Raw genomic sequence first — 144,179 nt, 5'->3', positions numbered from 1 at the left:
ACATCTTTCCCACAAATCTTCCAATCTGATTCTTGCCAAACCCTTAACTATCTAGCTAAGCCATTAGTACCTACCTATAAATCAGTGCAGTTCTATGGTTCTGACCATTTCGGAATCCAAAGTGGACAACTAGATGTATTGTTCAAAGTTCTGCCAATAGGGGAATTTCCCTTCATTGCCATCTTTCTGGGCCGTCAGTGAATGGGGCTTTAATGTTGCACTTATGCACTTTTGGTTTGGGGCAGCATATAGTGTGAAAACATCTATAAACCAGGCTCGGGTTTTTTTCCTTTTCAGTCAACTGATCATAACAAAATTCCTTGAGGTCATGAGTTGGGGGAAAGGATGCAATACAGCACAGTTTGGTTTCAGAGGAGTGTGAGAGACTCAGTCATGCGCCTTACTTGTACATGATGGACCTGCTTAAGTCTGATCTCTTATGCACCATTTCCACTTCACAGACATGCCCAACCTCATGGTTTAATGGGCAGATGACATCCAGTTCATTACAGGAAGTTCAGGTTGCCTGGTCATTTGATGTCCTATGGCTAGTTCTTTATCAGGACCCAGAAATAGGCTTATGGCTCTCTGTCAAAGGATAATCATTATCTGCAAAAGAGGATATGCATTTTCTTCAAAACCTTAGAAGTATGTGCCATGATTCTTCTATGGTACTTGCCAGAGACTCCACACGGCTACAGACACAAGTATCATTGGATCTGGTGGCCCAACCAGAAAAACAGCTTGCAGTGCAGCCTAGATTTGCTACAGAGCTTTATTTTCCTCTAGTTTCCATTCAAACTCTCAGTGCTATGGGTTACTTAGTAATTGGGTCAAAGTAACATATTAAAATGTGGCATGCTTTGCCTCCAATACTCAAAATAGCCTACCAAGCTTTTGTGCCCTGCACCGCCCCCACCATATACTGTTTTGTTTGTTTGTTTGTTTGTTTGTTGAGTGATACATGGTTGTGGTGTGGCAATGTGTCGCTAAGAGGTTATTTTGACATGCTAAAGATCACTGGACTCTCAGAAACTTTACTGAGGTGGCAGATCCCTGAATTTTCATAGGGTCTATCTTCCCACCCCCTAGTTCATAAAGCTTCACAAAGATATTTGTAGTACTTGCCACATCCTGTTTATCAAATTCAATTTGCATAATTCCATCAATGTCATAGGTCAGTGTGATATTTTACGCAATGTCAAGATGATCAAGATCTCTGCAGACTATATTATGGCTAAGAGCAGGTAAGCTGATGTAGCATGAAGCAAGATGGTGAAGTCGTGCTGTGGACTCTGTCAGGGAAAAACAAACTGCTTTTGGTGGTCCTAGCAAATCACTAAAAATGTTGGGGGGGGGGTGCATTTTCCATATTACATTTAAGGAGCTGTGTGGATTTGTTCCAGCAAAGGAAATACATCTGGAAGGGCTGCTTCAAATGAGTCACCTTCTGATCAACATTAAAATAATGTAGTCATGCTTTAAAGTCCATCTGCCTTCTGCACAGACCAAATAGATGAGTTAAATTGAGATGTAATAGGAACCAACATTTCTGAATCAATCAAATGTTTAATGATGATTGTAGTCTCTGTAATCCAACACGTCCTATTCTTTTGGTTTACCATCCTGGTAGAGAGGAGGAATTCCAATAGCTTCCCCTTGACTCTTCCTAACCTAATGACCCTTAGTCCACAAGTAGGGAGCTAATATGGTTGCCTAATGTGTTTTTAACAATAATACATTCTGGAACTGGGGGAAAAACATGGGGAGGGCTCATGGGCCCACTGAGCCCACTGTGATTCAAACTGAGCCTATAACTCAACTTATCACCTGACCACCATAAATCTCTACTTTGAATGTCAGACCAGCAACATATGGGTCCCTAGCAGTTAGCATCAGTTGAGAACCAGTATCTAATAATCCCCCAAAAGTCTGGGTGTTTCTATTTCCCAATGCACATTCACTCTAGAAAATGGCCACAGGGAAACTTACAGCAATGCGTCAGGGACCTTCCTCAAGAGAACCCAGCCTCCCCTTAAATTGAAGGGCTCTGGGCCTCTGAACTGGTTTAGGTCTGGAAACTGGATGAGAGGCTATAGCTATCCTTTCTGATAGACTTGACTTCATTTTCACATATTTGACAAATATGTATTAACACAGCCTATTCTTAGTATACTCTTTTTTTCCCCTATACATTGTCATAAATATTATAAAGGAAAACCAATGATCTAGTAAGGTCTCACAAAAAATGCAATCATAAAAAGTACTTCACGGCTCTCTGCTCCTCCCCATTTGACAGACAGCTGCATCTTCTGGTGCAGTGCCAGCCGTGTCCCCAAGACATGATGGTGAAGGTTGGAGTCAACGGATTTGGCCGTATTGGGGCGCCTGGTCACCAGGGCTGCTTTTAACTCTGGCAAAGTGGGCATTGTCACCATCAATGACCCCTTCATTGACCTCAACTACATGGTCTACATGTTCTAGTATGATTCCACCCACAGCAATTCCACGGCACAAAGCTGAGAATGAGAAACGTGTCATCCATGGAAAGCCCATCACCATCTTCCAGGAGCAAGATCCCGCCAACATCAAATGGGGTGATGCTGGTGCTGAGTATGTTGTGGAGTCCACTGGGGTCTTCGTCTCCATGGAGAAGGCTGGGGCTCACTTGAGGGGTGGGGCCAAGAGGGTCATCATCTCTGCCCCTTATGCTGATGCCCCCATGTTTGTGATGGGCGTGAACCATGAGCAGTATGACAACTCCCTCAAGATTGTCAGCAATGCCTCCTGAGCTACCACCTGCCTGGCCCCTCTGGCCAAGGTCATCCATGAACACTTTGGCATCACGGAGGGACTCATGACCACAGTCCAGGTCATCACCGCCACCCAGAAGACATGGATGGCCCCTCTGGGAAGCTGTGGAGTGATGGCCGAGGGGCTGCCCAGAACATCATTCCTGTTTCTACTGGTGCTGCCAAGGCTGTGGGCAAGGTCATCCCTGAGCTGAATGGGAAGCTCACTGGCATGGCCTTCTGTGTCCCCACCCCCAATGTGTCCATCGTGGATCTGACCTGCTTCCTGGAGAAAGCTGCCAAATACGAAGACATCAAGAAGGTGGTGAAGCAGGCATCAGAGGGCCCCTCAAGGGCATCCTGGGCTATGCTGAGGACCAGGTCATCTCCTGCGACTTTAACAGTGACACCCACTCTTCCACCTTCGACGCTGGGGCTGACATTGTGCCCAGGGACCACTTTGTCAAGCTCATTTCCTGGTATGACAATGAATTTGGCTACAGCAACCAGGTGGTGGATCTTATGGTCCACATGGCCTCCAAGGAGTAAAAGCCCCCTGGATCACCAGCCCCAGCAAGAGGAAGAAGAAAAGAGAGGCTCTCAGCTGCTGGGGATTCCTTGCCCCAGTTCAGTACCCAACACACTTGAGAATCTCCTGACCTCCAGTTTCCATCCCAGACCCCCTGAAGAAGGGGAGGGCCTTGAGGAGCCCTACCTTATCATGTACCATCAATAAAGTATACTGTATCCAAAAAAAAAAAAAAAAAAAGTACTTCACAACTTCTTATTCAACACGTCTCTGGAGGCAAGGGAAACAAAAGCAAAAATGAACTACTGGGACCTCTCAAAATAAAAATCTTCTGTACAGAGAAGGAAACAATCAGCAAAACTAAAAGGCAACTGATGAATGGGAGAAAATATTTGCAAATGACATATCAGATAAAGGGTTAGTATCCAAAATCTATAAAGAACTTATCAAAGTCAACACCCAAAAAACAAATAATCCAGTGAAGAAATGGGCAAAAGACATGAATAGACACTTCTCCAAAGAAGACATCCAGATGGCCAACTGACACATGATAAAATACCCAACATCACTCATCATCAGGGAAATACAGATCAAAACCACAATGAGATACCACCTCACACCTGTCAGAATGGCTAACATTAATAACTCAGGCAACAACAGTTGTTGGCCAGGATGCAGAGAAAGAGGATCTCTTTGGCATTGTTGGTGGGAATGCAAGCTGGTGCAGACACTCTGGAAAACAGTATGGAGGTTCCTCAAAAAAATTAAAAATAGAACTACCCTACGATCCAGCAATTGCACTACTAGGCATTTATCCACGGGATACAGGTGTGTTGTTTCGAAGGGACACATGCACCCCAATGTTTATAGCAGCACTATCAACAATAGCCAAAGTATGGAAAGAGCCCAAATGTCCATCAATGGATGAATGGATAAAAAAGATGTGGTATATATATACAATGGAGTATTACTCAGCAATCAAAAAGAATGAAATCTTGCCATTTGCAACTATGTGGATGGAACTGGAGGGTATTATGCTAAGTGAAATTAGTCAGAGAAAGACAAAAATCATATGACTTCCCTCATATGAGGACTTTAAGAGACAAAATATATGAACACAAGGGAAGGGAAACAAAAATAATATAAAAACAGGGAGTAGGACAAAACAGAAGAGACTGACAAATATGGAGAACAAACTGAGGGTTACTGGAAGGGTTGTGGGAGGAGGGATGGGCTAAATGGGTAAGGGGCTCTAAGGAATCTACTCCTGAAATCATTGTTGCACTACATGCTAATTTGGATGTAAATTTTAAAAAAAGTAAAATTAAAAAAAAAGTACTTCAAATGGATTCATATTCAATATTATTGATAAACCTTATGTCTTGAAATATTAGCTAATGAAGCCCTTTAATGGCAAAGATTTTACAATATTTTATCTTCACCATCCTTTACATTTTGGGTTTTTTTTCCTGTGTATATTTTATAATGTACAATAATAAATCTACATGGTTTATAAACATACATTTATAGGTAGACACAAAATTCTTTTACTGACAAGGATATATGATTAAATGTTCAGAGGCCACCAATCTAGGTCCATATGAGAAATCAGTTCCTAAGCTCATTCCAGACACCCAATCCTTTGCCTTTATTCCTACTTAGTTCTGGATCTGAAATTATATAGAGTTACACCAAATTACTGTACTTTCTCATTTACATCTAAACTAAGAATTCTTAAGAAAAGTTACAGCACAATGACATATTTTTATAACATTTTAAACAATACAAACTATTCATTCTCTCCATTCATGAAAATCTATTAATTAAACCTGTCAAATCACAGCCAACTTGCCTTACTAAAGGCAAAGACATAAAATACAGTATCTTAACTCTATGCATAAATAGAAAACAGGAAATCTTTTCACTTTTGAAACTTGGCTGTTCTTTAATGACTTCTAGCTTCAATTTACATACTTGTGGGGAATGAGAAATGGCTGTGGGGCTTCGAAAATGTAGGTAATACAGAATCCTGCCCAAACTCACCTACAAATACTTCTTTTTAAAGTGTTCATAAAAAACAGCAATTTTCTGAAACACTGTTGTTGAGTCTGGCAAACTTCAGAGTTCAAAAGCACATGTACTCTACCTTTATCCCCAACAAAGCTAGCAGCTACCCTCTAAAGCAGGGGTTGTCAACATTTTCTTTTCCCCAAACTGCAAAATGGATTACAATCACATGTGTATACATGGTGCCATGCCCTCTTCCCTAAGTTATTATAGAAAAAATAAAGCAAGTAGTGTTAAGGATATCTGGGGTGGTGTTATGAGGGCACTGTCCACAAAAGAATTGTAGTACAAAGATAGGAGATCCTTTTGTTAAGATATTTCTTAAGGTAATATGACTAATACCAAAGTTTTAAAATATTGAATACTATATTTTGTAGTACATTGTATTTTTAATAGGTTAATTGAAAAAATTACTATTTTATAAAAATAAGTTGACTTTTCTAGCTCTCCAGTTCAGACACTCTTATTAGGTGACTAGATAGCACTGGTAAGTAAGTATTTTGGGTTCCTGGACCCAATTTCAATGTGTATTGGCAGAGGTAGTCTTTACACATAGAATAAGCAGTGCTCTGACACCAACAATTCAACTCAACTCTGACATTATTTATCTGGAGATAGATAGCATCAGATCCCACGGGTTAAGGGGTCAGTCCTTCAAGACTGTTACCTCCTCTCCCCTCACAACACACTTCAGACCCATACAGGCTGTTACCTGCTCTTCTGATGTCTGGCTATAAATCTTAAATTCCCATGACACTCTTCTCCATTCAATTAATTTGCTAGAGTGACTCACGAAACCCAGAAAAACATTTTACTTACTGCAAGTTCGTTATAAAAGGCTATGAACTCAGAAGAAGCAAGATGGAAGAGATGTATAGGGAAAAGTACGGGGAAAGGGCAGGACCTTGCAAGCCCTCTCCAGGTGGGTCACTCTCCCGAATCTCCACCTGTTTATTAACCCGGAAGCTCTCCAAACCCTGTCCTTGTGGGGTTTTATAGAGGCTTTATTACATGAACACGATTGATTGAATCAGTGGCCATTCTCCTCTCTCTCCCCTCCCCAAAGGTTGGGGGTGGGGTGGAGACTTAAAGTTCCAACCTTCCCATCACAGGATTGGCTCCAAAGGTAACTAGATGCCATCCTTAGATGTTTCCCCAAACCATCTCATTAACATAAAAGACACCTTTAAGCTCTCATTACTTAGGAAGTTCCAACAGTTTTTGGGAACTGTGAGTCCGGAACCATGAATAAAAAAACAAATATATATGTACTTATTATTAATAACAATATCACATTAAGCTTTGTTAAAAAGAGAAATACCTAATAGTTATGCATTTTAGCATATTGAAAATATCATCATTTCACTTGCTTTATCACTTTGTCTACATTTGACCCAGTAATCCTATCATTGTTGACGAATTTTTTTCTTCTTCACAGGAACTATACAGCTATATTCACTTTTTCCCAGTATCTTTGCCTTCTTTTTAAAAAATGTTCCTGTTAAGAAAAACAGAAACATGAAAGGACAACCCAAGCACTAAGCTGGCTTGCCTACCCCCGTGTTGTTCCTACTGTAGTTAAGGCTAGAACTTCACTGTCGATCCAGAAAAGCATCTCTGAATTCGACTGAGAATAGTATTTCTGTAGAAAAATTTAAATGGTCTCAAATTTAAGAGCAGTCATTTTAGTCATTAACAAGAATTTATTCATGATGTACTTCATACCTGATCATGACACTCTAACGATACAGATTAAGAACCGCTACTCAGAGGTGTCACAGGCAGCACAAAGTCAGGGGCTAATGGGCAGATCCCACCTTTTCCATATTATACTTCAAGATCTCAGCACAGAAACACTGTAATTTTGGTCTGATGGATGATTAAAACACTTGAGAAAAGGGCTGAAAAAGATGACTTGGTTATTCAATTCCTAATAGAATCGGCCCTTAAAACATTTTATAAACAAAATATAAAATGTATTTACTACATAATCTGTTATTTTAAATTCTGGTGACCCTTTAGACACCTTTCTTAAAAAAAAATTTTTAATGTTTACTTTTGAGAGAGAGACAGAGTGTGAGTGGGGGAGGAACAGAGGGAGAGGGAGACACAGAATCCGAAGCAGCCTCCAGGCCCTGAGCTGTCAGCACAGAGCCCGATGCGGGGCTCGAACTCACAAAATGTAAGATCATGACCTGAGCTGAAGTCGGATGCTTAGCGACTGAGCCACCCAGGCGCCCCTAGACACGTTTTAAAGAAGATATTCATAGTCCATCTTAAAGAGAGTGTTATTTTGGATTTTTTACTCTTGAATTTAATATTTGCTTTAAAAGAAAATCACCCTCCCTGTTGGACAAATGAAACTCAAATCTGTTTGCTTCCCCTAGGGCCTTATAAACAATTAAGAGAGTCCAGGAGAATTAAGTGAAATGATCTTCAATCAAGAATTATCTTACTAGGGTGCCTGGCCGGCTCAGTTGGAAGAGCACACAACTCTTAATCTTGGGGTCATCAGTTTGAGCCCCCACGTTGGCTTAAAAAAATTTAAAGAGAGAATTATATTGCTAGATTAATGCAACAAATATGAGGGTAAACACCTGTGGAGCCTCACAAAATGTACTTCCTACACACTCCATGCTTCACTACAGCAAAAAAGAAAACTGAGAGGAAAACAAAGAATCTAAGAAACAAATAACAAAGTAAATTTCTGGGTAAAGGCAAGAAATGTCTGGATGACAGCTGAGAAACATACTTTGAAAACTTTTCCACATTGGAGGACAGAGGGCTGTAGAATTATCTCCAGGGGTGAGGAATTACCTGGTATTATATAGAAAATTGTAAGTTCTGGGGCACCTGGGTTAAGCATCCAACCTTGGCTCAGGTCATGATGTCACAGTTCATGGGTTCGAGCAACGTGTCATGCTCTGTGCTGACAGCTCAGAGCCTGGAACCTGCTTCAGATTCTGTGTCTCCCTCTCTCTCTGCCCCTCCCCCACTCATGCGCACACGCTCTCTCTCAAAAATAAATAAACATTAAAAAAAGAAGAAAATTCTAAGTTCCTTTAACACAGTTATTAGAGAATGTGGCAAGACCCAGTCAGATGCTAAAAGAAAATGAGGACATTATAAACTTTGGAATAACATAGTGTAAGAAATAAATTCAATCATAGCATGCTACTTGGGTAAGTGGTGAACAAAGTTTATAGTCATAATAAAAAATACTTTGAGATGTATAAAGATTGAAATATTAATATGTTAGAAAAATGAAGGAGTAATACAAGTAAGCAAAATTTCCACTTTCTAGTAGAAAGTCAAATAATGGATGGACCAAAAGACAGCACCATATTCATACTATTTGAGAATATAAATTCTACAACCACTACATGAATGAGGAATGTTCCACTGTAAATGTGAAAAGGGACGCCCACTTTGTCACAAGCCTTTTGTACGTTTTGACTTTTTTACATGATTTGCATATCCTGGGGGTACGGGGCCAATGGTGAGATAGAAAAAAGACAAGATTTTTACGTTGAAGAACAATCTCCAAAATGCCTAAACCCATCCACTCTGAGTTGTTTTTCCAAATAATTTTAGGTAAACGCCTATGAGTCAATATTTATTTACAAAAATAATAGTCTTTTATTGTAAGTACTTCCACAGTTTTAAAAAGAAATTTATTTTTCACATTTAAATGTCTTTAAAAGTATTCAAAGGATTATCATTCTGCATTCTGCTTTTCAGAAAGTACTTTTGAGGCAGATCTATTCCGGATTCTTTTTCTTTTTCTCTTCTTTTCAGAGGCAGATGATTTTGTATCCTGTGCTCTTTTCTTTTTCTTCAAACAGCTAAGAGGATTGGGGCCACTTACTTTCTTGTGTTTTTTCTTTCTCCTCTGTTCAGGGTTTTTCACTAAACCCTTTTCTTCTTTGAGTTGCTTGATACTTTGTTTCTCGTGCACTGAGACAAGCTGACCTGACTCTACTGCTTTAACAAAAGCAATTGTTTTGGGAGAAGGTTTGTCCAAGACAATAGTGTTCTGAATAATAAACATGAGAGGGACTCCCGGCTTTTTCTTCACTTTCATAGACAAATTCTGATCCTATTAAAAAGAAAAATAGCACTATTCAGTTCAAATATGTCAATTAAATAAGATGCCTTAAGTGGAAAAAATAGAGGAGATCACAAGTTTTACTTTTCAAATTGGTATGTCTCACTAATAGAGTAAATTTTATGATTAAAAAAAAGGAAGATAAACAAGAAATCTGAGCACAAAGAGATAAGTGGCAACAATGTGACACTGGATCTATCAAGATTCTACCACCAGGAATTACAAACTGTCACAAAGGTAAGGATGTTAGGCAATGACCCACTTTCTACTCTTAAGACATGCTTCAAAAAGGGTGAAGAATGTTCAGAGGTTGAAGGGATAGAATAATAAAATAAGAATTCATGGACTCAGATTCTAGATTCAGCTCTGCATCTAATTTAATGATTTTATAATTCTAAAAGAATACGTAACCAAATCTGTGTGTATGTGAACTTCTTCGTTAGTATCAACCCTGAAAGTCTCTCCTTCCCCTCCTGGTCTTTAAAAGCCAGAAACAGTTCTATACTGGTGGTACAATTTCAAATAATATAAAACACAACTTTTTGAGAACTAGTATAAAATACAGGAACATGCAAAAACACTGATGAACACAGAATGTAAAATATTTGTTCCACTTCTCTTCAAGAATGCTGACACATATCATCACATCTTTTTGTCAATAACTATTAAAAAAATACTTCAGTAATTAAGAAAAATCAATATGCTTAAGGTTCTCTCCTCAAATTCTCTAATGGCATGACAACTGCTTTTATTGACTGCAAATCAACTTAAAAGCCTGTATTTTAAAAAGTTGAAACATTCTATCAAACCACTTCCATCTAATTTTTTCTGATTATAAGCAGCTCCATATGAAACAGAAACAAATGATTAAAATTGACTCTAATTTCAAAAGCAGTATCACCTGTGTTGCCACAAAATAATGATGAGGATTTCCCTCTTCAACCATGGAGAGCAGACATTCTGATCCACTCACTGGATTCTTGAAATGGGGACAATTTCGGACTTGGCATTTTTGTGCAATCAGTTTTGCCCCATATAAGTCTTTTCCCAATGTTTCTAACTCTTTTAACACACACCTGAAAAAAAAATGTTATTAGCAGCTCACAATTACAACATACATTTCAGTGTTCACAGAAGTATAGAAAAATAGTTTTTACAAAATTTAAACTATACCATCACGATCTGAATGTGTTATGTGTTGGCCCCAAACATATGGTAGCCGTATCACTCTTTAAAAACCTGGAAAATATTTGGGGCACTTGGGTGGCTCAGTTGGTTAAGTGTCTGACTCTTGATTTTGGCTCAGGTCATGATCTCACAGCATATCCGGGGTGTGGGCGTAGGGGTGGGGTGACAGTGCGCGGGGCCTGCTTGGGATTCTCTCTCTCTCTATATATATACCTCTCCCCCCACTCTTTCTCAAAATAAATCAACATTTAAAAAATAAATAAAAACCTGGAAAACACAAACACCAAGTTGAAGGAAAAACAGTTAAATCTACTGAGCACTTATTATGTGTCAGGCAGCATGCTAATTGCTCTTTACATAAATTCTTGCTTCAATCTCAAAACAGCCCTATCAGGCACCTAACTTGAAAGTTATCCTTTTTTTAGAGTACCTCCCTCTGAGAGATTCCAAGTAACATGCTCAAACACAGCTCATAAGTGGTAGAGTCGAAATGTGAATCCAAGTAGTTGACAACAGATACCTTGCCCCAACCTTAGCGCTAGATGCTTCTACTTCAAGTACAAATTGGTACACCTTTAAACGATTCTCAGTACAGAGAAGTAAAAATTTAAGTCATCGGTTTAATAACAATCACAACTTCCTTTTTCTCTCTGCGTTTTCATATTAATATAAGCCAATGTTTTTTAAAATGTCAGCTATAAACTACCCATATCAAAATGACACAGTGATAACAAATTCTATTAATTTCTCCTCCTTTTCACATCCCCAAATCTGCACCTCTTGAGGAGTCAAATGTCAGCATTTTAATAAGCTCTCCAGGCACTTCTTCTATCACACTAAAGACAAAATACAATAAAAAATTATGAGAACCACTTAGTCAAAGATTTCTGAAACTCCAGGCAGCCCTTGCCAGACTCTACCTTGCCTCACTGCCTTTATCATCCATTTAGTTTTGTTTACGAAAAGAGATTTTGCTTTCTATTCATCAGTTTTGAACTTTTTGTGGAGTTTCAGGCCCAAACTCCCATGCATTTACTGGATATTTCCTATGGATGTACACCATCTCTTCAAATTCGTGTCTAAAATCATGAAGATTTAGATCACGAAGCTCCTGGGTGTAAGTCAGAAATCCTAACTGACCTTTTCTTCCTCACCCATAATCCTACCCCATCGGCTGTTGGTATCTGTCTCAGGAATGCCTCTTTGTAGAGCCCTTGGGCTCCAGCCTTTCTTCTCTGAAGTTTAGGCTCCCATTATTTCTCGATTGGACAACCACAAAATGAGTCCGCCGGTCTTCACCCTCCTGCTTCTCCAACTCAGCCCTCACACTGTTACAATCAGCTTCTCCAAAAGACAGTTATCAGGTCTGATAGCATTTATCTCTTCATGATGCACACCAAGAACCGACACAATACTATGCTTTAAAATAAGCATAGTAGGGGCGCCTGGGTGGCTCAGTCGGTTAAGCGGCTGACTTCGGCTCAGGTCATGATCTCGCGGTCCGTGAGTTCGAGCCCCGCGTCAGGCTCTATGCTGACCGCTCAGAAACTAGAGCCTGTTTCGGATTCTGTGCCTCCCTCTCTCTCTGACGCTCCCCCGTTCATGCTCTCTCTCTGTCTCAAAAATAAATAAACATTAAAAAAAAATTAAAAATAAATAAGCATAGTACATATGTATATATATTATATATAATATATATATTATATATAGTATATTTTATACAGCATATAACATATATATAGCATATGTGTGTGTGTGTGTGTATATATATATATATATATAAAATAAGGTGGGAGGGTGGATAAGGGAAACAAGATTGGCCATTTCAAGAATTCCCAGAGCTGGGTGACACACAATTATACTAGTCTGTTGTGTATGAATAAAATATTCTGGAAGTTAAAATAAATTCTTTAGGGAAAAAATGCTACAGAACATAATTCCATGTAGTACTTGCCAGACTTTTTTGTTACAGCACCATGTTAAAAATGTTGGTATTTCTATGGCACAGGGATTAAGGGACAGGTGGTATGTAGCCAGGAGGGATGAACTCAGGGGCACAAGCTAACTAAGGACTCGTCTGGCAGTGCTGAAGGCTAGGGGTAACAAATTGTGGGGTACCTACAACCATTGTGAGGCACTACTTGACTATGGAAAGCAGTTCATGGAGCGGTATTATGTGCGAAAAGCAAGCCAGTAATACTGTATTCCCAGTAGAGCCCATTCCTTTGTGTGCATGTGCAGGTCTAAAGAACTGGATGGATGGTACAGCACGTTAACAGTGGTCACGGGGTGGTATTACGGGTCATTTGCATTTTCTTTTTTTACTTTGTTTTAAAATATAATTTATTGCCAAGTTGGTTTCCACACAACACCCAGTGCTCATCCCAACCAGTGCCCTCCCCCATGCCCATCTCCCACTCTTTTTTTTACTTTTTTAAAGTAAATAATCTACAAGAGGAACAACAAAACCCTTAAGTTTCTTTTTTTTTAAATTTTTTTTAACGTTTTATTTATTTTTGAGACAGAGAGAGACAGAGCATGAACGGGGGAGGGGCAGAGAGAGAGGGAGACACAGAATCGGAAGCAGGCTCCAGGCTCTGAGCCATCAGCCCAGAGCCCGACGCGGGGCTCGAACCCACGGACCGCGAGATCGTGACCTGAGCTGAAGTCGGACGCTTAACCGACTGAGCCACCCAGGCGCCCCAAAACCCTTAAGTTTCTTAATAGTTCCTGTCGTAGGTTCGATTTCCCTTCTTCCCAGCGTCATTTCCAATTACACCCTGTGCTCTCATCTCTTTTTCGGGCATTTTACAACTCTATTTCTTCATTTAGGAGGTCTTTATCTCTTGTCCGTCACCCAAACTAGTCCTTCCCCTCAGAACTGAAAGGTGTCTGGGCTCAAAAGTGACTTCCTCTATGAAACCTTCCATGATTCCATCTCCCCACCCCCACCCCCGGGAGGTTCCCAGGCTGAGGAAGTCACAAAGTCAAAACGCGCCCGGAAGGTTGGCCGTTTGTCCTGTTCACCAAGTTATCCTCAGTGGCTACAGCCGGGCCTGGCATGGGGCTGGTACTTAATAAAGACAGTTCAATAAATAAATGACCATGGGCAAGGCTCTCAGCCTCGAGCTGTTAATTATCTTTCTGGGATTCGGAGATGTTAGCTCGCAGGGCAGCTGTGACGCTTGAAAATTTTTTCATTTCCACTAGAAACAGCTATGCGAATAAGAGCAACCACTTGAAGCGGGTAGATTTTGGATACCAGCAAGTGCTCTCCACACGTCTGATCCTTAAAGCAACCTTATTAGTTCACAGTCTTTTCCTTACAGATGAGAAATCCCAGGCTCACAGAGGTTAACTTGCCGGAAGCCACAAAGCTGGCAGGACTGGGACCAAGACTGGAAGCCAGGTCGCACTACATAAAGCACGGGTCTCATTCGCCGGGCCAACCACACCAAGATTCGCAGTGCACTGTAGTTTCTACCTACGTGGTAGACACTCGCCTGACCTCCTCAGTGCCTCCACTTCACTGTCAACTCCTCGTGGGTGGAGCGTTTTGCACGTCGTGGCCTCGTCTCTACCACACCCGCAGGATCCCCAGGCCTCCTCCCCGGACCCGCCGGGCCCACCTGGTGGTGCACAGCTGCGTCTCCCCCATGAGGTAGCGGGGCAGCTGCTCCCGCAGCTGGATCCGGCCGCGCAGCGCCGCCTGACAGAAGGTACCGTCCAGAAGGATCTGGTACGGCTCGCGGACTCCGAAGTTATTGCGGAAGAAGCCGAGATGCTTCTTGGCGTGTTTCTGCCTCGTGATCTTCATGCCTAGCTTACCGGGACCGACACCAGGGCACCAGAAGCCCGTAGAAAACGCTTAGCCCGCGCCTCCCGGAAATAATGCACCCTTTGCCCCCGGAAGTAAACGCCCCCACCTCTTGGGCACGCCCACTGGTTGCGCCACGCTCAGACGAGCGCGCGCTTCGCTCCTGGTCCCCGCGCTTTAAGATGCGCGCCCTCCCGGCAATGCGTAAGCTTACTGCGTTATCGTGCGTGCAGTCAGCCTCTCAGAGATAGGCAGTGTGATGATAATCAACGATAATGTTGAAGCTTACTATGCTGCAGGCAGTATTCTAAGTAATTTACCATATATTATGCCCTTTAATGTTGATAATTTTCAAGTGGGGAAAGGAAAGGGATTGGAGTATACTGGACAACTATGGGCAGGTTTGTACTAGTTGCCCTCCCTCAAAGAAGTTAGGCGCGTTTGCTAAGGGCACGTGGTTCTATAGTGTTAGAACTGTCACTGGAAGCCAGGACTGAAGTTAAAAGCCGCCTGTAGTTCAAATGATCTTGCTACCCACCAGTACCCATCTCCGCCCCCCCCCCCCCCCCAAGGAACTACTGTCACTGAGAACCAACTTATGAAAGAAGATAGCCTAACCCTTCGTTAATCAAGAGTTAATCAGAAAATTTTGTTCCCTAGCAGCTAATCGCCAAGCATACACTTCAATTCAGAACAAGCTAATCAGAGAATAGGGAGAATAGAATTTTGCATTTTTGTCCCAGGTCCTCGAATCTGTCCCAGATCTAGTTCTGGCTAACTATTGAGAGAAAGAAACAACACAGAAAATTGATGTACAAAGTCATGGAGATGTATTATTTGCATTGGGTTTTTATTTGAAGATATAGGTTTATGGAATTGGAACTAAGAATTTCTATAATGTGTGCCCTGTCCTGATTCCCAGCACATCACTTAGATGGCTGCTTTTATTTCGCTGAAAATTAATTTAGGAATTGGAAGCTATAAAATGTTATTATGGGATTGGATGCATGGTTCTTAAGTATAATTGCTCACTGCTTTCCAGGTTGATTCCTCTTTATCTCTGTATGCCAACTCCTTACCCCAGCTATACTCCCACCACAGAAATTATACCACCCCAGCCTTGCAAAAACAATTAAAATATTTTTTAAAAATAGATTGACAGATTTATCTACCACCACCATTCCATTGGATCATATTTCACTTATGATAATTAATAAAGGGAAACCTCACTATAATGGGGATGGGAGCTGGGTAGAGGGAGCTCTCACACCCCACTACTCTTATTCAATAACAGACCCCACAAAGAAGAGACGGACCTTGTAGATGGATACCACTTTACTACCCCAGCAGTAGGAAGGAAGGAAGACTTTTCTTATCCAATCCCACCAACAGCCCAGCCAATGAGATACAGTCACAGCTTAGCCAATGAGAAGTCACTATACTTCAGGTTTTCAGTTTACTCCAGCGGACGTTTTGTTTACATCAGCCTTCCCAACCTCTAGATTACATCTATAAAAGAGCAGTACCTCTTCTTTGTTCCCCAGACTTGCCTATGGTTTTGGTGTATCTCACTTGTCTGGTACTGTAACTGTTTGCTATTGCTGAATAAAACCATGCTTTTTTCTTGGTGAAATAACGGGCTTAAAGTAACTGGTTTGATTTTTAAGGTTAACTAATGAGAAAAATGTGGTGCAGGACTAGGGCTTTGAGTCCGAGTTGTTTTTTATGTTTTTTTATTTTTTCAATTTTTTTTAATTTACGAAACTATAGCATAATTATTTTTCAAACTCTATGTGTATGACAGTGCCATTTGCATACTGGATCCTTATTTCACAAACATGAAGACGGTTTACAATGGTGATTAGCAAGTTTAAAACAGAGTTTTCTACTATAGCAGTGTTTCTCAAAACATAATCCTGGGATATGCAGAAAAAGCTCTTAGGATGCTTGTTTAAAATGCCCATTTCTGATTCTGAACAAGTATTGAAGGATAGGGATACTATTCAAAAAGGAATTGCCTTTAATTACAATCTTCCCAAGTCATTATTATGCATATTAATGTTCCTGAAGGTTGGTTTGCAGTAGAGCATCACTGTTCATCCAATAGGACATTTTCAGTAGGTAGTTCACCGAACACTTTCTGGTCTGAGGGTCAATGACCTAATATTAGAACATCAGTATTTGGGCACAACCTAGGCACAAGACAAATATTGCCGTTATTTGTTGAACTAGTAAAGATTCTTAAATTATCTTATATCATCTTAAATTATTCTTATAATATCTTTGCTAAAAATTTTAATAGCCATTGAAAATAATTTTGGCCTTATGGTGCTGGAACAATAACGTCTCAGCATTGCTGGCTGCTAGCTCTTTTCTTAGGTCACTTTACTGGACATTTTCCATGCCAAATAGCCATTCAGCTCAGGTAGGGAATTAATTTATTTTTCTTTATTTATTTCATGCTCTTCATATTCTTTATTATGTCTGGATCAAATATAATTTATAGTGCGATTTGTTGTACATGATTTTGAAGATTTTTCTTCATGAAATTTTGATGAAGCCAAGTTGACAGAATGATTTATTTTTGCAAGGTGTGACTAATTCCCAAACAAGACTTTTTCATGAAAGATTCATGGCCTAAATGGAATTAAATAGGTAAACATTAAATACAATTCATAAAGGTTATTTTGTTTAATTTCATAAATGTTAGTATTCCAGATAATTCACAGAGATTTCTATTGTGAAATTATTCTGCCTTACAATCATATTTAAATATTTATAAACATTTGTTAACACCCACTAGTTCAAAAAGAATACAATATTCTAACATTATGTAGCTAACATATGCTCTAAATAGGTAATTTCCCTAAATAAATCATTTAAAACGACTTAGGTAAACTGGTTTGTATTGAGGGCCTACTAAGTCCTTCAGTAGGATCCCCTATGATAGACTCCATCCTGGACTTGCTTACTGTGAATTTTCATACATGGCAGGCAGGCAGTGTTTTGAAGGTTGGATCCAGAGGCCTCTCCTCCTTTTAAAACATTTTTTATGTTTTTCAAAGTACAAAAATGCCTTTTATAACAAGTGCAACAATGGAACAACACAAAGATATTCATCCCTTCTCTCCTTGCTCAGATAACGCACTAACAACCTGCTGTCCTTCAGCCATTTCCCATATTCATATACTTTATACATCATTTGCATACAGACATGGAGAGATTTTTGCTACTTATGTTATTCAAAAATGGCATCACATTTTGTCACTTCTATACATTTTGCTTTTCTCACCCAACAATCCTTGTGGAAATTCTTCCTGCCTCTACACCCCAAGTCAATTGGCATTGTTCTCATTTATTATTTTTTTTTTAATTTTTTTCAATGTTTATTTATTTTTGGGACAGAGAGAGACAGAGCATGAACGGGGGAGGGGCAGAGAGAGAGGGAGACACAGAATTGGAAACAGGCTCCAGGCTCTGAGCCATCAGCCCAGAGCCTGATGCGGGGCTCGAACTCACGGACCGCGAGATCGTGACCTGGCTGAAGTCGGACGCTTAACCGACTGCGCCACCCAGGCGCCCCTCATTTATTATTTTTAATGGCTGACTGACATTCCCCACAAAATCATCACATATAACATGATGTGGCACAGACTGTGAATCGTCACTCAATATCTCTTCTCTCTCTCTCTCTCTTTTTTTTAGTAATAGAAATTTGATTTTGTTCTGGACATTAATGTGTCCATGGAAAAGAATCTATTTCCCAGCCTTCTGTGTAGCTAAGTATAGTCATATGGTTAAGTTCTAGCCAAGACTACATAAGTATAAATGTTACAAAGACCTTCTGGGAAGGCTGTTTAAAAGACACCAACTTGGCTCAGCAATTGGCACTTTTGTTTTTTTCCACTTTCTTCCTTCCTACTCTCTGGAATTTGGATGTGATGAATGGAACACTAGACGCCTATTTTAGTCCATGAGGTAACCTGGAGGATGGAGGCTATGTGCTAAGCTGGAAAGCAGATAAAGGAAGGAATCTGTGTCATTTCCAAATCTAGACTTTCTATGTCTGGACTTGTTTTACATGAGAAGAAAAACAAACTTTTACCTTGGTTTAAAAAATATTATTTTAAGTTTTTCCCCCACCTTTGAGACTTTATTTATTTTAAAGCAGCAGTAGGATTACAACAAAATTAAAAAGAAGATACAGAGATTCCCCATATACCTCCAGCCTCTACACATACACAGCCTCCCTCATTACCAACACCACTCACCAGAATGTTTTTGTTGTTGTTGTTGTTGTTTGGCTGGTTGGTTGGTTTTTTTACCTGAGGGTGAACCTACAATGGCACATTCAGTTTATTTTATATGCAGCCGAACCCACTCCTAACTGATAAAGTTAAAACTACTTGCCAGAATTTTCTTTTGACAGATGTCTTTGATGAAACTTTGATGTTGCTTAGTGTTTGCCAATACAATTACCCTTTCTTTGAACAGGTTCAAAATCTCAGTTTCATATTTTCTGTAAAAGGTAGACTTTTTCCAAAGTAAAATAAATTAAATCCTTTTTACTTGCTATAAAAGCTATCTTGACATTTGTTTCTTTTGAAAGTATAAACAATTTGATTTGAACTGGATATGTCAGTGGGATGAATCTCCTGTTGAATAAAGTTAGTTAAATATGAAGAACCCCAACTGCTTGGGCAAGAAATACCAAGGAAATGTTAATGTCAACGTACTTGTCAATGAAAGCAAGCAAGCAGGATTTCTGTCTGTTGGCCCAGCTAGTACCAGTGAGCTCTCCCTCCAGGGTAAATGACAATAAAGAAACTGTCTCTTAGGAAAAAGTTTCAAGGGATTTCTGTTTGTCAAGGATATTTTTAAACCAGACAGTAATCAGGAAGTATCCACCATTGGTTATCAGATGGCCATAAAATTAGACTAGCAAATTTGCTTGCTATAATAAATAGTCTCTTTGAATGAAACCATACAGAGAACACATATTGCCATGTGAATTAAAGTGAAAGGAATTTTCAACTTTTTACCGTTAACAGATCTGAATAGTGCTCTACATTGGGATGTTACTATAAAATGTTTAATGATTGTAATGAAAGTGGTAAAACCAAAAACTGGTAGAGAGGAGGAAAAGTTAAAAAGTGGCAGCAATGTGCAAACTATTTTACTTTGATGCATAACAAACTGCCATTTGAAATTTAATTAAATCATAACTGAAAGTGGTAGAGAAGTTTGTACCGTACAGGGTCTTTCATTTTAACTTATCAAAGCATTTTAGATTAATGAATCCTTGTAAAATTACTCTAGGTAAACAAATATTATTACTGTTACTTAAAGGAGTTTAAAGATCAAAAATTACGTCAGATTATGGCATTAAAAGGATTTTCTAAAAACACGATTTATTTACATTAAACCAAATGCTGAAGACAACCATTTTGCTCATGCTTTGGTATATATTTTTATGCAGCAGGAGGACTTCACAGCAGAAACTGAACTACTGGTGGCAAGAAATTAAACAAACTTTCAATAATGCAGTAGAATATTATTTCAAAGTCTCATATTTATAATTAAATCACATCAATACAAGGTATTAATAACATGATGTTATACAAAGTAAAAGTCACTCTTAGAATCCGTGCAAATGTTTTCAATACTAGATCACTTTGTTTTAATATTAGTTGGTAATTCATAAATCAAAATACTGAGATGAGAAAGTCAAATGTTGTTTCTAAAATTATTATTCTAGCAAACATACAGAAAATGCCCACATGCTGGGTCTTATGTATAAATGAATATTATTTTCTTTTTATTGGCTCTCTCTTTACCCTTTCTATTGTTCCTTTCATAGTACTGAACAAATCACTTAGCTCTTCAAACAATAGGCTCACAGTTTCATTCCACATGTACACAGAAGGAAGCATATGATTTAAATTGATTCCAATAAGACTAAAGAGAAAGACCTTTTTTGGGGGGCGCCTGGTTGCCTCAGTCAGTTGAGTGTCCAACTTCGGCTCAGGTCATGATCTCAGGGTTGGTGAGTTTGAGCCCCGCGTCAGGCTCTGTGCTAATAGCTCAGAGCGTAGAGCCTGTTTTGGATTCTGTGTCTCCCTCTCTCTGCTCCTCCCCTGCTCGTGCTCTGTCTCTCTCTCCCCAAAATATAAACATTAAAAAGAGAGAGAGAGAGAGAGAGAACTTTCTACCCCCTTGGTTGGGGAGAGGTTTTCTTTTTCTTGCAATAAACATTAAAAAAAATGAAGTGCATTGTGTCCATTGCTACTGGCAGCAGTTTTGAGTTTATAGGTAGCCAGTCTGTGAACAGAACTAAACCATGTCAGAAGCCAGAGTCAAGAGAATCATAATGACATGGAACTGGAGACTCTATGCTACTTTATTTGGAATATGTACTCCCAACCTAGACATTTAGTTAGGTGATAGAGTACATTTCCTTCTTGTTTAAAATAATTAAATTGTTTTTTGGTGTGTACTTGTTTTTTGTTACTTGCAGCCCCAAGTGACCTAACTGATGTTTATTTGTTAAATCCAGGCCCCCCAAAAATGTATTTTAAAAGAAAAATGACACGGGCACCTGACTGGCTTAGTTGGTGGAGCATGTGACTCTTGGTCTCAGAGTTGTGAATTTGAGCCCCATGTTGGGTGTAGAGCTTACTTTAAAAAATAAATAAATAAAAGGACAAATGATAGCATTACCTGTATAATACCTTGCTTTAAAGAAATTTAAGATGTTCTGCATATGTTCTTATTTTATCCTGGACAACACCATGAAGAGTCTGGGATGTGGAAGTAACTGTTGCTATTAGCTGCTTTCAACATCTCCCAAAGGCATCTTTTCCACTCTAGTTAAATATTAAGCAAAGTGTTTTGTGTTTTAAGCCCGATGATTTTCTCTGGCCTAATGAATATTTGTGGACTTCTAAACAGTATACTAGCTTCATCCAGAACTTTAGTTTTTCCCTATTTATTTATAATTTTTATATGTTGTTTTTTATATAATATATAATATAAATATATTATATATTATATACTTTATATAATATAGAATACAAATATATTATAATATTTATATTATAATATAAATATTGTAATATTTATATGTTGCTTTTTCTGGCTTTGCTTACATCTAATTTTTGTATTGTAGACCTGGCTTGTTAATTATAATGGCACCATATAGTCTCTTGTGGAGGGGTAGAAACTTCCCTTTCCTCCCATTTCTGTAGAATAGGGAGTTTCTGATCCCTTCCTCGTGAGTGTCGTTGGAGGGTAGGCCCCTCTGTTTCTCTCCATCCTGTTACTTGTGACTCCTGAAAGAAGGAAGGGCTAATGTGATATTTTTGGAGATCTCATAACCATCACATAACCACATCTTCTTCCCAAGGGAAAAAAGATCTCTGTGCTTCTTTCCTAGAAAATAATGTATACAGAAGAGGTAAGAACATACATTCTTTATAGAATCCTTGGCTGAAAGCTTTGCCTGAAATTTTCCTTGCTTCTTTGTTTCTAATGGACACTAGAAGAGGACAACCCCTGAGCTGTGCATCATGAATATACAGTTACCTCTGAGAGGGGCAGTAAATAGAAAGATCAGATTACTTTCTACCCTCTTGCTTCACACCAAAGCTAGAACAAAAGCTAGGTTGGTCCTATAGAGGTTATCTGTGAGCCCCGAGCAGGCGCAGACACAGAGCCCGCTCTCTGCCTATCTACTCCGTGACCAAGGGCACTGCTCAGCTCAGAACCCAAGACTTGTCAGATGATCAAAGGAAGCTTCTTTCCATAGAGGTCTGGAAGCAGGCACCAACTGAATAGGAATATATTTACATTTTAAAAAATGTTTGGGCTCCTCTGTATACCAAATAGGAATAAAGTGTCATTTAAAAAAATCCTTTGACTCATCTTTGGTGTCTTGACTGTCATTTCACACATTGAAAGGGATTTAAGAAAGCCTTTGCCAAGTGAGGGAAAGCAGCTCCAACACTGGCTGGTTCTGAGGCACAGACTGGTCACAGTCTGACATTCACTGGGCTGTGTTTTCCTAGTGGGTAGAGTTACTATGCCACAAAGGCAGAACCAGTCAGACTGTTTATTTTTTCATTTTTTCATTCAGGTATGACAGGCTATTCTTTGCTTCCTGTCCCTAGGTGGTAGTCACCCATGGGCACAGTCCACAGCTTGCTTTGGAAGGCCCTCACCATCCTCTCTCTTTTTGCTTCTGAGTAAATTTGAAATATTTCCAGCAAATATAGAAGTATGCTAAAAACTTTAGTTCCTTTGACAGAAAGAATGAAGAACGTATTGCTAGGGATACAGGGTAAATTTATTTTCTCTGGTAAATGAATAGCCACAATGACTTTTTTTTTTTTAATTTTTTTTTTTTAATTTTTGGGACAGAGAGAGACAGAGCATGAACGGGGGAGGGGCAGAGAGAGAGGGAGACACAGAATCGGAAACAGGCTCCAGGCTCTGAGCCATCAGCCCAGAGCCTGACGCGGGGCTTGAACCCACGGACCGCGAGATCGTGACCTGGCTGAAGTCAGACGCTTAACCGACTGCCAAGGTGCCCCTAGCCACAATAACTTAATACTCACAATATCAAACTGCTTTTGGCAGGGTGTGGGCAGAAACACAACTTAATGATTGCGACCAACCTTCTTTGGGTGATCAGTACAGAATATCCTGTGTTCTGCTGCAATCTGTTATTTAATATTTTCTGCAGGCTTTAGGTTTATTTTGCTCTTATTTTTCTAGTATCTTGAGGAGGGAGCTTTCGTTATCGATTTGAGATATTTCCTCTTTCAGAATGTATGCATTTAGCTATAAACTTTTCTCTGAGCACTGAGGTAGCTGTGTCTCACAGATTTTGACATTTTACATTTTCGTATTCATTCAGTTCAATGTGTGTGTGTTTTTAAAGTTCCCTCAAGACTTCCTCTTTGATCCATGGGTTATTAGAAGCGTATTGTTTAGTTTCCAAGTACTGTATTTGGAAAATTTTCTGTTACCTTTTTGTTTTGACTTCTAGTTTGAATCCATTGTGGTTGGAAAACATACTCTGTGTGATTTCAATTCTTTTAAATTTTTCAAGTTTTGTTCATGGTTCAGGATATGGCTTATATGTTCCATGGGCATTTGGAAAGAACAAAATGAATGTGTATTCTGTTGTTGGGTGGAATGTTTTATAAATGTTGATTAGATCCTGTTGATGGTATTGCTGAGTTCCTTTATATTCTAGTTTTCTCTCTAGTTTTTCTGTCAATTGTTGAGAGAGGGGACTTGATGTCTCCAAGTATGAGTGTGTATTTGTCTATTTGTCCTTTGAGTTCTAGGAATTTTTTTCTTTATGTAACCTCAGCTTTGTTGCTAGGGAATACACAATTAGAATTGCTATGTGTTATTGGTGATTGGCCATTTTATCATTATATGTCTCCTTCTGTCTCTGGTTATTTTCTTTGCTCCAAATTCTCCTTGATTTGATTTTAATATAGTCACTCCTGTTTTCTTTTGCTTAATGTTTGAGTGATATATTTTTTCCATCATTTTACTTTCAATATGCCTGTATCATTATATTTGAAAAGAGTTTCTTTTAGACAGTCTATAGTTGGGTGGACTGTGGTGGGTTTGTACTATATCAACTTAGCTAAGCTGGAATCATTGTTTTTAGAATTCCCTTTTCTGTATAGTTCTGAGCTAGGGTTGGCTGCAGGGGTGTGAGGGAAACAGAGAAGTCAGAGATGACTCCAAGGCTTTTGGTCTAATCAACTGGAAGAATCGAGCTGTCGTCAAATCAGATGGGGAAGACCAAGGAGGGGAGGCAGTGTTTGGAGCTGTGGGTAGGTTAAGTTGCAGGTGCATGTTGAACATATAGTGGAGGTGTTGCATAGGCAGATGTGCATGCTGGTGTTGACTTCAGTCGAGAGATCTAGGGAAAAAAAATTTGGGAATCATCAGTTCTGCATAGACATCTATGGAATGAGTAAACATTTGAAAAATAAGCAATAGGCAAAGTTTGAAGCATAGAAAGAATGTCTTAAATTCCTTATATAAAATGATTTTTGACAGCTGTCAAGTATTGTTTTAAAGACTTGAGTTCTATATTTCAGAGAACTATGTTATAGGTCAACATGATTAAAAAAAATTTTTTTTAATGTTTTTATTTATTTTTGAGACAGGGAGAGACAGAGCATTAACAGGGGAGGGTCAGAGAGAGGGAGACACAGAATCTGAAACAGGCTCCAGGCTCTGAGCTGTCAGCACAGAGCCCAATGCGGGGCTGGAACTCACAGACCGGGAGATCATAACCTGAGCTGAAGTCGGCCGCATAACCGACTAAGCCACCCAGGCGCCCCTAGGTCAACATGATTTTTAAGGAGTATGTTCTACATACATCATCCTGGAACACTGTACATAAAAATAACTTCTTTGTACATTACTCATGTAAATCCTGTATGATTTACATAGCAGCAAAGGGCTATCAGTTCTGATAATTCTGATCAAGGTTCCCATGTTTTAGTTAATTTCTGCATAATCTAAGTGGTTAGAGACTATTATCTAAAATTACATAAGACAAATACCAGCTTGCCACTAATTAACAGAATGACGTTGGACAAATCATGTCACAGCTTCCAAGCACGTGTGATGGGACTTAGTACAGCTCTTCATAGTTTACAAGATCGGGAGTGGGGATTAATAAAAATGAAAAGTGAGGGGCGCCTGGGTGGCTCAGTCAGTTAGGCGTCCGACTTCAGCTCAGGTAATGATCTCGCGGTCTGTGAGTTCCAGCCCCGCATCGGGCTCTGTGCTGACAGCTCAGAGCCTGGAGCCTGCTTCAGATTCTGTGTCTCCCTCGCTCTCTGCCCCTCACCTGCTCATGCGCTGTCTCTCTCTGTCTCAAAAATAAATAAAAACATTAAAAAAAAAAAAAGAAAAATGATTAGGCGAGACGCTACATAAAATGTGAAATAAAATGCTGTTATGATCAACTTACTTGACTAATGGACACTGACTAAACATAAGGTGTAAAATATTCTAAAAAGTCTACTGTCTTACAGCATTCAAAGAGAAAAAAAAAGCCTCAAACACATAGCGCACATGCGCAGAGGATTACTTCGGCGAAGGAGGTGAGGCTGGAAAAGGAAAAGGGAGGCGGAGCCCCACTCCAGTTTTTCCTCTCAGCTCCGCCCCTCGAGCCCCGGACTGTGCATGACGTCACGTAAAGCTCGTACTTCCGCTTCCGGTCACTCACGTTTCTCTTTTTTTCTGTCTGTCTGGAAAGATGGCGTCCCGCAAGGAAGGCACCGGCTCCGCCGCTGCTTCTTCCAGCTCCACCACCGGCCCGGCGGGGAAAGGCAAAAGCAAAGGCGGGTCCGGAGATTCGGCCGTGAAACAAGTGCAGATAGATGGCTTGGTGAGTGGGGTTCCGTTTCCCCAGGCCCACGTGGGCAGCTCAGTTCTTAGTCGAGTCCTGCCCGACGTGCTGCTTGGCAGCCTCGCCACTGGGCCTGGTGAGACTGGGACAAGGTTTTCCCCTTGGACCTTTCTCTTTCTTTACTTTTTGTTGGGAGGCGCGACAGCTTTCTCTGCCATCCATCGGGGGAGTTGAGGTCTGAGATAGGGAATAGAAACTAGGGGTGAGTGTGACAGATCTTTGAGGTCTTGTTTTGAGATGCTTGGATTTGGAGAAGGACTCTTCGGGGAGACAGATAGGTGAAGGAGGTGTCCAGAAGGATCTAGGAATCTAGGGCTTTTGGAAGATAAAGTAAACTCCATTGCTTCCCTGCTGGGACCTGACATCTGTAACTTGCTAAGCGGAGATTTACTTTGTAGACACTTCTGAGTTTGTGGCTCAGCGTTTACCTGAAACCATGCAGTGGGAATGAACGTCTTTTGTGAACGTCTCCTTTCTTCATCTGTGAATGTTGGAGTTCCTCAGGATTTGGGTTTAGGCATCATTCTATCAGGTCTATGCCTGAGATAGTGTAACAAAGTAGGTAATAGCACACTGCTGGAGGCAGACTGCTTGGGTTTGAGTCTTACCTCCAAAATTAGCTGAATAATATTGGCCAAGTTAACCTCTTTATACTTATTTTCCTCATTTTAGTTGTTTTGAGGATTAAAATTGGCCGGAAAATGTGTCAATAACTAGAACAGTCTCTGGGACATTGTAAGTTACCATTTCATCGTAGTTGCTTAATTATTATTACCTGTGTTACAAAAAGTTACAGTAGTAGACACTCCTTAAGTTCCTTTCTTGTGGCTTTAAATATTACTTGTATTCTGATTTACAATTTTTGCCAGACTTGGTTTTTGAATGCCACGCTTAAATACCTTACTGCCTGCTTGACATCGCTATTTGGCTATTTTATAGGCATCTCAAATTTAACTTGTCCAAAATAAGATTATTGCTATCTCCCGTTCCTTACCCTCTCCCCCTCCTTGGTCTTACCTCAGTCTCTCCCATATTAGTAAATGGGATTACCATCTACCCATTTGAACAAATCGGAAAACTTTGGCATTAACCTATATTTGTTCTCCCCCCAACCGCCAGCATTCAGTCTCAGCACGTCCTGTTGGTTCCATCTCCAAAATATATCAAATTCACTTGCTTCTCATCTATATGCCATCAACCACATTCACCTGCAATAAAATACAGACTTCTTACCACATCCTTCAAGGTCCTGCTATTCTTGTGTCTTTCTCCAAGCTCCCCTCATTCTTTTTTCTAGGCTGCATTCACAGTGACATTTTAGTTCATTGTTTTCTCTTCCTGAAATACTTCAAGTATTTCTTCCTACTTGGTGGCTTCTTTTGTTCCTTTAGGTTGTTGACTTAAATGCCCCGTTTTAAGAAAGGTCTTGCTTACCAACCCTGTCAAATGTTCCCTCCGCATCATCCTCCATCACACCACTCTGTTTCCTAGCATTTTCCACTGCCTGTAACTGTCTTGTTTGCTTTCTTGTCTCCCCCACAGAAATGTAAGCTACTGAGGGCAGGCTAGGGACTGTGTTTATGTGATATATTCTCAATACGGAACCTTTTAACCAACATAGACAGGATGAATGAATGAATACAATATTTCATTTTATTCTTATACTATTCCTAGTTCATGTTCTGATACCTTTTACAGATTATTTTAGTGGTATCTCGAGTTCTCCTAGTCCTCTTCAGTCCATCTTTCGTACTTTCATTAAAACATTCACTTAATGTGAAAGTTTAGATCTTGTTAGCTTCCTTCCTGAAATGTTTTCAGTGATGTTGCCCTTGCTTTGTGTTCAGGTTAATTTTCCAAGCCTCTTAGTAAGTGTACATTCCAGCCACACAGGACTATGATTGACCTCATGTTTAATCACATTTGTTCTTGGCATTTTGTTAATGGACAAGACCAATTTTTCTTCTTGTATTGAACCCTTCCTTCCCTTCCTTTGCTCCTGTTTCATCAAATCTTCTGTATCTTTAATATTACCTTCCCCTTAACATGTAAATGTTGTCAGGACTCTCCTGTATTAAAATGCTCAGTTCTGTCTCTTTTTCATTTAACAGTCTGCGCTCCATTCTTAGTCCCCACTTTTTTCCCTCTTGAAGTCAATGGTTAAAGAATTGTCTATAGTTGTATTTTTCCATTTTTGCTTCAACTCACTGTTGTTAGAATCTCTACTACTACTAATTCCCTGATTCAGTTTTCAGAAAAATCATTGATAGCATTAGCAGAGAACTATAAAAAATATCAAAATATATCATACTTGAAAAATAGTGCTTATAATACACAATTTAAATAATCACAAAATAAACATCCAGTTACCTGCCATTCAATGTGAGAAATAGGACATTACGAAAATCCTTGAAGCCTATTCCCTTATTTCATCCTTTCCTCCCATCCCTTCTTTGCATCCTGTAATCACTATTGTGAACTTTGTTTCAGTGATTGTGTTTTCTTTATAGCTTCACCATAGAGTATTCCTAAATAATCTGTTTAGTTTTGCCTGTGTATATTAATAAAATTAATGAAATATGAATTAAATCATAGTACATGTTCTCCCATGTCCTGAGTCATATATATGTATATCTCACATTGTTTTTGAGATTAGTCCATTCTAGACTAAGCGACAGTAATTCATTTCCATTACTATAGAACATCTCATTGTGTGAATGTGATGTAATTGTCCTCATCTGACTGATAATGGACAGTTAAAGATGGCTTATTTTCCTTGTGTGAAATGATATCTCTCAAGAATCTTTTAATCATCCGTTCCATTAGACTTGTCAATTTGACTTTTACTGTACCCTGCACAGAGTTGGTGCTAAGTGAATCCTCCGGGAATGGAAGAGTGGATTTTTATTGCAGTCAGGTGATCTCATTGTTCCTAGAAAAGATCAAACTAATTGTTCCTGTTGAACTTTTCCTGTAAAAGCTACCTTGTTCCCCCGGACCAGTTTGAATCTTTCCATGGGCCAGCAAGACCAGTGGAATTGGGCTTACCTGGTACCTTGTTAGAAATGCAGAAATACAGTATTTCAGAATCTCAGGGCCCCTTCTTGATCTACTGTATGGAATCTTAATGTTTGAAAAGTAGTGTTCTGGTTCACATTGATCTCTTCCTTTATCTGAACTTTTTGTGACCGTTTGTATCTCTCATCCTGGCACGTGAGCATAGACTGTTAATTGATAGTTTATTGTTTATTTTTCCTTTCTCACTGAGATGATCATTTGAAGGTAAAATTGTAAAATACTTGTACTTTTCATAGTTCTGGTGCTTAAAAGTGATTACCACTGAAATTTACTTCCTTTCAAATTTTGTTTTTCTGTTTTATGCAAAAAGTTACCTTATTTAAAGTTGTTGGCTACCTCATTTCTCTTTTATTGGAAGTAAGGTAGAGGATGTTACTAGTAAATGAAAAAGTAAGAGTTCTGTATCCTTTGTCATTCAGGTGTCAGCTCAGATATTTCCTCACAGGTACTTTCTGACTACTCTAAAGAGGCTACATCAGTTCATTGACCCTTTTATCTGACTTTTAGGCCCTTGTTACTGTTGAAAGTCTCTTATTTATTTGTTGCTTGTTTGTCTTCTCACACTAAAAAAATACACTAAAATACCAGCTTCTGGAGAGCAGGACCAATGTCAGGCTTATTCACTGCAATATTTACAAGTGTCTAGAACAGTGACCGACCCATAGAAAGCACTCAGATATTGTGAGTGGATTAATACACTTCTGTGGTACAAGAAATTTTCTTGAAAATGAATCATGAGGAAACTGGGTCAGTAAATACTTTGTAGAGATTAATGGTGTGTTGGTGAGAAACACGGGAGTGAGACCAGTGAACTTTATAAACTTGCCCATATTTCTTCCTCTTTTTAAGCATCAGTGTCTTACCTGTAAGAAAAATCTCTAATGTTTTTTGAGCACCTGCTATTTACAAGACCCTGTGAAGGAAGATTTGGTGAGTCTATGTCTGATTCTCACAACAGCTTTAAGGGTTGATGTTATCTGCCTTACTTACCTGGTGGTGACTCAGATCTAATGAGAAAATGTTGGAAGTGCTATGTGAACTGAAATGAATAATTCAAATTTGTAAAGGGCTTGTACTGTGCTATGACATGTATGTCTGTACGTTGTGTGTGTGTGTGTGTGGGAGACTACATGAAGTTATAAAGACTAGGTAACAGTTTGTTAAACTATGAAATGGAAGCTCTTGTCTAAAGTCCATGGCTCAAGTAAAACACAGTTTGGCCCCCCAAAAATTGTGTGGCTCTTGGCTTCTTCTTTCAGTTTTCTGACTTCAGTAAAGATTAAATAAGTTGCTTTTTATGTATATTTCAGCCAGATAACTTGAAAGTCTTTCAAACACCAAAACGTTTACATTTTAGACATTTTAATTATAAATCTTTTTGCAGTGTATTACGTAAATTTCTGCCTCTTTAGTCAGAATAGTGAATGTGGCTTGCATCACTTAGCCATGTTTTGATGACTTAGTATCATTAAAAACATAATTTATTGCCCCATACTGGACAGTAGTCCTCCAGAATCCCTATGGGTATTCACATGTGTTTATTTCTGTGATGTCCCCTGTTTTTGAATTTTAGGTGCCTTGAGTAATTTATTTTTCTAATTGGCTGCATTTTTTTTTTTTTTTTTTTTGGTTTTGTTTTTGTTGTTAAACTTGTATGGCTTTTACCCTTTTTATTTCCAGCTTCTCATTTGCTATGATGGAAAACCAGATAAGCAGTCTTGTTAGCATTATTTAAAAATTTTTTTTTTTTTAACGTTTATTCATTTTTGGGAGACAGAGAGAGACAGAGCATGAGCGCGAAAGAGGCAGAGAAAGGGAGACACAGAATCTGAAGCAGGCTCCAGGCTCTGAGCTGTCAGCACAGAGCCCGATGCGGGGCTCGAACTCACGAACTGTGAGATCCTGACTTGAGCTGAAGTTAGACGCTCAACCGACTGAGCCACCCAGGCGCCCCAGCATTATTTTTAAAGTGAGACCAAACACACACTCTGAGTGAGATTAAATTAAGTGTGCAGTCTGACATTTTGACCACTTAGTTGTATTTTTACTTTGGCAAGTAAGGTGTTCCTAATCGAAAGCAATAGCTTTTTATAGTAGATAAAAAATTTGACATACATTATTATATTTTAGGAACTCCAGGAGCTGATAGAACCAGGATTAGCTGGATTATACATATGATTTAGTCACTCATAGAAACTGAGTGGCTTTTCAAGAGCATACAGTGAATTTATTCTAGAGCTTGGACCCATATCACAAATTGGCATCTTTGATGCATTTTGCTTTCCATTATTACAACTACTTCATACGTTGTAAGGACTCAGTAGATGTTTGCTCTTATGTGCCAGGTACTATTTAAAGTACTTTATATTACAGCATTAAAGCCCTGTAACAACTCTGATTTGGGAACCATTATTATCCCTGTTTTACAAATGAGGAAGCTCATATACATATAGATTATGTGACTTGATGAATGTCAGGATAAGGGGAAATAGAAATACAGTGTTCACAATATAATGAATCTAGTGTTCCTGCTCAAGCATCAGGAAGTGTATTTTCTAAAACTTGGGTCTCTTACAGACTTAAAATTTTAAAATGCACAAGAAAGCTAATATATTGGAATCTTTAGATTTAATAATCTGTCTTATATATATATATACATTTTTAATGTTTACTTTTGAGAGAAAGAGAGACAGAGCATGAGCAGGGGAGGGGCAGAGAGAGAGGGAGACACACGATCTAAAGCAGGCTCCAGGCCCTGAGCTGTTAGCACAGAGCCCGACATGGGGCTCGAACCGACAAACCGTGAGATCATGACCTGAGCCGAAGTCCAAACGCTTAACCAGCTGAGCCACCCAGGCGCCCCAATAATCTGTCATATTTGAGGAGATAATTTGTAGCTAAAAGAAGTCAACTTAGTAAATATTCTTGTTTGGAAAAAGGCAGTCTTTAGCCAACCAGTCACACAGACTTAAGATATTGGGGGATCAACACTGAAGAAAACAGGAGGAATGTTAAAGAGAATTGAGAGGAGTGTTGGTAGGTATTCCTAAGTAAGGTAGTTTACTTTCCTTAGGGTAGGCAGATCTAAGTCTGACTTCTCAGGACGCTTTTAAGATTTAGATAATCTTGCAGACATCCTGGACTTTTGTTCCTTTCCCTTCAGGTCCCAGGGCCTATTGAAATCCATTGTCTTTTTGAAAAAACTTTCTGACCATGATTTCTTAGCTTATGGCGTATACATTAGTGATAACAAGCTGTATTAATGTTGTTTCTTGTAGCTGCCTTGGGATAGTTTAAGGAGCCCAGCTTACATGGTATTTCTCATGGAGGCGATCCATGAGATCGCCTGATTTAATAAATGAGCATCTCTGGGCCTTAATTTCTTCTTTAATATGAGGATAACACATGGCCTTCTTACTGTAATAAATAGCAGCTTAATATATATAATTTCCTATTGATGTTTAATTATTGCTAGTGACAGTTTTTGTAGTTGGTATTGATTTAAATAGTTGGTATTAGTTACAGTGGGATTCCAAACTCCATGTGTTACCAAGTAATGGAAGATAACAAAAGATTTTAACTTCAGTTGTAGCATATCTGGCCCAGATGAGATGGCATATGTTAACTCTTCAAATGCCTGTTTTGACATTAAAAGGCTGTGGGTGCACAATATTTACTGGTTTTTCATCTTTTGTTTTCTTGTCACCTTTGGCTCCAGCTAGCCCCTATATAATTATAAATTCTGATCTTCAGCTTAATATCCGAGATTTCAAGAGCTTTGCTGAGCAACACCAGGTATTTTAAGTCTCGGCAACATTTTTCTGGGCTTTTAGCTCAGTCCTAGTCTTCATACTGGGGAGACAAGCCTCTACAAAGCATTAGGCTTTGGTGAGGGTCTTTGCCACTCTTATTTTGTGGTCAGATATTCTCACCTGTACTTTACCAAGTCTACCTTAGTTTCTTAAGATGAAAGCTTCTGACTTCAGCACTTAACATGAAAACTTGGTGGTATTTGCTTTTCTCTTGGACATTAGTTCATAAATGTTTTTTGTAAAATATCATTTAAATTATGGTACTTGGATATTATTTCCTTGGGCAAGATATAAGAAAATATACTTAAAGAGAAAATAGCCCTAATTGTTCCCATAAAGGACTGTTATACTGTAAAATGGTTATATCCCGTAAAGGTTAGATTTAATAGGAAAAGTACAGTGTAATATACATCTCCATCTATATGGTGACAAACTGTATTTGTTTCAATAAAACTGAAAGGGCTGAAATGGAGACTGGCTTATGCCAGAGTAGTACCCTGTATTTTTGTTAACGTTGGTACCAAGCCCAAAAATAGAAGAGAAAAAATTGATTCAGTAAAATAGTGGTAATTCAGTATTAACTTAGTCAAAATATAAAACTTTTACTGTTTGAGTCTGAATAGCCACTGTATTTTGGCATAAAATTTTATTTTTTACCCCAAATAGTACCTAAACATCACAGGTTATTCATTGTGTCCTGATGATAAATAAGAAATTTTTTTTCTCAGTACCTTCTATACTTCTATCCTTGTCCCCAACTAGCTTCATTTGATGTAAGTAGAAAATGTTTGTTTATCTATGGGACAATAGTAATGTGCTAAACTATGATTATTTTAACCAAAAACTGTATATATTCGTTGTAAGGGAAGTTTGGAGAAATTACACACAAAGAAAACCCAGAAGGAAAATTACTCAGTTTATAAGCTCATAATATGAGTATAGGTAGCACTGTTAGGATTTTGGGGTTTACTTTTCTAGTGTTTTTCCTGTGCTTTAATAAATACCTGGAGCTGAAGTTAATGGCTTGAAGGTTATGCATGATTTTAAAGCATGTTGCCAAATTATTCCAGAATAGTTGTATAGTACAGTTTCTTTTCCCATGTACAGAGTATTGGAGTGCTGCTTCTTGGCACTATTACTAATGGAAAGTTAAGAGTTTTACAGATCTTAGTCTTTATTTTTAAAATTAAGTGTGCAAATTAAGTGTGCATGTTAGTATGCTAACATACTTGTTACTATGATTCAAGTCAATAAAATACTTCCTGTTGTCTGTTAGTGCCATCACCATCTGCCCAAGTCACCCAGACTTCTGGTATCATCTTTGATTGCCCTGTAGGCTTTCCCTCGGATTCTCTTAAGATCACTCACTTACATAGTGAGTCTGTAACTGTGTTGTCTGCACTATTCATTTCTCACTTTCCTTTCTGAATTACTGCAAAACTCTCTTGTGACAGGTCTTACAGAATCTATTTTGTACTTGGCCATCACACACAATGGTGCTGAGTAGGTAAAGGATAGTAATGCAAAAACCCTTTGGAAAATCCCCATTACAAAATAAAATCCAAGTTGATAGCTTGACTATTAAGATCTTCTTTACCTTTTGTTGTTAGCCTCCAAATGAGGGGTTGTAGTACTGTTTTCAAATTTGGTTTAAGAGTAGCCTTTAAAACAGTTAAAACCAAAATCTTTTCTTTTTGGATAGAAGAAAACCCCTGTTTTATATTTTGTGTAGAAATGCATAATCTTCAGTTCAGTTCTGAGAGACCTCTTGAGAAAGAAGGTGAATAATCACCTTCTCCTGGTATCACTGTGGTGTATTTTTTATACTGGAAAACTGAAGTCCTTTTAATATATTAAGCCTATTTAATTAAACAGCCATTTGGGTGCATATGGTATACAAATTAAAAGACAAAAAGAGTATGTATTAAAAGAAGCTCTCACTTTTCATTCCTGTCTTCAACCACCCTCTTCGCAGAGGCAGTCACAGTTACTCTTTTTAGTGTTTCCTTCTCAACTTATTTTAGCCAGCACTGCCTCCTGTTAAGGAAGCAGAAATAAATAGTAATTCAGGTGCCCCTAGATCACTTAAAGGCCTTCTAATTAAACTGTGGTTCCTGCTCCCCAGGATAACAAACGTAAATGTGTTAGGAAGTAGAGAACAGTTTTGAAATTTTTTGGTTTGTTTTGTATGTGAGAGGACATAAATTTATTCCAGCTTAGCTTTTTTATCACTCATTTTACTTTGGAAAAACTCCTTTCCAGCTACACGTGGGAAAATTTGCAGATCGGTTATGTGTATTGAGTTGGTAAAGTATAAACTTAATGTTAAAAATAAAACCTCATCATTTAACATTTAATTGCGATTATACTTTTGTATGTTTGATTACATCATTGTACTCTTCTCACGAGTAATTTTTGTGAGGAGAGCAGTGTTACTCTGCTAAAATTCTTGAGACTGCTTTGCCCTTCTCCCCCTTTTCCCAAGTTATTAGATGATTTAACTTCAAAACTGTGGACCATCGATGAACATTAGATCCAAGAGAATAATAATGAAGTATGCTCTTTCAACTGAAATATTATAGAGGTGATATTGATGAAGTGTTTTGGAGCATTGCAACTAATCCCATATGTATCAGGAGCAAAAAAAATTTTTTTTTTTTTTTTTTTTTGCTATTGAAGTTACTTACATTTCTTTCACATCAAAACTGAACAGCAGTGATTTAAATCCTATTTATTATTTGACTCAGCCAGTTATGAAATGGAACCCCTATCCCACTTGAGCCATAAAATGTGTTAAATTTAAGACTAATGCTGCTTTCTGCTTTTTGAATTTACATTTTGGCAGTAACTACCTTCTTTATTCAGTGTTAGAAAAAAATGATCTAGGCTTAACCAAATAAGAAAACTGCCAAGTTCACAGGTCAGTCAGTGAAAGAAGCCAGAATTAAATGAAAGTCTAGTTATTGACTTTACAGAATATGCTAAGGGGAGATTCTGTGGCATTACAGTTTCTTTGAGACTAAAATTCTTCTATGGTACTGGCTGTTCTTTGACAGTGATTGATGTGAGAAATTCAGGCTGTGGACCTTACCTCCCAGAATCTACAAAACTGGAATAAAGCCAGCCTAGGAACCCCTGACCTCTTCTCCAAATGGCCAGCAACTGGTGCAGTTGGGCCTTGCCTTTTTATTTCAGACCTAAGAAACTCTTGTGGAGGGGATCTAGTCCTTACTTTTTTAGCAGGATAGTGATTTTTTTTTAATTAAAAAAAATTTTTTTTAATGTTTATTATTTATTTTTTGAGAGTGAGAGAGAAAGTGTGCATGGGGGGAGGGGCAGAGAGGGTGAGACACTGAATCCAAAGCAAGTTCCAGGCTCTGAGCTGTCAGCACAGAGCCCATGCGGTGCTCGAACCCACAAGCGGTAAGGTCATGGTCGGAGCCCAAGTTTGTTGCTTAACTGACTGAGCCACCCAGGCGCCCCATGGATAATGATGTTTTTAAGGGAACCTCTGTACATACATAAACACATGCATGCACCACTGTTTCTTTTTTTAAATTTTTTTTAAGTGTTTTTATTTATTTTTGAGACAGAGAGAGACAGAGCTTGAGCAGAGAAGGGGCAGAGAGAGAGGGGGACACAGAATCTGAAGCAGGCTCCAGGCTCTGAGCTGTCAGCACAGAGCCCGACATGGGGCTCGAACTCACACATTGGGAGAACAAGACCTGAGCCGAAGTCGGACACTCAACCAGCTGAGCCATCCAGGCGCCCCAACATTCACCGCTGTTTCAAAGAAGTCAATTTACTCTTACCTTCGCCTTTTTAAAGCAGATTTCAAAAAATCTTTTGAAACCTTGTGGTATATACAGATAGCTCTAGATCAAGATGACTGATAAGTCAACAAAATTGGAACTTTGTTGTCAGGTAGTTGATTTTTAATGAGCTATATTTACATCTTACTAGTCTGAAAGAAGATCTCAGAAATAAACTGAACAGTCTGGGGAAACCAGTGTCAGTGCCATGAAGATACCTTGCATGTTCTAGTCACTAAATATTTGTTCGATAGGTGGATGGATGAGTGAATGGGTTATGTGAAATGTTTATTATAGTAGTTGAAGCAGTAGCTAGGCCTGTGGGCTGGGTACTTTGGGTGTATTGTTTTTTAATCCTTGCAGCAGTGCTGTGAGATGGGCACTGACTGACTTATCTCCCCAGGAGGTAGGTGATCCTATCTAGTTAACTTGCCTAAGGCCACAGAGCTGGCACTCAAACTTTGAGTTCTAGTGCCCCAGCCTCTCAACTATGCTATATGATTTTTCTGTTTGTACAGACCAGAGGTTCACATTTGTGTATACATTGATAAGAATTAATTTTTAAGCTTTTACTAAAGTTTTCTCTCTCACTTGAACATTTTTTTTTTTTTTTTTAAAGAAATAAAGTTTAGTTTTAGAGTTACTTTGTACAACAAATGGAAGACAGCAAATCAAGTGTGAATGTGGGGGCTTCAGCTGGGCACAGTCTCTGGATAATTTACTTTGTTTTGTCTTACAGAGCTTACGATTGAAAGTGGGCTCCTGCTGCTGAAATAGATTTGTTTTTACCCCTGTTAGAAATATATTGTTCAGAGTGGAATCAGACTGAGAGAATAGTGGTTTGACGCCATCTAAGGGGTATGCCTGTTCTCTCCTATAGAAGCAGCATGGAGTGGTAGAGAAACTATGGGTTTGATAGCCACACAGTTTGGAGTTCCATCTGTTGGAATACTGTCATATTTTGAGAGACTTCATACCAGGGACATAAATTAAGAAGTGTTTGGTTATAAAGTCTGAATTTCCAGCTTCTGGAGTTAGGAGGAAATGGTCTATCTGCCTAATGTTACCTCCCCTGTAAACCCAGTGCTACCTAAAGTAAGGGTATGGTTTGTGAACTGTTTGTGGTTTGTGTGAGATAAGCACAGGATTGGGATTGTTTCGAAACTTGTATTGCAGCATGATGTTGCTGTGATAGCCAGAGTATGATCCTTGGGCTTGTATTTTCTGTGTCTTTCTTTAAAATGTCACTTTCCTTACAAGTTTTATTTTTTTACTGCAGTATTGGTCTGTGAGGGACTGGAGGAAAATGAGTTCTTCACCACCGATTGCCTGAGAAGCCCTGTTACAAACGATTTGCATACCTGTTATATTTAGCTAATAGCATCTTCCTATAACCAGAGTCTAATTTATTTAATAGTACTGTAGCTAAAATACTACTGTGATTATTAAATACCATTAGCTGTTTAAAAAGATGAACTAGTGGATTTAGTGTTTTCTTATTCTAGGTACACATAATAGAGTTTGCAGCCTGTGAACATTCCTTATGAACTTAACTTTATAAAGGAAGGTTAAACATGATGGTATAGTTCTAACAATGTAAAACTCCTTATGTCCCTAATTCTAACAACTTTAAACAGATCCTTTTGATGTCTCCTCCAGGGACAGTGGGAAACATGCTGCTTTTCTTGGTGAAGCTTTATTGCTATTTGCTCAAAGTTTGAATTGATAGTTTGCTGATTTGTAATTGGTTTACATTAGGCTTCTCTTAAACAGATCTGCTTGTTGAAAACCAGTCTGTATATCCAGAAGTTACTTCTTTCACCTTGATAGTGTGTGTATATGCATATTGTCCAGTCATTTGTGTATGTGAGTGCAGTGGCATCTGTGAATAAAGTTGAAGTGTAACCATATCAGCAAGAGATTAGAATTTAAAGTCAGCAGGTGCTCAGGCTTTATAGTGTGTATTTTTTCATCTTCTCCTTTCAAAGCCACTTATTCAGCCCAACCCCCTCCCTTTTTAACATACCTAAAAAAATATACTTAAATCAAGATGTGTCCATATTGTGTCAACTCAGTAGCACTGTCAAAAAGAAATTAGGTTTCTTTGGTGAGACTTCATGTAGTAAATTGCAGTGACTGCTGGATTTTAAAGTCTTTTCTGTTAACTTTTTCTTTATTTGATGTTTTTTGAATTGAAAACAAATGCATGCTTATTATAAGTAAGTAAGCAGTAACAGAAATTCATAAGAAAAGATACATCCTTGGGGCGCCTGGGTGGCGCAGTCGGTTAAGCGTCCGACTTCAGCCAGGTCACGATCTCGCGGTCCGTGGGTTCGAGCCCCGCATCAGGCTCTGGGCTGATGGCTCAGAGCCTGGAGCCTGTTTCAGATTCTGTGTCTCCCTCTCTCTCTGCCCCTCCCCTGTTCATGTTCTGTCTCTCTCTGTCCCAAAAATAAATAAACGTTGAAAAAAAAAATTAAAAAAAAAAAAAAAAAAGAAAAGATACATCCTTCCACACCATTCTTGTTGATGCAAACATAAAAGCATAACTGCATGTATATAATACCTTTTTAATTAATTTTGAAAACTCTAACTCTTTGTGTGTCATGGGCATCTTTGGGAGTATGATGAATGCCACAGACCTTCCTTCCAGGAAAATGCGTTAAATATGTAGAAAATATCTCTTAAATACCTAATTAATCTCATTAAATTTCAAAATATTTTAAAATAGTGGGAAATTTTTAAATATTATACTTTTTTGGCTTCTAAAACAGTACAGTTTAATTCTTGATTGCCTGGGCTTATTGTAAACATGAGTTATTATAAACTTGAGTTTATATATAGTTATATAAAACTTATCTTATACATAATGCAGGGATATAGCAGTGGTTTTTAACCTAGCTCTTTATAAGCATTTCAGGGGATCTTTGAACTCTAAATTGAGAAAAAATTAGTAGTGGCTCATATGAATTGTTTCTTCATCAGACTTTTACAAATGTGTACAGGTTTCTAAAGTTAAGGTATTATTTATGCATAATAAAATCCACTTATTTTAGGTGTATAGTGTGATGAACTTTTGTAGCTGTAAACAACTACATAGTCCCCACCACTTCAAGGTGTGAAATAGTTGCTTCACCCTAAAGAGTGTGCCCTTCGGCAGTCAGTATCCTTCCCTTCACCTTGGCCTCAGGCGATTAACTACCTAGGGGTTTTGTTTTGCCTTTTCCAGAATTCCATAAAAATGAATCCTACAGTACATAGCATTTTGTTTGACTTCTTTCATTTCATATAATGTTTTTGAGATTCCTCTCTATTGTACTGATCTTTTGCTCTTTTGTTTTGCTGAGTAGTAGTACATAGAATGGATATATTGGAATTTGTTTATCTAAGTTTGGTGGGCTTTTGGGTTGCTTTCAGTTTTTAGCTGTTATGAGTAATGCTGTTATGAACACTTGTGGACATATCTTTGTGTGGATGTGTTTTCATTTCTCTTGAATTCCTAGGAATAGGAATTTGGGTCATGTAGCAAGTAGTAAGTTTATATTTAACTATAAGATAACTGCAGTTACTGTTTTCTACCTTTCCACCAGTACTTTTTCATAGAGCTGTAACTGTTTGGAAAGGTCTTGGTTTCCACTTTCCTGACTTGGAAGTTCAGGACACCATCTTACGATCCAGGACAGAGATTGGATTGCAATTCAGCTCCTAGCTCTTGGGTATTAGACCTAGGTCTGATGCACCTTTGGGCACTCCTGTGTTAACTCACAGGTTAATGCTCTGGTTGTTGATTTCTTTGTCTCACTTGGTTGGTTATTTAAACTTTTTTAGAAATATAGCATATTTAACATTTCTACATATCTTTCATGTACTCAAATTGGCATATTGCAAGGCCTAACAGTTCCAGATATAGTTCTTAAGTAGTTTACTTTTTGACCCTGAACTTTCTTAGAGTTGCTACCTTTGACAGAGGAATTTTGTGTGGTAGCTTCATAGACATAATTTTACCAGGTAAAGATCACCTCTGACACTGGTATTGTAAATATTGCTGATTAAAGTCTTGGTAATATTTCTTGAAAGGATTTTGTTAATATATTGTTTTATAATTAACAAAAATTAATTGAAATTGCTCATCTTGAATTATGTAATGGTATCTTAAGACATAGCTGTTTGGGTTTATTATTTATATGCCAGTGCTTTTGGTAAAAACACGCAAGTGTGCTACTACAGTGCTAGTGTTCATCCATCTCTAGGCCTTTTTGTTCTGCTGAAGTATGACTTGTGTGCTTCATGAAAAGTAAATATTAGCATTTCTGTTTAAACTATTATTTAAAATCCATAGCTCGCAAATATTGGCTTCACCCAAGCTCACTTGCTTGTTCTTCAGTTTTCTCTGCTCAGGTGTCATCTCAGAGAGGCCTGTCCTGGACCATGCTCTTTAAGGTTACCTACCTTTTACTCTCCTTTTTATTTTCTTCAGAGTGCAATTCACAATCTGTAATCACATTCACCTTAATGGTTGTTCTGGTTCTTAAAGTGAGGGAAGCCCCTACACTTTTATATAGAGGGCCTCTGAAGTCTAAACTATTTTCATAGTAATATTTAAACATTATTTGTCATTTTTACTCTCACTCTTGAATGAGTGTTTAATGGAAGTTTCTGGATGCTACATGATGTGTGATATTAAAAGATTGAATGCAGAAGCAGATATGAGAATCTTGTTGTCTTTTATTAAACTAGACATTAATAGGATTCACAAGAAATGTGAAACAGTGTTCTTCTATCCTGATTAAAATTTCTTTTTGAAAATGTGAATGTTACACAGAAATGTGAAACTGTCATTTTTTATATCCCGATTGCTTTTATTTTGGAAAAGTTATTTTTCTAACAAATGTATTTTGTGATAGCATGTAATACATTTGTTATTGTTGTTTTTATTTATTATTATTATTTTCTAAAAATTTTTTAATGTTTATTTATTTCTGAGACAGAGACAGAGCATGAGTGGGGAAGGGGCAGAGAGAGAGGGAGACACAGAATCCGGAGCAGGCTACAGGCTCTGAGCTGTCAGCACAGCCTGATGTGGGGCTCGGAACTCATGAGCTGTGAGATCATGACTTGAGCCGAAGTTGGTCGCTCAACTGACTGAGCCACCCAGGCGCCCCGTTACTGTTTTTAAGTGAATAAATTATTTTGAACATTTTTCGTTTTGAATTTCTAATATGTAAATATCAACGTGAAAATTCTTTCAGGTCCTCAGTAATTTCTAAGAGTGTTAAAAGGAACTTTAGGATTAAAAACTTTTGAGATTTGCTATTCCAAAATATAAACCCTATCAAAGTAAATACTTTTTTATGTGTTTGATTTTAGTTTCATTTTCTCAGTTGGCCTGTCAGAGGTAACTGGCCTGTACAAGTCATTCAGCACATACCTAGGTGAATGGATAAATGAGTGAATGAAAGAAGCCCAAAATAACAATTCTGGTGATTCTGTGCACAGCTTCCAAATCTGTCTGTAGTAACTGGTCTTTGCAGATATCATATTTGATAGAAAATTACTCTAATTCATCAGACAGCATAATCTTTATTTTGGTCCGATTTAAATTGTTCCCTGGTACGGAATTGAGTTTGGTAAGATTTTGATGGGTCTTAGAGATTGTGCTAAATGTTTCTTTTCAGGGAGGATGGAAGATTTTATCCATCATACTTATTACTCAGATTTTAGGTTTGTGGACTTCTGGTATAATTAATTTATTTGCATATTTTAGATTGTTCATATTTTATCCTATAATATTGAGAATACTTTGTTGTGTATAACATTTTGGGCAGAGTTAGGTTTTTATTGTTTTAGAAAGCTAGACACTTTAAAAATTAGTATTGTGTTCATTAGAGATGATGAAGTAGTTTACTTTGCTCTTTCAAATTATCTTCACTGAATAATAAACAATAGTAGAAAAAATGTTTCCTCTAGGGTAATTTCAGCAGACAAGACATCTGTTTACTATCTTGCAAGTTGAGATTCCTTTCTAAGATCCACCCAGCTTGAGAATGTGCAAACCTCAGAAAGCTGGGAGACCCATTCTAGGGAGAGTTGTCATATTCAGAGACCAGTACTTACTTCGCAGGGCAAATCAAGTAGGTTATTAAACACTTAGACCCAGAGTATGGCAAAGTTTGGGGGTGTAGAAGAATTTGGTAATTCTACTGGCTAATATGTTTCCATCCTTTAGACTTAATTTGTAGGAAAATTTTTATTTACCCATGAATTTATAGGATAAACAAACCTGGTCAACAGTAGCCCATAAGCAGGGTTTTTGTTTTTTGTTTCTTTTTTTTTTTTTTTTTAAGTTAGTTTATTTATTTTGAGAGAGATGGAGACGGTATGAGTGAGGGAGGGGCAGAGAGAGAGGGAGAGAGAATCCCAAGCAGGCTCCGCCGCAGGCGACAGAGCCCTGTGTGGGGCCCGAACCCACAAACCTCCAGATCATGACCTGAGCTGAAACCTAGAGTCAGACTCTTAACCAGCTGAGCCACCCAGGCGTCCCAGTTCATATGCAGTTTTAAGTATGGGGCATAGGTCTTAGAGAACACTTGATACTTCTCGCATGGATTGTTGGCATTACCTTCCTTCCTTCTCATCTCTGTGCTGTAGAGATTCTTCCAAGTAGGGCTTGAGTTCCTCTTATTGGGAGGATATTTCTCCTTTTTATATTTGTATTTAGAATTTATATATTTATATAATTTATGATTTATATGTATAAATATATATGTATTTATAAAATATATTTATATTTTATATTTATATTTCTGCTTTTATAAATAAAATGTTCCCTTTTGGGTCTGTGTTTCTCAGTATTCTCACTGTTTATCAACACAGGGAGTCTTAAAACAGGAAAGGAAACTTTGTTTTAACCAGTTGTGTGCATTTCAGTCATCTGAGGAACTAAAAAGAGGAAGCCTGGCCCATACTTCCACATTAAAAGTTAGAATGAAGTAGGATGTTAGAATCACCTGGAGAATCTAAAACAAAACCATAAAGAAACAAAATCCCCACAAATCAATATATGAATCTCAGCCCAGATCAGTTAACTCAGAGGTTGGATTCAGGCATCAGCTTTTTGTGTCTGTGGTGGTTTTTGTTTTTGTTTTTTTGTTTTGTTCTGTGTTTAATAGTGACAGCTCTAATATGTAGCCAGGGTGAAGACTTCTCTTCATTTATTTAAAAAAAAAAAAAGACCTCACGGGCCATTTTGGTAAGCTAAGAACAAGTGATAATAGAGCTCTTGAGTATGTGGGGTCATTTATGAACACTTAAACAAAATATAGGAGTATGTTTTTGTTTTGGAGAATATTAAGCTTTCATGTATCTGTTTTTAAAAGTAAGAGGAAGCATGACAAACAGGGTTAATTAAAAATATACCAGCACTGTTTTAGGGACAGAGGCATATGGTTTGGTTGGAGTGCAAGGAAGTGAAAGGGGGATGAGCTTGACTGAAACAGGACTTTTGTGGCAGAACATTCCCATCTTGTGGCTTGTGAGAATAGTGCTGCTGAAGATTAGAAGCTGTATTGCATTCTAGCAACTAATGGCGGTTTCCTGTTGATGCTACTTCTAGTGATGAGGGCACAAAACATTTGACCTCTAACACCATTCTCTTAGAGTCTTTTTGCTGCCTGACCCTGTAACCTTACACTGAACTTTTCTACTTCTTGCACAAAACTTTGCTTCTGCAACCTAGTTACAGGGGCTTCCTCAAGAGCTGTTGCCCCTGCATTCTGTCTGTTTCATCCTCGTTACTAAAAAGTTACTCACTTACTATGAAGTAATTAAAAGTACCTTGAAATTTGAAATCCTATCTCCCCTCCCTGATTTAGTAATTTTGTGTCAGAATATCTGTTTCCTCATCTGTCAAATAAATGAAGAAATATTACTGACTTCATAGAGTACTTTTAGGGATTAAGTGAGTCATTGCATGTAAGACACTGACTGGAGTGTTTGATAGAAGTGATTGATAAATGTTCAGCATTCAGTCCTTCAGCAGATCTTTTTGAGTTATCTTTTATGTGCCAGTACCTGTTTGGATGTTGAAGATGGGCGAATAAAACGTCTCTTCATTTTTATGAGAATATTTAAGAGGGGAGACCATGAGCAGAACATGGATTTTTGTGTTGTAAATACCAAAAATCTATGCAACATTTTTATTTAAACAGTAAATTCTTGTTATTTCTGTAGAATATCAAAAGCTTGTATGTAAATTTGTTACTTCTGATCAGGAATTTCCTTTTGACATCTCTCAAGTTTGAATTGCAAGTCCATTACATTATTTTTTGAACTAAAGAATTGAGATTTTAGCACGTATATAGGAAATAAGAGCATAAAATGTCAAAGTGAAAAAAGAGTTAGCTTAGTTTTGATAAAAATGTTTTTTTTTTAAATTTTTGAATGCTCTCTTTTATGAGATTATATTACAATGGCAAGATGACAGATACTAGAGTTGGAAATTACTTTAGTGATCACCAAGCCTTTCCTTAGGTCTTTTTATTTTGGATAACCTTAAATGTTAGAATTCACCCTTAAAATTTAAGTCTTGTTTCCTGATACTGTCATCTGTGGCCCTTATTTTGCCTTTCAAAGTAAGACACATCCTCTAGTGCCTCACTGTTTAGAAAGTGCTCTTTGTGATTGTCCCCGCTGTGGAGAGAGATTTGAATTTATTGAAGTAGTTCTCATCACAGGGTTTTAAGCTTTCTCTCTTACAATACCCCTTCCTGTGTACACTTACTTATGTTGATCATCTTTAGCAGGTAGTTAAACCATGTGCTTCTCCTTTCTCTCAGTTGGATACTATTACTGTAAATTTTCTCTCTGATCCTATAGAGAAGTGAATAGCATAGGTCAGTGATGCTGAAAAGAGGTGATAGTTTCTCTTAGTTGGAGCACTGTACTTCTGTTGATGCTGTATGAAGTTGCATTGACTCTTTGGCCAGGCATATCAAGCTGCTGTGCTGTTTGGTTGCATTGCCCTCCTACCCCCCATCCCTTTATAGTTCATTATTATTAGCGTTGTCAGTGTTACGGTATAAGTTATTTTTTAACTGTGATAACTCTTTTTCAATTATAATAATAATTTTTTAACATCCCAGTTTTATTTGTAAAAGGAAATAAGGTTGTTTTGGCTTGGCTTCTTTGTGAAACTGCTGGGTACTTGTTAGCAACACTCCTTTGCACACACGAGCACCAGCTGTTGAGGAATCAGCTCTGGAGTTTGTCCAAACATCTACATTAAGCTTTGCAGTCTTCTAGCATCTCTCATTTACTTTGATTTCAACAGTGATTCAGCGATCTCATTAATAGGATTAAGTATCTACAACCTAGGCAACCTAGACAAGTTGGTAGGTGTGTTTATAATAACTTTTTATTAGTTCTCTTTATCTCTTCTTGGTCATCTGTGTTTCTTTTTTAAGTGTGACAATAATTGTAGCCAAGAGGTAAGTTGAATGAATAGGAGTTAAATAGTTCTCCGTTTTTTTTTTTTTTTTTGATTTTTAATGTTTATTTTTGAGAGAGAGAGAGAGAGAGAGCGCACGCACGCACATGAGCGGGGGAGGGGCAGAAAGAGACACACACACATAGAATCAGCTTCAGGCTCTGAGCTGTCAGTACAGCTGGGGCTCGAACCTAGGAACCTTGAGATCATGACCTGAGCCGAAGTCAGATGCTTAACCAGCTGAGCCACCCAGGAGCCCCATAGTTCTGCTTTTTTTTTTTTTTTTTTGACAAAAATCAATAATATTGATCATTTATTACGTCAGACCCTGTGTGAAGTATTTACTATACATTATCTCATTTTTAATGGTGTCAGTATTGCTTTGGACAGCTCCATGTTGCAAATTAGAAATCAAAGACTTAGGAAGAATGAATAGCTTTTGCAACGTGACAGCCAGTAAGTGTTGGAGCTGGAACTCCTACCCATACCTGCACGACTCTCAAAGCTCATTTTGTGCCTTTTAAGTAGAGAGGTCTTTTCTAAAGGAATGTGTAAAATTGTGCACTTTCTTCATTTCATACTCTTGAAGGTCTTAATTAGTTGAGGTTCTTCCACATTAAATTCTTTTCCCTCCTAGGGCGCCTGGGTGGCTCATTCGGTTGAGCATCTGACTTCGGCTCAGGTCATGATCTCACGGTTTGTGAGTTCGAGCCCCACGTTGGGCTCTGTGCTGACAACTCAGAGCCTGGAGCCTGCTTCGGATTCTGTGTCTCCCTCTCTCTGTGCCCCTCCTCCACTTGTGCTCTGTCTCTATCTCTCAAAAATGAATAAATGTAAAAAAAAATATAAAATAATAAAAAACCTCTTCTCCTTCCTGCTTGCGATCCTTAAGAGGTCTGGATCTTGTTGATATAGTACCTTTATGGGGTCTGTTCATCCAAAGTCTATGACTAATCCATTGTTTTAATTACTGAATTATTACTATGAACATAAGTCTCCTTGTGATTAAAGTTAAAATACACAGCTTTGGAGTTTGACTTGGTTTGAATCTTGGCTCTTCCACTTCCTGGATGTGTAACCTTTAGCTATTTCTATTTTTGTATTCTTATTTGTAAAGTGATTATAGTCCTTTCTCCTAACATAATTGTGGGAATTACTTTCTAGGAGTTATTATTAATGATTACTGATACTGTGAACCTTTAAATTAATTGCCTGTCTAACCTGGCATTGTTACCTCTTTATCTTTATGGAAATGTTAAAGGAGAGAGTAATGCAAGAGCCAGTATTCTATTAGAGGTTATTTGGTATATCCTTCTGGTTGAGGAAAATTAGGTAGTGCTGGAGTCTGGGTTCTCTTTGATTTTTCTGTTACCAAACAGATCCTTCTTGGATACATGTTCCCATTGTTGCTTCCCTTGACTTAATGAGATGTTTTGTTCAGGAACCATCTTGAGAATTTAAGAAATTGTCAAGGGAGTGGCCTGCTTTCAGGTTTTCAGGTAATTGAGGACTTTATCTCTATGTTATTGATGGTTTTATCATCTGTGTCAGGAAATTATCCTCCTGTTAACAAAAGTTAATAGGATCACTTCCTCTATAATGACCTTGAATTGAGGTGATACTGTTTGAAGCTGCTCCTGGATTCCAGACCTTTCGGAGCCATGACCTGAAGTCAAAAATGGACATTTTGGACATGTCTTCAGACTCCAGGAGTTTCAGGTGTACGTTTAGATTATGTGAGCTTATTATTTGTGTCAGAGTGAGAATTGATTTGTAAGAAAATTGGTTCTATTATATAATTCTGTGTTTTTTGCAAACCTACTTGTATGGTTCATTTTTTTTCCCTTGAAATAAAGGAAATAAAAACTGTAAGGATGATTTTTGAAAAAAGTTTTTTAATGTTTTTTAATTTTTGAGACAGAGAAAGACAGGGGCAGAGAGGCAGGAGACACAGAGTCTGAAGCAGGCTCCAGGCTCTGAGCTAGCAGCACCGAGCCCGATGCGGGATTAGAACTCACGGACCGTGAGATCATGACCTGAGCCGAAGTCGGATGCTTAACCGACTAAGCCACCCAGGCGCTCCTGTAAGGATGATTTTTCAGCTCACTTCTGTATTTTCTTTTAGGTGGTATTAAAAATAATCAAACATTATCAAGAAGAAGGACAAGGAACTGAAGTGGTTCAGGGAGTGCTTTTGGGCTTGGTTGTAGAAGATCGTCTTGAAATTACCAACTGCTTTCCTTTCCCTCAACACACAGAAGATGATGCTGACTTTGATGAAGGTAAGGGTACTCATTTCAAAAATCTTTGCAGTGCACACAAATGATTTTTAACACATTTCTCACCATAACCTTTCATTATCTCTTACTGGGAGTCTATCAGGCCAGTCTAGTTCACTTGATTTCAGAGTTTCTTGAAAAAATTAGGCAAATTTGGGGCACCTGGGTGGCTCAGTCGGTTAAGCATTCAACTTCTGCTCAGGTCATGATATCGTGGTTCGAGCCCCGAATTGGTCTCTGTGCTGACAGCTCAGAGCCTGGAGCCTGCTTCGGGTTCTGTGTCTCCCTCTCCCTCTGCCCGTCTCCCACTCATGCTTTTTCTCACTCAAAAATAATAAACATTAACAGATTATGCAAATTCTTTGAAATGAGGATTTATATCAAAAGATTCATTAGTTTGGCCTTATTTGTAATTTGAGATTCTGATTTTAAATTTTTTTTTTTTTTTTTTTAACGTTTATTTATTTTTGGGACAGAGAGAGACAGAGCATGAACGGGGGAGGGGCAGAGAGAGAGGGAGACACAGAATCGGAAACAGGCTCCAGGCTCCGAGCCATCAGCCCAGAGCCTGACGCGGGGCTCGAACTCCCGGACCGCGAGATCGTGACCTGGCTGAAGTCGGACGCTTAACCGACTGCGCCACCCAGGCGCCCTGAGATTCCGATTTTAATAGTTTGGGTAGAAACTGTGTTGTTGTTAAACTTTCCCATTATGAAATCAGCTTGCAAATAACTTACATCGTGAAGGGCAAGGATCATCATTATGTGTCCAGTATCCATTTTCTTCTGTAGTATTTTGATTTAATGTTTGAGAAGATGAACTTAGCTATCTATTTCAGAAAGAAGATACTCCTTAAGCATTTCAGGAGGTTTTTGGGTTTTTTTTTGGTGCTATAGGTATAATAGCTTTGTTAGCAAAAGCCAGTAGTAGATAAAACTTACACCAAAGGCCAAGGTCAATAACCTGGAAGATTAAAAAAAAAATCTAGTTGAAAGTAATTTCTCACTTGTCTCAACACTCAGGGATCATTTTCTACATAACTTTTTTTTTTTTTATGATAAGAACAAGTAGTAAAATTTACCATTTTGAGTATATAGAGTGTTAACTATACGCAGGTGTCATGGAACAGATCTGTAGAACTTTTTCATCTTGGAAAAACTAAAACTCTATATTCGTTGACCAATTGCTCTTTACCCCTTTGCCAGCCTCTGGCAACCATCCTTCTGCTTTCTATTTCTGAGAGTTTGACTTCTTTATATCTCATATAAGTGAAATTAGCAGTATTTGGCTTTTGGCTTTTTTGAGACTGATTTATCTCACATAACTTAATGTTCTCCAGGTTCGTGCATGTTATAGCATATGACAGGATATCATTTTTTAAGGCTGAGTAATATTCTATTGTATGTAATACCACCTTTTCCTTATCCCTTCAACTGTTGGTAAATAGATTGTTTCTGCCTCTTGACTTTTTTGAATAATGCTCAGCTATCTCTTCAGGGTCTTGTTTTCAGTTCTCTTGGATATATTCCCAGAAGTGGGATTTGGTGGATCATATACTAATTCTATATTTAATTTTTTGAGGAACTTCCATACTGCCTTTTAAGTGGTGACACCAGTTTACATTCTCCACCAATAGTTTGCAGGGGTTGCAACGTCTTCACATTCTCACCAACATTTGTTATTTTCTGGTTATTTATTTTTTTGATGGTGATAGCAACTGTACTAACAGATGTGAGGTGATATTGTGGTTTTGATTTTCATTTCCCTTATAGCGATGTTGAGTATCTTTTATATGCTTATTGTCTGTATGTATTCTTTGAAGAAATGTCTATTAAGGTATGTTGTCCATTTTTAAGGATTGTTGTTCAGTTGAAGAAGTTCTTTGTATATTCTGGATATTAACCCGTTATCATATGTATGATTTGCAGACATTTTCTTCCATTCCATAGGTTACTTTTTACTTTTTCACTCTATTGATTTGTTTCCTTTGCTGAAGCTTTTTAGTTTGATGTAATCCATATTGTCTGTTTTTGCTTTTGTTGCTGGTACTTTTGGTATAACATCCAAGAGATTATTGTCAAGACCAATGTTAGGAAGCTCCTTCCTTATATTGTCTTCTAGGAATTTTATGCTAGTACCATTCTGCTTTGATTACTGTTGCTTTGTAATATGTTTTGAAATCAAGATGTGTGAGGCATCCAGCTTTGTTTTTCTTTCTCAAGATTTTGGCTATTTAAGGTCCTTTGAAATTTCATATGAATTTTAGTATTTTTTTTTCCTATTTCCATAAAAATACCATTGGGATTTTGGTAGGGATTACGTTGAATCTGTAGGTGAGTTTGAGTAGTACATTTTAACAATATTAAATCTTCCTAGTTATGAATAAATGCCTTTCCATTTATTTGTATTGTCTTAACTTTCTTCCAACGGTTTTATAGTTATCAGTGTACAAGTTATTCCCAATTGTTTTTATTCATTTTGATGCTGTTGTGAAATTTTTAAAAAATTTCCTTTTTTGTCATTTTTTTCTATGTAACTTTAAACTGATGACTTTTCACTTGGATAAAATGTTATTTCACATACTCATGGTACCTTGAAGATATTAATAGACACCAAATATAACCTTGCTAAGGATAGTACCTTGATAATGCAATTTGGTCGACAAAAATCCTTTTTTTCATTAAAGTAATACCTTTAGAAACCAACCAAGGCTATTTTATTCTAGGCACTTGAGTATTTGTGCAGTATGTGTCTTTTTTTTTTTTTTATTTTTTTTAAAGCTGACTGAGCTTTCCTTGTTTCATCTGAACTACTATAAAATACTGGATTACGGTTGGAGATTCTCTGCAGTAGTAGATATCTCAGTTCCTCTCTTTACCAGCATATCTGGAGGGTGCTTAATTACATTGCAGTCATAACTTTTTATTTTTTTATTTTTAATTATGTTTATTTATTTATTTAGAGAGAGAGAATGCACGTGCATGCAAGCTCCAGGGAGGGGCAGAGAGAGAGAGGAGGGAGAGAATCCCAAGCAGACTCTGAGTTGTCATTATGGAGCCCGATTTGGGGCTTGAACCCATGAACCATGAGATCATGGCCTGAATTAAGATCAAGAGTTGGATGTTTAACTAACTGAGTCACCCAGGCTCTCCTACAGTAATAACTCTTTTAGAGCTGGAAGACCAGGGGAGAAGACAAAAGGATTGTTAACATAGTTTTTTTTGGTTTGCAAGTGAGGAGTCTGAGAGGTTCACTTGAAGTGACATACTCAAGTTATTGTGTTAGTGGCACAATTGGGAATAGAATCCATTCCTGCAGAGTTTATATTGTCACATAGTTTTCTCAGGTAATTTATTTTGTCTTATAAAATTCCCAGTTTTATGTGCAAGGAATAATCAGTGCAATTATGGTAGATGAACAAAGCAAAATATATTATTAATTTTAAATCTTGATCATTGGATGCTGACTTCTCTTATGGGCTTTCAGGTAATTGACCAATATGCTATTTCATTAACATGTACTTTAAGAAGCTCATTAAAAGTTATGTTAACAACCTGGAGATAAGAAATTTCTTTTTTTTTTTTTTTTCAACGTTTATTTATTTTTGGGACAGAGAGAGACAGAGCATGAACGGGGGAGGGGCAGAGAGAGAGAGGGAGACACAGAATCGGAAACAGGCTCCAGGCTCTGAGCCATCATCAGCCCAGAGCCCGACGCGGGGCTCGAACTCCCGGACTGCGAGATCGTGACCTGGCTGAAGTCGGACGCTTAACCAACTGCGCCACCCAGGCGCCCCAAGAAATTTCAGTTTAGCGTCAAATAATAAAAAATTTGTTGGAAATTGTGTGCTGTGTACTGTATGTACATTGCCTGTAATTAGTTGTTACTCTGCACATTTGAAGGTTTTATCAGTCTCATTTTCTAAATTAGGAAACTGATGCTCAGTGAGACAAAGAACTTGTCCAAAATCATTTAACTGGGAATTTATAGAATAGGGATTGAAATCTTTGGCTGTCTGGTTCCAAGTCTCATAATTTTCCTGCTATATGTTGTTGCTTTTGGACACTTAGTGAAGTGGAAGCCAGTGATTAAAAGGGTGTAGAGTGGGGAGCATCATTACTTTATGTCTGAAATCTGCTTTTTGGATAAAACAATTAAATTTGTTTTTCTTGATTTATCTTTAGAAGCTGGTAGGATTTGCCATTTTTCTTATATGTATGAAAAGTCTTAAGATAATACTTTATATTTCTGCCTAGCCTTGTATAGGCAGTCTTGAATTTTAGGTTCTCTCACATAATTCATTTAATTATCTGAATAGGCATTAGTATGTAGTCACCATTAGATTTTTATCATACCTAGATACAAGCTAAGTTTTTTCATTATATGGATGTGTCTTGGAATAGAATTGTCCTGAGTATTGATTATTTTAAATCTTTAAATCTTTCTAAACATCCATTGTTTTGCTTCTGTTGTTGTTATTTTTTGCCTACTGAAACTAATATCTAGGGAAAGATCTTTTCTTCTGCCCTTCACCCTTTGGAAGTAAAGTACTCACAAAATATTTCATAATTTTAATGGTTACATATTTTGAGTTGCTTAGGTGTTTGTTTCTGTGTTTTTATTTGGTGCCTTATGTAAAGTGGAGAGTTTTAATCTGTGGTCTAATGTGAAATGTTTTAAATTAGGGGCTGGCAAGCTACAATCTGTGGGCCTGCTTTTGCATGTAAAGTTTTATTGGAACACTGCCATGCCCATTCATTTATGTATTTTCTTCTGTGGCTGTGTTCCTGCTACAGTGGCATAGTTGGGTAGTTGTGGCAGAGACCATATGGGCACCAAACCTGAATTTTTTTTTAAACTGTTTGGCCCCTTAAGAAAGTCTGACCACTTCCTTCATACACACACACACATACGAATATATATTCATTCATATACGTGTGTATATATGTACACATACACACACATGTGCATCATATATGAATATATAGTCACATATATTCATACATATGTATATGTATGAATATATGTATGTATGAATATATTCATACATATATGTATATGTATACATATATACACACATACATATACACACATACTTTTTTTGTTATTTTTTTCTGTCATAAGGTTAAAGAATAAGGTAGTAAATAGTACTCTCTTTCCATCATAAATAGATGACTTTTTTTTGTTGCTTATTCCTTCTAGATACTGCTCTTAACATTGACTCTTAAGTCTAGGATGTATTATGAGCACTGTAATAAAAACGTTGATGGGGTGCCTGGGTGGCTCAGTTGGTTAGGTGGCTGACTTCAGCTCAGGTCATGATCTCATGGTTCATGGGTTCAAGCCCCTTGTCGGGCTCTGTGCTGACAGCTCGGAGCCTGGAGCCTGCTTTGGAATCTGTGACTCCCCACCTCTCTCTGTCCCCTTCCCAGCTCATGCTCTGTCTCTCAAAAAATAAATAAACGTTAAAAAAATTAAACAAACAAACAAACGTTGATATTACTAGGTATTTGTGCATCTGGAAAGTATCAGAAAATGTAGTGTTTCCTTTATTTTAACGCACAGTACTCCCCCCGCCATACCGAGCTCTTGGTGTTTAGGGGAACTGTGTATAGATACTGGGAAGAAAGACATTCAGTTCACGGTTGTAGACTTGTGAATCAGGTACAGGTTTCCGCGAAAGTGGAGTGTTTCTGTGAAACCTTTTTCACAAAACGAAGAAGCAGTTACCATTAATTTAGATAGAAAAATTTTTGAGCATTCCCAGACCCCAAAAATAACCTCTCTTAGGCTTTTCTGATCCCTGTATCAGAAAAGGCTTTTCTGATCCCTGTATCAGAAAAGGCTTTTCTGATCTGTATCCTTGCTAATGGATACAAAGAATAAATGAAGATGAAGCACAGATGCTCACACAGTTTTAAGCCATGCCGACTTGGTGCTTGGGGAGGATTGGCGGGGCCACTCTCACTGCTTGCCTTGTATGCTGCCTCTAACAGTTCACTGCGAAACAAATACTGAAAGTTGTTTTCACTTTTCGCCATTTTTTGTAAAAGTGGAAATTCTCTTTGGATTTCTTTCATTCAGTCTTTTGTAAAAATGAAGTGGTGTACTGTCTGGAACTGTGAACTTCCAAAAGCAGGGTATGCCGGTATTACGGAAAGGTAATGAATGGTATGAGGCCAGAAAACTTGGGTGGGAACCTCAGCTCTGTAGAGATCTGTGTGACGCTGAGTGACTTTAGTTCTGAACTAGTTTTTTCCTGACTGTGTACTATCTTTTAGCACATACTAATTGCTCACTTATTGAGTACTAGAAACATAGCTGAAGGATAATTTCTTTATGAGATTATGAGATTAATGCCACCTTGGATTATGTTACAGTAGCATGATTCAAAACCAAGAAAACTTGTGGCATGAAGTTTTTCTTTTTTGTTTCTTTCCATGAATTCACCTTTTTTTTTCACATGTGATAACTTTTCCTTTAAGTGGCTTAAATCTTGATATACTTTTATATTACAGGATTAACTTTCTAGTTAAAAGTGAGGTAACTCACTCTCACCAGAGAACATAAGCTTTTTAAAAATTGAGTGGAAAGGCTCATATTAAAATTCCCATTAGGGGGCACTATTATCAAGCTTAGGAGAACTGGAGACTAATTTGTTTTCTTAGACATGCAACCCGAGGCTTGCTAAAAGGGAAAAATATTTTTATCTGATAAGATTCAGATACTGTTTTATACAACCGAATTCCTTAAATATGTTATAAAGTGCACTGAATTAAACACAGATCCAATAACTCACTGTCTTGTTTTTTAGCCGACTAAATCAGTTTAATATTGCAGGTGATATAAGAAGCTTACTTTTTTTCTGCTTCAGAGCCAAATCCATAATTTTCATATTTGGAGTGGACAAATTTTTTATTTTGCTCTCTTTAAGTCCAAAGGATGATCCTTGGACTTCAAATAAGTTTCTTTCAAAAGCGAAGCATGAAGACTGTGTTGTACTACTAAAATGCAGTTAGGGGAATGAAATGATGCCTAATTTACTCAGATAGTATGAACATGTGCAGCCTGCATAATTTCTGAAGTAATTCCACACATTGACGTGATATTATATACACACAGATAGCTTATGGCTTTTTTGTTCATTTTCAGGTACTTGAAAATTATTTTTTATTACTCATGTTTGGTGTTAGAGCAAGAAATATTGCTTTAGACTGTTACACATAATTATTTTGTTATCATTAGCCTCCAAAAGAAGAGCAGTGGTGTAGAGTATTAAACAGACTTTTCAAAGGCTAAATAGGAATTGGCAAAAATGTAATTACAGTAAGATGCATTGGGAATAATTTTTCACTGCATAGGTAATATTTTTGTACCACTGGGTACAGAGAGAGTAGGTTTTGTCTAACTACATTATTTGCAACACTTTCCACATAACTAAACCATAGTTTGCTTTGGAGAAAATCTCTGTTTAATCACTTGCTTCCTGAACTCTCACCTTCCTTCTCTTTCTTCTTAGTTTGCCTGCAGCCCACACCCAGGGCAAAACTGCTTGAAACGTCCTCCATAATTACTGTTTTGGCTTTGTATTGCTTTTGAGTTCAGGGAAGAGTTGAGTCAGGGTAGAAAAAAACTTTCTTTTTTTTTTTTTTTTTTTTTTTTTTTAATAAGATGGGGACATTGTGTGACAAGACTGATATTTATTATTTTGTATTATCTTCTGTCTGTGTGAATAATCAGTGATCATTGTGATCTGTTCGACAGATTCATTTTTTCAGAAACCCTATTTCTTTTACTGCCTTTTTCCTAAGGAGCTTTCCTTGGTGCAAATCTGGGAAATATATACAGACAGTTTTGGAGGGTGTTTTGAAACTTATTGGAGAAGTAGGAGCATGTTTACTTCGTGACCTCAAATCATTAAGAGGTATCATAAAATGTTTCAAATATCTCAGGAAAAAAATTAGTTCTTAGTAAGTCATTTCAGCATTTATTGAGCAAATTACATTGAATGGTTGGTGGAAAAGATCCAAAGATAGGAAATCCTGGTTACTGCTTTGAAAGATTTTAAGTGGGAGAGAAATATGTAAAGAATTGTGAAACAGAATTGATGAGTCTAGAGTGAGGAACGACAAAAAGTGATGGGAACACTCAGATATGAGCTACTAATTCCTTTTGGGGGATGACTTAACAGGAGAGGTGAAGTTTGATTTTGTAGATGGGTGTTGCTTGTATTTTAAGTAATTTTTAAGGAAGTTAATATCTTGTGAATTTGTTCTAATTATTGACATTTCTGGGCCCTCATAAATAACACAAGCATCTCTAGAAATAAAGAACAAATTATTTAGTAGGTATTCAGCTTGGCATCTTTATTGTTCAGTGACAGTTATGTTGCTTGCCAATATTTTTCAAATTTTGTTGCTGATTCTATATCCAGGTATAGAAGCTGTTTTTGACATCTAGACTCTTCTGATACATAAAGGATGCCTGATGATAATTTCGTGCCATGTTTATAGAAATCTGGGACCCATGCTGCACTTAGCTCTATTTAAAATAATAAATGTTTAAATGTGCTATTTAATGAATTTTAAATATTTAATAAAAACATTTCATGTATGTTTCATTTTAAATGAAACTAGGTATAGGTAGGTAACTAGAGAGAATCTATACACTGAATTATGATATAATTCTCCTGGGTACTCATCTCTTTGTTGTTATTCATGGTAGTATTTTGAAAATGTTAAACCATTCACATTTAATGGCTTATCACTGAATCTTCAGGGCAATGAACTTTAGGTTATTGCTTGCTTAAATTATTTTGATTGCTCAGAAAGCCTATGGTTTGTGATTTGAAACTAACTTGAGAATCTTACTTTATAGGTTTAGTCTTTGGTTTACTGAAGTGATTAGAATATGAGCCATACAATCCAGATATGAAGCCTCAATTCCAGTGTTTTTATGCCCTTTTTGTTCTTTTCGTTTGGATATTTCAAGATATTAAATATAAGAGGATAAAGTCTAGCTTCATTTTAAAAGTTTGACGAAATTTTGTTCATTTGTTTAATGTTTCAAAATTTAGGTTTTTTTCCCTTTTAAATGAGTTGAGGAACTCTTACGTATGGAAGGATATATACTATTGAAAATGTGGTCAAGGTAAAAGATTTTTCTGCTTAAAGAAATTAAAGTGCTTTACACTATACCCTCCCTTGGTCCCTAAAGTGTAAGTGCTATGGTTTGGAAAGGAGCCAAGTAAAACGTGTTCAAATTTTGTGCAGACTTAAAGTAATACTTTAAGATTTGAAAATTACAGGTGGATACAGTACTTAAATAGTATTTAAAATTCCTAAGTTTCCCAAGTCTAAAAGTGTAATCCTTAAATTACTATTCCCAGTGGTTTACATTTTAATTAAATAAGAATTGTCTTACTTTTGAACCCAGCAACTTTAGGTATAGATATTTGAATTTATTACTGAACTTTAAGGTAGTAACCATTAAAAATGAACTGTTTGGGCACTAATTAAAATGTCAAAAATCTACAGTTACAGTGTGTAACCAAAGATCCTTGCTCTTTCTATTTTTCCAAAAATTATCCTAAGCAACACAGTTCAGGCTTGCTTCCTATCTTGCCCAGAAGTGCTAACTAGCTTCCGGCCCCAATTAAATATATTATGCCTGATTTGCAAGTTTTATAGAATGATAGATTAATTATAATTAGATTTGATGTTTTGGTGCTAATGCTGAGTTTTCCAAACTGCCCTTTATATTAGAAGAGTGGTATCGTCATCATGCCGTGCTCTGTTTTACGTTTATCTGTGTAGGTGAAATTTTCATAATTTTCATACACCTTGAAACTTTTACTCTTCATGACTTACGTTATTACCACTTTCAGAGTGGTGTTTTCCTACCTTTATCTATTCCCACCTTGAGGGTTATTTGCTGCTGCTTTTTTTTTTTTTAAGTAGTAATTTTCACTGAGTGCATTTTAGATGCTTTCTGATATATTTGAAAACAAAGGTAATCTTTATTTTGGCGTAAGTAACCATAATAGTATAAGTTTATAACATAACCCTACATTTCCCCACTACCCTCACTCCCAGACACATTCACCCTTTGTTTTCTCTAATGTCGAACCTACAGACATTTTATTATACCGTATAGACAACCTTTCTTCCCTGCTTGATTGGTGAGAAGATCACAAAATTATTCCAGTGGTCTTTGCAGAAATGTATCTGTCAAATGCCTGTTTTGTAGAATTGGATAGTGCTGACCTCAAAGAGGAAGTTTTTGATGGCAGGACCCCTCCACTAGCAGCAGTGGCTGTGGGAGTCCGGCAGCACAGAGGCGTAGGTGGGGCTCTTTGGGCTTGCAGCAGCCTGCCGAGGAGAACCCAGCAGGCTACAGCAGCCGTGTCCGCAAGCCCCTGGGGCTTCCAGGCTCCTCTGTTCTCACTTTACCTTCTCCTTTATATGTCTTTATCCCTTTGTTATTCATTCATCAAATCAGTATTGCGTTGGGAACTATGTGCCAGGCATGTCCGCTGGCTGTTGTGTACTTCTGCTAAGGATGTTTTCTGAAGTGATCATTGTTTAAAGAATTTAACTATTCTAAGCAGTATGTTTGACTTGAAGCATGGGAAGATTTGTTAGCACGTTGTTTTAGGGAATTGGATTATTAGTATAAAGTCTAGATTATGTTACTATTCAGGTGAAAGTATCCAGAAGATATTTTTGTGTAGTTGGAGAATGACTTGGGTTTACAAGTATGTATCTGCAAATCTGTACATCTCCAAGTTTGCAACTCAGAGATTCTGTTGCTTTGTTACAGTAATTTTGTTCCTAAAAATGTATAAGTCATCATGTATTTTTTACTTTCATAGTAGAAATATATATATATTTTTTTTAAATCTCAGTAGTGACTCCCAAGATTTTAGATGAAAGTTTTTCTGTCAATAATTTTAATCTATAAATAAATGTATGTGGTTTTAAAAGTCTGTTACTGAGACTCTTTTGGTAATGTGAGTTACTTCTCCTTAGTTTTAAAATTTCTTCTTCTCCTATCACTCCCATCACCACTCCTGTCCTGAAAATATAGTAAGTTAAGACAAAACACTAAAAAAATTTAGTACTAGAAGAGAGTGAAAGCCTTTATGAAGAGAATTAACCATTTTCTGTGATGATCACAGGAGGAATGGGATGGTGTGGACATAATGTGAAATATTAAGATCGCTGTAAGCCGTATGTGGGTTGTTTCTGTGCTCCTTTAGGAGATATTTGACATAACTAACAGTGAGACTATGTTGTTTTGTCAGAATCCAGGCTTGAATTTCTTTCGAATTGTCTGTTTGTCCTGTTGGGAGCCTGGTAAAAAATTATGTAGCCAGTTTCACATATGTGGAAATGATGTGTGCACACATAAATACCATTATAGTCTTAGTTGAGAGAATTCCTAAAATCATTTATAGACAGATCTTGCAAACTTTTCTGAAGGGGATAAAAGGAAGGACATTTAGACTGAGTTCTGGCTAAAGTTTTGGTAAAGTTCTGGCTTACTATTAATTGAAGTCATGGGTCTCTCTAGCCTCAGTTTTCCCATTTGCAGAATGGATCACAACAGGAACTTTTGTAATTCTTTTAACAGATGAGAAACTGAGACTCAGACCCAACTCTAAAATTAGTGGCAAATTCAGAACTAGAAACCCCAAAATGAAATGTGTAATCCGCTGCAATTTGGGAGTGTTGTCAGTAATCTGAGTATTTTGTCAAAATCACTATGAATAAATGATATAGGTGCCTGCAATTGTGACTTGTAAGCATGATGTATTTACTTAAAAGTTTACTTCTTGGTGTTATCAGTTAATGTTAACACTACTGGAATCAAATGATTGTTGAATTTAACACTGAACATCAGAGTTTCCCAAGTTTGTGTTCGTATACTCAGTATTAAATAAAAATAAAGGGCAGTTCTAATCTTCAGGTCAACAGAAAGTTAATGGTGGTTTGATATATCCACTCAGCTCGGACACTGGAAACCCACTGAAATACCGAAAGTACAACTTCTAATATTTTGTTACATGGAATGAAGAAAGTAAGTATAGATTAATCTGGGTAGATTAAGGGACGCAAATGTGTTCTTATGAAATGCCACTGAATGCAGTTACAAACAATAGGTTGAATAGATAGTTTAATTTGACTTAGGAAATCAGTGTTGACTGACACAGGAAAACTTTCTAGAATACATTGCTTCTTTGCAGATGACTTAAACAGACAGGAGTGATAAAGACTGTCATGTGAATTTCCTTCTTTACTGAGTACACAGCATTGTTAAGTGGTATATTGTGCGATGTTTCCAATCTGCTGTAACTGCCATCTGCACAAGCGGAATGAAAGACAAGAGAACATGGAAAGGAAATGGATCAGTTAGTTGTAAGGAATCTGTGTGAACGCTGGGTGCCACTCATGAAACACTGAGCAGTTAGTGGTTTTCCTTTGTAACCAATGCAACTAGCTGTCCGTAAACTGGAGTTGTGCACCACGTGCAGCTCTCACAGTTCACCTTTTGGATGTCCTGGTGTGCACCTGTGGTTGAGAGCAACTAGGAAATCCAGGGACTGTAACTGTGCTCATGCTACCCTTTTCTTATTCTTTATCTTTGGATGTAATCTTTTTGCTGCTTTGGTGTTTGGTACCACTGTTGAGGTAGATGTAATAATCCTAGAGTGTTTACTGTACCTAAATAGAATTTTTTTAGAAACAAATTATGCTATAAGACATGTTTCCTGAGAAACATTTAAGTACTTTTGAAAAAAGTAAGACCTGTAGATAAGAAAACAGCTTCAAAATCTTACAAGTTATAAGCAACAGAGAACCATGTGAATGATGGAGAGGTTTTGTATGGGTGAGAGGAACTGACTGGTAGAATCTAACCTGTGGGCCTATGTAAGTGGATAGATCTCTTATTTGAATCTGAGGTTTATAACTTGTAAACAGTTCTTTTTATGTCTGTATGGTTACCTTTTTGATGTAAACATGTGAGCTCTTATAGTTAGTTATGAGTCATCTGGTACCTACTTAGGAATTAACATATACTTATATAGATGACTAATAATACAAAGCCACTGTGGTTTCTGTGGTTCTGTGGAACCAACCATGGTTCCAGTTCTAAAACATTTAAAATGAGACTGCTGTCTCTTTTTAAATTTTTTTGGACAAAGAGTTGTCTTATCAGACAACTGCAGTAACTTAAGCAGATCCATAACTGGGGGGGATTAATAACAGAAAGTTTTTGTTGACACCAGGAAGTAGATTAAATAGTGCAATTGTGGTAATGAGTACCATATATGATAAGCCTGAGCCACCTGGGTTTTATTAGGCTGCTTGATACTTTGATCACAATATTATTTCAAGGCTTGTCTATTTAAATTGCTAAGGTTTCTTGTCATCTTTGTGATTTAGACCATAATTTCTTTCACTGTGAAGAGATTTTTTTTTTTTTTAAAGACTACTCAAGCCAAAATTGTAGGGAAGTGCAAGTTCAACAGCTAAGCAAGCTATAGAATGAGAAAACCTGTTAAACATAAGATTAAAAGCTTAAAAGTATAGCAGTTGAATATCAGGTTCATCTGACCTTGCTTTTCTTTAGCTTTTTGCTTGGATCATAATTACACTTTTGTTTATCATATATGGTAGTGGAGTATTATAAGGACATTTGGCATAATTCAATTAATTATTGTTTGGTATAAATATGTGCATTTAAAATACATGTTTCATGCTTTGAGAATGTGGTACTGCTATCGGTTTTCCTTAGATGATAGTAAGTGGTTTTGATGAACATCTTTGAGAATTTATGGAAAGATTTTAACTACTTCACCCAAATGAATGAATTATATAATAATCACAGAATTTAATTTGTTTGATAAATTATCTTGTTTTGTCTTTGAACTTGAAATTTTAAACTTTATAGTCTGATACAGATGAAAGAAATTTTTCGTTACCACAATCAACAGACTTTCCATCTATTAATTTTCTTTACCATAGAAATAGTCTTTCATAGGTATTTAGTCGTATCTTTCTTTTGTACTTAAGCAAATATTTTGGCTTGGGAAAATAAATACTCATTTTGACTAGTAAAGGGAAAGGACAGGGATGATACAGTAATTTAAGATATTGTTGTTCTTAGCTTCATATAGAATAATCATTATTAAGTACCATTTTGGAAATTTACATTTAAAATGCTTTATACATGTATTCATTAATTTTCACTGTGTGCTTTTTGAATACTCTTAAAACTGTTGTAATTTGGCTTGAAGTTTCCATGTCCCAGTGTAACTTTTAAGCCTGGCTAAGGGCACTTAAGAATATAATGGTCTTCTTTTAATATATCTGATTTGCCTTTGGCAGTGAAAGGAGTATATGGAAGTGGCAATTAACAGCCTTTTTCTTTTCCTTGATAAGACAAAGGAGCAAAGTATTAAAAATAGGAAAAAAGATGTGAATGTAGGAAGAGTTGCTTACCAGGAGTTTGTAACATTCTTATTTTTGGAAAATAAGGGAGGTACTTGTAAGTTTTAAGGATATGTGACTCATTGATTTGGGAAAGGTGAACTCATATAAGAAGCAGAGAGGCAGGAACAGGCATGTGATAACAGGCTTAGAAAAATGAGAAGGTCTGTCAATTAGAGCAAAAACTTATTTCAGGGCAATAGTATGAAATAATAGATAGGGTCAGATTATGAAAGACTGAATGCTTGAAAAAGAAGCATAGACATGAAGCAGCTGTTACTCATTCTAGGTTCCCCAGCAGAGGTATGATAGTATAAAATCAATATTTTATGGCTTGAGGCAGGAAAAACAGATGGATAATGAGGGTTTGAATGAAATATGGGCAGTAGCAGTAAGAATGGAAAAGTGAATACTAAAGAGATGGAAGAAATGGCAAATGATTGAGATCAAGGGTATACACACATTTTGAGGATTTGACTTCAGGTACCAAATAGCTTTAATATCTGACATATTCTAGAACTAAATTTCTTATCGTCATCCCTTTCCTTCTTGCATAGTTTGTAAAAAGCACTAGTTCTGTGATAATGGTACGTTTGACAGAGCAGATGGGTATAGTAAATGTAAGCCGTTGTTAGCCAGCAGGGGGATTTCTCCTCTTACTATAATTATTATTGCTATATTTAACATTACTAAAATATTAAATAAGATTTTTCAGTTGAGAGAGTTGTTTGGTCCATTTTGAAAGTACATACATTGTTTGGAGTAGTCAGTGTGAGATAAATGTGAAATGATATTTTTAGTTCTGTCTTAATGTAACCTTAACCAACATGAGTTTGCTCTTTAGTGAGTCACAGGTAAAAACTACACCAGGTGGAGTTGTCGCACAAAGGAAACTTTATTTGCGTCAAATAAGGAGATCACGGGGAATACCTTTCAAAGTCATGACTCCCTGAGCAAGGGTGAATGGGTTCGTTTTATTTAGGATTAGGATGAATATTTAGATGGAGAATCCTTGCCATCATATGTAGAGATGGGCATGAGGCTGCGCCTGCGCCATAAGGAAACGTGCCTATACGTATATTGTGTGTTATGTAGGAAAGGCTTACGCTCCTCCTCAGGCAGGGATTTTAGTATTAGATGAGGTAAAGGTAGTTGTCTGTCATTCTAGAAGTCACTTCATGGTCCATCTCTGCAGGTGTGAATTAGGGTTTTACCCTTAAACTGGTCTGGGTGGTCTGGGCCAACTGGTGGGAGGTCGTTTTAGGGCGGTCGCTATCACTTGAGGTGTGGGTTTGGTTTCCATTTGTCTGAATTAAGAAATTAGCTGGAAAGAAAAGCTTAAGGAAAAATGTGGGACAAAGGTCACTTTGTTAAAGCAGGTGGGCAGTAAAGGTCAGGTCTAGGAGTCTAGCTGGTGACATTGAGAGGATTGATCTTTTTTATTATAAAGATCCAATGGACAACTAAGATCTACTAAGATCAACTAAAAATAGAAATAAAGTAAATCTACTTCACTCTTTAAACAGAACAGTTCATTCATGGGATGGGATTCCTTAGACAGTTGTGCTCTGACTTAATGATAGCTTTGTAACTTGTTGGGTTCATTCATTTAACAGATATTTACTGGGTGCTAGCTATCTCAGGAGCTTTGCCAGATATTGAGGAATAAAAAAAATGAACAAGTGGAGGAGAAAGACATTCGACAGTCTAATTACAAATAATTACAAGTTGTGCTAAGTACCATGGAAGGAATAAACAGATGCTTTAATGGGTGGTGTCCCACCTTAAACGGGCCTCTGCAAAGAGTCTCTGATATGGAGGTAAATTCAACTGAAGAATAAAGTATATTCAGTTGAGGTGAAGGATAAGAAGGAGCTAGCCGGGTGAAGAGCCTGGAGTAGAGGAAAGCCAAGTGCAAAGGCCACACCTGAGGTGGGAGTGAGCTTAGCATTGTCCAGCAACTCTCCAAAAGCTAGTGTGCCTGAATAAATCCTGCTAAATGAGAAGCAAGGGGCTATGTCATTGAGAGCCTTTTAGGAGTTTGGGTTTTATTAATTAAGCAGCAAGAGGCTATTGAATTGAAGATTCTTAAGTATATGCAGTAATCTAGTTAAATTGATGATTATCATATTCTTTGTAATTCTGTGACCTAATCAAGACTTTCAGTACTGCGTTTGAAATATTTGTGGAAACATAGCTTTGTGACTGGATTCATTAGTGATAGTGTTTATTCCAAGAAAGTTTATCCATGGCTACTAGATAACCTTCACAAACATAAAATACAAAGTTAGTCTGCAGTCTTTATGTTTTATTAAAATTTGCATTTTGGAATAGTTTTCGATATACTAGAAAGTTTCAAAGATAGTGCAGAGAGCTCCTCTGTAGCCCTCAACCAGGCTTCCCTAAGGTTATCATCTTACATTACTGTGGCACATTAATCTAATTAAGAAACCAAGATACGTAAGATACATTACTGTTAACTAAACTCCAGATTTTATCCAGATTTCACCAGTTTTTTCCCTTTAGTCATGTCCTGTTAGTACCCTCTGGTCTGTGACCATTTCTCAATCTTTCTTTGTTTTTCATGATCTGGGTAGCTTTGAGGCATACCCTGCAAGTGTTCTGTAGAACGTCCCTCAGTTTGAGTTTGTTGCGTATGTTTTTATGGCTAGACCAGAGTTACAGGTTTTGAGGGAAAACCCCACAGCGATTAAGTGCCCTTCTCATTACATTCTGTTAGAGGGGAGAAGGATACCCACCCGACACCACTGGTGATGCTAACTTTGATCTCGTGGTAAGGTGGTATTTGACATCTTTTTTGAATTATACTGTCTTGGAAATCTGTATAATTTAAGGAATAATCAAAACACAAATGTTTTGGTTGAAAAATCAGAGTTTCAAAAAAAAAAAAAGAAAAATCAGAGTTTCTCTCTTGGAAGAAATAGCTTGAATAATTTTCCTCCTTATAGTGTATTGCTAATAGTTTAATATTTAAACAACATGGGTGAATGTTATGTGTTATGTGCCTTACTATGTAATTTTTCACAGGGATCAGATGAAAATTTTGCTTGTATACTATACCATCTTGGACATACTGTTGGGTATCTAACTTCGTACAGGTGGGTTAGGATCTTTCTCTGACTGAATCTGAATTAGATGTTGGAGAACATTCCTTGTATCTTAATCAGCACTTCCATATCAGGAATAGTTGATAGCAGCAATTAACAGTTCCCGTTTCTCATGCTACAGAGTGTTATTGGCATAGTTTGTTTCCACTGTATGCTGCCTTTTATACAAACAAACTCTCCGGAGGTTTGCATTTGGGGTAAATATACCTAGACTGTCCTAGGTCTAGGTCTAGGTCTAGGCTGTCCTAGAGTATACTACAATGTGAGAGGTACACACTGGCATACAATATGAGAAAGTAAGAGATGAAGAAAAAAATGCTTGAAATAGTTTGCTTAAAAATAGCCTTAAATAGCTTCATGTTTCTTTCTTGGATATTTAAAACATTTCAACTTTTTAAATTCTTAAAAGTTAAAAAAATAGGAAAGGATATATTGAAGTTTTAGGGACATCCTTTGGTTTCCTTTTATGCAGTTCTTAAACTTTTATTTGGTCTCTCTTCATATTTGTTGATTAACCTTACTCTTCAATGTATGGAATAAGACAGCAACTGTACATCCAAATTTTATTTGTTAGTAAAGCAGAAATTTTTTATTAGCTATCAGTAAGAACATAACAGTAAGGAACTTTCTTTTCCCTCTTTTTAACCGGGAAAGTAACAGGCTTGAAAGGTGGTGGTGGGGAGGCGGTAATCTTTGAATGTTGTCATCGTCGTCATCATTACCATTATTGTACGTGTCAGCCACATTGTAATTCCTCACATTTATTGAGCACTTGTCATGTGCTAAGCATTGTGTCGGGCACTTGGCATTCCTTCATTTAATCCCTGTGGCTGCTTTATGAAGTAAGTACTGTGCGGTTGTTCCCAGGCAATACATGGTGGCTGGTATAGGGAAAGATTTCAGAAGAGGAAGAGTCCTCAGCACTAGTTTGAACAGTGGGATGAAGCTCGTGCTTGAAGATAGGTGACTTCTGCTTCTCTCTCTGACCTTATTTCCTGGCACTACCTTTCACCCTCCCCCCATTAAGCCAGCTGTACTAAACCACTCCTTTCCCACCCAAACCAAATATGTATCTTGTTGCCGGATAATCCATTATCCTGTTTTGTCCATTGTCTTTACCACCCTAGCTGATTAACTTCTTGTATTTCAGGACTCAGTTTAGACATTTTCCTCAGATCCCATACATATCCCTGAGGCAGAACCTGGCTGCATATTCTCATAGGTCATATGTTTATTACTTGTAAAACTTATTAGACTTTCGTGTATTTAAGCCTCTTACTTGGAAATGATTTCAGTTGCAAAGGGTTCTTGTATACCCTTCATCAGTTTCCCTTAATATTAACATCTTATATAACCATGGTGTATTTATCAAAACTAAAAATTGATACAGATTTTATTTAGATTTCTTCAGTTTTCCTCCTCGTGTTTTCTGTTCTAGGATTCGACCCAGGATACCATGTGCTATAGTTGTCCTGTCTCTTTAGTCTCCTCCAATCTGTATCTTTTCCTTGTTTTTCCTGACTTTGACATTTTTGAAAAGTACTCTTAGCTGTTCTGTCTGTTGTCTGTCATTTTGAGTTTGTCTGATGTTTTCTCATGATCAGATTAAGATTTTGAATTTTGAGGAAGAATACATGTGAAGTTCCTTTTTCATCTTATCATAATAGGGGGTACATTAACTCCACATGTCTTAGTACTGATGATATTAACCTTGGTTATTTGGTTTAGGTGGTGACTGTCAGGTTTCTCCACTGACAATAGTGTTTCCCCTAGAATGAATCCTAAGCCCAGTCCATACTCAAGAGGAGGGGAGTTCCACCCCCCAATTGGAGGAGTATCAGAGAATTTCTGGAGTATGTGAAAAGCACCCCAGTAATTAACAAATATTATGAGGACTGTCACACTATATCTTTTTTTATTTTATTTTATTTTTTTAACGTTTTATTTATTTTTGAGACAGGGAGAGACAGAGCATGAACAGGGGAGGGTCAGAGAGAGGGAGACACAGAATCCGAAACAGGCTCCAGGCTCTGAGCAGTCAGCACAGAGCCCGACGCGGGGCTCAAACTCACGGACCGCGAGATCATGACCTGAGCCGAAGTCTGCTGCTTAACCGACTGAGCCACCTAGGCGCCCCTGTCACACTATATCTTAATTATCTTTTCAGTTACTATTATTTTTACCGATCTGGCTGCTCATTGATGTATTGTTTCCCTTGAAGGTAGAACAGTGGCATGTGGTAAATAGTAAAATCTTTGTTGGATGGCTAGAACTGAAACAGGGAGTTTGTGAATTGCTTACAAAGCTGAAGTAGTTAAGCTTGATCATGTAAGTAGTGAGCGGAGCAGTTTAACAGTATTTGAATGATGTGATAAAAAAAAATTCGTTCTCATTTCCTTTATTTTAATTTTGTTTGTGATTAGGGAATGTATTCTTCCCTAATTTTAACATATTTAGAAAAAGGTATTTTTTCTTCTTAGCTTTGAAGGAATACTGATTAGAGTAAAGCAATTTAACAAAATAAATTTAGACCAGAAGTCTTATTTTATGATTAAAGGTACCAGTTGAATGTTTTCACCATACCCTATGTTTAGAAGGGTGGACTTAACTTGGGAAAGCATATAATTCTAAGTAAATTAGCAGTGATAGAAAAATCCCTTCCCATTTCTCAAAAAAGGTGTTTAGAAGTACCAATGTTATGTTTAACCTAGCTTTTGCATTCAAAATGGACTCTGAACCCTAAACATGCTAAATTTAGCTTCCATATTGGATGGCAGTTTTACTTATGGATGCCTTTCTAGGTTCCTTTCAAACTGTCTAAATCTTTGTGTGTGTTTTTTCCTTCTGTTTTAAAAAGAATGTTGGTCGATCCACTAGAAACCAGAACAGTAAGCCATGCTTGCATTTGACCATTGGCGTTTTTGCTAAATGGTAGCTAAAGAATGAAGAGGATTCTTTAAGAGTAACTTGAAAGTGTTAGGAGATTGACAGTTGGCTTTAATCTTTTGTTTCAGCTGCTGTTGCCACTACCCCACCGGGATGAGTGTTCTCTTTTCTCTAGGAAGTTAAGCAGTTCTTGCTCCAGGGCCAGATTATCAATGGCTGTTTAAGATTGTTAAAATCTGAGCCTTCGTGGCTCAGTTGGATGAGCATTAAGTGAGGACTCTTGATTTGGGCTCAGGTCAAGATTCCAGGGTTCTGGGATGGAGCCCCACCTCGGACTCCACACTGAGCATATGGAGCCTGTTTAAGATCCTCTTCCCTGCTTGGCACGTGTGTGCACTCTCTTTTTCTAAAATTAAAAAAAAATTTCTTCTACTTCATTATTGCCATTAGAAAAAAAATCTGCATGTCATTTGCAATTGACTCAAGGTCCTTACCTTTAAAAGAGAATGAATAATCAGCACCTGTGTGTTCATTTAAATTAGCAATTTTTGTGAAAAATAAGGAAAAAGTTTGTGGAATTTAGAGGCATCAAATATCCAGTGTTACTGATGACAAAAGTTGGGAAATAGAACTGTGAAGTGGGTGGAAATGTAAATCAGTGTCATCAAATGATTATGATTTTTGTAATCCATAAAATGATACAGTTGGATGACTGAAGAATGGGGGACCTATAACTCATTTATATAACATATAAATGTGTGTATGTAAAATTTATATCTAAATTCTTAATAGCCATACCTCTGTTACTGATAACAAAAATGTCTTCTATCACTCAGTGCAAAAAATCTTAAAACAATGAAATTAGGGGAAAACAGCATTAAAGAGGTAGGAATTAACATGAGAGATTAGGATTTCTCAAAATTGGGGAGGGGGAAGAGGTAGGTGGTGGGGAGCCTTTTGGAAATAGAGGCTGTTGCATGACCAAAGGCACTAAGTGATGCAGGATATGTACAAGTTAGTGCTTCAGTTTCTTCATTCGTAAAACAAAGACAGTCGATACCTATTAGTTGTGATCATTTTGCTCAACACTTTGGCCTTTATAACATTGAGAATGGGCAACTATGAAGGCTTTTGAGTATTATGACAATGTTCATATCTGTTTTAAGAAAAAGTATTAGAGTACAGGAAGATCAGTCAGAGTATTGGTAATGAGAATGAAGAGAAGGGATAGATATGAGAAATTTGATGTCTTCTGAGTTAAAAGGGGTAGTTTGTGTTAGTGACTAATAGCTAACTTGATTTACAGGCTAGGCTTATGAGGATCTGGAATATTGTGGCTTAAACTTATTTTGAATGAAATGTGTATAGTTTAGTTCTTTGAATAATCAGCCTTGTCAAGTTTATTTTGTATCAGAGTGATCAGTTTATTAAAGCTGTGGTAAAAATAGCTGCTATTATAGTTATTTGGTGTGTGAAATCATAGCTGCCTAGGCAGACATGATAGTGGCCCTCTGGTGGAGAGGTCAAGAAATAGGCTCTCCTGTTAAACAGACTGCATTTGAATCTGATCAGATCGAGTGTGATACCTTGTGCCATTCATGGTTGTTCTGGGGATTAAGTGAGAATGTGTGAGGGGCACCTGGCTGGCTCAGTCAGAAGAACATGTGACTCTTGATCTCAGGGTTCGTGAGTTGGAGCCCGACATGGGATGTGGAGATTACTTAAATAACAAAATTAAAAAAAAAAAGGATGCATGTAAAACATTAAGGTGCGGTACTTGGTTCCTGGTAAACAGTCAATGAGCAGTAGATATTGCTGTTACTTTTCACAATTGTGGGTACATTCGGGGCATGATTTTGGGTTCACTGTATGAAATACATAGTATTTGTCTTCCACCATAATTTAATTTAATCAGTTGAGATTCTGCTTATCAAATTTCAAGATCAAACCTTATTGAGTAGACTAATTTGCATTGTATAACATATAATACAAAGTAACCAGGGCAAGTTGAAATTTAGATTTTTAAACAGTATGATATTTAATAGGAACAAATAAAGGCTTAGACCCTAAGGGAAGAAACATAACTATTACTAATTCAGTGCGAGGAGGACAGGCTTCCCTAGAAGTTTCTGGTAAAGGGGGGTAAAAAAGTTTGTAACATAATGCAATGTGTACCTTTGTAGTGGCTTTACACCTTTTGTAGTGGCTTTTTAATAGGGACAATGGCTTGAGTACAGATGGGGAAGGTTGTGCTAGTTTAATTCACAGGCTCACTGGTGGAGTGAACTCCACTTTGTTCCCAGTGTGTGGGAAGATATTTATTGGTAATAGAACAAAAGAGAATGGGGAGCAAATCTGTCAGCATTGGGGATGGCTGGTGAAGGCAACAAGTCTTCAGTATCCTGTATATTTGCAAAGAGGCCTGCATTTTTAAAAAATAAACTTTTCTAAAAATCTCTCCTTTCTTTTAAAAAAGTTTAATCTAGGCCCAGTATTTCCCTTGGGGTGATCTACAACCTGTTGAAAAGCCATAGTGAGACTACTACTTCTGTGCCCTTACTATATGAATGTGTAATAATATAGGGAGGGTTGGTGTCCTAGCCTTTTTTGTTTGACTGCATGTACAATCTTAACTATTTTGTTTTGTTTGATTCTTTAAAAATTTTTTTTGGTCTCTGTGCTTTTCATTCTGTTTTTAGAGGGAGGCTGTTCTTTCTATATGTTTTTTAGTAAGATTTACATACCTCACAAATTACTTTGATTTTTGTTTCTCAAGAAGACTAAACATGATACAGGGATTAAATATTTGAGTATATAATAGTAATTCAATATCATTCAAACAACAACAATACACTGAATTGTAAATATTCTGAAGCCCTAGTTTTGGAACCCTGTATTTGAGACAGCAGTAACAAATTATTTCAGAAATAATTTCTGTAGTGCTTTGGAATCTAATCCTTGATGTAGTCATGAGCTGTGCTTATTTTCTGTTAAATCTTAATCAGTATTCCTAATTATCAATTATAGTAGGACTAGCAAACTTTGAATAGTGTCAGGCAAGAACCATTTACTAGTATTTGGCTGAAGGTAAGGAGGGATATTTGGACACTTTCTCAGCATCCTATTTAAAAACTTTTCAATTTAATCATATGTACTCATGGCTTCCTTTTTTATTCAGTGGGTTATTAGATGTTACTATCATTATTTATTTTGATGTTCATTTTATCACCAGTTTGATCAGCAGGATCCTGCTCAAGGTAGCTGTGGCCTTTTGCAATGTCTCCATCAATAATTTGAGCATCATTCCCTTGCTCTATGATATAACATGGTATTCCAGACTCATTTTGTACTTTCCCTGTCACAACTTTGAATTCAGTCAGTCTTTATTCTCCTTGAGAAGAATGGTATTTAGGTGAGAACGGGGCCCTGAGTGTGCTCATTGCTGCTGGAGTATCACTACTTTTATGCTGATGGAGTTAGGGAACGTATGTATTTAAGTACACAAGTAATGTACAGATCAACACATTTAGATCTATACTTCTGTATTTATCTATATTGAAAACTATGAGTTCACACTGAAATGGCCCAACTCTAGTGTACTAATTTATACTCGTTTTCTCCCTTTCCATATTTGTAATCCCTTCTCTGATAGTAAAAAATTGGCCTATGTTATTCTTAATACATTTACTTACCTGGTTAATTTCTCCTTTATGTAACTAATCTATCTCTGTTGTCATACCTTTTCCTGTGCAGATGTCCTCACCTTGCTCAGACTCTCACTGCACACACCATCTCCATCCCCCACACTCATGACACCTTCCTCATCTCCATTGGGCTCTGATACTGTATGCTAGATCACCCATCTGTGGGGTTTCCTGATCGGATGGGGCCACCAAATGTGGGGTGACCCAGTTGGGTAGAGGCCGGCAGTGCGGGCTGTGAAAGAATTCACTCAAAGCAGAGCAAAGGAGATAGAAATTTATTGAACACACTGTCAGGAGACCGTGGGCAGGATAGCAAAGCAAAAACTGTCTGCCACAAAGCGGTGGTGGGGGGCTCTAGCTAAAGGGGGAAGGTGAGGAGGTATGGGGACGTATAGAATTTTTCTTTTTTGGTACCTGTGTCTGGGTGTAGGTAACCCATTCCTCGGCTAGGGCTTGTGGATATTTTGAGGTGGGTCACCTATTGCCTGTTTGTATTCAGTCAGGGGTGTTGGGGGGGGGTGTCACCGTGGACCCTCTACCTTACTCAGGTTTCCATTGTTCAAGTTGGTTGCCTAAAAGTGGCCTCTGTACCATCTGTGAGTTGCCTTGCCCTTCCTTTCCCTGTTCAGAAGTTGACTTTTTATGCTGTGTTTTCTACCATTTTCTACCCTCCTCACTTTACTGAGTCCCTCACACTCCATGTCAGCCATCCTCTTGTGGGGCTGCTTTTTTTTACCCTGTTTAGGCTTGGACACTCTCTTCAGCTGCTTGGGCTGTAACACTCTGCCTAGGGCTATTGCACACCCCTCTGCCCCCAAGGTGTGGACTTTTTATTTAGAAAAAATGTACTGTGCACAGGTAAGCACAAAAATTTATGAGGTTGATCCTACCTTTTAAGGCCTTTGCATTAGATGGGATTTTCTTAGTGTTTAAAGATAGTGTGGCCATGATTGCGGGATGAATAGAGGAAGTATGGAGAGAAACTTTTATTTTCTCATTCCCTGTTACTATGTTGGAATACACCTCCATGAGTTAGTTTTAGCTCATACTTCTTTATTTGAATGACTAAGCTGTCTGCATCACATAGTATATTTCATCTGAACATAGTTAGTTTTAAGAAAACTTTTAGGGAGAGGTAATAGAACTACTTCTCAAGAATAATTTACATATAGGCCAAAGATTTCAGTATAATAAAACAAAAAATAAAATCATGAAAGAACTAAGGAAAACATGAGTGAATTATTTAATATGCATTCTAAGATTAGATAAGGTCTTCCTGTGTATGACACAGAACCCAGAAGGCATAAAATTGATAATTCAAAAAAGTAAAAATTAAAACATCTGTATGGCAAAGTAAAAATATTTATAGTTCAGTACTGACAAAAAGCTAATTTCTAAATTAAGTATGAATCACTTTTACAAATCAGATGGGTGGGGAGAAAGAAAACATGTAGATCCCTGGAAACAATGGGCCAAAGATGGTTCAGACAGTTCACTGGAAAAGATTGGAAATAGCTTAACCTTATTTGTAATGTAAGAGATGCAATTTAAAATTACAGCGAAATGCCATTGTTCACCCTTCAGATTTCCAAAGATTAAAAAGTTTTGTAGCACACTGAGTTTGACAAGGCTATGTAGGAAAACAGGCACACTTGCATTGCCGATGTGGGTGTAAATTGACTGTATGAAGAGAAATTTGGCGGTGCAAGTTTTTCCCTCGTCTCAAAGTAGAGTGTTATATGAAACCTTTCGTAAACCTAAATGATATGAAGGGAAAAAGTAATTACCATTAATTTATATGGAAAAACCTCTGAGTGTTCCGATACCCAAAAAGTAATCTCTTAGGCTATTTTGATACCTTAGGACACATCTTGCCAATGGATGCATAAAATCACGATATAGCCTAGATGCTCACACAGTTTAGAGCTGGGGCAGCTTGATGCTGAGATGCTCCATATAGGTCCTGAGGAAGGAGCTTGGAGGTCCCACTCCTGCTGCTTGGAGTGCTTGCTGCAAAACAAATTCTGAGCGGTTTTTACTTTTTGCCTTTTTTCTGTAGAAGTGACAGTCTTCTTCAAATTTCTTTTAGTAGGTCTTTTGTAAAAGTGAAGTGGTATAACATGAACTTTTGAAAAGTGGGGAATACCAGTATCAAAAATGGATATATTTGCTCACAGTTCTTTACCTTGAAATTTCCCTTAAAGGAATTTGGTTTACCTATTCCCTTACACATATGTGAAATGATTACATAAAAGAATATTTCATTATAGAAATGTATAATATCAAAAGACTGAAAAATACTTTGTGTCCACCAGTAGGAGAATATTTAAAAATATTAGTTAAAATATTTGACATCCATTCAGTGGGATGTACAGAAGTAGGAAAAGCTTTATGAGCAGGTGTAGAAAAAGTCTCTGAGACTTTTTTTTTTTTTTTAAGAGAGACAGAAAGCGTGTGTGCATGCAGGAGTGTGGGAGAAAGGGGGTAGAGGGAGAGGGCTTGATCTCATGACTGTCAGAATGTGACCTGAGCTGAAATCAAGAGTTGGACACTTAACCATAAACTGAGCCACCCTGAGACATATTTTTAAAGGAATAGTTTGGAAGGCTCTTTTTGGTGGAATGCCACCATTTGTATTGAAAATATATGAATTTAGTATCCTTATGAGTAATAGGCTTGTATAAACATAGACTGCCCCTTTAAGGATATATACACTGGAAAGAAGGTGAAGTTCGAATGAGGGGCATAGGAGCATGAGGAGGACCTAACTTTTCACTTTGTACGTACTGAATTTTGAAAGATAGGCATGTGTTATTTAGGGGAAAACTACAGAATTAATATAGTGGGCAAATAATTTTACGTTGACTTATTCTGATGTTGATGCTTGCATGCTGTTTCCTTGGTAAGTTATTGCCTAGTGTCTATCTTAAGTGTAGATGACTTTGCATTTGTTGGTTGAACCTCTTTATTTTTTGAATCTGTGTCTTGGGAGGAGGTTTAATAGATAAAACAAATTTATGTAAAAAATAAATAATTCTTCCATCATGGGTTCAAGGTGATTTAGTGAATTCTCATAGCAGGCTGCCAAGTTTAGTATTCAGCATCCACTTATCAATGCTGCAATGTGATTCTCTGCTCATTATCATGTTGTGGATGATACCATTTGAAAAGCATTACAACTTTGTTTCTTTCTAGAAAAATGGCTCTAAAATAGTCACCCCTTACTCTTTAGGGAGCCTGTTCTATTAAGCCATCACTTATAATTATGAACAGTTACTGAAGTTTGCTGATATAAATGATATTAATGTATTTACATTTAGTTTTCCACAAACTAAACATTCACTGTATTTTTAGATATACTTTACCTCTATTTGGTTATGTAACATAACCAAATTTGTTATTTTGACTTCCCAATAAATTCTTGCATCATTATTACTGATGCCAAAAACTTACCTAGCTCTCAGGATACATAACATTTTGGTTTAATTGCATGCTTTTCTGGGCATGAACTTTGAATATTTAAAGATTTGGGCCTTAAAGAATCTTCTTTACAAAGTAGGTTACGTTGGCATATACATTAATTTCACTTTATTCCCAAGTAGAAAGAGGTAAGAAGGAATTATGGTGTTGATGTAAGGATAACATTAATTTAAGCTTTATAGATTTAAAGGTTTGGGCCTTAAGGAATCTTCTTTACAAAGTTGGTTACGTTGGCATATACATTAATTTCACTTTATTCCCAAGTAGAAAGAGGTAAGAAGGAATTATGGTGTTGATGTAAGGATAACATTAATTTAAGCTTTATACCAGATAGAAGAATTTGGTATTTATTAAGAAGAGATGGTAGAAACCAGTTGAAGACTTGCTACTCTCTCAGTGTCTCTTAAATTTGATATTGAACTATTTTATTTTAATACTTTACCTCAATAAATTTATTAAATACATTATTAGAAACAGTATTTCTAAGTAAATGTCCATCACAATATAAAATGAAAAAGCAGTGAGAGTGTCAGGAAAAAGGTTTCTTTTCTGAAGAACAGATTGTATTTTTTCCTGAGTGCTCCTTAATTGTGTTTAATTCTTACTGTTGTACTGAAACATTCTGTAAATGTTTTGCCTAAGTTGGAGTTCGGCTAAATGTTAAAACAATATTTTTTTTTGGTCAAAGGTAATAAGCTAGGTGGTCTTTTGTATGAATCATTAAATTGGTCTTTACTGATGGTTTAAAAAATATATGTGTGTGTGTGTGTGTGTGTGTGTGTGTGTGTGTGTGTGTGTGTATGTGGTCTTAAAATATATATTTGTACTTTTGTAAATTTCATGGTATTTTAAAATGTACTGAGAATTTGCTGATAAGGAATCTCGGGTAAGTCTTTATGAAGTGAATGATTCGTTTCCCTCAGTTTCTTAGTTTATTTCATGTTATTGAAATCAGTTGAACTTTCATTAGATTTTTTTTTTTTAATTTTTATTAGATTTAAGGAGCCTTTCAGAGTGCTTGCAAAATTGTGTGTAAATGTTTCTATTCTTATCATTGTAGTCTGTTAGATATAGTTTATTCCAGTAGGTAAAATACATGGTGCTAGAGTGCGATCCCAGGGAGGATTCATAGGAGGTTGTTAGTCTAGAAAGCAAGATCTTATCCACCAGTGTAAAACAGTGAGCACTGGGAAGAGGAAATTCATATTTGTGATTTCACTAGTTATGAATTAACTTCTCATCCAAGAGGAATAATATAGAAATTATTGTTTGTTCTTATATCAGATGAAATAGACTTTAATACTGTAATAAAAGAAGGACACTAAATAATCACAAAGGGAACATTCCAACCAGAAGATAACAGTTGTAACAAAGGAATAAATCCAAATCAGCCAGGAGGAAGTCATACTTTAACTCTTTGCAGATGGCATGATACTCTATATGGAAAACCCAAAAGATTCCACCAAAAAACTGCTAGAACTGGTCCATGAATTCAGCAAAGTCACAGGGTGTAAAATCAATGCAAAGAAATCGGTTGCGTTCCTATTCACTAGTAATGAAGCAACAGAAAGAGAAATCAAGGAATCGATCCCATTTACAATTACACCAAAACCCATAAAATACTTAGGAATAAACATAACTAAAGAGGTGAAAAATGTATACACTGAAAACTATAGAAAGCTTATGAAAGAAACTGAAGAAGACACAAAGAAATGGAAAAATATTCCGTGCTCCTGGATTGGAAGAACAAACACTGTTAAAATGTCAGTATTACCCAGAGCAATCTACATATTCAGTGCAACATCTATCAAAATAAAACCAGCATTCTTCACAGAGCTATAACAAACAATCCCAAAATTTGCATGGAACCAGAAAAGACCCCAAACAGCCAAAGCAATCTTGAAAACCAAAGCTGGAGGCATCACACTCCCGGACTTGAAGACATATTACAAAGTTGTAATCATCAAGACAGTTATGGTACGGGCACAAAAACAGACACTCAGATCAATGGAACAGAATAGAGAACCCAGAAATGGACCTGCAAACATATGGTCAACTAATCTTTGACAAAGCAGGAAAGAATATCCAATGGAATAGAGTCCTTCAGCAAATGGTGCTGGGGAAACTGGGCAGCGACATACGGAAAAATGAATCGGGACCACTTTCTTACATCAAGCACAAAAATAAACTCAAAATGGATGAAAGACTTAAACATAAGACAGGACGCTATCAAAATCCTCGAGGAGAAAGCAGGCAAAAATCTCTTTGATCTTGGCCGCAGCAACTTCTTACTCAACATGTCTTCAGAGGCAAGGGAAACAAAAGCAAAAATGAACTATTGGGTCCTCATCAAAATAAAAAGGTTCTGCACAGTGAAGGAAACAATCAGCAAAACTAAAAGGCAACCAACGAAATGGGAGAAGATATTCGCAAATGATATATAGGATAAAGGGTTAGTATCCAAAATCTATAAAGAACTTATCAAACTCAACACCCAAAAAACAAATAATTCAGTGAAGAAATGGGCAAAAGACATGAATAGACACTTCTCCAAAGAAGACATCCAGATGGTGAACAGACACATGAAAAAATGCTTAACATCACTCATAATCAGGGAAATACAAATCAAAACCACAATGAGATACCACTTCACACCTGTCAGAATGGCTAACATGAATAACTCAGGCAACAACAGATGTGGGCGAGGATGGGGAGAAAGAGGATCTCTTTTGCATTGTTGGTGGGAATGCAAGCTAGTGCAGCCACTCTGGAAAACAGTATGGAGGTTCCTCCAAAAATTAAAAATAGAACTACCCTATGACCCAGCAATTGCACTACTGGGTATTTATCCAAGGGATATAGGTGTGCTGTTTCGAAGGGGCACATGCACCCCAATGTTTATAGCAACACTGTCAACAATAGCCAAAGTCTGGAAAGAGCCCAGTTGTCTGTTGATGGATGAATGGATAAAGAAGATGTGATATATATGTATATATACACACACAGTGTGTATATATACATACATACACACACTATACATACATACACACACAGTGGAGTATTATTTGGCAATCAAAAAGAATGAAATCTTGCCATTTGCAACTATGTGGATGGAACTATGCTAAACAAAATTAGTCAGAGAAAGACAAATATCATATGACTTCACTCATATGAGGAATTTAAGATGCAAAACAGATGAACAAAAGGGAAAGGAAGCAAAAAATAATATAAAACAGGGAAGAGGACAAAACATAAAAGACTCTTAAATATAGAGAACAAACAGAGGGTTATTGGAGAGGTTTGGGAGGGGGGATGGTCTAAATGGGTAAGGGGCATTAAGGAATCTACTCCTGAAATCATTGTTGCACCATATGCTAACTTGGATGTAAATTAAACAATAAATAATAACAATAAAAAGAATATAATAGTTGTAAATAATTATGCACCCAACATGGGAGCACACAGGTACAAAAAAGCAGTAACAAACATGAAATAACTGACAGTAATACAATGCTGGTAGGGGGCTTTAAGACCTCACTTACATCCGTGGGTAGAACATCCAATCAGAAAATCAGGAAACAGTGGCTTTGAATGACACATGGAGCAGATGATCTAGCAGAACATTCCCTCCTAAAACAGTAGAATACTCCCTCTTTTCAAGTGCACATGGAACATTCTCCAGAATAGACCACTTATTAGGCCACAGAATTAGTCTCAACATTCGACTGGAACACTATGAAACTAGAAATCAACCACAAGAAAAAATCTGGAAGATCACAAATATATGGAGTTAAATAACATGCTATTAAACATTGAATGGGTCAACCAAGAAATCAGAGTGGCTATCAAATATATGGAGACAAATGAAAATGAAAAACAATGGTCCAAAATCTGTGGGATGCAGCAAAAGTGGTTCTAAGAGGGAGGTTCATACAATACAGGCCTACCTCGAAAAGCAAGAAAAATCTCAAATAAAGAATCTAACCTTACACCTAAAGGAGCTAGAAAGAGAAGAACAAACAAAACCGCAAACCAGGAGAAGAAAGGAAATGATAAAGATTCAAGCAGAAATAAATTAAATAGAAACTTTAAAAATATAGATCCATGAAACCAGGAGATGTTACTTGGGAACGATCAACAAAATTGATAAACTTTTAGCCAGACTCAAAAAAAAAAAAAAAAAAAAAGAAAAAAGAAAAAAGAAAAAAAAAAATCAGGGTGCCTGGGTGGCTCAGTCAGTTAAGCATCCTTCTTTGGCTCATGTCATGATCTCTCGTTTTGTGAGTTTGAGCCCCGTGTTGGGCTCTGTGCTGACAGTTTAGAGCCTGGAGCCTGCTTCGAATTCTGTGTTTCTTCCTCTCTCTGCCCCTCCCATGCTCATGCTCTGTCTCTCTGTTTTTTAATAATAAACATAAAAAAAAAAAAAGAAAAGAGACTCAAACCAAACTAGAAATGAAAGAAGAGAAATAACAACACCAAAGAAATACAAAGGTTTATAGAAAATATTATGAAAATTTTACATGGCAGCAAATTGGATAACCAAGAAGAAATGGATAAATTCCTGGAAACCTATAACCTCCCAAAACTGAAGGAGGAAGAAATAGAAAATTTGAATGGATCAGTTGCCATCAATGAACTTGAATCAATAATCAAAAAACCCCAACAGAAGTCCGGGACCAGACAGCTTCTTAGGTAAATTCTAAAGATTTGAAGAAGAGTTAATACCTATTATTCTCAAACAATTCCAGAAAATAGAAGAGGAAAGAAACCTTCCAATTTTATTCTGTGAGGCCACTATTACCTTGATACCAGAATCTGATAATCTGGCACTACACAAATAATAATACACAAATGATAATCTGACAGAATCTGACACTACACAAAAAGGAGAACTACAGGTTCATCTCTCTGATGAACATATATGCAAAAATCCTCAATAAAATGTTAGCAATCTGAATCCAACAATACATTAAAAACATTATTCACCATGATCAAGTGGGATTTCTTCCTGGGATGCAAGGTGGTTCAGTATTTGCAAATCAATGAATGTTACACATCACATCAACAGGAGAAAGGATAAAAAAGACCATATGATCATTTTAAGAGATGCAGAAAAAGCATTTGACAGAAGTACAACATCCACTCGTGATAAAAACCCTCAACAAAGTAGGTTTAGAGGGAACATCCTTTAACATAAAAAGGCCAACATAGGAAAAACACATAGCTGACATCATACTCAATGGGGAAAAGCTCAGGAACAAGACAAAGATCACTCTTCTTCAGTAAGTTTGCAGGCTACAAAATCAATACACAGAAATCCATTGCCTTTCTATACACTAATAATGAAACATCGGAAAGAAATTAGGAAAACCATCCCATTAACAATTGCACCAAAAATAATAAAATATGGAGGAGTAAACTGCACCAAGGAGGTGAAAAGACCTGTACTCTGAAAAGTATAAAACTTTGATGAAGGAGATTGAAGATACAAATAAATGGAAAGATGCTCATGGATTGGAAGAATTAATGTTGTTAAAATGTCTATACTGCCCCTATCAAAGCAGTCTACAGATTTAATGCAATCCCTATCAAAATACCAGTAGCGTTTTTCACAGAACTAGAACAATCTTAATTAAACTTTGTGTCGACCCACGAAAGACCCCAAATAGCCAAAGCAGTCTTGTAAAAAAAGAACAAAAGTGGATGTGTCATAATCACAGATTTGAAGTTATACTACAAAACTGCAGAAGTCAAAACAGTATGATACTGGTACAAAAATAGACACATAGATCTATGGAACGGAATAGAGAGCCCAGAAATAAACCCACAGATATATGGCCAATTAATCTTCAACAAAGCAGAAAACAATATGCAATCTGGAAAAGACAGTTTCTTCAACAAAAGGTGTTGGGAAAACTGGACTACATGCAAAAGAATGAAACTGGACCACTTTATTACACCATACACAAAAATACACTCAAAATGGATTAGGGACCTAAATATGAGACTGGAATTGTCAAAATCCTGGAAGAGAGCACAGGCAGTAATTTCTCTGACATTGGCCATAGCGGCATTTTTTCTAGATATGTCTCTTAAGGCAAGGGAAACAAGCAAAAATCAACTATTGACTACATCAAAATAAAAAACTTTAATACAGTGAAGGAAACTTTCAGTAAAACTAAAAGCCTACAGAATGGGTGAAGATATTTGCAAATGACATATCTGATAAAGGGTTAACATCCCAAATATATAAAGAACTTAAACAACTTGACACCCAAAAAAGCAAATAATTCAGTTGAAAAATGGGCAGAAGACATGAGCAGACATTTCTCCAAAGAAAACATCCAGATGCTCAACAGACACATGAAAAGATGCTCAGCATCAGTAATCATCAGATAAATGCAAATCAAAACCACACTGAGCTATTACCTAACACCTTTCAGAATGGCTAAAATTAAAAAACAAAAGAAACAAGGGTTGATGAGGACATGGAGGAAAAGGAACCCTTCCTTGAGCACTGTTGGTGGGAATGCAAGCTGGTACAGCCACTGTGGGAAACAGTATGGAGATTCCTCAAAAAGTTAAAAATAGTACTACCCTGTAATCCAGTAATTGCACTACTGGGTATGTACCCACAAAATACAAAAATTAATTCAAAGAGATACATCCCTATATTTATTGCAGCATTATTTACAATAGACAAATTCTGAAAGCCCAGTGTCCATCAATAATAGATGAATAAATAAAGAAGGGGTGTTTTATATACATACATATATGTGTGTGTGTGTGTGTGTGTGTGTGTATGTATATGTATACGTTACTGAGCCATATAGATGAATGAACTCTTGCCGTTTGCAACAACATGGATGGATCTAGAGAGTATAATGTTAAATAAAATAGGGCAGTCAGAGTAAGACAAATACCACAAGCTTTTACTCATGGAATTTAAGAAAAACAACTGAAGAAAAAAGATTTAAAAAAAAAAAAGAAGATAGAAACCAAAAAACAGACTCTTAATTATAGAGAAAAGACTGTTGGTTACCAGAGAGAGGGGAGGTGGATGAGGGATGGGTGAAATAGGTGGAGATTAAGAGTATACTTGCTTAATGAGCAGAGTAATGTGTAAAATTATTGAATCACTGTATTGTGCACCTGAAGCTAATATAACACTGTATGTTAACTGTACTGGATTTAAAATAAAAGAAAAAAATGTACTGTGCCTAATCTATTGAACCATAAATTTCAAAATAGAAACTGTATACACCTCCCCAGTTTTAAGCTGGGTATTTCTTTTGTAATCTTTTGATTTACTACGTTTTATGTTTCGGAGAGCCTGGGTGGCTCAGTTGGTTGAGCATCTGACTTTGCCACAGGTTGTGATCTCATGTTTTGTGAGGTTTGTGAGTTGAGCCCCACATCAGGCTTGCTGCTGTCAGCCCAGAGCCTGCTTCAGATCCTCTGTCCCCCTCTGTCCCCCTCTGTCTCTGCCTCTTCCCTGCTTGCACTCTCTCTCTAAAAAAAAAAAAATCAACGTTAAAAAATTAAAAAAAAAAAAGTTTTAGTAGGTAGGGCTTCCTAGTAGTAGTGTTTTGAGGGAAAATTTAAACAGTTGAAGAATATAATGTGGTAGTCAGGAAATGAAAGTTTAGTACATGTAGAGCAACCAAAAGAAAGTAATGTAAGAGAGTACATACACTTGGAGTATCCTCAGGTGTTTTAAACACACCTTCCCCCTACTGAAAACTAGGTTGGCAGAGAATGGGGAGTGAGTCAGAACTGAAAGGTGACATTTGGTCTTGAACTGGAGTCCATATTAGTGGCATTTCATTAAATGTATAGTATATATGTATAGCATGGATAAAATGTGCAGATGGGTTGTTATTTATAAATGGAAAATGAAAGTTCTTATATTTCCTGAATTAGTTTAACCAAACGTTTGAACTCATCAGGAGTGTCCCATCAAACTTCTTAATGTAGTAAACTATGTTTGCATCAGGGCTATTTTTCTTTGATCTAACAATGCTGGGAAACGGGCTGCCTGGATGGCTCAGTCAGTTAAGCATTGATTCTTTATTTTGGCTCAGGTCATGATCTCTTGGTTCGTGAGATTGAGCCCTGCATCAGGGTCTGTACTTGACAGCACGGAGCCTGCTTGGGATTCTCTCTTTCTTCCTCCCTCTCTGACCCTTCCCCACTTGTGCTCTTGCTCACAGGCTTTCCTTCTTTCTCTCTCTCAAAATAAATAAGTAAACTTAAAACAAAAAAAAAAAGAATGCTGGGAAACAAAAAGTTTACCTGAATAATATGCATTGGGGTTGAATATATTCTCAGAGACACAACACTAATTTTGATGAAACCCGCTGTGGACTTAGCCGTGATACATATTCGTATTGTTCTCACATTTATTTGCTTCTCAGAGCCTTTAATGTGTTGAGAATAATGGATTTTGCATTCACTTGCTTCATGTAACAAATATACTTAAAACATTTTCTACCTGTGTTTTCACATTCTTTAAGATGAATGCAGAGAGCAGAACTAATCTTTGAGTATTTGCTTATCTAATTATATTAGACAGTTTTCTTCTGTACATTGAAAATTTGAAGAAAAGTAGGTAATGATTAAATCCCAATGTAAATCAGTCTAGATAATGGTAGTTAGGATGAGAGTAATGTTTCAGTAGTCTGGAAGAGTTAATAAATCTAGTACTTCCTTTCCTGGGCTTCTTAAATGTCTGCTACACAACCTTCAATAAGTTACTTCAGCTTAGAACTTCTTTTCAAAATTCTTGTGCGCAACCCCCCCCCATATTTCCAACAAGTGCTATTATTGGTGAGGTTGAGGGATGAAGGAAGAGAGGAGCTGTTTTTCTTTTTGATTGTTTAATTCAGAAATTTATAGTAATTTAAAAATATAATTAGGGTTATTCCATCATCTGCATTATTACCTCTAAACAGATGAGGCTAGAAAAATTGTTTTTGGCTATATTAATGGACTTTACTCATTTTTGAAAACAACTTTTTTGGACTGTGATTCCTGTACCATACCATTCACCTATTTAAAGTGTACAATTCATTGTTTTTTTAGTATATCCACAGATGCATGCAGCCATCACAACAGTTTTAGAACATTTTCATCACCTCACAAAGAAACCTTGTACCATTAGCTGTCACCTCCCTATCCCCAACCTTTCATCTCTAGCCTTAAGCAAACATTCATTTACTTTCTGTTTCTATATATGTCCCTGTTTTGTACATTTCATATGAATGGAATCATATTTTGTGTGGTCTTTTGTGATTGACTTCTTTCACTTAGCATGTTTTCAGGGTTCATCCCCCATTGTATCATGTATTAGTACTTCAGTCTTTTTTTTTTTTTTTTTTTTTGGTATACATATTTTAAAATTGTAAAATGTACCTATGACAGAACTTGTCATTTAAACCATTTTAAAATTTTTTAATGTTTATTTTTGAGAGAGAGACACACAGCGCGAGTGAGGGAGGAGCAGAGAGAGAGGGAGACACAGAATCTGAAGCAGCCTCCAGGCTCTCAGCTGTCAGCACAGAGCCTGATGCTGCGCTCAAACCCACGAGCTGTGAGATAGTGACCTGAGCTGGAGTCTGATGCTTAACCCACTGAACCATCCAGGTGCCCCTGGGTGGCCTGTACATTTAAACAATTTTTAAATGTACAATTAAGTGACATTAATTATAGTCATTATATTGTACGGCCATTACCACTATTTATAAAACTTTGTCATCACTCCAGACAGAAACTCTACCTACTAAGCAATAACTTCTCATTCCTTTTCCCTGCAGCCCCTGATAACCTTTAATCTACTTTCTGTCTATATGAATTTGACTTTTCTGGCCACCTTCTATAAGTAGAATCATACAGTATTTGTCCATTTGTGTCTGGCTTTCAGCATCTTCAGCATTTTTTCATGTTCATATTGTAGCCTGTATCAGAACTTCATTCTTTGTTATGGCTGAGTAATATTCCACATTTGTTTAATTATTAGTGGATGCACATTGGGCTGTTATGCTGCTATAAAAATTTGTATACAAGTTTCTCTGTGGACATTATGTAGTAATTTCTGTTGGGTATATACTTAGGAGGGAATTGCTGGGTTGTATGGTAACCATGTATAATCAATTGAGGAAGTATCAGACTTTTCTAAAGTGACTGGACCATTTACACATTATTATTTTTAAATCAAGGTATTCATTAATTTTGAGCTATTTGCCTCATTAAAATAATATTACTTCCCATATCCTATTTAACAGCATGTTTATTGGATAATATATTTACAGAAGGACATAAAACAAATGTGGTTTGATGAATGATTATAAAGCCATCATTCACATAACCACGACTTTGGTCAAGAAATAGAACATGGATTGCACACCAGATCTCCCTTAGTGTTATGGCCTGATTACATCTTCCTTGTGTTTTCCCCTAAGTAACTAGTATTCTAATAGTTTTGCCAATTATGTTTATATGCATTATGCATTCAGTTTTGTTTGATTTTGAACTTTATAAATGTAATGACAGTGTGCATTTTCTTTGTCTTCTTTTACTCAGCATTATGTTTGTGAGGTTCATCCTCTGCAGTTTATTCATTTTCCACTGCTGTCTTTTATCGTATGTTGTCAGAGCTAGTACTTGAGCATATTCAGAAGTATCTCACTACTATGTCTAATATGTTTGTGGTGAGTTTGACAGTAGTTGCTTGTTATAAAGTTTTTGGAACTTCCCCCCGTTATTCAAATGTTTCTTTAGTTTTTCCCAATGATATGAATATCATAGAGATAAAAGTGAGGGAAATAGGGAGTTACATTGGACTGGCTAAATATGGTATTTATCTTTATTTTTTATTGCTCTGCACGGACAGTAACATTTCGTTGTGTTGCATTTAAGCTGTGGTCAGGATGTGTCTCTTGGCCTTTTGAAGTACTTTATTTTTAACTATCCTTAACTTGTAAGAATATGTGGGTAGTAGTTAGACCTGATTCACTGTAGATTAGCGTCTTGGGCAGTGCAGGTTTCTTATTTGAATGAATGATTGCTTTTGTGACCAAATTTCTATTATAACTTTAAAAGGAATCATGAAATACATAAATAACTTAGTGACCCTCATTGTTAGAAGTTTTTAAAAATTTAGGTGGTTTTCAATAGATTTGAAAGTTATTCCAGAAATGAAAGCAGCCATGGGAAAAACAGTTTGGAAATTATGTAGTTTTAAAACCCTAGGGGCGCCTGGGTGGCGCAGTCGGTTAAGCGTCCGACTTCAGCCAGGTCATGATCTCGCGGTCCGTGAGTTCGAGCCCCGCGTCAGGCTCTGGGCTGATGGCTCAGAGCCTGGAGCCTGTTTCCGATTCTGGGTCTCCCTCTCTCTCTGCCCCTCCCCCGTTCATGCTCTGTCTCTCTCTGTCCCAAAAAATAAATAAAAGTTGAAAAAAAAAAAACCCCTATAAAAGTACTCCAGATTAAACAAATGTCTCCTGGTCCTCCTAACGTGAAAAAAAATAAATAAATAAGAGCCAAGTAGAAAACACTTCATAAAGCCTGTTAAATGGCTGTATTAATTTTTCTTGAATTCCTCTATTTGTCTTTAGATGATATAATAACAAAATAATGTAATTATAAATTGTAGCAGTTGTGTATTTGAAAACTTGCTGATTGCACTGTTGATTTGTGGATTTTATGATACCAGTTAGTGATTTGTGTCTCTTGCTAGAGCTCCAAGGTTAGGGCAGGCAGGATGTAGATTTGTAGTTCTTTTATTGTATGTAAACGTTGTTGATTCTTACTAATTAAAATTGTTTTGGGATAATTCTTTAATACAGTATACAACCTAAAATGCTTTTTGGAATTGATATTTTGTCAATGGCACACTTAATTTTTGCATGAGCCCCCCTTAAAGGTAACATGTGAAGTTGTTGAATGTATTCCATTTTTCATGTTAACTGCTCAGTCTGTCCACATACCTAACTTCAGGCCTTCCTTATCATGTCTGGCCTGAATTATTGCAGTAGCCTCATAATAGATTTCTTTGTCCAAGGCTTTTCTTTTCCTTTTTAGTCCATCTTCCACTCCAAAATGATGTTTTAAAAGCAGAAGTCCGAGAGTGTGTCACTATCCCCTGCCGCCTGCCCCCGCCCTTTAAAACCCTTCTCTGGCACCTTCTTGCCTGCACGGCAATAAAGTCCAAGTCTCTCCCTGGCCTGTGGCCCTTTGAGATTCGTCTCAGGCCTGTTTCTGCCTTATTTTCTGTTCTTTCTTCTCTGCACATTAGATGCTATGAGATTGTTTATAGAGTTCCCCCCAAATTCTGTATTTTTCACACTTCTCTCCCTTTGCATAGTGGTTTTTTCAGGCCAGAATACTGCTTTCACTTTTTCTGCCTGTGAAGCTCTTGCCCATCCTTCAGAAACCAGCATAGGTTTTGAACCTCTGTAAAGCCTTTTCTCATGCCCATCTTCCCATAGTCTCTTGTGCATTAATTCTGCACCCTGTGTTTCTATTGAATTTGTCATGGGGTGTCATTGATGTGGCTTTCTTACCTACTGTGAACTGCTTGAAGGCAAGGCCTGTGTCTCAGCTCAAGGCTGGCTGTCAGCTTTTACCATAATGCCTAGAAATAGAGATGGGTGCTCAGAAAATACTGGTGGAAATCATCTGGAATTGGAGTTGGAACTCACTCTAATGATTTTGATTATCTTTTTCACATTCTCCTGTTTTTAATGTAGCACGGGTGATTTGAGCCCATTTGGTCACTCATCTTTTATTTTCTAGGATATGTAGATTATTCTTTCTGATTAGTAGGTAGTCAAGATGTGCACAGAACCACCACACCATAAACAAAATTCACTCCACAGGGCTTATCATTGACTTTGAACTTGGTGTAAAATCACTTCCTGATGTCATGATAAATGTTTTATATTTTAAGTAATGTGGTATTAATCCAGAATATGGGACCCAAAATAAGTTTCATAAGTCACACTTGTAAACTATCCCCTAAGGCTTTTGTGATTAGTTCTTTAGTCCAGTAGTTAAGCGTCAGAAATGGATGTTAAGTATTCATTCCCTTCATTGATGACTTCCTGTGTTTAATAGTAGGATTAGTCTGTAATTGTATTCTCTTTTCTACTGTCGGTAAAGTTTATTATATTAAAATGCTGGGTAAAATGCAGTGTCTCTTTCATGGGTACTAATGGAAGTAGCTGATAGTGTGAGGTGATGGAAACATTTTATTTCTAAACACTTCTCAGTTTGCAGTTGATTTCTATTACTCTAGGGGACTGATCCTTCACAGCTGTTAGAAAATGTAAGTGGGTTCCTCTCCTGCTGTGCAGATCTTTCCTTGTTTGGGAACCTTTGATGGCACAGTAGGGGCTTTTAAAAGCGTCACAAATGTAAGGCAATTTATACTGTAGTAAGCATAGAATTTTGTTGTTGCTTTTTATGGCAGAAAATTGAAAGTTAAAAGTAAATGGAGGAGAAAGCTGCTGAGCATGGTGTGCTTGTGAAAGCAGCCTTTTTTTGAGTTAATAATGTCATCTCTTCTGATTATCTGGACTTTTTAGTTTTCCTTTCCTGCTTCTTCTACTCCAGATTCTCTTATTGGTGAATTGAAAATAAACGCAGGATAGATTGATGAATCACAGACAAGAATTAGCACACATCCTGTCTTGATTAATGCCTAGGTTAATGTACTGGGGGAGGATGTAATCAGCATTCGCACAGTAGAAGGAGTGTATTGAATAGGTATGTGTTTTGAACTGAAGTGTGTACTTATTACAGAAATATTTCTCCACGTACTCTGCAAGGTCTGGTTGTTAGCACATTGCTGAGAAAAAGAAAGCACTGTGGCTGGAGAAGGTGCTTCTTTATTTAGTACCTTTTTATTCTCATTTATGCCTTTACTACTTAACATGGAGATTAGAGCTATCACATTGGAATACTAACCTTAGCAACAGATGTGATCCTGAAGCACGTTATACATTTTACCAGATGTTTCATTTCTCTTTAGGGCAAACTTCTGGTTAGTTTCTTGTATCAAAAACACTGTAAGGAATCAGAATTTAAAGTTTATTTTAGACATACTCTGGTTGTTTATAAATAAGAGAAACAAAAGGCACAGTCTTTTATAACCTGAAAGACCGGGTGATTTGCATAACATCAAGTAAGTTGTGCTGGAGCTACATTTTGTAACTATTTTTCTAGTTGATATTGCGTCTGCTTTCTTTATGGAAAAGTTTGGGAAATATGTATATTTCAAGAAGTACCTCTTGTGAAACAAATAGTAAATTAGTATTCTTTGTTGATTGTGCTGCATGTATTTATGATTTGCATATTCCTTCAAAAGAACATTTGAAGCAGATAGGAGTTCTTGCTAATTTGACAATTTAAACAATTTATAATTGAACAAATTGTGGATATTCTTAATCATAACATCTGCAGGATGTTGATTTATAAACACTGTAAAATGCTGTGTTGTTTTCATGCTATGCATACTTCCTGTAGTGTATGCTTACAGTTCAAAAGAATTATTTTCTTATCTATTTCCTTCAATCTTTGAATTTTAGCACTAGTCATAATTTTGAGTCTAGAAAAGATTTTGTGATATTCCACATTTCTGTGTTTTTCCTTCCCATCAATAATGGTCTAGCAGTTTTATGTAACATTAAGGAGTGCTGTTTTATAAAAATAGCAGTAGCATCTAAGGAGAAACGTATCATCTTGTTTGGAAAGATAGGAATAAAATAGCCGCAGAGTAATTTTAAAATGCGTATTAATTGAGAAAAGGGAAGAACCACACTGTCTTTTCTTTTGGAAATTTTGCTTTATTTGTGTTCATTGTACATCTTCACTTTAGGGGGAAATTCAGCAAGAATAGTTTTAAAGTAGATGTATTATTTCAGAAGATACACTGTTCTTTCACTTGGAATCAAATATTTTGGAAAAAGCCCTCATGGCTGCAAGACTTCCATCTGGTGAGAACTTGATCCTTTCCTCCCAGTTTTATCTTGGCTCTCTCCAGTGGTTGTAGCATAAGAGCTTCTCTTTGAGATTAAAACAGAACAAAGGTAGGCTTTTGTTAATAATCAAATGAAAGTTTATAGATTTGTGATTAGTTCTTTGTCCAGATAGGAAGTTATTAGAGACCAGTCATACTTTACATGTTTAAACTCTATTTTACAGTTGTACTTACACTAGTGGACAATTGCTTATACTTTCCTTGTCTATAAAATGGGAATAATAACAGTATCCACATCATAGAACTGTTGGGGGGATTATCACAAATATATGTGAAGTATGTAAGCTACCAAAAAATACGGGCTATTACTAGTCATCTTGTGGCTTAAAAAAAATAAATACAGATAGCTAAAATTAGAAACAGTCCAGCATGTGTAACCTGCATGGTTATATAAATCATTCAGTGCAGGTATGATCTTAGCATTTATAAAACAGCAACTTCACTATAGCCAGAGATTGTTTCTGCTTTTGTCCAATTTTTGGTATTGTTTTCTTATAGCCTTTTCTGTGAATATGGATGTCAGTCATTTTCTAATTAAAAAATTGTATGATTTAAATAAACATTTTTAGATTATGTCTTCCATTCCTGTCCACACACACCATTGCCAAATTGAGAAAGTTAAGTAGAAATTGTTATGGGCTAACAAATTTTATATGTTGTTTGTGTCCTCTAAATTTTATTTGTTGAAGCCCTAACCCCCAATCTGATGGTATTTAGGAGATACGAGCTTTGGGAGGTAACTAGAGTCAAATGAAATCCTGAGGCTAGGATCACAGTCTGATATGATTCAAACCCTTACCAGAAGAGATATTGGAGAACTTGTGCACTCATTCTCTCTACCATGTGAGGACACAGGGAGAAGTAGGGCAAGCCAGGAAGAAGGCTCTTACCGGGAACTGAAAGAGCTGACACTTTGATCCTTGGACTTCTCAGCCTCCAGATCTGTGAGAAAATAAATTTCTATTGTTTAAGCCGTCTGGTGTGTGGTATTTTGTTATGGCTGCCCAAGCAAAATAATATATAAAGAAGTGAAGCTCAAAATTGGAGTAAACAGGTATGAAGTAGGGTAATCTCTCATACTAAGGAGATAGAAAGGGCATTGGGACAATGAAAGGGCATTCTGTTTACTGTTTGGGGTATGGTTCTATCTGCTTTTATTTCTGATAGAGCAGATGTCTACTGATGTTTTTGTTTTATGATGCCATCTGTAAAAGTTATTGTTTAGTAGATGGTAGGTACTGTGAGATCTTTTGACCTTAAATATTCATGCAAGTTTAATTTCTCTGGACAAGCATTTAATGTCCTAGTCATAATTCAGTGTCACATGATTATCGTCTGAACAGGTCTCTTTGGAAAAGTTCATGCATCACACCTATAGCAAACAACATATCATATCATTTCATTTTTGTAGATCCTTGATCAGGTTGTTGAATAGAAGTAATAGGCGATTGGAAGGTTAAGATTTTCTTCCCAAGAAATCAAATATCTCCTGCTCAAGTGGCTTCATACCGCTCTGCAAATCATTAGTAGATTCCATTTTAATTTTGTAGGGAAGGTAAATTTATTAGGTACAAACACTTAGAATATTTTTTACCTTTTACATATTGTGAGTAATTTAACTAGAGTATGCACCTTCTACTTTCTTGAAATGTGACCTGCGAAATGTTTTGTGAGGGCATTTGATGTGTGCTGCCTCTGGAAACAAGAATTTTTTTTTTTTTTTAATTTTTAATGTTTATTTTTGAGAGAGAGAGACAGAGACAGAGCATGAGTAGGGGAAGAACAGAGAGAGAGGGAGACACAGAATCTCAAGCAGGCTCCAGGCTCTGAGCTGTTAGCACGGAGCTTGATGTGGGGCTTGAACCCACAAACTGTGAGATCATGACCTGAGCTGAAGTCCGATGCTCAACTGACTGAACCACCCAGGTGTCCCAACAGGAATTCATTATTTATTTATTTATTTATTTATTTATTTTTTTTTTTAAATTTTTTTTTTTTCAACATTTATTTATTTTTGGGACAGAGAGAGACAGAGCATGAACGGGGGAGGGGCAGAGAGAGAGGGAGACACAGAATGGGAAACAGGCTCCAGGCTCTGAGCCATCAGCCCAGAGCCCGACGCGGGGCTCGAACTCACGGACTGCGAGATCGTGACCTGGCTGAAGTCGGACGCTTAACCGACTGCGCCACCCAGGCGCCCCAGGAATTCATCTTTTTAAGGAGTTTTTGTTGTCCGGTTTTGAGAAGTCCTTGGAGAAAGTGTCTCAAACATTGCCTAATCTATATAAAAGTAAAGCAGGAGAGAGATGCTTGGAAAGAAAGACATGGTGGTATTGAAATCAAATAAAGTGGCTATTTGCTAATTATCGTTACTAACTTTTTACAGCTTCAAATGAGACACTGTTCACTTAAATTATGCTTTTGACCTCTGCATTTCAACCTGATTGCTAAACTTCCTTTTCCCAGTGAAATGCTTGAGAAGCACTCTTCTCATCTTTCCAGTACTTTCTTACTCAACAACCTTTGACTGATTTTAATTTTGCATTTTGCTGAGAGCTTAGTGTAGCTTGATCCCTTCAGTGTAATGGACAATTTTGTAGTAAATGGACCCTACTTTATGCTCTTTGATCTGAATATAGCCTTTGACATTATGAATTTCTGTCTTCTGGATCCTCTGCTGCAGTTCCATAGGAACATCTGGTTTACCTCTTGAAATGCTTCTGTTACTGAACTCCTCAAATTCTTGTATCTCTTTTGCTTTTTCTCTCCCTATCTTATCTGTATCTTTAAACTTAACTATCACTTTTGTGAGCATGTGAATTTTGTTATGAACTGAAGAACAGAATGTACTCTGTTTGAACTTTTAGCTCTTGCTAATGTCTTTCTTTTTTAAATGTTTTTTTGAATTATAAAATTTATGGAATAATTTTTTAGAGAATTTGGAAAACAGGAAAAGGTATTCTTCTTGTATCTCTAATAGTGATTGTTAATGATTTGGTATATTTCCTTCAACTTAGAATGTTTTTTAAAATTTAAAGAGCTTAAAAATTTTAATTTTAGCGTTTTACCTTTTGTGTCTGTTTTATATTATAGCACATATAGTGATCTTGAATGATCTTCTTTGTTGTTAAAGCTGTACTGTGAAAACTCTTAAAGGCATGAAGGTATCACAGTTAAATCTTCCTTTCACCAGAAATATTAAGTAGTTTCTAATTTTTGATGGCCACTTAATAGCGTAACTTTTTTTGTTTTTCAAAATTTGAATTATCTTACCACTGATTTCTAGCAGAGGAATCAGTTACAGGGCATAAATATTTTTATGGCATATTGAAAAGAATGTGAGTTTGTTACCTGGGAAAGGCAGCTTTGAGTCCTGGTGGTTACCTTTTTTATGAACAAGTTACTCCTGGGACAAATGGAAACACTAATACCTACCTTAATATGAAATATGGGGGGTATCTGATTTAATGATTGAAATTTAATAGGTGCTCAGTAAGTAATTAGGGATTACCATGAGACAACTATTATTACTGTGACTGCCTGAAAGTAGGTTTTATTGACTTCTTTTTTTTTTTTTAAACATTTATTTATTTTTGAGACAGAGAGAGACAGAGCATGAATGGGGGAGGGGCAGAGAGAGAGAGGGAGACACAGAATCGGAAGCAGGCTCCAGGCTCTGAGCCATCAGCCCAGAGCCTGACGCGGGGCTCGAACTCACGGACCGCGAGATCGTGACCTGAGCTGAAGTCGGATGCTCAACCGACTGAGCCACCCAGGCGCCCCAGACTTCTTTTTTTTTTTTAATTAAAGAAAGGGAGCGTGCAAGTGGGAGAGAGGGCAGAGGGAGGGATAGAGAGAATCCTAAGCAGGCTCCCCACTCAGTGCAGAGCCCAACATGGGGCTTGATCCCACAACCCTGGAATCATGACCTGAGCTGAAATCAAGAGTCCGATGCTCAACCACGTGAGCCACCCAGGTGCCCCTTACTGACTTCTTCTGTCATTTTCCCCCTTTCCTCGAAGTTTTTGGTCATTCATAAAACTTTTTCAAGTGGTGGCATCATGTCGTCAAAACATTAGTGTGTGGGGGCGCTTGGGTGGCGCAGTCTTAGTTAAGCGTCCGACTTCAGCCAGGTCATGATCTCGTGGTCCATGAGTTCGAGCCCCGCGTCAGGCTCTGGGCTGATGGCTCAGAGCCTGGAGCCTGTTTCCAATTCTGTGTCTCCCTCTCTCTCTGCCCCTCCCCCTTTCATGCTCTGTCTCTCTCTGTCCCCAAAATAAATAAAAACGTTGAAAAAAAATTAAAAAAAAAAAAACAAAAAAACAAAAACATTAGTGTGTATAAAAGTATATGGTGACTTTTTTTTTTTTTTTTTTTTTGGTAAATCGATAGTTTTTCCAGGACAGATTTGAAATAATACTTTCCAAAGAATTATTTCCAAAAATAATGTATTTTGTAACTAAAAATGGTCAATTCCCAACTGCCAGAGCTTCATTGATAGTACTGCTTTTTGTTTTTTAATGTTTATTTTTTTACTTTTTTTGAGAGAGAGCAAGTGGAGGAGGGACACAGAGACTCCAAAGTGGGCTCAGTGAGGTCAGCGACATGGAGCTCAAACTCACAAACCATGAGATCATGACCTGAGCTGAAATCTGGAGTCAGATGTTTAACTGGCTAAGCCACCCAGGCGCCCCACTTTCTTACTCTTTTTAAAGCACAACCAAGCAGATGCCACAATATTAAGGGAACCTTGTAAAACAGCTGCAAAGGTAATGGTAAACACTGTGTTTGGAGAGAATGCAGGGTAGCTATGTTGTTTCTTTTACAAAATGACTGTTAAATAATACTGCCTAATATCGATTAGGCATTTACTGTTAAATGTGCATGCTACTATATATTCAGCTTCACAGTTGATTGCAGTTGATGTGCAAAGAAGCATTCCTTCTTAGCCTGTATACTGTTTTTACATAAAAGAGAAGTGGTAGGTAATTTTCTTCTTCATTATGGAAAACCCATGGTTAAACAGGAGAGAGTTTTTATTTAACAGTTATTTTGTGAACTGTAATATAGACAGGAAAAAGTGTGTTAGGATCAGTACTAGTAGAGTATAGTTGTGTTTTCAGCAGGAAAAGGGTGTTGCTACCACAGTGCCCACCCACACACTTCTTTATTTACAGGAAGACGCTTCATTGGTTTTAGAATTTTTCTTCCATGCCCTCCTTTTTGGTACCTGAACATCTATGAAAGTGGGTTGCAGTTTTTGACTCCATGGTGTCTTATTATTACAATTGCCAGCCCTCTTTCCTTCTTTTTTTGTATACTCAGAATTTTAGACTTCATGAAATAATGTTACTTCCTTTCTAATTTTAATTTGGTACAGAGGAAAATAGTGAAAATGATAAAATTAAAATTTCAATCTGAGTGTTTACCTTCAGAATATGCTGAATGAAAAAATCTCACCATGCTTTTCTAGTACTGCCTATGAGGAGAAAGATGTCTGCATGAATCTTTGACATTAGAGAAGAGATTACATTTTTATGCCTTCTTTATGACACAGTCAATGCCGATGAAAGCTATTGCCATTCCTTCAAATAATTTGCTAAAGTGGCATGTTTTAGCTAAACATATAGTGTTCCAAGTAGCTTTACAGTGTTAGTTGTGAGTAAAATCACAATTTTTAACATTGAGATTGTGATAGTGGGATGAGTAAAGTGTTCCCACTTTACTAAGCCTTGATAATTGTAATTTGTTTGAGGAAGAAGTTGATGAGATTGCTGTGCATATTTTAAAAACTGAGTCTAAATATGGCAGTAGGTTATAAATAGCTGCAGAGCTTAGTAACATCAAGGGTTAGAATCTAGTTCCCAGAATTTCCCTAGTTGAAGTAATTTTTAGGTGTAATGTGTTCCTCGGACAGAGGTTTATATATGTATGAATAAGTGCAGGCCTAGATGCAGGATCATCTGACAGTAACAAAATGCTTGTTGCTTTACCTTATGACCCTGCATAGGGTCTGCATAGGGGGCTTCTAATTTAGTAGAACTAGAACAGGAAAAGCAGCCCCTTAGAACACAGCCTATGACCCACGTCACCCTCCATCTGTACATTGTGTGTTAAAGCCCTGGAGATCATGTACATCATCTGTGTCATAGATACGTAGCAGTTTTATTATGGTTTTAATTTTAATTTTATTAAACTTTTATTTGTATAATTAAAAGTAGGGTAACAGCTTTTTTAAAACTTGAAATGGGTGGTGTCCGTGAGTGCCAGATGTCTGTTAAATGATCTGCAAATGATACAAATTTGAGAGACACACTTCATTGTCTGAAGTAAAATAAGATTTGGGGGAGAAAATCTCATGACTTTTCAAACCTCCTCCTTCTTCGGGGTTAGTCTGAGGCCTTTTTTCTGTGTGGGGAACCCACATAGACTCATTAGTCTAGAACTCTTGTCCCTTCTTCAGCTGTGATCCTTGTTACTGCCCTTACTCTCTGACCACACTTGTTGTTAGGTTTCTAGTCCATAATTTTTAGTGAAACTGACGTTTTTCATTTATCTCTGTAGAATATTCGTACCTACAAGCACAATAGAGATTAATGATTCCAATTTCAAAATTTAGCAAAGAAACATGTAAAATTTTATTCGTGGAAGATTTTTATCTGGTCCTCACTAAAACTCATTATAATTACCATGTTATAAGCATTAAACCAAATCATTTTTTCATTTGAGATAAAGTCTAGATGATTTTAAAACTCTATTTTTAAGGGCAGTTTGGTTGTTTGGATGCTTTCCTGTGCTTTATATTATTATATTTAATGGCAGAGCCAAAATAGCAATTCAGGTCTCCTGTTTTCTCAGCCAGTGACTATTCTTTTGCACTGCATTCTTTGGCAAGGTAGGAAGCCAGGTCTTTGACTCCCAAACTTGGTTTCCTGGTTGTTATTAACAGAGATAGTTTGTTCATTTAAAAAATGCAGAGAACTGTATAGGATTGCCCAGATTCTTCCTTTAGGGATCGTTTCAGCATTTGTGTATGCTCAGGAACGCCGACTGTCATCCTGTGTGTCTTACCCACTCTTCTCCACTAGAATGTCAGCTGCAAGAACCTCTTTCTGTCTTCCTCTCCCAGTGCTGGACAGCACCTAAAAGTCTGGCATATTATAGATTGGAGTAAATTGTATGACTGTGTGAAAGAATGAATGCATGAATTCACGGTTTAAGATTTTTCTCCCCCAAAATAGGAGGAAGCATCTGTAAGCCATTTGTAATGCCTTTATCTAACGGAGTATTGTAATCTTCTCTGTGAGGTGGGGGAAATACATACATCCTTTGGGGATAAAGGAGAGTTTGTTGTTGTTGTTAAGGTGATGCTACCTGGTTTGAAAATGCTTTCAAACATTGCAAATAGTCTGATTAAACTCAGCTTTTAAAGCAGATACTGTTTGGTTTGCTTTTGGCACAATTTCAAAAGCCTTGGCATAAGCTGCTGGCTCAGTATCTATGGACATTGCTGTGAGGGACAACCTTTTTTTTTTTTTTTTTTTTTTTTTTTTTATGGGGTGGGAGAAATAATCTGAAATAAATTTAGGGAAAGTAAAACAAAGATAGCCCTTCCCTAGATAGTTATTTATGCTTCCCTAGATATTTATTTATATATAGTTAGGCAGTTTATTTCTATCAGTGTAGCCCACAGAGGTTAATTCTATTTCAGACATCTGGCAGGATCCTTCCTGCCAATGGCAGAAGAGAATTATTTGGTCTGCTTTGTAGCCTTCTAGTATCTTTCAGTAGTAATTTTCTTGCCTTTCAATGACTTTTTACTCCCCCCTACACATGGTATTTCATCTTTCTTTCTAATCCAAGAGGCTGTCCATAGGAACACATCTTTAGGAGCTTCAGATTACATAGTGACAGCTGATTAGATATGTCTCAGTAATGGCTTCTAGAGATCTCTGTAAAAGATAACAGGGTTACTGAGTTGCTTGAGGATGGTGTTACTCTGTGTCTTTAGAGCTGTGTACCTCCAAGGTGCATTTGTAACATAGCAGAATACGACTTGTGCTAAGTGTATTTTTATATTTTTGGTAAAGACCAGCCTTTCCCCAAAATGTGTATTCTTCTCAAATAGAGAAGGGATCTCTCTCTATTAGAATCACAACTCCCTCCTTGCCTTTACAACAGTCTTAGCTTACAATCTCCATTCATTATCACCTTGTGGATAAGGGCATATGTTTTCTCCTACCCGCTTTGGGGATTACTAGTCTTGGACACAGAGTAGTTTAGGTGAAGCCTCCATCCAGCTTTCCTCATGACCGACTTCCTGGTCTTGGTAGGATAGGGTAAGAGTGACATTCTGTTGTGTATCTTAGTGAAAGCTGGGCTTTCCTCGCTGGTCCTTGGGCCTGTCATTCTTACTCTTGCTGATAGTGTTGTTACCTTTAGTGATCTCAGCGCTGTCCTGCTACTCTTTGGCTATCCCTGAAGTGAATTGATTATTGCTTCACACCTTGTCTCTCCTTCTCTCCCCCTCCCCTCTCCCCATATACATACAGAGGAATGAATCCCTAAATGGGACCACATTGGCTTGTTCTCTACTGCGTCTCAGTACTTGTTACTCTCTTTTCCCTCTTGATCCCCTTTGAGAATTTGGTGAAGGCTTTAGACCGTCTCTGCCCAAAAGTGCAGATGCATGTGGTTTTGGGATAAGGAGATTTTAAGGGGAAAGGTAACATGGCCTTGTTAAAAACAAGCCACAGGTTTTCTAAACCTCAGATTTATTGTGGCTGCTATAAGGATTTCTGCTTGATGATTTTCTCAGCATAGAACTCTGTATTCCTTATCCTATAAAAATAAGTTTGGACAAAGCAGAGCAAGTAGGGTAAGAGGCGGGGGACAAAAAAGGGGGTGAATGGACAGTATGGTTATAAGTACTTCTGTTTCTCTGTTTTAAGTAATATATAGGAAATTATTTTCCCTTCCTAACCTTTCCTTTAAGTCTGGTCATTTGCCATTCTTGCCAGCTGTCCTGTCTTTAGTTTATAGTTATTCTTCAAAGATCGTGTCTCTTTGACTTTCTTCTTACAGCATCTTTAATACTATTTTCTCATCTAAATTGTCCTGATGTTTGTAAAGGAAACTGTCTTTGGACAGATGAGGCTGCTAGAGTGGATCCAGTAGGGGCATGTTGTAAAGCTGTTCGCTGTATCTGATTGAATTCAGCTATTTTCCTTTGGGGTGGCAGTTTTCCCAGTAACCTTTATCTAGTCTCCACATAAGCTGGCATTACTGCTCACTCCTCCCCATCCCGACCCTCATCCTCAGTGTTGTTTTTAAAGTCACCCGTTGGGAGGGGACAGGGAGTTGATTTCCTTTCTTTGGAAGAGTTATAAATGGAATCAGGAGAAAGAAACTTCTGTAGTACAATGCAATTATAGTGTTACATGCATAGTAATAATAGGACACCCAAGATTACCTTTTCTTGAAATCTAATTTCTGTAGCTTGTCTCTTTCTATATTGAATCTCTTCTTTATTGTACTGAATATAATTAGCTTATAGTTGTAGTATGTAAGAAGTATTTTTTTTTTTATTTTGTCATCCTTTTTCATGCTAGATTGGTTTTTGATCATATTCATATTTGGACAGAAGAATTCGACTTCATGAAATGGATGTTACAGATTCATAGACTTTCTTTTTTGTAGTCATACAACCTCTAATCCCCTTCTCTGTTCTGATTCCCCCCTACTCCCATGTGGAGATGGGCACGGAGAGTTTATACAACACTTGGTGACCAAGTTAATCAAATCCAGTTTTCCAAAAACTTGGACATTGATCGAGATAAATGCCATACGTGACTTCTGGATTCTAAATTGCATTTCTGAAGAACAGGTGATGGTAAAGACCTATTGAGTTTTTCTTGAGATTATTTAGTACACAGAGCTCTTGCTGTAAATGAGTTCATTTAATCCTCTTTTAACTACTTTCTGAAGTAGGTAGTGTTTTTCTTCTCATTTTATAACAGAGGAGACCTAGGCCAAAATAATTTTGCTGTAGATTACACAACTAATAACGTGATGAAGATGGTATCTTGGCTTGGGCTGCCGTAACAAAACACAGTAGACTGGGTGGTTTAAACAACAGGAATTTATTTCTCACAGTTTTGGAGACTAGAAGTCCAAGATTAAGGTGCCAGCAGGGTTGGCACTTTTCACTGTGTCTTTACATGGCCCAAAGTACTCAGTACTGCCTGTGGATGGAGAGAGAGAAAGAGTGAGAGTGCGCGTGAGCACATAGAAGCAGGCTCTGCGATATCTCTTCTTATGTGGTGTCTAAAGGGCACTAATCTGATCGTGAAGACCCTACTCTCATGGCCTCAACTGAATCTAATTACTTTCCAAAGGCCTCATCTCTAAATACCGTAACATTTGGGGTTAGGGCTTTAACATAAGAATTGGGGTGGGTCATAATCAGTCTATAGCAGATGGTATTCAGACCAGATTGGCTACTTCAGATTCTGATAGCCTGGTACCCTGTTCTGTTCCCTGCTCCCAGGAGTGCTGGTATCTAGGTTATTTGGTGACCATGGCAAATGCTGGCAAGTTAGTATCAGTAGAACATTCTGTTGATATGTATGTACATACTTCTTTAAGATTATATTTGTTGCACAATTCTTCTGCCAAAAATCATGGAAAACAAGGGCAAGCATAGGTAAGAAAACAAGTCATACACAGTATCACTCCCTGGAGAACTATTGCCATTACCATTTTAGCATATTTCTTTCTAGTCTTTCTCCTTACAAAGAGGGAGCAACCCAGGTTGTTTACATATTGGCATTTGTATGGTTTATAGTTTTATATATCTGCTTTTTTTAGTAGCATCTCATGAGCATTTTCCCATGCCATTTAGAGACTTTTTAGAAGCATTCTAAATGCCTTGGGGAAAATAAATTTGAGACCAGTTCAGAACGTAGATAGAGGACTGTGAGTTGAGTGTGGAAGATGACTCAAAGTGCCCCATATAGGGAGGAAACATGCAAGTTGTAGGGTTTGAGGGCGGGATGTATAAAGCCAGTGTATCCCTTTATAGTGTGTAGAATCTATGGGCCTTTCCCCTGAAAATGCTCAGTAAGCACAGAGCCATGTGGATGGAAGGTAAATTTTTTAAATTGCCATCATCATATGGTTGGAAGTGGAAATCACCATTTTCCAGCTGGGGAAATTAAAGCTCAGAGAGATGAATATATTAACTACCACCAACTTGTTGGGCAGCCATATTGAAGAGGCCACTTTTTAGAAGATGGTGTCACTATAACTTGTTGAGGCTCCCAGCACAGGTGGTTCTCAGCAAATGGTTTCAGAACAAACAGTTTTGTTTGTACATTGCAAATAGTACCTCCCCAAATTTGTTCTCTATTTTGAATATTTACTGCTTACTGCTAATGCATCTCATTCTAATTTTTGAACAACTGGAGTTTGAATTGATAGGGGATGAAATTTTTAATTCATTTTGGCAGCCCTTCTTTTTTTTGATAACTTGTACAGACTATTTTGTGTGTTATAAAAAACACTCATGAGGCCATTCTTTCTTTGTTTTACCTTAAAAATGTAGATTTATAGGAAAGGTAAACCAAGTGTGATTATTCTATTATGGAAATGTCTCCTGTTTCTCAAAAAATTACATAGGAATTTTGCTTTGAAACCTTACATGAAAACTTTATATTAGGGTTAAGTACTAGAGAAAGTCTTAACCTACTATGAGATCTGATGTTTTTCTCCCTTTGGATAATATAAATAACCATGTTTGCCTTGTTGCTTTGATTATCAGGATTCTCAGAGCCAAATTTGTGTATTTTAATAAAAATATCTATGGCTTGCTTTATTTTGTTCAGGTCTCTGCCTCATCTGCAATTTCTTCTTTCTATATTCTAATTTATACTTTGCCTAGTCCCGATTTACTGATGATTTTTTGTGTTTTAAAGCAGGCTACTTCCTGTCCTTGTGATCCATAGTAAGATATATATATAATTTCCTAACAATTGTGACCTTTCTAGTACATTAACAGCAATCATGTTTTTGAAATATTCCATTTTTTTCCCCTGAATACGTTGAGGACTTAACTTTGGGCTGGCATTAAAGTAGTGCCTGATGTATTGCTGTAGATATGACAGAGGTGTTCCCTGTCCTTATGAAAAAGCCTGTAACCTAGAATGAAATACATGATTTTCTAAATCTCCTTTGATCTTCTAACATATCATGCTCTTAATTGTAGAAGAGGTAGCATTGGCCAATAGGCTGTTCTTCAAGAGAGAATTCTTCATGGTGATGGATGAAGCCTTTGGTCTATAGCCTTTGGTCCTGTCGAGGTGAATTCACTTTGTATAAATAGATCTTAGATGACATACAGTGAACTTGTGCTCTCTATTACCTGCTTACCTGCATGTGTTTTCATGACCAAGGGCATGCATATATATATTTCCATGCATACGTGTGTGTGTATGTGTATGTGTATATATATATTTCCATGCATACGTGTATGTGTATATATGCATGTATATATATGTGTGTGTGTGTGTGTGTGTGTATATATATATATATATATATATATATATATATGTGTATATATATAAATTCTCATAACCTCAAAGAAATAGGATCTCTTGGCTGTGTTTCATGATTTGGTTAGGAGGGTAACTACATGAAATTGTTACAGGATGTACATGTTATTTTCTGTAAAGAGTCCAGTTTATTTCATAAAAGACTTTTTGAGACATATTAAAACCTCAAAAAACCTGATTTCCCCTAATTTTCAAAGCTCTTACTAGTTTTAAAAGAGTCACCCCCCCCCCCCCCCACCACTTCCCTTATCTTCAGGTTGGCATTTAGAAGGAATTATTGGTCAGAATTCATAAATACTCTAAAGAAGAAATTAAACCACCCAAGGCAAATGAACTATTTAAAAAACATTTCTGTAAGATTATAAAGAAAGGCAGTATTTTTCTTATTTCTTTTAAAAATAAAACAGATTAGTTTTTAAGTAGAGTAGAATATATATCAGGCACTTAATGTGAAAAACGAACTGTTACCAAAATCCTTAAGCATTCACAGGGGTGGCCTTAATAACAGATGTTTTAACTGAAAAAAAAAAAAAAGAATTAATATATGATACAGACTTGGGTGAAGAGAATATGGAAGTTTTAAGACACATGTACCCCATAGTTCTCTCCACCCAAAGTCGACTCTTATTTAAGTCTTTTTTCAAATGCACATTCTGTTTGCTTAAATCCGCATCTGCTACTGGCTTCGAACACTTCCTGCAACGTATGTGCAGCTTGGCAGAAAGTCTGATATGCAGAGGAAAGCACAGAGTAGTTGGTCTTATTAAATACTGAGGTAAATACCTTCAGAGTTCATAGCTTGTCGGTGCTTACTGGTGTCCCATGGTGCTGCTGGGAAAGAGGCTTGTAATTATTTTCTTAAAAGTCCTACTTAGGTTAGCCCTCATGCTAAAACAGATAGGAAGTTTTGATGTGTTCCACTTCCCTGTCATGTTTGTTGAAATCATTGAGCTCTGCTGTAGAGTTCTGGGCTTTTGTTTGCTTGCTTGCTTTAAAGCCATTTGTATCTCTTGATTGAGCTTAGTAGTTTTCTTTGCTGCCAAGAGCATGTGCTGCATCTGGTCTGTGTCCCCCTACTTGTGCTGTGTGAGTCATCTTTGATCCAAGCCACCTCTTAGTTACAAAGTAGCATTGGCATAAGTTTCAAATAGTGACATAGAATGCAGTGTTTTTAGGAGTTTGATTACGTATTTGTGATAACTATAGGCTTTGACATTTAAAAACCTTTGAAGGTAGTTTTATCACTTAACATCTTACTGGTATTGCTAAATTATTGGTTGATTTAGTGGTCAGACATGTATGAACTGTGTTTTCTCAAAACCTAGAAATTGAGTATTTCTGTTGTGTTTTGTGTGTTGTGCTTTATTGGCTCAGAAATAATTTACACTTTATGAATAAGAAGAGATGAAATTCTGTAAGTGGGTGGTTGCCTGGGCTTTGGAGTCGCAGAGTCTGAAGTCAGATTGAGTCCTGCCACTTTATAGTTTTTCTAAGAGGATTTCAGTAATGGTGATTAGCTCATTAGAGTTCCTGTGAGGAATATGGTCAGAGAACATATGTGGACCACTTAGTGGGAAGTCTGACATAATAAGTGCTCACTAAGTGCTAGTTTCTCTCCTGGGGTTTAGCTCTGCCCTTTCCCTCCAGCCTATATATATGGATATTTTTAATATAGTTCTATGACAATATATTTTAAAATAATTTGGATTCATTCGATATAGTATTAAGTCACTAAATGAGACAGTATGTCCATTAAGTTGTCTTTAATTTCTAAAGTTTAAATTAGGTTATTTTGTCTTTTCAAAGTTAATAAGACATCTATAAAACACTTTTTTTCCCCTTAATCTGACAGACATTAAACTATGCTACCTACAGATTTAACTTTCTGCTTTCAGTCATCCCAACTAGCCAACTGTGGTAGTTCTTTGTTCTTGTTTTTCACCGAGAAGTTATCTTTTAATAGGGTTCACTTCAAATAATAAAATAAAAAAGATGATTTTAAAGACAAGGGTGAGGAATTGAAGGGGAAAGAATGCTGGCTACTTATTCTACTGAACTAAAAAGCTTCTAATCCATTCATTGTCCTTCTCAGTGATCTTCAGGAGAACTCATATCTCAAGCTTGTTTGTTGTTTGCCGGCATAACTCCAGATATAGCATTTAAATGTAAAACAACATATTATTTTCAGTGTTTTCATACTTGGAGATAAAAACAAGAGAAAGCCTAACAAATGTGGTGGATTTTTGAAAGGAATAGTTATTGGGCAGCCTGCCTCAGTTAAGATAGTTTTAGCTCTAGGCAATTTAAAATCGACTGTTTTGCAAAGAGGATATCTGGAAAAAGTGAATATGAATATCCTGGTGCCAGACTTTGAACAGTTATTCAGTATTGTAAACCAGGCTCTCCTTTGCTTGGGAGAGGCTTAACCAATTAAGACAATTGTAAAGATTGAAGAGACTATAAAAACTTCAGCTCATTTTGATAATCCTTCCAAATTTTGTAGCACTACCTCAACTGCATTTTACGTATAGCTTTTGTATTAGTAATGGGAGTTGGCTTAATGGTAGCTATCAGTTTGTTTTTGAAATTCATTTGCTGTGCTCTGTATCTCCTCATTCTGTAAAGTGTTTGCTTTTTAAGCTAAGAATGCTTAAAAAGTTCTTTCTTAAACTTTTCACTATACAATTCTGAGCTTTCTGTTGGATATTACCGTGATTTAAAAATAGTTCCCCCCCCCCCCCAAAACAGTTTTCCTCTTTCTATTCATCTTTGGGAACTACCCGAGGAATATTTGGTTATATTAACTCAGAAGTGAGTATCATTGGATCAAATTGCTACTTGGGCTTCTTTCTGTTAAATAAGAGAATTTTAGAACAAAAGTGAGAGCGTGCCTAACCCTGGACCAATTCTACAAAGATGCCTTTAAATGCTTGTTTCTTATTTCATTGACCTGCATTAACTCTGCAGTGAGGAGTTTGTGGTATCAAGGAACCTTATTTTTTTTCTTTTCCTTCTCTTTTTTTCCTTTTGTTTCTTCTGTTGTGATTCTCTTTGTTCTGAGGTGTGAGGCACTCCTTAAATAGGAGTGAACTTTATCTCTGCCTGGGCACATCTTGTATGCTCTCCTGTTAAAACGGCAGCCCAGTAAAGTGAGTCCAGCTGGGCACAAGAAGGCAAACATAGTTCTGCCTCCCACTCACCCAGAGACTGTGGGCTAGAACAAGGCATCATCACAGCCACTTCCTGAAAGCATGAGCTTCCTCCCCTTCCCTGTTACCTTTGTGTTGTAGCTACATTGGGTCTCTTGCGTGTGCCTTAAGCACCCACCTTGTTATGACTCCCTAGAGAAACTAGCATAGCCACAAAAGCAACAATGGCATTCACCTGGAAGGTTAGCATCTGCCGGGACCATTCTTTATTTCCTGTGTAGAATTCCCTCGCACGTCACCTTTTCACGATTTTTTCCCTCGTGTCTTTCGTAGTCCAGAGGGGTGAAAGGTGTGAGCTGCTGTGGCAGCTCAGATCAGTTGAGTGGTGGTAGCTGCCAGGAGCATGGTTTTGAGACCATTTAAAGGATGGTCTGCTTGCATTTCTTATCCCTACTTAAGTTTACCAGGGTACTTCTGCAGCGTTTGGTTTTGTGCTTTTTGAAAATGTGGGTGGGAGGAAGAGGAAAGGAAACGCTGCGTGGGTGAAGGGAGATAAGAGTCACGCGTCTGTGTCAACATTAGAGGGAGGACACAGATCTAAAAGTCTGCAGAGAAAGCAATTCACTTCGCTGGCTGTGAGATTTTTCTTGTTCCTCAGCTTGTATATAATAGAAAAAATGTCACTTAAACATTCTTTCTATTGAATCCAATGTACCTCTTTGTGTACTGCAGGCTCATGTGAGTAGTCCTGGTGAGGACTAGGCCTCAGTGTACCCAGCTTTACTTGGAAGCCCCAGCACCACCCCTGTGCTCATCTTTTCACGGATCCCTCGCAGTCCTTTTAGATCTTTCTTTCTGGGTGTGACGCCTCCAGGAGGACATTCTTTAAGTTGTGGTTTTTAATTTTTAAAGTTGGGGTAGTAAGTCCAAACCAAAATAGAGATTATCCAGAAATTTCACACAGAATAGGCCCAGAATATATTTTTTGTATAATAGTGAAATTCCGGTGCCTTGTACATTTTGAACAGCAGTTTTATCAACTTACCTGTCTTGTTCATACCCCTTACATTTTAATATTTATTTGCCATATTTAGGTCATGTGAAAACGCTTATGACTTTAAAAATACGTTTTTATTAGGGGCGCCTGGGTGACTCAGTTGATTAAGTATACAACTCTTGATTTTGGTCCAGGTCACGATCTCAGGGTTCGTGAGTTTGAGCCCCTCATTGGGATCCACGCTGATGGTGCAAAGTCAGCTTGTGATTCTCCCTTTCTCTCTGCCCCTTCAATGCGTGCGCTCTTTCTCAGTCTCAAAATAAATAAATACTTGTAAAAAAATAAGTTTTTATTAGAGCTTTGCAAAACCTTGTGTGTCATGATTTTCTAAGCTATAGAATGGCAAAGTGGAAGTGGGTCTCCTCACCCACCAACTCTCTCTCCCCCTGCCCCAAGTTCTACCAGCATGGAAGCTGTCTCTCCACTTCTCAGTTCTCAGAATTAAATACATTGGAGCAGTGTTAACTCTGTAGGGCTACAAGCTGCCTATTCCTCAGTCTCTTCCTAGCTAAAAGGAACACTTATTTTCATTTTTGTCCAAGGGGCTTAAAGTAGGTAAGATTCTGGATGAAGAAAGAATTTGTAGGCTTGCTACTGTTCATAGAGGTTTTTTTTGTTTTTTGTTTTTTTTTTTTTTTTTACCTCCTGCATCCTGAAAATACTATTATAAAAGCTATTGTATTCAGGCTATTTGGGGAGAGACTTAGTAAGATTACAGACTGCTTTTCAGAGAAATTCATTTTTAAGTATTAGTGCATGCTGGAGGCTATGCTTTAGTCTATAGAAAAATTATTACTTATAATTAGCATATTCAGTGAACAATGTGGAGTCACAACATTTTCACTGTGATGAGCTCTTAGATCTTTCTGGAGATGGGAAAGTTAAGCATCAGAAAAAAGTCATTACCTGGATGGCAGGACTCCCCATGGGAAAAATCGAAGCACTGGTATGAGAACCTAGATCTCAAGATTCCAAGTCTTTTCTTTTTTTCTACTGTTGCCAATTGAATCTAATTTCTCCTTATATTATAGCTAAATTGTACATTGACCGATATTTTGTAAGTACTGACTTAAAGAAATCATCCTATCCAGTCATGTGTTGACAGTTGTCAATTGCTTGTTAGTCTCTCCCCATCTTCTCCTTGTCCCTTTAAAATGAATGGTAAATTTAGTCTGGCTCCTATTTTGTTTGTGATATTAGAACTTTTAACTGTGATTAAATCTCATTTGCCAAGTTAGTGATTTTAATTTAAAAGAGGGAATTTTAAAGCAGAGAGAGACCATAGCAGTGATTCTATGCCATATTTATGTGTTTGATATGAATCTGTTAAACTAGCTGGGAAGGAAGTCTGTTATGTGCCAGAGATACAAAAATTTAAGATAAAAGATAAATTGATATAAGATTGTCATATTTGTCTCATACTTCTTCTTGAGGCCATCATATTGTATGTAAAAAGAAAAACTAAAAAACATATAATTCTTGAATAATTACAAGTTGACAGCCATATTTTATCATGAGAAATAGAACTTTCCTTGAAATTAAGCAGATTTGTAATTTCTTTGCCTAGTAACAAATGTTGAAAAGTAAGATTGTGCCCATCTGAGGAAGGTTCTTTTGTATTTTATGATCCTGAATCCTGTTTGCTTTATAAAACCATAGTGCTATAACCAAGGAAATGACAAACATATAACTTTACATTTGCTAAAACCTGATTAAGAGTTTTAAAAATGAAATGATTAGATTCTGAGTTAAGCAAATACATTTATTCCACATAGTATTCTCAGTTTGCACCTATTTTTCTAATAATACTGCTTTAAGTTAATAATGCACATTATAGTTATTAATTTGAAGGGAGTAAAAGTCTTTCAACCTTTTCATTCTATACATGGTGATTAACTTATAACTCTAATGAAAAATTAATATCTATTAGTTAACACAAAAGAACACACAAGAAAAGAGTTCTTTTTAAAATTTAGCATATGCAGCAGGGGGCACCAAATGAAGGCAAAAATGAATTCTTATATTTTAAATCAGCTACAGCTTGTATTCTGTTCGTATTTAAATAATGTGGTAGTTAATTGTTTCCCCATTCATTTTCCTGATCTTAACTTCTCAGTTCTAAAATCTGTGTTGAAGAAGACATTGATAACTATTCTCACTTACTAATTCAAATGAAATTTCTTAAAACCAACCAGTATAGCAAATACACAAATTGTTTTCTTAAACATTGACTATTTTTAAGAGTTTTGAGAAGGGAGTGGAAACCACATTTAACAAATAATTTCATTTTTAGAACAAGGCATTATTATTGTGTTTTTAGTAACTTTTCTACAACATGTTATTTCATCAATGAAAAAAAGAAAGCTTCGGGGATTTGAAATGATTTGAAAGCTTAAATTCATTTTCTTTATATGTGAACTGAATGAATTTTAAATCTGGAAACCTGTTCCCTGTAGCTAATAAGTTGTTGTGTAACAACTCATTTCCAAAAAGGCTTGTTTTTAATATTTGTGGCGTCATTAAATAGATTTTCTTTTACCCCCTCCTGTCTATATCGTCTAGTCCAATATCAGATGGAAATGATGCGCAGCCTTCGCCATGTCAACATCGATCATCTCCACGTGGGCTGGTATCAGTCCACATACTATGGCTCGTTCGTCACCCGAGCACTCCTGGATTCTCAGTTCAGTTACCAGCATGCCATTGAGGAATCTGTCGTTCTCATTTACGGTTAGTAGGAGTTTCCTTTATTATTCTTTTCTTCCCTTAATGTTATTACTACTATTTTTGCTTTCTGTCTTTTTGCCTCTAAGAGCAGCCTGGCAGGCCTTCTCAAGTAAATACCAACCCTGTTTCTGCAGCAGCCTCAGCAGCAGCTAAGTCTAGACAGGGTTTCCTTCTCTCTGTTTATTTTTCTTGCTATCAGAGCCCTGATGTGTACATTTTGGAATGCTGGAGTAGCTGCTTCATTTTTATTCCTCCGTCTCCCCTCCCTCATTTGAAGGGGCTGGTGGAACTCGACCAGATGTCTAACAAACCCCAATTGCTAGAGTGTCTGGCTCTGTACGTGACTGACCAATCCTAACACAGTGTGCCAAGTTTTTTTTTATACCTCTGACAGCAGCGTACAAAACCTGGACTGTTTCTTAGCACAAAGATTTTTTTCTTTTCGGCCTATTTAATGGTGTTTCCTCAAGCTCTCCAGACCAGATGTTCTGTGCTGTATCAGAACTGTAGGCAATTTAACAGCTTTATAGCCTTCCCCCTCCCCAAACACTCACAGTTTGCCATATCTGGCAGACTTGCATATAGTTTCCAGCTGAGAAGTAAATGTAACGTCCTGAGTATCTGTCAGAAAAAATACTAATGAATACGATCAATCTTATGAGCTGCCCCAAAATTGTTTCAGTATGTTAACAATTGGATTACAGTAAAGAACAAGTTGTTAAAGTGTACTTATATTGGCTGGAAACATTGCATCATCAGACCTTGATGAATTTTCCACTTGTTTCAATCTATTTTGGTTTTCATTTTATCACCTATTGCTAAAAGTTTCACTGTGTTAAGTTTCAGACAACATGAATGTTAACACAGGTTTTAGGCGAATATTGGCGTGCCGGAGCCGTTATCATGCAGCAAGTGCTAAGCTCCCTTACTCAGGGAGTATTTAAGCAGCTAGTTTTTGACAAAATTAGTTTCTCTGAAACTAAAAAGACACTTTTGTGATAGCACTTTTTTGTTGTTTTTTTTTTTAGACTCTGTTTTACTAAACTTGGGCAGTGATTCTTAGGATGGATACATTTCGTTTGCAGGCTTATTCATTTAAATTAGTCGACCGAACTGCACAAGTGCGTGCAGTGTATTTTCATATTTAATATTCATTAGTATTTTTCTTGTCATATGGGATGAATGTAAGGTATAGAACATATGAGATGTTTACTTTTCATCAAGAATACTTGTTCAAGCTGAGGAATAGATATGAGAATCGCTTCGTTTTGAATCCTTTATTTTTACTTCAGGGAGGAAGTTCCTCTCCCAATTACAAGTAGGACGATAGGGTTCCTACATTTTCACTTAACTATTTGCTGGTTCCAATCTGCTTCATGATGCGTTCTGATCATTTATTTTGATCTTCATTTTGCAAAGATTGTATGATAAGTGACAATGTGCCTAGAACCAGTGTCATTCAAGCACTGGTAGTAACAAAATTTCTAGTAAATTTTTTTCTCTTTTCCTTATTTGAGATCCCATAAAAACTGCCCAAGGGTCCCTCTCGCTGAAAGCATACCGACTGACTCCTAAACTGATGGAAGTTTGTAAAGAGAAGGATTTTTCTCCTGAAGCGTAAGTGTTTGGGGGCCTGTGAGGCATATGGTAAAGCATTGGCTGTTTTTTCTTTTAAGGTTTTAGTTTGCCACATTTATTGAGTCCATGGTGGTGGTGGTGGCGTGGTAATGCTTCTGCCGTGTGGACGGTAGACGTCTTTTGCATGGCCGAGTGCCACTTGATCTCTCCTTTTCCATGTTTAAACTGTTCTGTATGGAATGTCTCGTCTGTTCTCACTATGGGTGAATTCATTTGGAGTGGGAATTAATTAGCTACTGGATTTGAGGGAATAAATGATTAATAAAGGGAGGTTAGATGAGTGACCGGCGGCTGTCAGAGTATGAGCTCTGTCAGGAGGACTGTGAGATGTAGGTCTTACTTTGTGAACTCCTGTTTTGTGGGGCTGGGGGCTGGGGGTTGGGGGTGGGGAAGATACAAATAGTTTAAGGTATCCATAAGGAATGTGGGTTTTTGGAAATTTTATGGTTGATAGTATGAACAGAATTAATTAGTACAGCTGTTTTATGATCTTACATAATGGCATTGGAATATTTACATTAAAATTAAAAAAAATTCAGAATTCTTTCATTTCCTGTTAATTATGGGAATTTTGATTTCTTATTAAAGTTAGTAGCTTTAACTTCATTTAGCACAGGTAGGTTTTTTTTGCTGGTTTCCTAATAGCTTCTAAAGAAATTAAGGCAAAAAATGTTAAAAGCTAACTCATGAACAATTCCTGGGAGTGGTGGTTATAACTAAATTATGAGAAATGGCACTTTTGCTGTGTTCTGAACCATTGTATATAGGATATCCTGTGAGTGTTCTGCTAGTGGTGAATTTAGTTGTTCAGTAGGCTTTTAAAATGAACTTTCCAGCAACTAGAGTATTTCCCTTTTCTAGGGAAATGTTTTAGATATAGATTATATAGCTTTACTTCCCATGGCATTTACATTTTAGTATCAATGAAATTTTGAAGATACTTGATTACGGAGAAAGAATAGTTTATTTTGCCATGAATCTTGTTTTCTGAGCTTTATAATTCAAACTTGGATCGTTTTCAGTGTTATTCAAATCATTCGACTTATGCTGGACTCTGAAACTCGTTTCTCTCCTTTTTTAAAAGAGTGCTAATGAAACAGAGATCCTGGAGAGGGCCTGTAATTAGGGAAAATGTATGAAATAGTCAATTTAACACTTACTTCTGACCACCAGATTAAAGTATTTTTAACATGCTTCACAGATTGAAAAAGGGAAATATCACCTTTGAGCACATGTTTGAAGAAGTGCCGATTGTAATTAAAAATTCACATCTGATCAACGTCCTAATGTGGGAGCTTGAGAAGAAGTCAGCTGTAGCAGATAAACATGAATTGCTCAGTCTTGCTAGCAGGTAAGTGGCCCTGTCTCATGAAAAGTCCCTTTTTATCACTTTCTGCAGAAGATTCTTTCACTCAGAATTTAATCCATGAATCAAGAAAAAAATTACCCAAGCACACTTTGAGGTTCTTAAGACATAACAACATGTAGTATTTATCCAGCCCTGCTAAGATCCCAGGAAAAAGGCCAAACTGATCAAATGAAAGTGTTTGAATACTAATAATTCCTATTATAAGAATGCTCTGATGCCTTTGCTGTATCATTTTTGCTTTGATATGGTAAATGCCCATGGGAGAGGAGTTTGTTTGTCTGTTTGTTTCTTTTGGGGCTTAGCTTTATTTATTTTGTACACTGTCCTTAGAGGCTTATGGTATTATGTCTGGATATTTAATAATACTCAGGAGAAAAACAAAAATGCTTATTTGTTTTACTGGTGGCACTTGCCCTTGTTCAGATACAGACTGTATTAGTAGTGAATTTCCAACTAAAATTAGAATTTTCCAAACATGACCCTGGCTTTTGCTGTCTTAGACAGTGGTGACATCATCTCCTCCATTGTGACTCCTTTAGCTATCTAGTTGCTAGGTATTTATTGTGTTGGTAAAGTACTCACTGAGGTGTTCCAAACACATTATTTCCTTTATGGAATTAATGTTTCTTTTCCTATCATTTATTGCTCTTAACAGAAATATAAGCGGAATCATCTATGTAGCTCCTCTTAAATGCCCTTTAAGCTTGATGTTGGTGATTGTTTTGTGGTGGGAGAGTGCTAGCAGCAGACCTGTAGAAATTAAATAGGCCGAGTAGGTACTCAATCAGTATGTATTTGTTGAATGACCACGAAGTGTGTTTTCTGAAGCACACAGTTTGGAACCGAAGCTCAGTTATTTGTCATATTTCTATAACCCCCGGTAGAAGCTTGCACAAAAGAACATACAGACCTTGTACTTCTTTGTTATAAGACGAGTGGGATAAACCCGGGAGGACCAGAGAGCCCAGTATTCTCCATGCCCTGGAATGGATAGGACTGTGGTTGAACGGCCACTTCTATTGGATGAATCTATCATAGAGGCCACTAGAAAGCCTGTACAGAGGAAGGAGATGGAAACTGCGTGGTAAACGGAGTGTACAGCCAGCTTACAAGGCTAATTTGGCACTAAAGAGTTACTGTGGACTGCAAACATATATTCATAATAGTCCTTTAATTTGTCTCTTTTAGAAGGTCATACTTTTCTTTATTACTTTTACAAACACATTCAGCACACCTGTATTTAAAGCATTGTGCCAAGAACATTCTTTAGCATGCAAGGTTACAATTTGATACATTAAGTATATATGTAGTTACACAATAATTTTAAATTTATTATGTGAAAGCGTTTTCTCATATAATTTATGCCTTCACCCTTTCTCAAGCTTATTGAGCATACAAAACAAATATAGCCCTTTTGTGCTTTAACATTACCAGTGAGTTGGTCTGTAATGCCTGTTTATCCAGAACAGCATTTATAATAGCCAAGAAAATGCTCCCGGTTTGCCATAGCAACTAAGTTCTAGACAAATATTTTATTATAGTTTTATCTTCTGTATTTTATGTGAAATAGAGAGGTCCTTTTCTTTAAATGTGAAATTATTTAGGGGCGCCTGGGTGGCGCAGTCGGTTAAGCGTCCGACTTCAGCCAGGTCACGATCTCGCGGTCTGTGAGTTCAAGCCCCGTGTCGGGCTCTGGGCTGATGGCTCAGAGCCTGGAGCCTGTTTCCGATTCTGTGTCTCCCTCTCTCTCTGCCCTTCCCCCGTTCATGCTGTGTCTCTCTCTGTCCCAAAAATAAATAAACGTTGAAAAAAAAAATTAAAAAAAAAAAAATAAAAATAAATGTGAAATTATTTAAAAGGTAAATTTGTGTTCCTGTTGGAAGGGAAAAAAAAAATGAAGCAACCCTGAGCAGTACCTGTTCTAGTGGACTGTTATATCCACCCAAACTGATCATATTGTTTTAACAGACTGAACTATAATCTTTGTACATCTCAAATTTTAATTTTTTTTTTTTAATGTTTTTATTTATTTTTGCGACAGAGACAGACAGAGCATGAGCAGGGGAGGGGCAGACAGAGAAGGAGACTCAGAATCCAAAGCAGGCTCCAGGCTCCTAGCTATTAGCACAGAGCCTGATGCGGGGCTCGAAATCATGAACCACGAGATCATGACCTGAGCTGAAGTCGGACGCTTAACCGACTGAGCCACCCAGGCGCCCCTCAGATTTTAATTTCTAACATTAATAGCATGCTGATGATAATCAGGTCAGTCGCCATGAATTTTTTTCTAAGAAACCACATCAGAAATCATGCTCTAGCAGCTCCTCAAACATTTTGCGTGGTCTTGCTTTTCACAACCCATATGTGGATACCACTTCTTTGGTTTACCTGATAAATTGGTTCTAGGCTGTGAATAAAACATACTGCATTTCCCTTCATTTAAAACAATTCTAATTTTTAATTTTAATTTTACTGGATGGAAGTTCTGGTAATGGCTGCCTCATAACAGCCTTCATTAATTTTTAAAAATGTGTTACACAAGCCTTCAGCTTTTCACACTTGAAAAAGTAATTATGTTATTTCCTCTTTAAAAAAGTAAACGAAGGTGGGCATTATACATTAAGGATAAAGATAAATTGATACTACAGCCAGAGCAGACTACAGCATATCTCTGCATGTGTTGGTTCACATCTGTTTAAGTGAGCTGTTTTCAGTTCTTTGTTTACCTTGACAATAAAAGAAAAGGCTATATTATTGAATTTCCTAATAATACCTCCCTGGTTCAGTATTCTAGTTGAACTGGTACTGAAGAAATCCCTGTACAATTGCTCTTGGTAATGGACCTGATTTCCTGTGAATGTTATCTGTGAAATAGTTAGATATTATTTTAATTCCTTTTGCCCTTCAAGACCTGTTGTGCAGACTTTTGAGTATTTCTTATTGGATACATTTCTGAAGAACATTGTAGTAATATAAATGATATGAAATGTTTAGAGGCCACAGATCTGTGCTTGTGTTCTTTCACGAATTACATATACTTAACATTACTTAACATTAGTGCTTTATATTAAAGACCTGTTGGGGTAGAGAGGGCGAGTCTATTCCAGTAGAATTGCTCGAATCAGTGTAGTCATTCTTCAAGATTTAAGGTGTGGGAACAAATAATAGATCTCTCTTCATATGGCAATAACTCTCCCTTATGGTTTTCTCCAGTGTCATTACCCTTCCCGCCATCACCCAGTTAATAGGGTTTGTGGTGATCTTTCTCTTCTCTGAATTCCTTTTGCACTTAGCGTATAAATGACTTTTTTTTTTTTTAAACAACTATTTGCATAGTTGATTGTAGCATTTCTTGTATTTGTTCTAGCTCTTTGGGCCTCAGTTCTTTCATTGGTGAAAATGGAAGGGTCAGTGCCCTCTTCCTGAGGGCTGTCCCATCCCTGTCCCTCCTGCCTTCTGGGGATCTGACTCCATTCCTCAGTTGCTCTGTGTGTTTTCTGTTATTTATTTATTTATTTATTTATTTATTTATTTATTTATTTATTTATTTATTGACTTGTTTTTCCCATTAAAAAAAAAAATTGACAATGTTCAAGTCCTCAGAAAAATGGAAAGAGTTAAATCTGATGAACACACATAAACTTTTCACCTGGATTTACCAGTGGTATATCCTCCCACATTTGCCCCTGCTCTCTTTTTATCTATGTACATAAATGCATGGCTTGTTGTTTGTTTTTTGTTTTTTTGTTTTCCTGAACCATTTGAAAGAATTGCTGGCAGGGCACCTGGGTGGCTCAGTCAGCTGAGCGTTGGACTTTGGCTCAGGCCATGATCTCACAGCTTGTGGGTTTGAGCCCCACATCAGGCTCTGTGCTCACAGCTCAGAGCCTGGAGTCTGCTTCAGATTCTGTGTCTTGCTCTCTCTCTGCCCCTCCCCTGCTCACACTCTGTCTCTCTCAAAAAAAATAAACATTAAAAAAATTTTTTTAAATAAAGAATTGCTGGCATGACTTTTAACCTCTAAATATTTGAACATACATCTCCTAAAAAGGACATTTAAACTTGTTTAAGTCTCCATCATCTTTTTTTTTTTAATTAAAAAAAAAAATTTTTTTTTTTTTTTAACATTTATTCATTTTTGAAAGACAGAGAGTATGAGCGGGGCAGGGACAGACAGAGAGGGAGACGCAGAATCTGAAGCAGGCTCCAGTCTCTGAGCTGTCAGCACAGAGCCCGACTCCGGGCTGGAACCCACAAACTGTGAGATCATGACCTGAGCCGAAGTTGGACGCTTAACCGACTGAGCCACCCAGGCGCCCCTAGGTCTCCATTATCTTAAGAAACAAAATTACAAAAAGAATGCTTTTTGACGTCATACCACTATTATCCATTTCCTTTCACCTGTTGCTTCATACTCACTTGTTTTTATAGTCATACTTAGTGTTCCATCTGTTCTTTGTTGTCAGAGCTCTCACTGAAGTCACAGAGGACTTCATCACTGTATTCCTGGAGATTGTGGACACTTAAGTATTTTGTATGTTGATGTCCCCTTCTTCCTGAAATACTTTCTTTGGAGCCTCTGAAACTACAACTGTTCTAGGTTACTTCTCATTCTCCACAGTGAGCCCTCTTTGCTCATCCCTAAATTTCAGTGTTCTTCAGGGTCTGTCTTCCCCCTTGTGCACTCCTGGGGTGATTTCATTTTATTTCTGCGTCTTTTGCTACCTTAGGCCAGGGCCTCATTATTTCTATTCCTGATTACTTTCGCAGTCTCTTAACTTCCTGCAAAACTTCCTATTCCTATTTCATTGTAGTAATCTTGCTAAATGCAAATTGTACTCTCGTATTACTCCTTTGCTTAACTTTCTGGCTGGTTCCCCATTGGCCTTAGAATAGAATCCAAACGTACAGTCCTTGCTTCCAAGACTGTGCTGTGACCCTTGTCTGCCTCTTAGTTTCACTGCTCTCTTTTCCCAATCTTGCCCTTGGTGCAGTTCTTCAAAGGCATCATGCTTTTCATGCCAGAGTGTCTGAACATGTTGCCTGTGCCCAGTATCTTCAGTGTCCCTTCCTGCCTTCCTTGTCTCCAACTCCTCTTCAAAAATTCAAAATTCAATTGTCACATTATCTGGAAAGTCTCATCTCCTCCTACCAGACTATCTTGTATGCTTCTCTTACATCCCTGTGTTGTGTTTATCTGTTTACGTTCCTGTCTTCTCACTAGGATGGGTGGAGAGCAACAATGTCTTTTACAGTTCAATACACAGCATCTGACAGGGTGACTGGCAAAATACGTATGTACTCAATAGTGTGTATTGAAAGAGTACATTTAGATGACAGAGTATTGTTAAATTTTAATCTTGACTGTATTTGGAACACAGTGTGACTGTATAAATCAGTGGATGTGGACTAAGTACTCGGAGGAAGAAATGAATTAATTATTCACCTTGACCATTGGCCTAGACATTTAATTAGAGGTGACTTAGAATCAAGCTGTTAAGTAATTAGAAGAAAACAGAAACAAATACTTATCTTGTTTCCAAAGAATAAGAAATATTTTAAAGTTAAAAATGATTCACGAAATTAAAATGGGCTAAGATAAATATGAAATAAAATTTAATTTGATAAAAACACTTTTGCAAAAAAGCGAAACATTTGAATGTTTTGAAAAAGCGTCATTAGGTCAACTGGGCTAAGGTTATGTAGGTAGTTCCAGACCTGGGATTAGAAGGTAAATTTATTTACACACACAGACACACACACACACACACACACACACACACACACCCCAGTTCTGTGTTCTTTCATTTAGGAAAGAGCCAAAACTTGGTAAAAAGAATTCAATATATCATGGCTTTTGCTATATTCGCCATGTTGTGCAAACATTTACTACTAATTCCAAATCATTTTCATCACCCCAAATATCCATTAAGCAGTCATGTCACCCCTCCTTTTCCCATGCTCTGGCAGCCACTCATTATTTTCTGTCTCTATGGATTTCTTTATTCTGTACATTTCATGTAAATGGAACCATATAGCGAGAGGCCTTTTGTATCTAGGTTCTTTTACAAGGTATATTGTTTTTAAGGTTTATGCATGTATCTGGACTTCATTCATTTTATGGCTCAATAGTATTCCATTGTATGGACATACCACAACTTATCCATTCATGTTTTGATAGACATTTGGTTTTTTTCCCACCTTTTGGCTTTTATGAATAATACAACTATTAACATACATGCACAGTCTTCTGTGTGAGCCTATGTTTTTAGTTATCTTGAATAAATATACCTATGAGTGGAATTTCTGGGTCATATGGTAACTTTTAACTCTTTGAGGAACCACCAAACTGTTTCCCATAGTAGCTGTACCACTTTACCTTTCCACCACAGTCTATAGGTGTTCCAGTTTCTCTACATCTTTGTCAACACACCACAATAGACTCTTTAATCTCCTGGTTTGTACCCTCCAGTCTGTTCTCTGCATAGCAGCCAGAGTGGTCATTTTAAGATTTAAGGCAAAATATATCACAAACATGAACAACTTAAGGGCATCATTTAATTGGTGTTGAGGGGTCTCATTCACTTTAACTGTCATTAGTGTTTTGTGGTGCAGCTGATGACTTCCCGTGTGGGCTTGTCTGACCTCTGTGTTCCAGCCACGGCTGAGACCTCCTCTTTTTGTTGGCCTCGTTCTTGTGCATCACAGGCATTCAGCACTGATGCTGTCTTCTCCAGGAAGACTTTTGTTTGGCTGATTCCTTCTGATTGTTTGCTTTCAGCCTGTCATCTCCTCAAAGGGATAGTGCAACCATATTATCCAAAGTGTCTCTACCTTCCCTTCCCCGCTTCCCCACACCTAATCATTTGTAGGCTCAGTGAAGATAGAGACCGTGAATGTCTCATTCATCATTGTCTCTATTTGCTAACACTGAAGTCGGAACATAATAGATGCTTAGTAAATACTTGTTTGAAATGAATGAGTGAATACTATTTGTTAACTAGTTATTTTTAGAGTACGTGTATGCAGTAGTAGGCTTTACCATGGTAGGAGTTAGTTACAGGCAGAAATCAATGAATATGGTGGTCATTTTACAAATCATGAGCATCATTTTCTAAGATGATTTTGGTAAATTAGCTGCAGTAGAAATTTCTGGAGAGGAAAAGAAGTGTGAGTGACTGTACTACACATTCTAGGGAGGGCAAGGGGAAAGGAGCCCTCTTTCTTTCCTCATGTAGCTTTACAGAATAAATGCTGTTCTTTTAGAACCTGCTGGATAGAGAAATCATGTACCAGAAGTCTTAGTGTGTTTGCATGGTTCTTCCTTCCCATGCGTCCTGATTTAAATGCTCTGGAACACAGTTGGGAAGGGGGTGGTGCTAAGGGAAAAGGTGCAGGAGTGCTGAGCTTAGGTTAAACTTGGTTGTTCAGGAAATAAACATTATAGATATCCTGCTAGATATGTTTAACAGCTTCTACTCTGATATATGTATGCTCTGACAGTAAGAAACTGAGCTATTTCAGGTGCTCTGGTGGTTACAGTGTGAGTTCAATATGAAAAGTTTAATAACAAGCTGATTCACATTCTTTCCTGGACCCTTGTTATGTGTATGTGTGCTCTCATTCTTTTAGCAAATAGCAGCACAGTTTAATATCTCAGAAGTGTTTAGAGCAGTGGCAGAGCTATAACTTTAAAGTATGACATGCCAGTATATTTACTTTACATTTCAGCAATCATTTGGGGAAGAATCTACAGTTGCTGATGGACAGAGTGGATGAAATGAGTCAAGATATAGTTAAATATAACACATACATGAGGAACACGAGTAAACAGCAGCAGCAGAAACATCAGGTTGGTGTTATGGAAAAATTCAACAGACATGGAATTCATTCCTAAGTATGGTGCTTTAAGAGTTATATTCAAAACTATCGAAATTATATTTGATAACGCATTGACTATTAGCTGGTAACTATATCATATTTAAAAGGGTTATTCTTTATATAGTATGTTCCTCACATATTATTTCTAAGTTGTACTTTAAAATACCTCTCTTAAATAATGCTGGTGTATTAAGCTCAGATTGTGATGACAGTGTTATGCAAATAAGAGATACATTTATTGAGAAAATCAGAGGCAGAAGAGATTCTGGAGTGTCACAGCTCATTTCTTTACTAACTATAATTGGTTTGGTAGTGGCTCATTGCAGCATAGTTAGCAATCTTCAGTTCATTTGAAAAACTGAGCAATTGTGATTAAGAGCAAGCAATTTTGATAGGAAATAATAGACCAACCGCTGTGAAATAGATAGTATAATACAGATAAAAACCCTAGAACTACCTGAATATTCTCACATGTACATACACACTGCTATGGCCATTTAGCCTTTTCTTTATTAGTGTTGCTTGAATGCCACATGATTCTCACAGTTCCTGGAATATTGTTTTTAGGACTGTATTGTTCTGAGGAGTTCTTATAGCACTTGATTCATAGATAAGTTGATTCCAGAATGTTCATCTGTGAAAGTGTTTGTATGTGACTACTGTGTTTTCATTAAAATGCACTTGAAACTAGGTGTTGTTAACTGTATAATTCTCAGCACAAGTATAACTAAGGGGTTCTGAGAATATTACACTCAAACTTTTTTTTAATATCAGTTGTTCATATATAGTGAAATTTAAGTACTTTGTTTCTATTGTACTTAGAATTTTAAAAACACATACAAATCTATAAAGTATATACCTTTTAAAAGAAAAGATGATGGGTGGTAAAAATGGCGATGGTGAAACACTTATAAAGGGTAGCAGGGGACGACGACAGCAGAAAAGACCTAGCATGATTCTGTCCTCCTGCTGCTGCTTCCTGTAGGTGAAGGTTGCAGCCTGGAGTATCAAATTGTGAGACCGTTGATTCTGGAAACCAGTCTTACAGATATTTTTTTACAATTCTAATATGTCTTAAAACTTTGCACTTGATGCTTATTTGTACCACCACCACCATTCATAACCCTTTTTAGATTTGTCTGACTTCTCTCAAATCCCCTAATGTGTATAGAAATCTTTGCAAAGGAAGATACTCCCCCTTTTTAAGAATCCAAGGACCTAAACTTTTTACTGGCCCACCTTGGTTTCTCATTACCTGACATTTTAAGGGCTACGTGTGGGATATTTTCCCTCTGCTGTTGTAAGCAACCCACACGTGTTACCTCTTGATTATAATTTGCTCTGTGAGTTTGTAGTTAAGCCATACCTTTAGATGTATCTTCACCTTCTCTTCAGAGAATCACAGGAATCTTCGTTTGGAAAGTTTCTGAAGCGTTATCTAAGCTAATATTCATTCTTAGCTATAGGGCTAAAAGCACAGCTGATCAGTAGAAGTGCTTACTACTGTAATAATAGCAGTGATGATGTTACAGTATTAACATCATCAGCATTATTGTTGTTTTGGTCAGTAGGGGTAAAGTTGAAAAAATTCCCCAATGTGATAGTTGATTCCTTTACTTACTACAGTTAAGATAAATGTTACTTGTAACGCCATCATTTACCCTATTGTCATAAATGGTAAAATCACTCCCCTTCACTCACCAATTATGAACTTCTTTATCTTTTAAGCCCCCAGTTTCCTACATAACCAGTTTGCTTTTTGCATATCATTATAGACTCTCAGAGCGACACTTGAGTTTCCAACAAAGGCGTTTTCTTTATTGCCATATTCATTAGCTTCTTAGAAGCAGGAGTTACCATGGGTTACCATTTTTAAAACTGAAGTTTGAATTCAGAGCAATGGCGTTTTGCTGGTCGCGTAATTGACAATGGGTCTCTTTTTCTCCTCAGGTAGGGACAAATAACCAAATAATTTCTCCTCTGAATTTTAGTATCAGCAGCGTCGCCAGCAGGAGAACATGCAGCGCCAGAGTCGAGGGGAGCCCCCACTGCCGGAGGAGGATCTGTCCAAGCTCTTCAAGCCACCCCAGCCGCCAGCCAGGATGGATTCTCTGCTCATTGCAGGTACTGTCAGCTGGTGCAAAACGTGGCTACTCTTCCCTTCTCTCTTCCTTAGGAAGCAGGAGACAAGGAAAGATCTATAAACAGAAAAATACATCATACAAGCTAGTGTATTTAAAATGGTTGAATGATGAATTTGAATCGAGCACATTGTACTCTCTGAAACTTAGGAACGTGTCAGTCTTTGTTATTTCTAAGTTTCTTTCTGCACTTTACTCCTTGTTTAAGCATTTTTTGAGATGGCATTATAAACTTTCTAAAGTGGAAAGGTTTTATTTGAGTCATCTTTCATAGAAACCAAGAAAAAAATGTTTACCTTCTCATAATGCAGAAGATCATTTAACTCCAGCTGCTTACTTTTCATGTTCCAGTCCAGCACTGAGCCCATGTCTGTTTGTGGGTGTTTGAATTGAAAAGGATTTCCCTTAACTTTAACTTTGACTGCTATTGTAGCAACATGAATGCAATTCTGGATGTACTTTGTGTGGATGTACTTACCATTTAACACTGCCTTTCAGTGGTTGGTGGAGTCTTGTGTCCTTTGCTAGGACTTGATTGTGCTCTTATTTAGCCACGATAACCTGATTTCTGTGTAAATGCTGTTAAATACTGTTTGATTCGATCAGCCAGCTGCCTGTGAGAGATGTATTTGAGTAAAAATCCTACTCAAAAGATGATCTTCCACAATTTATTAATTCTGTTGGTACATTTTCAGTGTGGGGGGAGATTCCAAATTCCTTAAGATTTTCTAGAATACATATAAGTTAAATTTGGGAAACTGGGACACGTTTTCCTTACTTAAGGTCCAATTCAAGCAGAGTTGTATTTATTATATTTTCAAAACACATTGCACAAATGTTGCATTAGATTAGATCATTAATTCTAAGACTTAAAGAGCAGTGATGTATTTCTTTCTTCACATGGACTCTCTGCTTCTGCTCTATCTTGGGTTAGAAGAGGAAGAAACCCTTAGTATTTCCAGAGCACAGACTGAAAACTACTGTACTTATTCATATCTGGGTCAGGTAGGTCCGTTTAGTTTGCAGTTCTGTGATTTGATATCTGGATCTCTTTTGTGCCTGGCTAAGGAGAGCCAGTGCTGTTTTCTCACTTGTCTTAGTACAACGTGCGTCTGATCAACAACATAGTCAGTACCTTTTGATTGATAGCTAATATGTACTTAACTGCTGTTTTTCTTCATTCTCCGTGCAACCAGGAGTGGAAGATAGCCTATTTTCAAAAGAACTTACATTCTTCATTATAAGGATATGGACAAATGGAATTGATTCTTATAAACTCTTGATTCAGAACAAAACAAAACAAAACAAAACTCTGATGATCCTGCATTCTGATTTTCTTGCTTGACTAGTGTTTTAGGTCATTATAATTTATGGAACATTGTGACTCTCTTTCTCACTTTCCCAAATGCACAGGCCAGATTAACACTTACTGCCAGAACATCAAGGAGTTCACTGCCCAAAATTTAGGCAAACTCTTCATGGCCCAGGCTCTTCAGGAATACAACAACTGAGAAAAGGAAGTTTCCAGAAAAGGAGTTAACGTGGACTCTTGAGATCACATTGGGGTACTTCTTGGAAGAAATACACTTGCATATTGAAGTCTTTCCAGCTAATAATAAAATAATAAAACAACCTTGACTGCCTGCTCATTTGATTTTAGACATGTCTAGCTTTTTATTTTTGTTTTGCTTATGCTGTTTGTCTCCAAAAGATAAAACAGATTTGATCAGAAGCTTCATCAGGCTCAGACCTGCAGGCTCCGTCACCTTTTCTACTACCTCTGAGATGCCACATTTCAACATAGAGTCCAGTGCTGCTTGTCCCAACTCCTGACCCAGAGGCCCTGGCACACTGTGAATTCTTGTGCTTCATTCTACCAAATTGGTGCCCCTGGAAGGCCAGGCCTTGTGTGCTTGCCCAGGCAGCCCTCATCCCCAAGCCTCAAACTGCTGGGCGTGCTTCTTATTGGTCTGTCGTTTCGTTTCCACAGGTGATGGTCTGCCAGTACCATTAATGCCAGGTCATTAATTGTCCACTAGAATTAAGGGAAAAAAAAAATCACCAAAGGAACCGTATTTTGTATGAAAAAGAAATTCATTCTGTGTATTTATTTTTTATTTAGGACTTCATGTTTATCTTTCCATACCATGAAATATAATTCTGCTGACATGGTGTTTTATAAGTGGGGAAAGAAGAATTGGAAGAACAGTACTCCATGGGGGGAGGGGAGCTTTTAATCTCAGATTTGAAAGATAATCAGAAATCCTGCTTGTGTGTAACACCAAAATCCGTGAGGGGTATAACTGGTGGTAGTGTGCCTGTGAGACTCTATTTAGTGATTTTCATCTTGAAGACATGGCTCGTAGGAAGATGATCAGAGAGAGCAGGTTAGGGATAAGGAGAGTTGAGAAGTCTTTTTTTTTTTTTTTTCCCCCTGGCAGCATTGTTCTGGAGGTACTGCTGAGGCTCTGGGAGCAGGCAGCTGGATGGAAACCTGACCTTTTTCCCTCTGGGGTGTACTTAAACAAGTTGCTTAACCTCCATGTGCTTCACTTTCCTCATCCAAACAAGATGTGAAAAGGGGACAGGCATATTGCCCTGTGGGCGGGTGTGAATATTGAAGAAATTTACCGAAGATTCGGGTGAAGTGCACAGAATGTTCAGTGGTTGGTACGTAGTGGAGGCTCAGTATGGACTGTGATGACGGATGTACTCTCAAGTTCTCTGTTGGGGATGTTGGGTTGTTAGCAGGCCCTTGCTTTTAAAAAGCTGTGGCCCTTGAACATTCTAGAATTCAGGTACTTGCTCACATGAATTAATTTTTCTAGGATAAATTCCTAGAAGTGGACCTGCTGGTCAAAGATTATATAAAATTCTAAGGCTTTTTAACCGTACTGCCAAGTTACCTTCAAGCAGTTTGCACTCCTACCCATGCTGCTGCCTGATTGGAGTCAACCCGTACTTGAGTGTGGTCATATTAGATAGAGGAGAGGTATTGATAAACAAAACTGGTCCTGGTCTCTGTCCTTGTGGATTGTGTACTCTGTTGGTTTATTTCCTTGCATTCGAGTTGCCTAGATTTGGAATTCTATTGTGAGTTAAACAAAGCACCCTTGAAGTATCAAAGAGCAAACTAAAAGGAAAGTCCTTTCAAACATAAACTTAATTACATGGTGTAAGATTAATGTAACAGGATTCAATTATATTCTTTAAAGGTGTGGTTATTTCTTACATTCCATATGATTATTTCGATACACATAACTGAGTAACACATAACTCAGAGTAACACACTTAATGGAAGATTTCAGTAGTTTTTAGGTTAGGAATTACTGTAGTGGGAAAAACTGTTTAGGGAAACATGTCAATGGAAATTAAATCTGCACAGTATGTAGTGTTAAGGAAGAGCTTCTGTTCGGCATTTGATTTGAGTGCTATATTCTGACATTTTTCAGGAACAAATACGTATGGTTCATCTTCTATAAATATTTGCAGTTTCTTCACGTTGAAATGAGAAAAGCTCATAAACTGAGTACCGGGTCTAATAAATCATTCACTTACCCAAGAACAAAAAGACAGAAAAAGCTAGCATGTTAATCTAATGGAAAATTAAATGTGACAAATCAAAAAAGTAAAATATACCTGAATTTGACCCCATAATCATTGATAATGCTTTGTAAGGTTCAAGTAGATGTAGGACTATTTTTAATTGAAAATACCTGAGAGAATGAGTCTTTAGCCTACCCCAGATACCTTGTTTTTTAAAATACCGAGGTAGGGGCGCCTGGGTGGCTCAGTCGGTTAAGCGGCCGACTTCGGCTCAGGTCATGATCTCGCGGTCCGTGAGTTCAAGCCCCGCGTCGGGCTCTGTGCTGACGGCTCAGAGCCTGGAGCCTGTTTCAGATTCTGTGTCTCCCTCTCTCTCTCTGACCCTCCCCCCTTCATGCTCTGTCTCTCTCTGTCTCAAAAATAAATAAACGTTAAAAAAAAAAAAATACCGAGGTAAACGAAAATAACCTTTTCCTCCATTTTTGGGAGCTTGGAAATTTGGATGTGGTTATCTAATGTTAATTTAATTATTATTTTTTTTAATTTCAAATTTTAATGTTTTCTAAAATGTTTCTACGTTGTTCACACTGTGTTTTTGTAACACAGTCTTTGGAAAACCTAATTGAAACCTTCACTTTCAAACCATACTGGCATTGAATGCTGGAGTGGATGTTGGAGTGTTGTGAGAGAATTATTTGAATTTTAAACTCCATTTTATAGCAAACATTTTCTCATTCATATTAGATGTATACCATTTATTAATTTTTTCCCTTAATCTCATTGGGCGTCTTTTTCTATGATCTATCATAGAAATGGGGCAAGGGTGTTTAAAGAGAAAATACTAAACTGGGGTCAAGCCAGATGGTTGTAGGGCTTATTTTAGCAAATGACTCAAGCGCCCATCTGTAGAAAACATGATCAAGTCGTCAGTGCCTTGGACAGTGCTTTGGTCCTACTCAACAGAGGATTCCTTCTGTTGTGACAGTGGTTAGTAGATAAGTAGGGGAAGAATGAAGATCCTGAGCCTCTTAAATTAATGTTTACAAAGATGAGAGAAAAGCAGTGGGTGGTTTCTGCATCCCATAGTCTAAGACTGCGCAGTGGGAAAGTTAGAAGTGGCTTACTGTGTGGTGACTTCCAAATTAGAATCTGAACCTCTTTGCATGGATTGGAACAGGGATATTCCAGATTCTTGAGACAGGGAGGGAGAGACTGGGGAGCCAGAGCTACCGGGAAATTACAGTTTGCTGGAGCAGACAGCTGTGGCCTGATACCCGTTGACTTGAGCTTTCTTTTTACGTAGGAAAAAAAAAAAAAAAAAGCCTGGTTGGCCTTACAGTAGAATACATACATAATGGCTATACCAAAAGTTCAGTAGTGATTTTAGGGATAAAAATCCTGCAAGCAGAAATGGTTTCCAAGAGCCACCGCTACCAGTTTGGGGAGTTTGGGCCAATCCATAGGGGTTTGAGCTGTCCTAGACATTTCTTTGATTACCTGTATTCTTATTCTCAGAGGCTGTTAAGCCCTCACATCTGCTGTCACATGATCAGTTTATTAGCGTCACAATATGATTCAGTACGACTGATGTTAATATCATTTGGATTTTCTTACAGCTGTGGGTTAGGCAACCCATTTTCAATTCTTTGAAAGAGTCTTACTAATTTAAATATCTCCTGGAACATTCGTGAATTGAGGGGATAGTAGATGGGGTACTGAATCCATCCTTACAGTAGGGCTTGCTGGAAACCCTTTTCAGTAGGTTGCAGATACATACTTAGTTTTCTTTCTAAGTGTATCTTCTCCTTCAGGAAAAAAAAAAAAAACTATAAGAAAATTCTCATCCACTGGTGTTATACTATAAAAAAAGGTAAAAATGATGTTCTTTTAATCCCCAAATTGTTTCTACATTTGGACAAAAGTGAAGGACTCTAGCACTTGTTCATCAGACTCGTAACAATACAGGGTGGCCTGTTTCTCCCTATTTAAAGTTTAGTTGATTGCAGTAGGAAAATATTGCTTCTGGCATTTGTGTCAACCGCAAGACATAAACTCAGGTGTCACTTCCATTTCCTTCAGTAATATTTTTTTTCATTGACCCCTTTCCAGGGCACAGCCATTTCTGGCACCTTCCATCTTCCTTTGTGAACATGGAGGCAAAGGATTTGTTTAACTTTTCAGCAGTGTTTACCGCTTCTGACGGTAAATGGTCCTTGCCTTTTCTTCTTGGACTGTAGTCTCTGTTGCCAATGTTTTACTTTGTATGTATTGGAAACAGCTCTTATTTTGTCAGATCCCCCGAGTAATCTTTCCCCACCTTTGTTTATCTTGTCATTTGGCTTTGACTTGCTTAACTCATTCCTAGATTCAATCTGCCTGTGATTTGTTAGTCTTGATTCTTGCCCTTCTCCAGTTTGAGGTTTTTAAATTGCATTTTATTTTTTAAAATAGTCACAAAGATTTTAATTTTTCCTTGATCTGATCGTGTATCTCTGAATGTTATAATCCTCCAATCAGGCAGGCAAGTGTCCCTGTAACCTCATCTCCTACATCACAATGGTGAGGGTCTATTTTTCTCTTTGATGCGTGCAGCTCCCATTATTGGTAATGAAAGGTCTTCATGTGCATTAAGGGGAAACTAGACCTCTAATGAGATACAGAGAGGAATTGCAGCTGATGATTTCCACTTCTAGCCCACTGTACTATAACAGAAATGCACTCTCAGGAGGCAATGGGCCAAAGAAATACAAAATGCATGTGCTGCCTACGTAGAATATCTAGTCTGGTCTTAATGGACGGGTGGTATTGTTTTGGTGTTTAGTCCATATTTGCCGAGGGGGACCTTTATTATGGAGGCAAAAGACTCAGATACTTGAAGAAAGTGAATAGACTAATTACAGTGCATTTGAAATAGCTTTTAAGGATGATCTCTTACATTAATATATTATTTTACAGTCCACAAAGTACTTGTATATTTTCTCATTTAGCATGGGAAAGGAGGACGCATTATGAAGCCAATGTGCTTGGTACTGAGAATCTGAAAATACTAAGGGACTGAGAAACATAATTCCTGCCTAAAGATGATAAAACCAAACCGAAAAGGTGACTGACTAAAGCAGACCAGCTCCTAGGTGGCAAGTGCTTGGCACAACTTGCCTTCTCAACACAGCTCAAGGAAAGTAGTTCTCATTTCAACATGGGTTCCCCTCTGTGGTGAACCACTCCCCTCCCTCCCCTCACCACTTTCAGGGAACTGTTTCACCCTCTACTGTGGTAATTCACCACACCCCCTAAATTTATAGGCTCCCAGTATCCATGTTTGTAATTGAACCCTTTCTGATTATGTACAAGACAATGAGAATCAGGGGTTCCAGTGTCCATTCAGGCTCATTTCTTGAGTAGAGCATATCTAACCTCTTGTAACCATTTGTGTTATAAGGCTGAGTAGCAGAGCAGAGTGTAGGGGAAGAAGCCGAGAGGAGCAAAAATGAAAGCATGCTTCCATGTCCATAACACTTGGGTTTTCTGTTTGAAGTCCCTTTCTGTCCCTGTTTGCATTCCTGCCCTTGAGTCTCAAAAAGCATATTTGAATCTTCTTACTAACACTGCCTTTTTGTTTCTTCAGCACCTTAGAGTTGGTTTCTGTTGCTTTCAACCTCAAAAATACCTAACCCAAGTCATGTATATGCCAAGGCTTGTTTGCTATTAGGCCTAACCGATTTGAGAAGACACAACCTTAAGAGGTAACAGGAGAATAAAAGTAACTTGGCAAATACATTAATAGAATTTTACAGCAGGAGGGCACCTAGCCTGATGTCACGGCCACCACAAACCTCCCATCCAGAGATGTGGAAACAGGCTCCAAGAGCTTTCAGTATTGTTTCCAAAATAGCCTAGATTGTTAATTCCTTTTTAGTGTTATTCTATGTGTCAGTATTTTTTCTTTCTTGATTTGATATTTGTATGTGTTGCAAAACAATCACCACAGTAAGTCTAGTTAACAGAATCTTTTTCTTGTGATGAAGACTTTGAAGATCCACTCTTCAGCATCTTTGGAATATGCAATATAGTCTGAACGATAGCCACCCCGCTGCACATTACATCCCCATGACTAATAACTGGAAGTTTATAACTTGAGGATTTCTTATACCCATTTTTGCTCACCCTGCAACCCCCGTCAGCATTTCTTAAAGAGCTCAAATGCCGCCCAGTATACACTGAATCTTTCTGGTAGGGAGATGCTCTCTGATGGCACCATGGAGTTGAGGTGTGTTTTCTACAACATTTGGAGCACAAAGGTTGCACATTCTCAAGAAGGAACAAGGAGTTAAGGGCTAATTAAAAACCTCTTGGATATCTGGGTCATCTTGACTGTTCCATCTGGGAAGTGGATGGAAGAGGTGAGTTTTTGCTTCTTTGCTGGAGATTGGTGGTGTCAGCAGGTGGTGGGGTATTCTAAATTTGGTCCGAGATGAAAACATTTCAGGCAAGTGAAACTAAGCTAGATTCTTTTGACAGTAAAGTTACTTCTTTAGAGATGCAGATGTCAGTTTTATTAAAGTACAAAGCAGCATTGCAAAAAAAAAAAAAAATAGTTGAGGGTGTGTGTGTGTATGTGTTTTTAACAGCTACTCTTAACAGAACACTTTGGAAAAGTATAACTCACCTTTGCCTCTGCCTTCTAAACTTGAGATAGAATGCTGTGTAGAGTCCTTTCCCTCCTGCTCCCAAACTTAGAGAAGGAGGGAAGCAAGAGCAATTTGTTAGGAACAAAGACATTTGCATCTGTGATGTTCACGTCATCCTGTTCATGCTTCTGTGAATTCACAAATGTACAGAAATTCAGAAATCATCTCTGGTAGGGGAGGAAGAAAGGAAAGGTGTTGATTTTGTTTTTTGACGAAGCCCTGATGTGGCAAATCTCAGATGACAATCTCTCATCTTGTTTCAACGGACTGTGGCAACCGTGGGGCGCTCTTCTGAAAGTGATTAGAGCTTGGCCATGCAAATCCTCCAAAGATTCTGAATAAATTCAGTGTTAGCAGTAAATCATTGCTCCCGATTTAAAGTGCACTTGGACAAAAAGATGATTTTCTCCTGATGTTTTCTAGTACTAGATGCTTGCCTCTCATTACCTTTCAGAAGAAAAGTCAACTGACCTACCAGCCAACCAGTAAGAGTGGCATTTTTCCTTGAAGAGAACTGAGTGCCACTTACCCTGTTGGTTTAGCACTTTTGAGTCTCTGTGTCGAACTCGCAACTGGGTTTTAGCTCTGCAAATGGAGAATTGTTGTGGGATGAAAGTAGAATCATAAACTTAACACTTGCGGAAGGGTGTTCATTCAGCAGATAAGTGTGCCAAATACTGTGTTCAATACTGGGAATGAAAGTGCACTAAGCCCTGACCCTCAAGGGTCTTAACCCAAGGGCAGTGGTTCTCTAAGTGTGGCCCCTGGGGTAGAATCACCCTGAGCTTGTTGGAAATGCAGATTCTCTGGCCTCGACCCAGACACACCGAATTAGGAGCTTCTTGGTTGGTGCCTCACAACCTGCGCCTTAACAGCCACCCTGGGTGATTCGGGTGCTTGCTGGTTTGTTCTGGAATAGTGGTTCCTGGATCTGGCTCTGTGTCATTAATGCCTGGAGAGTTTTTAAAAAGTTAGGTCGTGAAATAAGGCCCGGGAATCTTTTGTTTTTCTGTTTTTGTTTTTTAAATTGCCAGAGATGATTTTGGGAAGACATCACAATCAAATGACCACTTTTATTAGAAATTAGGAGTAATAGGTCGTGGAGAAGGAAAGGAATTCCAACAGAGCCAAAAGAACCCAGGCTTGCCGAGGAGGAAGCAAAGGCTGGATGGAGCCACAGGTCCAGGGGCTTGTGTGCCATGCCGGGGCGGTGGGGGGTGAGAGGGAGTCTCTGGCTCCCAGCAGTGCAGACCAGGTGTGCAGGGAGCCTGATACAATAGCGGTGCTTTGTTTACCCAACTGTGATTGCAGCAGCCACCTGCAAGCCACGGTGTCATGTACTACAACAGAAAGGACAGCAAGAGTGAGCCACTTCACAGCGTTGCACCGAACAAAGCCTTAGTGACATGAAATCTGTGTTGAATCTCGGCAGCAGGATGGAGAGGAATTGTGACAATCTGCCTCCTACCTTCACCCTCAGCTTCCCCTAACTAGGGTCAAGGAGCCGGATTTTTTAAAAAGGAAAAAAAGAAAAGGTTCAAATATGTATTGTTACTATTTCTTCTTTAGCAAAAATGTAATTGTTAAACACAAGACCTGTAATTTATGGCGAAAAGTATATTGATGTTGGAATAAAATCACCACACTGTTCTCTGCCTTTGTATTCAATCGAAATCACATGCAATTCTGTTTGAACTGATATCTCCAAAGTAGGACCCATTTAATCTTTGGAGAAGTTTCTTGTGCATTGAGCACCATTGGTAGTGTTAGACCAGAGCATGCAAAATGTTCGGCATTCAGAGAAGGGGTTTCTTGAGCACCTTTACAAAATTGGCAGGGAGAAGTGCATTTTTAGCAAACTGCAAGATCTCAGCCTGAGATTCAGAGTAGAGGCTGCATGGACCGCCTGGGGGAAGCCATATCCGCATACCTGGAGGCAATCGAAACAAATCATTGGAGACATTAAAAATAGAGTTCTCTTTCTTACTGCCAATATTCCCTTTCTTCCTCTCTACTTCAATTTTTTTTTGGTAGTGTTTTCTGAAATGCTTTTTTTTTAAGAAGCATATAGAAATTTAGATTTAATTTGTTACAGCCTGCATTTAAAACTCTGGAAAAATGAGAAATAATTGGAAGATAACAGTAGCAGCTGCCTAACCAGTTGTTTCAAAATATGGCAATAAAATATTAAACTTGAGACTTGCTATTTTTGTGCATGGATGTCTGTCATTGGTTATGATAGATTTCTAACCTCCCTACCAAGTTAATATTTTAGGAGGGGCTAGAGGAGGATGCTTATGACAAGTTGTGGACTTAAATATTATTCCTGGAGAAAATTTGTAATAAATGAGGCCCTGGTTGTAAACTTTACATATACTAGCAATTATTCTGTTTAAAAGGGGGGAGGGGGGCGGTGCGGGGAGGGAAAACAGCCAAGCACATTGCTTAATTGACCTGGACTTAAAAAAAAAAAAAAAAAAAAGGCAGCCTCAGATTTTGGATACTACTATTGGAAAAGAGCCTGCGACTGATTCGGCACATAAATCCTAAGAACTTTGACTTAGAGGGAGAGTGAGCAGTTCTGATGGGAGACGCAGTTTATTTGCATTACAAATGGGAGGTATGGGATGCTTAACGTGTATTAAATGAACATCCAGTGCCATGTAAGGATGGAGTTTCATTATTCCTGTAAATGGAATTAGCCTGCAGCAGCAGCATGGACTATTCAGGTTATTTTAGCGAAAATGGAGTTTCATTTGCCCGTGGAGCAAGGTACAGTGAGTCTCAAATTGGGCATGCCCAGAGCAGTTGTGTGGCCGTTTGGAGGGGACAGGAGATGGTGGCAGTCAGGGAAATGGGGGACTGCAGTGCCTGTGAAGTGTTGCAACCTCTCAGGTGGGGATGGAGGGACTGGAGTGTTTCCCAAATGGGTCCCAAGGAAGACTAGTTTTGTGGGATATTTATAGGTGCTACTTGGGGTGGGGAAGAACCCCAAAAACTTTCCTGACCACATAACCTCGGGAAAAGTTTGCTTTAACAGCATTAAATTGGGTTCCTCAAGATTTGCACAACCTTTAATACCTAAAGTGAAGTATAAAGTTTTAAGCAGCAGTGGCTGCCCTACAGCTACAGCTGGGTAGCATCTGAGTACCTTCACTTAACTGTGTCGATATTTTCATATCTTTAAAATAGAAATTTCTAGGATTTGACCTACAATAAATGGCAATTTTATATGGTTCAGCCTAATTCCATTAGCATACCATGTGTGTATAATAATGTCCACCTTATATGATTGTGGGGAGAATTTAATAAGGTGACGTGTGTAAAATTTTCTGCACTCAAAGTAGCAAGCTGGTGGTTGTGTAGACTATGTGACCCAAACAATGACCAACAAGCCCTTGTCTCTAGCAGTAGCTCCTGGACAGTTATGGGATTCCAGGGAGTGTGGCTAAAGAGCTGGGGTCAGCAAGCTTTTTTCTACAAAGAGCCACATGGTAAATACTTAACGGCTTTGTGGATCATAAGGTCTCTAGCAAGTATTCTGCTCTGCTGTTCCAGTGGAAAAACAGCCACAGACAGTATGTAAGTAAATGGGTGTGGCTTGTGTTCCACTAAAACTTTATTTATAAGACTCTGGCGAAGGTCTGTATTTGGCCCATGGGCTGTAGTTTTCTGACTTACTTTAGACGAAGGAAAACAGTGAGTTGTAAAGATAAGACTGACTTGGGTATTTGGAGACCTCGGTTTTGTTTCCAGATCTGCTACTGCCTGTGAAGTTGACTTTTTTGAGTCTTACCTGGTTTATCAAGTGGCTTTGTATTTTGTGCTCTGATAGAGTTATAAACTAAGAATAGCATGGAAGGAGATGCCATAAAGGCAGTTTGAAACTTACGCAACCATACAGCATTTTTCTAAGGCTGTTATCTGTTCATTTATTCATCTGTTCAATAAGCTCTTTTTTAGTATCCTCTGTGGATCAGTACTTACATGTTTGTGAATAAGACAGATATTGCCCATGTCCATGTGAAGCATATATTCTTCTCGTGTATTTATTTTTGGAACATTGTTAGGATTTAAGTGTTATAAGAATTGTTGATTATTCACTTTTTACGGAAAACCCTTTGCCCTGAGAAGAATAGAGCAAGGTAAATGAGAAGGTGAGTTCTTCAAATATAATGTTAGTCCAGAGAAGAGATTGACTTTTCCCAAGATACTAACTGAATAGGACTTAGGATGAAGTCAGGCTTAGTCGGTATTTGAGCTTTAGCTACAGTCTTGTGTATACGAATACTATATTCTGTTTATACAGCAGACTCTGCCTCTAGCCACAGATGTTTCCGGCACCTGGTTAATTTATCCAGGAAAGGCCAATGCTCATTAAGGCTCCCAAGTCCCAGAGCTAAGTTTTATGGGTGGGGAAACTGAGGTACTGAAATTGGTTATGAGATTGGCTCAGATCACAACTAGCTGGATGTAGGACTCTGGCCAACACAACTGGCAGGTCCTAGGAATGAGACCAAGGTCTCCCTCCCTGGGACTCCCTGACTTTCAAGAATGGCTGAGGCTTCTCAGACCCCCGTCTCCAATTAGGCTTACGAAATATTAGAGGGACTCAAGTGGAGACCCTGCCGGGAGAGAACCTGTTTTGACAAAGGAGAGGCTTGAATCAGGAAACCAGATGTGGCTTCAGGGCCAGAGAGCTCTGGCAGCATCCAAGCTGTGAGTCCTAGGCTGCAGTCTGTCAGGGACATGCAGGACATGTGCAAACAGGGGCTCTCTTCTTCCTTTCGCTAGCTGCTTTCTAATGTCCCCTGAGTGGCCCATATCGAGGTTGCCTCTCGGTGGAGACCTATCCTGGAAGCAAAGTGGATTCCTGCCTAGATGGTTGTGATGTCATCTGCCACTTTCAGTTTTACTGAGCACGTGCAGAGGTGGAGCAAGATGTCTCACTCTTTCACCCAGTCGTGGTGGTGGTCAAGCCTGAGGGTGAACTAGAACCTCCCAAAGTGGCCCTGGGGGTTGGGAGGTTGGGAGTGTTAGGCATCGTTTGAATGAGCTTATTTAATACTAGGGTTTACTTTTATACCTTGGATGTGATAAAAAGAGAATCTGTTGGTTTTGTAGTTTGCCCATCTTGGCATTTGTCTAAGTGAACTACCAAAAGGGAAGCTCATTCACATTTTCTTGGCCACTTGGGGTAAGCAGTCATTCTAAAAATTGTTGGGAAGACTGGGAGATTTTAATGTTTATTAAGGAAAAAGAAGGAGACAAAAATAGACTCTTTTCTAGTTGCCTGGCTGAGACGAGCAGCCCAGAGCTGGGGATTCTGGACACAGTCACAGCAATAATGTGAAGACTGAAAATAATAAAGTGCTGTGTCTTTGAAAGGGGACCGTCCCAGCTTTCATCAGTGACAAGACTGGTTAGTGAGTAGGCTTTGCATTGTGCTTGGAAAGCCAACTGACTTGGGTTGGCCAGATCTGGTGAGAGCTGCAAATGTCAGAGCAGACCTGCTGCTGGGACCTAAGGTTCCCGAAGCTTAACTCCAGCAAGTAAATAAGTCATAGATGTTCCTGGGTGGTGTGAGGTCCAAGAGGCAGGGCCTCACCAGCTCTACATGTCAAGGTCACACTTAGCATCTGGCGCTGTTCAAAGGTTGTTTTGACTTTCTTTGAAAGGTTAGAAGGAGGTGCAAAACTCCTATTTACATACAATAGTTTTAAGCCACCAAGACTTAGGGTTTTTTGTCACCACAGCAAAACTTAAACTGTCCTGACTTACTAAGCTTCAATATCCTCATCTTAGAATGGAGTAAGATTAACCTCATACAGCTATTGTGAGAATTCAATAAATTAATGCTTATAAATTATATAGCCAATGCCTTACATGTACAAGGTACTCCATAAAAAGTAGCCATGTTGATACTGATGTTGCAGTGTTGAGAACAGTTTTTCCATCAGCCATTGGCATGGTTACTTAAAATACAAAGGCTCTGAGGAATGGGGCATTGATACTGATTCTGTAGGGTATGTTCTTGGAGTTGATTTTCCAGAAGTTGAGTTAGATTTGCTCTGCTTCATCCACACTGTCTTGCATGTCTGCAAGCATATATTCATTTTATGCATATTAATTGAGTACCTCTTACACACCAGGCCTTGTGACAGGCCCAGGAGAAGCAGTGACGAATAAGTGGGAATTACTGCCCACATCAGCCTGAGTCCTCTGGGTCCTCAGGGAAGCAGATGCCCTTTGGGAGAAAAAGCGGAGGGACCTGGGGCGAGGGAGGCAGAGAGAACCTTCAGATGGCCCCGCGAAGGAGAGAGAGTAGGGAGGAACATAGGTAGCGAGAGTCTCAGACAGCAGCCCTGTTCTAAGAAAGTTTTGGCCTGTGGGAGGAGCCCCACATCTGGCAGGAATGATCTGCATTCAGGGCTTGTCCTAGGTTAGTGGCTGGGAATAGCCTATGGGAAGCAAGGACTTAGCACATCACTTTGGTGGGTTAAGGGCACAGCATCTGGCACCAGTTGTCAATTACACCCAGGCCCCGCCCTGGGCAGCAGGAGACCTGAGTGGCAAATTTTTAGGGCCACCACACTGCCTTCATGGAGTTTACAGTTTGGAGCGGGAGATAGGTATTAAATAATCACGTAAACAATGAATGACTTGCAGTTGTGATTAGAGCCATGGAAGGGAACTACAGGAGGCCACAAGATGGTATCACATAGAGCCTGCCATTATGAAAGGTTGGGAAGCCATCCTGGAGGAAGGGATTTCTTGGGGCTGATGTTAGAAAGACAAGCAGGGTTGGGCCAGGTGAAGAGAGGCTGGAGGCATATTCCAGACAGAATGAGAGGCAGGAGCATTCCAGGGAAAACAGATTGTAGAGTTGATGTCTAGCAAATTGTCATAGAAATTCTGGGGGATTGGGACACCTGGGTGGCTCAGTTGGTTAAGCATCCAACTCTTGATCTTGGCTCAGGTCATGATCACACGGTTCGTGAGATCAAGCCCCACTTTGGCCTCTGTGCTTACAGTACAGAGCCTGCTTGGGATTCTCTGTCTTCCTCTCTATTCTTCCCCTGCTCATGCGTGCTCGCTCTCTCTCTGTCTCTCTCTCTCTCTCTCTCTATCTATCTAAAATAAACATTAAAAAAAATCTGGGGCCTTAAAAAAGGATCATTTCTATTCTTTCCTAATGTTCTTTCCTTTGGGATCCAATGGTTGTATTTTTTTCTGGGACGAAGAACTGGCCCCTTCCCCACCATGCATATGTTCTTAAGAAGACCCAACTGAGACTCTTTACATCAAGTTTCAAAGAAGTCAGGGTTTATCTACTTCTTGGATGATTGGGAATACTGGCTTTATTGATAAAGAATTCATCAGGCCATTGATACCAAGGACATCTCAATGTTGAGGAGAGGTCCCAATCATCTCCACTGTATTGGAAAATGATGAAATGCTAAAACAGGTTATAAAATTAGTCCTGTGAGTGCATCTCAAGTGCACAATGTGTCACTTGAATGTTTGGAGATGGACAGCAAGAGTCTAAACATGAGGTTGATGGGACACCCCACACTGTCTCCTAGCCATAGGCTCTACTGAAATTTCTGTGTGTGGGTGGCTCTGTGCAGGTCATGGAGATGACAGAGGATGGCTTGTGTGCACCAACACAGATTCATGCAGGTCGATGTTGAGTGAGAGGGGCCAGGAGAGATCTAGATCTCCTGACTTTTCTATGAGCCTTTCCCTGAAATCCATCACTTTTCTTAAACACTAGAAACCTTAACTGACTTCTAAAATAGGCTAGTGTCCTTAAAACCTGTTTCCCTTCACCTGACTGCCCCAGCTGGACCCTCTGACCTGGATAATCAAGGACACCTGTCATAAGAGTGTCTCTGATGATTCCAGGCTTTTCAGGACAGGAGATGTATCTTGAGTGCTGACATTGTTTCCGTTTAGCTTCCGTGCCCCTGTTGGAGACTTTGTCTTTTCCACCTCTGCCTTAAATATATTACCACCATGTATAACTCTCAGCACCCTTCTCATGGGAGAATAACATTTTTAATATTACTTAAATCGGCTCTGTGTGATGAAGCGTTCAATTCGGTTTTCTGCCAGTCTGTGCACCTGAAGAATGATTCTTATTAGATTACAATCTGTCTTAGGCTGTATTAACGTCTAGTGTTTTATCTGCTCTCTCTCATGAGAGGAATCCTCCCTCCCACACTCCCTCCATAGCTCGTTTCCAAGTCTGTGCATTTCACTGTGCATCTGCTCTTGCTTTACCCAGGCCTGAGTAGCCGCTGACAGTGATTGGCAGAAAAGGGTTTCCAAGAATATTTTAAAAAGAAAAAAGAATGAAAGGGAAGAGGGAAGAAAGGAAGAAAAGCAAACCAAGTGAGAGAGAGAGGGAGAGAGAGAGAGAGAGAGAAGTTTGCTGAAGAATGACAAAGAACAAATAGGCCTCCTCTTGCTGTATATGATTGATTGTGCAGACCAAGATGCTGGCCTTTTGAGTTACAGCTACCAGCTGGCACTCGCTGCATCACCCATATGACACCCTTATTTGGAACAGATAAATTCTGTATTCAAAGTGCTGACTGGGGTGTTTCTGGCTTGCATTTTCTCAGCGCCTACTTGCCTTAGAAGAACAAAAGTCTGGGGTTTGTAAGGGGAAGGAGGGTGAGTGTGGGGCCATCGTGGTTTCTGTGGCTCACCCCACCATATAAATGGTGGTTTAGGTAGAGTCTCGATCCAGAGGGGGTAGGTGGGCCACCTCTTACCTCCGTTCACTTTGTTGTCTCTTTTCCCCTTCCTACTACCATTCCTTCTGGAAGGCAAGTCTTAGGTAGTGTCTCTGCACCAATAGAGAAACCATATGGAAAATGTAAGCCCCACAGGATAATTCTCTAGGTGGTGCAGGTAGATGCCTTTTATGACATGATCTTTCTGAAATGGAGCCCTCAAAATAACTCTCCCACTGCTGAAGATGTTCTGTCAACTCCCTACTGCCCTCTGGATATGCCCCACTTTGAGCTCTGACTTTGCCCCCCTGCAATTTGGTAGGCAAGGAACTTTGAGAACTGGCCCCTGAGATACCCTTCAGCATCTTGTGCCGCTTCCCTCAGGCACACCTTCTGCACCATATGAGGTAGCAAGCAGGGTCCAATCAGGAAAATAGTAACTCTGTGAGTGCTCACAACAGAAGGGATTGAATGCAGGGAATTAGCCAGGTAAAGGGGGGCTGAGAAGACAACAGGCGTTGATGTGGCTGTCAGATTAGCAAACAGAAAGGCATAGGTGTAGAGACAAAGGCCACAAATGGGGCTTTGGTCACCTGGCAGAGGCAGGGATCATGTAGGCCTTCCCTGCAGAAGTCATTGATGAGACAGAGCTGCCTAAGTCAGAGAATGAGAGAGAGAAATATTCTGGATTTTTCTTTCTCCTTCTTTCCTGTTTTGGTTAGCTCAAGCTGCCATAACAGAATACCACAGACTGGGTAGCTTAAACAACAGACATTTATTTCTCACAGTCCCGGAGGCTGGATGTCCAAGATCACCTGGCCTTTCCCCTGTGCATGGAGAGAGAGAGAGAGAGAGAGAGAGAGAGAGAGAGAGCGAGCGCACGCGTGAGCTCTTGGTGTCTCTTCCTCCTATGAGATCACCAGTTCTTTCAAATTAAGGTCCTGCCCTTTCGATCTCAGTTAACCTTAATTACCTTTTTAAAGGCTCTGTCTCTGGATACAATCACACTGGGGGTTAGGGCTTCAATATCTGAATTTTGATGGGAAACACTTCAGTCCATAACACTTCCTGTCCCCTACCAGGACCCCCCATTGGTCAAAGCGGTGGTTGACGTGGGAACCTGGGAAATGCAGCCTCCAGGGGTCAGGGCCTGTGTGATAAAGACAAAGCATAGGGTCAGTGTTGGGTTGAGTTGCATTGGGTGTGTGTGTACGTGAGTGGTGTTCATGTGCTCAAAACTGGGCTTTGAGTAGAAGGGGAGTGGAGAAATGGATGGTGGTTGGGCAACCAAAAGTGTCCAACCTCAGAGTGATACTGAATCTCAGTTTCTGGAACTGTGTTTCTTGCATGTTCATGTTTCCTCTGCCTGGAACCCTCCCCACCCCCTTTTTTGCTTTACAACCACTTTGCCTGGCTGACTTCTCACCAATGCCATTACATCTGTAGGTTATGTTCTTAACTGCCAGACACTGTTCTAGGCTCTGGTAACATAAAGCCAGTATAGTGTCCACCTTCATGGAACTTACAATCTGGTTGGGGGGAAGTGAGGGGTGAAAATAAAGAAATGAGCAAATAATAGTACTTCAGATGGGGATATAAGAAGTGGAGAAAAATAAATCAAGGTGGGGAAGACTGGGAATGCCAGACGAATCGGTGGTGTACCTGTATTTTATGCTACACTGGCCAAGAAGTCCTGAGAAATAAGTAGTGTCTAAGCAAAGAATTTAAGGACAGGAGTCCTGAGGGTTGCTAAATACCTAATAATGGCCCCCCAGATATGTCTACATCCTAATTTCTGCAATCTGTGACTATTTCCTTACATGATAAAGGGACTTTGCAGGTGTGATTATATTAAAGATTTGCAATGGGCAAATTACTTTGGATTCTCTTAGTGGGCCCAAGGCATCAAAAGGATGCTTATAAGAGGGAGATAAAAAGGTCAGAGTCAGTAGTAGGAGATATTATGACCAAAGTAAGACGTTGCAGTGATGTGAGGATGGGCATATAGGTGGCCCTTCTAGGAGTTGGTAAAGCAACAGTGGGAAGCCCGTACACAGGAATGGGAAGAATGTTCCAGACAGAGGGGCAGCAGGTGCAAGTGTCCTCTGGTAGGAGGTTCCTGGTATGTTGATTCTATCTTATGATCAGCACTTTTTGCCTCTCCACTCTCCCAACACCCAGGCCTTACCTCCCTATTAAAATTGCTGGTTGGTTTGTGTTTCTCCCCCTCTGACTATAAACCCCTTGAAAACAAGGACCTAGAGTTTTTCATTGCTTTGTCCCCAGTGCTGGCACAAAGTGAATACTTAAAAAAAAATGCTTTATTTTAGAAGTTGAAGACTCTTCAGGAAATTCCATGTGTGTGTACAAACCCATGGGACCACATGATGGTCTGTAGAGTGGTTTCTTGGGTATTTATGTACCCACTGTCATCTGGATCGTGGACTGGGCAAAGAAAGATACATGATGGGGTACACAGACTGACTGTCCTCATGGGTTTGAGAGTACTGAGCCGAGGTAATGACATGGCTTCCCTCGTCATCTATGACGTGGTCACAGGCCTGTTCTTTGTGTGAGGGTATTTATTAGTGAGGGTCGCCCGTTAACAGTGATGGGGGTCAAGAGATCACTGTGGTGGCTGGGGGACACCTAGGCCTTAAGGTCACCACCTCATTAAAGATTTTGCTCCTTAGTTCCTGTGTAATCCTTTCTGAGCCCAGCTGCCATGGTAACTGGGACGTTATCAAAGTCTGCAGGGCTGAGGATGTGCTCTCCTGCCGCGCATCTCTCCCGGGTGGTTTCTGGCTCTCGTCTGCCTCCCAGCTCAAGCACAAGCCTTACCAGCTGGGGAGAGGCGTTTTCATCAGAGCCCTTGGAAGTTGTTCAGGGGGGGTCATACGCTGATTTTCAGGCCGTCTGCTCACCAGCGTCTTCATTATTTCACACTCCAAATACTTGAAACTGCCGTTGGGTCACCCTCAGCTCCCTGCAATTAACCATTGGCTTTGAAAATCCAGCTGTGCTCAGCATTTCACTGATGATTACAGATGCAGGGAAGGAGGTCGAGGCTCTCAAGTAAGACAGTTGTTGCCGGAGGAGGGAGAAAGGGAAGGTGTCAGAAGGAAGATGAGTGTCTGGGTGTGCGTGCAGGGGCCTGCGAAGTGCTAGGAAACAGAGAGGCTACCTGAGAGAAAGCACACAGGGGAGAGGAAGATGGGGATGGTCTGTGCACTGGTCATTAGGATATGCTGGGAAGAAAGTGCTCACCAGGATGGGGAGGTGCTGTGAGAACCAGGGCGTGCACACACATGCTTGTGTGTTGGGGTTGCACTTAGAGATGGAGCAAGGTTGAGGGGATGTTTATGGAGTACCAGAGACAGAGCAAGAGCCTCTACCTCTGTTATCTCACTTAGACTTCACCTCGAATATACACGTGGCAGGCTTTATTACCCTCATTTGTATGACATGGGCGAATGA

General features: G+C 38.0%; 2 protein-coding genes and 1 pseudogene across 3 annotated transcripts; 2 read left to right on the top strand and 1 right to left on the bottom strand.

Moving 5' to 3' along the window:
• The first annotated feature begins 2,345 nt into the window (after window positions 1-2,345).
• LOC101095715 lies at window positions 2,346-3,382 on the top strand (annotated as a pseudogene).
• Window positions 3,383-9,003: 5,621 nt separating this feature from the next.
• On the bottom strand, window positions 9,004-14,577 carry UTP23 (UTP23 small subunit processome component). Its single transcript, XM_004000073.5, has 3 exons — window positions 14,314-14,577; window positions 10,398-10,572; window positions 9,004-9,487 (listed from the first exon to the last, which is right to left on the bottom strand). Exons 1-3 carry the CDS (start codon window positions 14,499-14,501, stop codon window positions 9,107-9,109), a joined length of 744 nt encoding a protein of 247 aa, XP_004000122.1. The 5' UTR covers window positions 14,502-14,577; the 3' UTR covers window positions 9,004-9,106.
• An 11,190-nt stretch (window positions 14,578-25,767) lies between these two features.
• On the top strand, window positions 25,768-125,357 carry EIF3H (eukaryotic translation initiation factor 3 subunit H). Of its 2 annotated transcripts, none has more exons than XM_004000072.4 (8): window positions 25,768-25,932; window positions 48,265-48,421; window positions 110,531-110,698; window positions 112,213-112,312; window positions 113,535-113,684; window positions 121,434-121,554; window positions 123,575-123,707; window positions 125,138-125,357. In XM_004000072.4, exons 1-8 carry the CDS (start codon window positions 25,801-25,803, stop codon window positions 125,233-125,235), a joined length of 1,059 nt encoding a protein of 352 aa, XP_004000121.1. In that variant the 5' UTR covers window positions 25,768-25,800; the 3' UTR covers window positions 125,236-125,357. The 2 variants fall into 2 exon arrangements, with proteins under 2 accessions (XP_004000121.1, XP_044905473.1); XM_045049538.1 differs by lacking the exon at window positions 125,138-125,357 and adding an exon at window positions 124,921-125,084.
• The last annotated feature ends 18,822 nt before the right edge of the window (window positions 125,358-144,179 follow it).

This window comes from Felis catus, chromosome F2, assembly GCF_018350175.1.
Source record: "Felis catus isolate Fca126 chromosome F2, F.catus_Fca126_mat1.0, whole genome shotgun sequence".
NCBI lineage: Eukaryota > Metazoa > Chordata > Mammalia > Carnivora > Felidae > Felis > Felis catus.
Note: the sequence above shows the minus strand (reverse complement) of the source record. Positions and strands in the feature narration are given on the sequence as shown.

What these genes read in the sequence shown, in the direction of transcription:
- UTP23 (XM_004000073.5), bottom strand. Translation starts at nt 14,501, where the DNA reads ATGAAGATCACGAGGCAGAAACACGCCAAGAAGCATCTCGGCTTCTTC. An exon ending in ACGCAGCTGTGCACCACCAG is followed by an intron (nt 10,573 to 14,313) that starts GTGGGCCCGGCG and finishes TTTTTTTTTCAG; the next exon opens with GTGTGTGTTAAAAGAGTTAG. An exon ending in ATTATTTTGTGGCAACACAG is followed by an intron (nt 9,488 to 10,397) that starts GTGATACTGCTT and finishes TCTTTTTAATAG; the next exon opens with GATCAGAATTTGTCTATGAA.
- EIF3H (XM_045049538.1), top strand. Translation starts at nt 25,801, where the DNA reads ATGGCGTCCCGCAAGGAAGGCACCGGCTCCGCCGCTGCTTCTTCCAGC. An exon ending in AAGTGCAGATAGATGGCTTG is followed by an intron (nt 25,933 to 48,264) that starts GTGAGTGGGGTT and finishes ATTTTCTTTTAG; the next exon opens with GTGGTATTAAAAATAATCAA. An exon ending in TTGCTCAGTCTTGCTAGCAG is followed by an intron (nt 113,685 to 121,433) that starts GTAAGTGGCCCT and finishes TTTACATTTCAG; the next exon opens with CAATCATTTGGGGAAGAATC.